The following is a 129,505-nucleotide window of genomic DNA, read 5'->3' as shown; positions in this document are numbered from 1 at the left end:
GCATGCATGAACGAAAGCAATGTTTGTTTCATTGAGCGTGAAGAGGGTAGATTATTGAGAGATTAAAGATGCTTTTCACTCTATCTCTAACAAACAGTAGCAGTCATGCTCACTTTCAAACTCTATCTCTAACCGACGAAAATTCTTTTGTTCAGAGACAAACAAATAAACTTTGTTGTCAATGACTAGGATTTGTCCTTTATGCTAACTGATCGCATCCTAATTAGTTCATGATTTGACAATGTGCTGCTACAGTAAACATTTGTTAATGATGGATTAATTAGGCTTAATAGATTCGTCTCGCCGTTTAGCCTCCATCTGTGCAATTAGTTTTATAATTAACTCATATTTAGTCTTCATAATTAGCCTTCGAATATTTGATGTGACATGGACTAAACTTTAACTCGAGGAACCAAATACCCCCTAAGTACATGTGTGGAATGGAGGCAGGGAGCGTCCTAGCTAGGGTACAAATTTTTTGAGGAATCAATAGGGGCTAAGAAGGCCTACCGGAACAAATTTCATTCCATCAAAGTAGGTTTACAAGATCAGGGATACACTCCTAAAAATAAGAGGCGGTGATTAGGATACATATTCACAAAAGATTACAAATCGCAGCACACACAAACCTATGACCGCACTAGAGAACATTGTTGGGGCAATCAACCTTGCTCAAGGAACACCAAATGCAGCCAAGCAGCCGAGAGCCGGTAGGAACGCCGCTTTGCAATCCTGCGCATGAAGACATCTAATTCGCAAACAAGCGCAAGCACCAGAGGGGCACCCGGTCTGCGACAACGAGCGAGGTCAACGGGGAGGGAAGACCCCCACCTGAACAATGTCATTGCCACAAAAGCCAAGGTCCCGACCAAATGCCCAACGCCCGTGGCTTGCCGTGACCACCCGCAACAAGCTGAGACCAGCTTCTCATGCATGTTGCCAACCCATGCAGCTTCGGGGAAGGAAGCCCGGGGGAGAGCTATCAAGTTAGCGGCCAGAAACAAGCCAAGTAAAGAGCACGGGGACGAGGCAGGAACAAGCTGCAGGAAACGAGTGAAGCCATGGTGGCCGGCTGCAAACAAGAACATATGGCGGGCACTGATGAACCTATGGGTACAAATAATAAGAGCATGTTGGTCGTGTCGTTGTACCACGCGGTATACCTTGGCCAACCATTGCTGCTCAAGGAAGTGAGTGAGCAAGCTAGCACCATTGAAGAATTTTCGCCGTATAGAATCGACATCTACCATTCAACGGCTTTATGTGGATTCATTTTGCTTTGTGTCTGATAAAATTTAGATTTATGAATTACCAAAACTAGGATCTGGATCTGTTAATTGTGCCACTCAAGTTCGATATAATTTCCTAAACTTATCGGCAAACTACTAATTTGCACGATCTATAATTGGTTCACTCTCGGTTCTGGACTTTGAGAACACACGAGTTGAAAAATCGCAGAAAAGCTGATGTAGGAAGACTATTATCATTCACGGTCACTGGACGTCTGGACCCACTTGCAGAGTCTCAGCCTTCTACGCAGGCAGCCAGGGGCAAATACGTAATATCGTCAAAGGAGGTTAACTCGCGACGAAGGCAATTGCAAAACTTGGAGTCGAGTCGGATTAATCAATCCCCCACCCACCGAGTTCCATCCGTCCTCCCCCCCTTCTTCATCGCCCGAGGAAGAAGAAAGGGGACGAAGCGGAGAAGCTTCTCGCAGGTTCGCCCCCTCCCTCTCGACGCCCACCTGACCTCCTCCCGTCCTCTCCAAGTTTGACCTTCGCCCGTTCCGAGATCCGATCGAATTGCTAATCTCCGTTTAATTCCTCTTCCCCCTTGGGGTGAGTGAATCCGCGTGCTGATCCTGCCGCTGTCGATTACGTCCTAGGGTTTCTATCCCGTCCGTGGCCGGCGACTCCGGGCGCCATGAACAAGCAGGCGCTGATTTACAGCTTCGTGGCCAAGGGCTCCGTTGTGCTGGCGGAGCACACCGCCTTCTCCGGCAACTTCAGCACCGTCGCCGTCCAGTGCCTCCAGAAGCTGCCCCCCAACAGCACGAGATCCACCTACTCCTGCGACGGCCACACCTTCAACTTCCTCGTCGACCGCGGCTTCGGTACCGTGCTTTTCCCCACCTCCTTTAATTGCTGCGCCCTCTACGCTGTGGTGTCCAACCGTGAGTTGACTTTGGCACCATTGTGCACATGCTGCCTGTTTGATGTAGTGTTCCTAGTGGTTGCTGATGAGGCGACCGGGCGGAGCGTGCCCTTCGTCTTCCTAGAGAGGGTTAGGGAAGACTTCATGCAGCGGTATGGCTCCAGCATCGACGAGGAGGGGCAGCACCCACTCGCTGATGACGCGGAAGAGGATGATTTTCTGTTCGAAGACCGGTTCAGCATTGCATACAACCTTGATCGTGAGTTTGGGTATGAAGTTGTGGCTTGTGTTGGATTTGACCTTTATGTTCTGTCCCATGAAAGGCAAGAGTATCTGATCAGTGTTTGTATTTCATCGTTGTAGCCCGAGGTTGAAGGATCATATGCAGTATTGTGTTAACCATCCGGAGGAAATTAACAAGCTCTCCAAGGTGAAAGCCCACCTGTCGGAGGTCAAAGGGATCATGATGGATAATATTGAGAAGGTATGTGCTTGGCTTATTATTTACAATCCAGAGAGGTATCATGCCGCACACATTTCACTGTTGACAAGCAAATTTTGCACAAATGAAGCTCTGAACTATGCTTTACCTTATGCCTATACTTTCTCTGTTCTGATCAGATGGCATATTTAGAGACAATACCATGGTTCTTTTAGCACAGTTAGCTTCCTTTTGTGTTTGAGCAACCAGTCACAACTGGGAAACCTTATCAATAAAGTGGGGTTGACATACAATGTAAAACCTTCTCAATAGTGTGGCGATCACATATACCTACAGCTTGGTAGAAACAATGGTTTTTTTAATTCTTTGATTTGAGATAGGTTACTCTACATAAATAATTACATGAGATGAAGTCTATGAACATCTGGTGGTTTTACTAGGAACAACTTGAACAAGTAATGAGCACCTAGTAGTGTCACTAGGTACAATTTGAACAAGCAGTGGCTGAATCTTGTCCTCCTATTTTAGACTTGAGCACTGTTGTTGTTGACAAATTATTAGTGGTGAGCAGTTCATTGTTCTATCTAGGAATTATTTTTGGAAGGTTTGTGCTCGGCTTAATAATTACCATCCAGAGAGGTATCATGGGCATGCATTTCACTGCTGACAAGCAAATACTTTGCACAAATTAAGCTCTGAACTCTGCTGTACTATATGCTTACAATCTCTGGGTTATGTGTTAAAAAAATAACATATATAGAGACAATATCATGTTATTTTGAGCACAATTCATTTCGTTTTGTGTTTTAGCAACCAGTTGCTTTATGAAAACCTTCTCAATAGCTAGGGGATCACAGATACATGCAGCTTGGTAGAAACAATGTGTTTTTGAAGTTTCTGTAGGATAGATTTCTGTGTGCTAAATCTGACTTTCCTGTACATAAATAAGTACTTAAGAAGCAATTCATGAACACTGGGTGGATTTATTTGGTACAATTTATAAACAAGTAATGGAACATCTACTATTGTCACTAGGTACAGTTTGAACTGGTAATGGCAGAATCTTTTTAGACCAGGACATGCCAATGTTGTTGTTGACAAATGATTAGTGGTGACCTGTTCATCACTTCATTGTTCTATCTAGAAATTTATTTTGGAAGGTTGCCTACTTTTTATCCCATAAGCCTTCCACCTGCCAGTATGGCAAGTTTTTTTTGGGACATAGCTGGAGACTGTAGTGTGTCAGCAATCCATCTCCAGTGTTCATTGCAATTTGCATTCAGCAGGAGATTAAGTACTGCAATAAATAGTCACAGCTCCATACATTTAAACTTAATCAGAAGTTCTACCTTTAATGTTTGGGCCATTCTTATGAGTCTCTGACTATGCTGGACTTATGGACAGATATTGGATCGTGGTGAGAAGATTGAGCTTTTGGTGGGCAAGACAGAGACCTTACAATCGCAGGTATTTACTCGATGTTTGATGTGTGTATTTTGTGCGTAAATATCCATGGTCGATTTTGACTGAGAACTTTTTTTTTGTTAAATTTGCTACAGGCTGACAGCTTCCACAGGCATGGCAGAGAGCTGAGGCGAAAGATGTGGCTTCAGAACCTGAGGTTCAAGCTGATGGTTGGTGGAGCCATCGCGGCTCTAATTCTCATCCTTTGGCTGATGGTCTGCAGGGGATTCAAATGCTAGAGCACTCAGTGCCGCCCTCTTTTTTTTCTTTTAAAAGTGCTCGATGTGTTCGCCGTTTCACATGCACAGAATGGCCACAAAATCGTGTTTCAGTCATTTTGTGGGTATTGGTATCGTGTAGCGGATGTTGATCCCGTGCGGTCCTTGCCGTGTTTCATATGATGATTGTAGGCAGCTGGAGTACCTGTGGTAGCTTTGTGGGAGAAGGGATATGACACTATGACCAGACCTTTATTATCTGTACATTCCGAAATGCAAGCTCTTATTATTTGGAATCGGGACCTTATGTACTGGTGCCAATAAATAATCACTGTAAATGCAGAGCTCTCTTTGGTGCGTTCTCAAGGCTCAAAGCTGTGTTTTTCTCAGATCTATTTGCTTGCGCTTCTGCATGCATGGGCACCTAGTAACGCTTCAATTTTGTGATGATGTCTACTAGCTACTTCATGAAGATGATGTCTGTAATCCTGGACCGACTGAAATTCTCAGATGATTAAGCGAGCAAAAAGCTTCTTACAATGTCAGACAGAAAAGCTGTAACCATCAAAGAACAACGTGAACCTTTTGTTTTTAGAAGCTGTAATTGCGTACACCGCCGAAGTATAGACTTCAAGAAACTATACATGGATCAGAACACCATTCTCCCTGAAACAAAAAGGATCTTTCTTGCCGTGCAGGTTGCCGACTGCCAAAAGACGTTGGCTACTCTGATCACTGCATTGCTCCATCAGGATTCGATGGGTCACAGCACAGACAGTTGCAGGGCGTCGCACCGGAGTTGGGGAATATATAATTCAACAAGGGGGTGTTTGATACTAGGTGCTAAACTCTAGTAGTGTCACATCGGATGTTCGGATACTAATTAGAAGGACTAAATATGAACTAATTATAAAACTAATTGCAGAACCCTGTGCTAATTCGCGAGACGAATCTGTTAAGCCTAATTAATCCATCATTAGCAAAATGGTTACTGTAGCACCACATTGTCAAATCATGGACTAATTAGGCTTAATAGATTCGTCTCGCGAATTAGACTCCATCTGTGCAATTAGTTTTGTAATTAGCCTATATTTAATACTTCTAATTAGCATCAAATATCCGATGTGACAGGTGCTAAATTTTAGTGTGGTGCATCCAAACACCCCCTAAGTTTTCCGATCAAAGGTAAAACAAAAAGGGTGTTTGGTCTAGTGGTATGATTCAAGCTTCGGGTGCCAGAAACATGTGACTGTGCATGCTGGTAAACTAGTCTTGCGCCATGGCATAGTAATGTTAGTAGGCTCACATATATAGCTAGGGGAATCAGATATACATATGGTTCACATTATTATCCTCTAGGTCAAGGTCAAAACCACGTACGATACAGAAACCTGGGTGATTGCATGCAACGCAAGTAAGTTTGGTTGTATGCATGCATCCATCCTGGCCAACCAGAGCTGCTGTTCGGTTGCCCACCTGAACTAGAAGAATGAATATACCCAGCGCGTTTTCGCCGCACACACGCTCGCGAGGCGCACCGCTGTTCGGTTGGAGAGCGCATTTTGCATCCGGCGGACCAGTCGCACCGCTGTTCGGTTGGAGGCGTTTGGTTGCTTGCTCTCAGCCAGGCTCTGTCAGGTCAGTGCGAGAACACACGTTTGTTTGGTTTGCGTATTTGCTTGGTCAGACTTCGCGCGTGCAAAAAAACCCCCCGCAGCTAGGATACGGAGGAACGCAGAAATCGGCCGTTTTGTCGGCCAGGCTCGCGTGGTGCGGGTAATTAGCCATCTAATGATGTTATCAATGCATTGTTAGCACATATTAAATGATATTAACATATTTCGATTAATATTAAGGAGTAATAAGATAAACTAAGAGCTATAAGATAACAGTGTCATCTCATGCAACCCGTCCTCATACGAGCAACCAAATAGGTTCTCGGAAGAGTGACTCGTGCGAACAGACAACTAAACATCATGCTCCTGCATACATTAAGTCTGGCTAGCTGGTGCTAGCCATGCTAAACTCCTCCAGGCAACCAAACAGTAACCAATCACGCGGCCGTTGCATCACACGAGCCTTGCCAGGCCATATGCAACCATCCAATATATCACGCCCTAGGTGTGTTTCTTCTCCCTTTTCAGGCAAACAATCTGCTGTGAGGAGGCAGTCCAGAAATTTTTCAGCGATCCAGATGGCCGGCCGCTTCTTGTTCCAGAAGCTCTCTTCCCGGATCTCTTCCAGATCTAGGAGCCTCTCGCTCAGGGTCGGGGCTCACGCGTCTGCTTCTGACATCGCCGCTCCGGTCTGCCGGGTCTCGGTACGTAAAAAAAACTTTTTTTTTTTGCGCCAGCTGGCTAGGGGAGAGGAGATCCACCTCCGGCGGTGAACGGCTGCGGGTGCAGGACAGGCGGTGGCCGCGAGGCGGCTGAAATTCCCCCCTCGACATCCCAGCCATGCAGCAGGATGTGTTTGGTTCACTGCATGCAATGCAACGAGCCAGGCTCATCAGAGATGGTGTTTGGTTGTCTGTACATGTCACGTCGCATGAGATAAGATTAGAAAAAATAAGTGATTTTATAATGTTTAGCATGTGGAGTTGTGTTTTAATGATTTTATTTTACCTTTGTAAATCTTAATCTATTTTAAAATATATTAATATTATTTAATATATATATTAATCATATATTAATAACGTCATCAGTAGACTAATCCCGGGCTCCTGCGAGCCAGGCTCGAAGGAAACGGCCGCTCGCGGTGTACGCGCGGAGCCTGGCCGGGGGAGCCGTTTTGCACGCGCTTAGCCTGGCTCACCGCGACGCCCAGGCAACCAAACTAACGGAGCCTGCATGCGGTGAGCCTGGCTCAGCCCCATGCAGGACACCAAACAGGCCTGTGCTCCTTCACGCTTCGTTGCTGAAACTTCTCCTGTTTTACCCCGGCTCTAATTTCTTTCCTTTTTTGAGGAACTCACCAAAGTTGTTATACTGTTATCACCATCTCTGCTATCACCCTTTCAGGAAGGCGGCAGTGGAACCCTCAGCAGTTTTCTCCATGGATCGGCTGCACATTCTAGCAAGCCAATTACCCATAACTGTGTGATTCATCGCTGCGTAAGTTGCTAATAACACCTCTCTGCCACACACGCACACACTCTCTTTCTTTGTTGCTCAAAATTCGCACGGCTTTCATTAGCACATATTTACTGTAGCATCACATGGTCAAATCATGGACTAATTAGGCTTAATAGATTCATCTCGCGAATTAGCCTTCATTTATACAATTGATTTTGTAATTAACCTATATTTAATACTGCTTATTAGTATATAAACATTCGATGTGACAGGGATGTCCTGGAACCAAACACCCCCAAGTCTCGTCATCATGCCATCTTCTCCATCTCCCTAGGTAAACTATGCCTTCACTTTTGCATGAATGTTGCTTTTTACTTAATGCACTTCAGCATGTGTTGTCATCACAGTTGTTCACTTCAGCATGCTTTTATTGTTTATTACAAGGTTAGGTCAAATGGAAAATCTTCATCTACATTGTACGATTGACATCATTCCTGTTTAGAAAAGAAATACAAACTATAGTACTGGGCAGTGCTCGGTCAAATTCAGCATACTATAAAAGCATTAAATGACACATTTTAGTACCTGGCAAGAAATATTTGAATATGATATGCTGTATGTCGTCGTACAGAAATTAGAGCCATTGTAAAAAAAAATTGAACCAGCAAACAAACTAAGAATATGCAGATTGATTTTTGTAGGTTTGTTATTCACTTTATAATATTTGTTTCTGATGTGCAGGGCTTGTGCTGATTTTAATTGGCATTACAGACGTGTGCGTGCTGTGGTGCTTTGGTTGGTTTATTGGTTTTGGACCCTTGTTGGCATTGGTTTTATTGTCGAATCCAAGCGTCGATCTTATGTCAAAGGCAAAAGCTCTGAAATAGCTGCAAATGGCAATGCAGTTGTTCGGGATCCTAGTGCGTCATGAAATTTTTAGCCAAGTAGGCAGGTGTGGGCTGCCTTAGTTTGTATCTATTCAAGAATCTTTGGTGACTTACCGTCCTGACTCATGAGGGTGAAGTGGGGAGAGCCAATTCGTTTTACATAGACCCCGTTTGGTAGGGCTTCTCAAAGTGCTTCTCCATCGACTTTTGGTGAAGCCCTACCAAAGGGCCAATTTCAAAATGGCTTCACCACCAAAGCCGGGAAGAAGCCGCAAAACGGCTTACACTAGAGAGGAGAAGCTGAAAAAAGTAGCTTCACCGGCTTCTCCTCTCTCTCCAAGCATTAAGTGATCATAAAATTACATATATCGCCATTGAGAAGCCGTTTTACCAAACGTTTTGCAAAACGGCTTCAGCTTCACTAAAAAAGCCACTCCACTGAAGAAGCCGAAGCCGAAGCCGTTTTATGAGAAGCCGAAGGTCTACCAAACGAGGCCATAGTTGCATCTCTGGAGCTGGCTTATGCTATACCCATTAAACATCTTTTGTAGTTAACTATGGAATGATTGTGTGCTATGTTTAAAATTATTCATATTTTATGATCTCAGGAAAAATCACGCAAACGTTTTCTGCTTCTTGAATTCAGTAGGCATATAATTTAAGTATCGGAAAACTCTGAATCACATGAAACTTCGACGTCATTGAGGATTGGCATAATCATCAAGGTTGTGAACCTTCATATTGCTTCATGTTGTTGAATTGGGGCATTAGTAGATAAATTGTAGGCTATCTTTCTTCGGTGGAATCAGAGGATCAAACTGCTTTTTAGTATGCGCCTCAAATTGTTTGGAGCATCGTTGCATCAACTTCTACTGATGTGTTGGTCTGGTCAGTGCATAGCATTGAGTGCCTGCCTCACGATTACCCGTTGCTAATCCCAATTTAATCTCTACCTTGGGGTTGTTTCTTCCAACCGTCATGGTTGTTTTGCAAAAAAGTCCCTCAACTTTTTCGTAATCAACCTGCAGTTCTTGAAATAGTTTTTGATGATTTTGCAAAAAGTTCCCAAACTTTACTGCAATTAACCTGAGGTCTATTTTTCTTCTCCTTCCCTAACTTCGATTCCACCCTCGGGTCAACTTGGTTTCAATTATTCATGAACTTTGGATCAATTTGAGTGGGATTCAAATTCTAAAGTTCAAATCCCACTAAAAATCGATCCGAAATTCATGAGAACTTGAAACCAAGTTCGAATCCCATTCAAAATTGATAAAATAATTCATGAGGATTTGAAGCCAAGTTTAAATGCAACTCAAAGTTTTAGTTGATGAGAGCTCGGGACAAGTTTATGGACCTAGATGAGAGTTCGAAACAAGTTTATGGACCTGGATGAGAGCTCGGGATAAGTTTATGAACTGTTATGTGCATTTCGAGAGTACCAGGACTAGGATGAGAACTCGGGACAAGTTTAAGGATTGCTGTGTGCATTTTGAGAATACAGGGACCGAGATGAGAACTCGGGACGAGTTTAAGGACTACTAATGAAATTACTCTTCTTTCTTTGTTGTTTTCATTCAGATTATCTAACCTCTTTTATTAATGTTTGTTTTTGTTAATTTATAGCGCTGCAGTTCAAGAAACGTAGTACTACTTTATGAAGTTGGTGGGGGAGGAATTTCTGTCGTCGCAATCGGCAGCCTATGCTACTATTTGTTCCATTAGTTTTAGGTTCCCCTAAAGGTATTTCTATTTGTTCCTGGATAAAACATAAACAAAATTCACAAATTACCATGTGTTATGACTTATACATAGATCTTGCAGTACAAATTAATCATCGTACATGATACATGCAGGTTTTTGACTCCGACGCTATAAAGATATGGCTTGCTGAGGATGAGAGTTTTTTTTTGGCTCTACTTGATGAGGAAACAAACTAGAATGTTCATGCGCAACAGGACATTATTGTTGTGACATGCTGTAAACAATTATAAATTCTGGTGGTTTCTGAGGATGGGGTTAGTTTAGTTCTTAAACATTTGGAACTGCTGTTGCTAACCTTCAGTGGGAATGTTCATGAACATGACATTATGTTGTGACATGATGTGAAGAATTATAAATCCTCGTGGTTTCTGAGGATGGTGTGGGTTTATAGTTCTTAAACATTTGGAACTGCTGTTGTTAACCTTCAGTGTGAAGAGAAAACTATGAATCATTGCCTCATTAAGTGTTAAAGTAGAGGAAACTCAAGAGTTGGCATGTCTTAGCTATGGAGGGCAAGATCCATCACGTACATTTCTTGTGCATGCTGTGGTGGCAGTGTGGCACATATCATGTGAACTAGAATATCATGACCCATTTTCTCAAAATAATGGTAACCATTGAATGATGTGAATTTCTTAATTTCTATAACAGTCCTTTATTGAGACTGATGCCCTCTGAATTTTTTCTATCATTAAGCTGCCCTATGTACAAAGTTAAAGAAAAGAACCACAAGCATGTGTAAAACATCGTAAAAAATCTTTGCAAGAGAGAGAGGAACAGTGGAATCGACAACAGCAGATGGACAAAAGGAGAGCAAGCTTTCATGTCAATTGAGTATTTTTCTGTACATTTTTTCTCATATACATGTGCATCCAAAATTGTTTGGACGATCAGCCAATCCTCTAAAAGGTGGATGCCAATCGCAGGCGGTCAGAGTTGTATGATCTACAAGCTAAGAGTATTTAGAAGAGAAACCCTGCTCTGGATCAATGTCCTGAACAAAGTCTCAACTCCACTCTCAAGATCAACAATGTTCAACTCCAACACCTGCAACTGCTCCTCCTCGCACACAATTTTCTTCTTCTGCAATGCCTTGGAGACAAGAGACCACTTGCTAGCACTGGGCATCGCAATCTGCTTTGACAGGAGATGCAATGTCGATTCGAGCATCGACATAGCAATCTCCCTCGCTTCAGCCAACAGCTTGACTAATCTGCATCCCTCCTTGTCAGAAGCAGCCTTGTTACTGATCCTCTTGAACTGCTTCTGCGCCTTCCTGGCCGATTGAATGTAAGACTGAAACTTTGCCTGAACAGCCGCATTGCCTCCTCTTTTCAGAACCAGCTGCATCTCCTGAACAATGGACCTGAGCTCCAGGAAGCTCTCTTTCAAGGCGTTGCAGAGGTCAAGCAAGATGAGAGAGCGCTCGAGCTCCTCTTCTACTGCCTTCCTCTGCTGACGCTGGCCGCTGGGCAGGGATGTGAGCTCATCGATGCAGTCGTAGATGCTCCCAAGCTTGGTGAAACCTTGGCACATGGTTTCAACAGTTGAAGAAGAAGAAGAGATGATCGCCTTCAGGCTCAGCAGCTCTTCCTCAATGCTGGTTTTGTTGGAGCGAGGGCTTGAGGGCACGCTTGCGGATCTCAGATGGAAGGCCATGCTTGTAAGGGAAGCTAAGGCTGTGAAGCTTGTTTTCTCTTGAAATGGAAGAGAAGAGAAGGCAAGCTGCTGCAATGGTGTCTTCTCCTGGCTTTGGCTTCCCTCTTTATATAGCGAAAGAGGTGGAAGCAATTGAACAGCTGAACAAGCAGACAGCAAGAATAATTCTCATGTGCAATGAGTGCTCTTGCACTGCAATTGAAGCTACCCAAGGATCTTGTCGCTGATGGAGCTTGATTACAAGGCTGTCATGTCCGCTTCGTCGGTGGCAAACTCGCCCGCACGGGTGAAGGGCGGTGAGATTAGCATCTGATCCAGAGGTTTAGATGAATAAGTTGCCTGTGGATGAGTGAACAGCTAGTTGACTTTACTCACCTCAAGGCTCCCAACTCCCAAGCCGTGTTTAATCACCAGATTCTGATGGGGTCCCAGCATTACACAGCTCTCCAGTGCTTCCATGGTCGCAGCTTAGCCTCCGGCGATCATCCACATGTTTCTGCCAGTTTGTTAGAGCATTGTATATGCAGCTTCTGAATAATTAGCGTTTTGCCATGCTGTCATGTTGCGATTACCAGAAGCAAAGAATCTGCCCGAGCGTGCAAGATGTGCACGCGTTGCAGGCTTGCAGCAGATATCCATCCCTAGAGTCTAGAGAAAACATCCTGAGGAAAAGAACAAACTACATGATCAGCTCATTATCTCGTAGCCAGAGTGAACAGTGTAGTTTTTAGTATATAACAGATCAATAACGGTGAGCAAAAGCAAAACCTCTGGCTTTCATTTAATTGTCTACCTGCCAGCTGCATGAAACAAAAAGAGATTTCTTCCAGCAGAACTAAGCCAGAAAACAACTTGTATCTTCTGGTTGAATAATCGCGTTTTCCATCATATGTGCATACAAAATTGTTTAGATGATCAGGTTATCCTCTAAAAGGCAAGCTGAATAGTTGCACAACTCAAGCTTAGGATTACTGCTTGCTTCTGCTAGACAACTGACAAGCTTCAGTTTAAGCACCAGAATACCTGAATTCACCTGACAAACGTCAGATTGAGACATTGGAGACCTGTTGCTCTCAGTTTCTGCATACCTGATTCTCCTGCATCATCAAGCTGTGGTGTTAGAGATGAGATGATTGCTGTGTGATTTGAGGTAAGAGATGACAAATCCTTCAGTGAAGTCATCGAGAGACATCTTCAGCTTCTGCAGGATTTCGCTCACCTCCCTGCCTTCCCACGGCCATGGGTAGCCAGGACTCACGGACGGGACCTCCTCGCCGGTCTCTTCTCCTTTCCTCCTCTGCGCATTGCTCCACCCTCCTCAGCGCCGCAGTCGTCCTCGTCGCCGCGCCGGACGGACGCCGGCGCCAAGCTCGGGGTCCTCACGATCTCGTCGATCGCGGTCACCAAGGGGAGAAACTGGAGAGGCTCAACACGGAATCCGTTGCGCTGCACGGTGCCCTCCGTTGTCGGAGTAGGCGCGTGACGGCGACGCTCGGCCTTGCGGCCGGCCTCCCGCACACGGCCGCCGCCGCCTCCTCCATGACCGTCTTGCCCGCCGCCTCTATATGCCCATTCCCAGGCGCGCACGCCTGGAACGCCTGCCGCTTCCGCCGGCCGTCCGGCGGCGGGAACGCGACCCTGCGTGCCCACGATCCGGCGATCCACCATCGAGTCTGTGACGCCGCATGGCCCGTGGCCGCGCCGAACAATCACCCTGACCGGCTTAGCAAGTTGACACATTCCTGGGACTTAGACATCCGCTGCATTGCTTAATGTCGATTCGATCGATCATCCTATACTACTATAAGTCATATGTTTCTTCTGTTACTATGTATGTGCTCAGCTTTTTAAGGATCCGTTCGGCTCTGTCGTTAAGGTAAGCATGTGGAACTCATTCATCCAGTACACAAGATTCCATTATTGTAAAAGCTAGGGAATGTGTACCTAGCTTTTATTCGCCCGAGGGCACGCGGGAGAAGATCGCAAAGAGCACGTCGTCAGGAAGGGTGCCCACTGGCGCGCCGTCCTCGCCGCCGTCGCCCCCGCCGTCAAGGCTGTCCTTTTTTATTCCCCAGCGGCAACGGGGCGGACGCCCTTTGGCGTACGGCTTCGCGGCCGGATGGCACGGCGTGCTCGTCGCAGCAGCGGCATGGAAGGATGAACGCTGACAGTTGCCGGCGACTTCGCTCCTCGTCATCATGGATCCATTCGGCGTAATCATAGTTTGACTCTGTCGGGGCCTCAGTTTTTGGGCCGGGAAGATGCTTTTCAATGCATTTAGGCCCAGTAGCAGCCCTAAGACCCGGCCCAGGTACGGTGGAACTAGGTGGCCTTTCAACACTGGAAGGACAAGCGGCGGCGCCGACGCCGGGGAGCTCCGCCCGGCGCACCGTCGAGGTCGCCGCCACCGCCGTCCGCCGAGGACCTCCACCGGCTGCACCGCAGGGGTCGCTTCCGTGCTACCCACACGATCCACGAGGTCTCGCTCTGCTCTCCGTTCTTTACTTCGAACAGGTGGCGTTATCCTATCATTCATCCCGACTGCTGATCCATGGATTATTGAATTGGTTCTGCTCGATTGGTGCTAGTCGATTACGAATAACAAGGGGAAGCACTGCAATTTTAGACGCCGAAAAATTTGCCACGCATGGTGCATATCGCGCTTGCAATTCGGGCGATTGAACAAAACCAATAATGCTAAGCGCTAATCACACGGTGATGCCTCGTGGGCCGGAGCTGGCGTGCTTAGCGTACACAGAGCAAGCCAGCGTGATCCGATTCCTCGCAGCAAGGGGAATGGGTGCTTATTGCGGGGCTAAACAAGTGCGGGTAACATGGCCACTTGGGAAATCAAAGCATTAGGCACAGAGATGCACATGCTTTTGGGAAATTTAGACCCACTAACCTTTAGGTAGTGGAAGTTAGTGGGTGGCCACTGGCCAGAGCATCAACTAAAAAAAATGAAAATGAAATCAGGAACATGTATAGACTGTTGGACAGGAAAGTTTATCTGGATCAAAATTGTTTTCTTTACTTTCTGTACATTTACAGGTACTGTACATGTATGAGGATTGGCAGATCCTTTAAAATGCGGAGGCCAATCGCAGGATGTTAGAGTGTCTACACTTGAGGAGAATCTATGAGCTAAGGATGTTTAGGAGAGCAACTCTGCTCTGGATCATCCTCCTGAACAGTTGTTCTGCTCCATGCTCAAGATCTCCGATGATGCACTCTAGTGCCTGCAACTGCTCCTCCTTGCAAACAACCACGCTTCTCTTCTGGAATGCCTTGGAGACAAGAGACCTCTTGGGCATTGCAACTTGCTTTGATACGAGGCACAACGCTAACTCGAGAAGAGAGGCGGCGACCAATCTAGCCTTGAGCAATAGCATGACCAGCTTGCACTCGTCAGAGGTAGCCTTCTTGCTAGTCTTCTTGAATTGCTTCTGCGCCTTCTTGACCAAGCGGATGTATGAATGGACCTTGGCCTGAGTGTTTGAATCGTCTCCCCTTCTGAAAACCACCAGAAGATCTTGGATGGTGGTCTTCAGCTCGGCAAAGTTCTCTTGCATGGCGTTGCAGAGATCGATTATCTCAAGAGAACTTTCCATTTCCTCATCCAACTCCTTCCTTTGCTGGATGGAGCAAACTTGGTTGCTGGGCAAGTGGATGATCTCCTCGATGTGGCTGTAGACATCTCCAAGCCTCCTCAAACCATCGCATGCTGACTCGATGGTTGCAGAGGGGGAAGAGGTGCTTGCCTCCAGGCTTTGCAGCTCGGCTTCGATTTCAGCCTCATTGGAGAGCCTCTTAGATGGCAGGCTAACTGATCGTAGATGGAAAGCCATTGTTTGTATTAGAGTATCTGAGGTTTGAGGACTTGAGGTGTTGGGGGATGATAGAAGAAACTTTGGTTTGATGTGTCCATCCCTTCTTCAAGGCCTATTTATACACCAGAAGCAGCTAAGAGAACATCTTTTGAGTGGTAGACAGAGGGAATCATGCCATTTCATTTTCAAGATGCTGTCTGCTGTGGTTTCAGGACAGTGCTGCAGAATTGCCATACCATCAAGGTTTTCCACGTGATTTATGTTACTCTGGACCACCAGGCAGCAGGCATCTCGAAAATGGGAGTGACACTCTATCATGTTCCAATTATTGGTAGCAAGAATCTGCATTCGTTCTTGGTATTGCTGTGGGTCTTGAATATAGTGCAGGTAAGTGTTTAACAGTTTGTTAACTGGATATTATTGGTGGTATATGTATCAGTATGATTATTGTTATTTAGTGAAAAAGCAGATGCTTTACTTGGTTACAATCACGTTAATCACACAGTTATAGCTTCTGCTTTCGTCTATTGAGCTGGCATGTTTCAGCTGCATAGAGCAGGACCCATTATAGAAGAATTGTGCACATGAGGCAAATGTGAGTAACATGGCATTTGCAAACTAGCTAAGGCCATGTGGCCCGTAACCAACACATCAATCTTTTTTAGCAGCAGTACAGCTTTTCTTAGACATGCGTGTAGAGGACGATATAGCAAGTGATGTAGTTAGCATATTAATAATATCACAGGCATGCATAAATGATGAAATTCACAACATGAATTGGCAAAGAACTTTCTATATTTTGATTCAGTGAATTTTTCTGTACATATCCACAAGTATACATACTGCAAAACTGTTCTAATGATTGACTAATCCTTTAAAAGTTGGATGCCAATCACAGGGGTTTAGAACTAGGGGCATCTATGAGCTAAGAGTATTCAGAAGAGAAACTCTGCACTGGATCAATCTCCTGAACAGAAGATCCACTCCGCTCTCAAGATCTCCGATACTGCACTCTAATGCCTTCAATTGCTCCTCTTCGCACACTACTTTTCTTTTCTAGAATGCTTTGGAGATAAGAGACCTTTTGGGCATCTCAATTTGCTTACACAAGAGGCACGATGTGTATTCAAGCACTGAGGTAGTGATCGATCTTGCTTCTGCTAGTAGCTTGATCACCCTGCAATCCTTCTCATCAGAAGTTGTCTTTTTGCAGACCTTCTTGAACTGTTTGTGCGCCTTGTTTGTTATCTGGATGTATGCCTTGAGTTGAGCAGCTGCATCATCTCCTCTTTTGAGAGAAAAGAGCAGTTCTTGTACTTTCATCATCATCTCGATGAAGTTTTCCTGCATGGCATTGCAGAGGTCAAGCAACACAAGTGACCACCCAAGCTCTTCCTCCACTGCCTTCCTTTGCAGGGTTTAGCAGAGGTTGATTTGGTTGCTTGGCGTGCACATCATCTCCTCAATTTCGCTGTAGAGGTTTCCAAGCCTCCACAAACCATCACACATCATGTCAATGGTTGCTGATGATGAAGCCATGGTTGTCTTCAGGCTCTGCAGCTGCTGCTCGACTTCAGCTTTGTTTGAGCAAGGGCTAGAAGGCAAACTTGCGGATCTCAGATGGGAAGCCATTGCTCAAAGATGAAACTATGATGCTGTTTAATGTTTATGGAGGACTGGAAATGGAAGAGAGGATTAGGCAAGACAAGCTGCAGTTTGTTGGTGCTCAACCCAGGCTTCTCTCTATATATAACAGAATGCAGAAGCAATGGCATGAATAAAGCAAACGACAGAAAGAATCTTTGCCACTACCCTCCATATGCCGTGCACCGGTGTTAAGTGATGGAAGTCCAGACAAGTTGTTATGCGCCTGCATTTTAATATTGCAACAAATGTTATGAGTGAGGTTATGTGCCTAGCATGTCTTAATTATTGGCAACAGCCACTCGCCCACTCTGCATGAGGATTTGCGTTACTCTCAGATCTGGATAAGAGTCATGAAGAGGAAGAAGGGAAGAACTGTAGTCTTGGTGTTGATTGAGAGGAATGGTTTGTATTGTCTGCTGATAATTCAACCTCACGATGTTCTATGTTTCCACTACTCGTGCAGCATCGCTGGCATGTTTCAATCAACCACAGCAACAGCAAGGACAACCACGTAAGCGCACAAGTATTGACTTAGTGAATGTTATGGTTCACGTTTAACATTAGGTCTAATCTATCTGTCTTGAGATAATCATGCCAGATTAATTTAATAGGGAAAACATCCTAAGGTCAATCCCAGTGGGGGTTTCATATTGATGTTTCCTAGATAGCCACATAAGAAACAAGGAAATAAAATAGTGTTTGAAACTACCTTTCCAATGCATGGGGTTTCATAGGCTCCAAATAACATTTAATTTCATGACTCACCAACAGTTGGTACCTGTGGTGTCCAGGTGTCTCCCTTTAAATTTGATGCAACTTCTATGTGGCATGCTAATTAATAATAATGAAATCCTATCAAACTCTCCACCGGGAGTGGCCCAAGCATACCATAAATATGTAATGGGATGAATTGGTGATTGGACAGCTACCTACCTTACAGCAGTAGCATATGAATGCAAACTGTATCGGTCGATACATTTGTAAAGTTTTAAGCCTTTAGGTTTCAGTATTCTGGTAATGTCTTTGTCATTTCAGTTTGTATAACTTCTGATTGTGCATACTAAGAATGGATGGAACTTCTTGTTCAAATGGACCACTTGGTCAGTAAAAGTATACATTAGTGCATGCTAGCTAGAGATAGCACTTATTGCTCAAAGGGGCCACTAAGTTGGTACAATCGTGCATGAAATCAATTGTACCAGTGTAGTAACAAAATCGAAGGAATTACCACAGGTTAAGAATATGTAACAAAAGGCCTAGGAAACAACCACTGTTAAGTTAATTGTCTTTGTGGTTTCAGTTTATATAACTTCTGGGGTTCCGGTTGTACATACTACATAGAGACAACAGTTGTTCAAATGGTCCATTTGGTCAGTTTCTCCCCATACATTTGAGATGCCAAGGTATTAATGATATTAAGGGCAAGCATAAATTATATAATTCACACCATGAATTGGCAAAAGAAGTTTTAGCTTTTGATTCTCTGAACTTTCTATACATGTCTACAGGTATACATGCTGCAAAACTGTTTGATGATTGACAATCCTATAAAAGGTGGATGCCAATCGCAGGGGATTAGAGCTTGGGATATCTATGAGCTAAGAGTATTCAGAAGAGAAACTCTGCACTGGATCAATCTCCTGAACAGAAGCTCGGCTCCGCTCTCTAGATCTCTGATACTGCACTCTAATGCCTGCAATTGCTCCTCTTCACACACTAATTTTCCCTTCTGGAATGTTTTGGAGATAACAGATCGCCTGGGCATCTCAAATTGCTTTGACAAGAGGCACGATGTGAATTCGAGCAGCGAGGTAGTGATCAGTCTTGCTTCTTCCAGTACCATCACCACCTTGCAATCCTTCTCATCAGAAGTAGTCTTTTTGAAGACCTTCTTGAACTGTTTGTGTGCCTTCTTGGTCAGCTGGATGTATGCCCTGACTTGAGCAGCTGCATCATCTCCTCTTTTAAGAGACAGGAACAGTTCTTGTATAATCATCTTCAGGTTGGTGAAGCTTTCCTGCATGATGTTGCAGAGGTCAAGCAAGACGAGCGACCGTTCGAGCTCTTCCTCAACTGCCTTCCTTTGCAGGGTTTGGCAGAGGCTAACTTGGTTGCTCGGTGTGCATATCATCTCCTCAATGCCATTATAGATGCTTATAAGCCTCTTCAAACCATTGCACATCGTTTCAATGGTTGCTGAGGGTGAAGAGATGATTGTCTTCAAGCTCTCAAGCTGCTGCTCAACTCTGGCTTTGTTTGAGCGAGGGCTAGAAGGCAGACTTGAGGATCTCAGGTGGGAATCCATGCTTGGGGATGAAGTTTTGATGCAATATATGGAGAAGTGGAGATGGAAGGGAAGATTAGGCAAGAGAAGCTGCAGTTTGTTGATGCTCGACCTTGGCTTCTCCCTTTATATAACAGAGCTGCAAAAGCAATGGCATGGACAGAGCAAATGACAGAAGGAATCTTGGTCACCACCCTTCATATGCCGTGCACTGTTGGTAAGCGATGTGTTGAGGTGCATAGCCCCGAAGTACAGACAAATTGTTAGGCACCTGCAGTTTAATACTGCAACAAACGTTAATGAGTGAGCTTATTGATCTGGCATGTCTGAATTATTAGTGACAATTCACTCTACACGATGGTTTACGTTACTTTCAGATCTAGATATGAGATCATCAAGGAAGAAGGGAAGAACTGTAGTTTTGGTGTTGATTGGGAGGAATAATTTGTCTACTCTGCTGATAATTCAACCTTGCAATGTGTTCGACGCCTCCATTGCTCGTGCAGCACTGCTGGCATGTTTCAGCTGGCACTACAACAACAGCAAGGACTACCATGTAAGTATGACTTTTGACTTAACGAACAGTATAGCTGACACTTAACATAAGTTTCAGCTGTCTATCTTTAGATAATCATGCCATATTACATTAATAGGAAAAAAATCCTACGGATGCAGCAGAAATGTAATGAGATGAAGTGGTAACCTCTAACAGCGAACTTCTACAGCAGTAGCATATATGAATTCAGAGAGCATCTGGCAAGATATTTGAAAACTTTAGGTCTGTAGGCATGGAAGGAAGTGTGGGAAACAGGTAATAATTGTTAAAGGTACACAAATATGTGGTTTCAGTTGGGATAACTTCTGATTGTGCACTGTACATGGAGATAGCACTTACATTGCTCAATTGGGCCACTTGGTAAGTAAAGCATACCATTTGTGCTTGCTCACTAGAGATAGCACTTATTGCTCAAATGATGAAATCCATGAATTCCATTCTACCAGTTAGTAAAAAGACTGAGGGAATACTAAGGTTATACTGTGTGATTTGTTTTTTCTAGGGAACAAGCAATCACGGCTAAGGTAAATTCATTTGGTTGTTTCAGTTTTGATAAATTCTGATTGTACATAATACATAGAGACAGCACTTGTTTTTCAAATGGGGGCCACTAGTAGGGATACAAGTGGGTACCCAATGGTAGTTGTGGGTCACTCCCTTGGTTCATTTCTTTCCACTTTTCTTGCTTTGAAATCCGGATTAATTCTTTTGGTTGAATTTTGTGTCGACCCAATGACCTAGAGAAGACCAAACTTGCATCCCTAGCCTCCAGGCTAGTTAAATTAAAAAATGAAGTCCATTAAACCGATTGGCAGCGTAAGTGAGTGATAGAGAACACATGACCTATGCAATTTCTTTTTCCAGATAATAGAACCATGCCTTTAATCTACTGCTATATCTTTTGAGCTATATACAATCAATGTACAAAATTTCATGCTGATTGACAGGTCCTATAAAATTTGGATGTCAATGGCAGTGCACCAGCGGAGAATCTACGAGCTGAGAGTGTTCAGGAGAGAAACCCTTGTTTGGATCAAATTTCTGAAAAGGTTCTCGACTGAACTCTCCAGGCCTACAATACCCAACTCTAGTGCCTGCAATTGCACCTCCTCGCATGAAACTCTCTTCTTTTGGATTGGTTTGGTGATAAGGGACCACTTGCTCGCACTGCAGGTAGCCATTTGCTTCGACAAGAGCTCCACTGCGGATTTGAGCGCCAAGACAGCGATTCCTCTTGCTGTGATCAATAAGCTGACCAACCACGCATCCTCATGGGAGGTAGACTTGCTGACAGCTTTCTTCAGGTGATGCTTGGCTTTCTTTACCAAGCGGGCTTAGGATTGAGCCTTAACTTGAGCTACTGGGAGGTCTCCTCTGTTGAGAACCATTTGCAGCTCCTGGATGGTCATCTTCAGGTCAGTGAAGCTTTCTTGCACGGTATTGCAGAGATCCAGCACCTGAAGCGACCTCTCCATTTCTTCCTCCAGCCTCTTCCCATGTACCTGGTTGCTATGCAAGCATATGGCCTCATTGATGCAGCTGTAGACATCTCCAAGCCTCCTCAGACCATCGCATACCACTTCGATGGTAGCTGATGGCGTAGAAATGAGTGAGCTTATGCTGTGCAGAGCTTCTTGAATGTCAATCTTGTTGGGATGAGCCATAGACGGCCAGCTCGTTGATCTCTGATGGCCGGCCATGTTTGGGATGAAAATTTGTGCAGTCTTTCGGTGTTGAGATGGGAGATGAGATAGGCAAAGGGAGCAAAGGATGAACTGATTGTTGTGTCGATAGTCGCAGCCGCCTACTTATAATCAGGAGGTTGAGAAGATGGTGTGGGTACAATGGAAGGACAGCAGGAACCTCCATGACCACCACCCCACTGCCCCTGATTGCAGGTCACAGACAAGTAGATGCCCTTCACCTGTTGTCTACCTCACCACGTATCGCTGACTAACATGGCTGGGCTGTCATGTTGGATGCATTGCCAGCAGAGTACAGTGCACGCTCGAGGGATTGATGTGCTGTTTGGGTTCAGAGTACGGCCTGGAGTCTGAAAGGAACAGGAACAGAAGAGGTTCATGGAAGGTTCATCAGTGTTGAGAGGCATGTTTGGGCAATCCGAAGCAGGATCTGCCTTTCGTACTCATTTGGTAAAGGGCATGTTCCAGGAATGTCTGGTCCAAGCGCCGCCTGAACTCAATCCATTCAGCATGTGTGGATGGACGGTTTCTTGCTCGTCGTTCAGCAGGCAGCATCAAAATTAGTAGCCGTGAAATTACGTGCATGAACTTGAATCCTTGGTGATTAGTTAGTTTGTACAGTAAGTGATGGAAATTTTCCCTGGAAATCTCCATGGCTGCAGTGACACCAAGGGTAAGCATATTACAGTAACCAAGTAAACAACTGGAAAAAAATCTCGGTAGAATGCCTCACGTCTGTTAAAGATATTTTCACCCTTTTTAATTCATGTCTTATTGATGCACAATATGACAAATTTTTGCATATCATTGTACAACTTTACAGTACTTTTGCATGGTGACTTTTGCATTGTATAACTTGTGTGATTCTTCTCTATTAGCATTTGTTTCGGTTGAAGTGCGAAGTCTTTCACACCCTATCAAGTGTGAAAAATTACAAAAAAGCACATATGTGATATTTGAATACAATAAAAAGACAAGAAAGTGACACGAATTCTTTCGAAGAGAATCGAAAATCTATCCAGTGGCCGCCTGTACAGATCTGAGTTTTGATATTTTCTTTAACAATTATTTGGTTGTGATGCGTCAGAGATTCATGAATCATGACTGATGACTCAAACTTTCCATTAGCATGGAGCACCAAGTGTCAAAACTTTTACACGCAGATCATCTATCTGTGCTATCTGATCTACAAGCACGGCTACTCGATCTACATTTTAAGCTCTGGTGAATCTAACAGCTGCGCACGTTGAGCAAGAACACCCTGCACTGCACCAGCCGCCTGAACAGCAGCTCCAGGCCGTCCTCCAGCTGCTGAATCGTGTCGCCCAGTGCCCTCAGCTCCCGCTGCACCCGCACTGCCGCCTCGCCATCGTGCGAGTCCTTGGACGGCAGCGCCGGCAAGGACACAGTGGCCTCGTCGGCGGCGTCCTCGCACGCCACCCGGGCGCTCTTCCGGAACGCCCTCGCCACACGCGTGGACCAACTGCTCGCCGGCCGAGGGGTACCAGCGGCGGCGGCCACGCGCCGCGACAGCGCCGCCACGACGCGTTCCAGCACAGCCACGGTGAGCCGCCTCGCCTCCTGCAGCGCGTGCACGCCGCCGCCGTCCGCCACCTGGTGGTCGGACCTCAAGCCGGCGCGGCGGCGTTGCCTCCTGGCGTCCGCGCGCGCCCGCTCCACCAGGCGCGCGTACGTACGGGCCGCGCGGTCGGCTGCCGCGCCGTCGCGGTGCCGCACGGCTGCCTCGGCGTCGAGCGCGCACGCGCGGATGGCGCCGAGCGCGTCCCGCGCCGCGGCGCACGCGTCGAGCAGCGCCACGGAGGCCTCCAGCTCGCCGTCCAGCACGTCGGCGCGCGCGGACCGCGCCAGCGGCTCCGCGTGCTCGTACACTCGCGCCACGCCCTCCAGGGCGCCTGCCATCGCCGCCGGCGAGGAGCCCAACGCGACGAGGACGTGCTGCCTCAGCCTGCTCAGCTGCTGCTCCGCCGCCGCGCAGTACTCCATTTCCATGACCGATCACTTCACTGGTGGCGTACGTAGTCCGTACGTTCGTGATGGATTCGCAGTACACTTGTCGAGCTGCTCAATCCCTCGCCGGACTTGCCGTGCGAGCGCATATATACCATGGACACGGCAGGTGCTCCGTCCCGTGCGCTGTCATGTCGGTGGCGGCCGGCCGGCCGGCACGGCCTGGCTGGCATGCCACCGGCGGCCGCGGCAGCCAAGACGCACGGCGGAGGCACGTACTAGGAAGCGTCGCCCGAGCGTGCGCCGCGGTTGCGAACTTCGCATCAGCTGAAGAAGTGGTTGGGCGCGTGCATGAACGTAAGGCACAGGGTACGTGGCGTCTCTATGGCCGGCGACGGCGAAGCTGCCGCGGTGTTGCGCACGCACAGGCACGAATCATTGGGGATCGCGTACGGGATTATACCCGTATGATCGGGGCCCGTACAGGCCTGTGATTCGAAGTAGTTTATGCCGGGATGTTTCAGGGTTTCAGATGGACAGATGGACATGCTTGGATTGTTAAATGGAGCAAGACATCCTTGGGATCCTCTGCAGGGTCTAAACAAGGAAGGGAGATACGGTCAGCCCTGTACTCTTGTGCTGGCCTGATCCGGTGACCAGCCCTAATCATGAGAGGTTAGTGTGTCTGCCTGTCCGAATCCCCTGCATTATGACTTTATGTGAGAGGATCATATCCCGGGGTACGTGTCAAACTGCATTAAACTGATGCAACAAGCCTTACAGATCATCTGAACAATGCAACGACAATCTTACAGATCATGCAATGTGATGATCAATTGCATTTCCATGCCGGCGTGCTGAAAGAGATAAACAGCAGCCAGTATTGTAAAGGCGTTCCTTGCTGCGCGCAATTCCTGCTGCTGGAAATCTGAATTGATTTTAGAACCTCACTCAGTTGTGAGCAAACTGAGATACAATCGTGAAAGTCAGTTGCCAAAAGAGCAATTCATCACAAAACAAATCCACGAGCTCTTATGACAACCAATACACCACATGTCAAGGTTAAAAGATAGAAGACGATGGCAATACCATTGTTGTACGGTGACTCAATTCCTACTTAGATTAAAATTTAATAGAGGTGTGCTATTACGACTTCTATTTCTATTAGGATTTAAGTATGGAATCCTACTAGGTGCAAGACTTCTACTTGCATGTATGAGAGCCTTGGAGGGGACTATATAAACAAAGGGGTGGAGCCTCTAGGTTTCAAAGCTTGTGAGAGGCAATTAGGAGCCCTCAAGAGGGATATGCTAGACAGTTATATAGCACTAGATTCTTGTATAGGGTAAGAATCAAAGGATCCTAGAGGGTCAAGTAGGGTTTGTGAGGGAGTGACAATTACTCGTACTCTTTTGAAGTTGTACTTAAAGAATTTGGGGTCGGTTTTGCTAAAATCCTATTCTCTTGTCGTGGTTGCCTCAACGCCATCTAGGGTTTTTTACGAGATTTATCTACGTTATTCTTGATACGGTACAAGCTTGTGTCGTACTCACAATATCCTTTCAAGATCAGGAGTTGCTACGCATAACGAGGGGTGTGAATAATCAAACGCCGGAAGGGCTGACCTCAAAGCATCTTCGAAACTCATCTACTCAGACAATGCAAGTGAACATAAAAAACTAAGCATAGGCAAAAAGATTACAGGAGACTCGCTCCCGAGCCATGATAAAAAATTAAGCATAGGCAAAACATGATTAGCGATTCATATATTCCATAGACTTCCTGTCAACCTACTTACAAGAGACTCGATCGCTCCCAAACCTCAAAATAAACAAGAACATAATCCTTTGTATCAAGTTCGTAGGCTAGGTCCAGTAAATACTCCTATGTCAAGAGAATGAAATTGTCAAATGTATATCAACGAGAAGTGTTGCCGTCTAAACAAAGGGATCTTACATCAAAGCCACAATGAGCTAAAGTAAATGTCAAATAGGGGAAGCCTTTTGCGATCTTCAAAGCTTGCTTACGGCTTCTTTGCTCAAACTTCTCTTTAAACTAAAGAGCAAAGGAGTTATCATGGTGCTAAACAAAGCACATATCTCAATTACATTGTTTTATAGTTCAGGCTTACCTCTGTATTGTTCTGACGCATATACTCTTCAACCCACTAGCCAACGGTGAAAAATGTGTCCGTCAGTCAAATCAATCTACAGCACTAACTTATGAGCTCTTTTCAATAGCCAGACAGAGACATGATGCATACCTTGATTTTCTTTGATATTTCATCACAATACTTGACATACTCCTGATCAGTTTTGTAATCGCTAAGAGTTGAGCGGTAATCATCCCAATGATGGTACTCATCAAAATCCTGCTACCCAAAGGAGAGAAGCAATTAATACATTAGTCAAGTAACAATACTAGAATCATGCATTTGAAGTACATAGGCAAAAGTGGACGATCAATCTTTTTATGTAACTTGGTTCTTGAGTAACTCATATTCTAATTTAAGTGCAATTAGGCTTTTAAAAAATATAGAAGCGCTAGCATTTGAAAAGTACTATAATAGACTCAATTAAGAGACTCAATTAAGGTTCATATTTACGTAAAAGACCGGATAAAAGGCATAAAGAACGGATCGAGCACAAATATATTGGCAAAACAAATTCAGCTACAACAATTTTAAAACAAATCAAGAACAATAATAACACGGTAAAAAAGTGTGCCCACCGCCCATTCTGTTTGCCAAAAACATAACAGGCTTCAAATACAGGAACAGAAGTATATAGCTCATGCACATACATGTGGACTTAATGACTATGGAAGTGCCACCTCTCTTGAGTTTTGTCATGTTTGCTGACGTTATGATATCCTATGTCCACTCTTCAGATACGGACTACCATGATAGCATTGTGCACTACACTGCCGTGGCCCTAAAATTTGGGGTCAGCACAAACTTCAGAACCAAATAGGAGCGTAACTAAACTAGCACATATAGTATCAAGAGTCCGAACTACCAAACAGAAGGGTAGATTTTAGCAATGGTCATGCGGTAGCAGCAACAGTTTACATTGGATACCCATTAAACCTAGAAATAAAATGCTGCTAAAGCAAAAGCTAAAGAACTTAAGTACGCACAACTCTGGTAGGTATCATGCGCTGGTAGTCAAGTCATCCAAGCCATGAAAATCAATGGCGTCGGAGTTGTAGGTCCAACCAAAGATGCTAGGACCCGGCTCAAAGGTGTTATCCCACGGGCAATCCTCAGCAGGGTCCATACTTAACAGTTGTGCTTCGAAAGCGTCAGAGGCCGGCCGGGTTGCTGAGACCATCATCCCCCTTCAGGATCTGCATGCAAGGGCATATGGATCATCATAAATAATACATGGGATCGGCTTAAGGTGTAATGATATGGTATAGTGACATAACGGTCCTTGTAGTCTCTGTCGCGAAGCTCGCAGAGGCGTTTGTACGTCTCATCGCTGTCTTTCTCCCCCATGCGACGCCCGATGCTACTACGCATGATAAAGAGGAAGCCCTCGCGCTTTCGGAGCTGCTCGTAGCAACGAGATACCTCCTCGCCGTCGATGTCGTCTTCCGCTGAGAAAACGGACGACTCATTTGGTTCTTGTCCGGCGCCTTGATCCTCCTGGACCTGATGAGGTCCGATGACGATGTCCATCGGCATCACCTCCGTTGCGTCGCCGGAGGATGAGGAGGAGGCGGGGCCGGGAGGAGATGGCGGGTCGACGGTCTTGCGCCTCTTCTCCTCCGTCCACGGCGCCGCGCTGCTTGTTCTTCCGTGGCCCATGCCGTCGGGCGGCGGAACATACCTGACTATGTTTGGATGATACTTTTCACGAACATTTTTCATATAGTCGGAATATTTTTGCCAATGCTAATAATTCTTGAACAACATGAGCAAAATAGTTGTTTTATGCGAATAAAATGCTAAACAAGATGCACAGTTAATTTAACTATGTGAATAAAATAGTCCTAAAAGTGAATAGGTATGAACAAATTATTCTACACAGAGAACAACAGGAAAATGAGAGGGGAAAATAAGAAAATATTATGGGCCGCAAACTGGACAACAATCTCCCTAGGTAATAAGCTGCAGAAAAAGGCTCTAATGGATGAAATTCGCTCCCTGGACCACACCGTCCGGCTAGCTAGGCTGTTCCCCATCAGGCCACACTCCGAGCCCCTTCCGTTCATCCTACGGAAGGCGTCCGGAGCTTCCACGGCCGCCGGCCAGACGCTCGGTGAAGGGCGGTGGCACGGTGATCCTCGACGGCAGTATCAACTTCAGTGGAGCTCTCGCCCTGTGGCTGAAACTCCCCGCTCTCTTCTTCGGTGCGTGCCAGGGCTATCTTCTTCGGCTGCCACGCGTGATCTCGCCGGACCGACCGCGAGCTCCTCGCTGATTACACCAGCACGTTGCCATCAGAATTCAGAGACCTTGCACCCGGAGATGATGCACGCACGTCGACAAGCCTCTCCGAGTTCTATCAGGAAGAGGCGCCTAGCAAAGCTCCACCCCATTGCACTTCTCTCCGGCTGCCTCATTGTGCACGCGCCAGTCGCCGGAATTACAGTCACCAGCACCAACCAATCGCATGTACTCCAAAAATGAAGAGACAGCAGACAAAAAAGCAGGCAGATGCTTTGGAGATGACCCGACAATCTACAAGTTTGCAGCAGCGTCAGGACCTGGTTTTGTCTCAACCTACAGCCCTAGCCCCAAGATACCTCGAGCTCTAGCCTCTAATAAACCTGCACATACTTCACCGCTATATGTGCATTCCCTGCCTATATATGCTTTCAGCCTAGTTGCCTTGTACCAGCGATGTCTGCAACTGGAGGTCTGCCATTCTCTTCTTCAGCGCGAAGGCAAATATCCTTGTAGGTGTTCTCACAGGCAGCAGCGAAGCTCTCCATTGCTTCAAAAACTCTAGCCATGCACGATTGCAGGCCAGCTTCAGCAGCCTGTGCAGATGAAGATACGCCTGCTATCTTCTTCTCCCAGAGGCCCAGAACATTGGAGGCCAAAGCCTGCACTGCGCCTACCACTTCAGCCTCGGATATCCTCGCCATGCTGGTTGCCCAGTTATTGTATACGGTGAAAATAGGGGGTGCTCCTAACCGTCCGGGTGAAAAGGGAGGAACCCCGTCATCAGTTACTTCTGGCTCATACTCAATCCCCTTCTTAAGCCATTCATTCAAAAGGATGGCGTAGCTCTTCTGGGCATCGAACCATCCGGTAAAATTGGCAGTCATGCCCAGCAACTGAACCTCCAGATACTTGATTAAATCTGTATGATCTTCATTGATTCTTGCAGCTGCCATAGTAGAGTCTATATTCTTAGCATGGGATAGAACATGGCACTGCATCTCATGGCACTCTGACATGGTGTGCCACATTTGCATAAACCTGAAACATATATAGTTTCCAGTCAGGAATAATATTTCTATATATGTTAAGTATCAAATTAGCATCTAGATAGTGAAGTAGGTGCTAATATAATATAAAGAGAGTCATGTTAATTACATACCCTTTGATTATCTCATGTGTTTGAGGCCATAGCTCTTCATCTCTAAGCTTGTTGATATTTTTTGATATACTGTTTACTATCTGGATGGCAATGGTCAGCTTTGTGGACAGCTTCTTGACACAAATCTCCATTGCCTCAAGCTTATGAGATTCAGCACCGCTATAGTACAATCTTTTCTGCTCTTTACGCTTCTGGTCATAAAGCCCCCTTATCTTCTCCATAGCCTGTGGTAAACAGCATATAAAACAAAAATACCTGACTTCAACTAACACATCAGAAGAAGAAAATGAATAATAACTAGAATAAATAGTATGAAACTCCAAATAATATAAAGTGCTAGATTGGAATTCTCCACCGTGTAAACTTTCTATAGTTAGATGCCTTGGAGCATACTCAGCATGCATAAATATTTGTCATTTAAGTTCATTTACATTAATAAAAAACATAATGCATTACTACCCAACAAGTATACATTTAACGAAGAAAATAAGATGTTCAATAGGCAAGTATAAGTAGATCATAAGACTCACGCTCAATCCAAGAATAGTACATTACTTGTAAAGATAGCACATTACTACGCAACAAATATTCATCGGAAAAATAAGGAGCATATGCAGCAAGCAGAAGTAGCTGAAAGCCGCTCATCATCCACAATATAGTGCGTTACTCAAAACATAATACATTACTACCCAACAAGTATTCAATTAATGAATAAAAGAACATGTTCGAATCGGTAAGTATAAGTGGTTAAAGACTCACACTCATTATCCAAGAATAGTACATTACTCGTAAAAATAGTACGTTACTATCTAAGAAGTATTCAATGAAAGGATAACGGATCATATGCAGCAAGCAGAAGTAGTTGAAATCCGTTCATTATCCAAATATAGTACTCAAAACTTCCAACTAAATCATCTTTTACAATATTAAGCAACTAGTAGAGTTAAATAGCAAATAGTGAGTCTCTTCATAGCAAAGCTAGAAATTGCAACCACCACATATTTAAAGGCAAAGCTAGAAATTCAAAATATTAAGTGTGTTGAGATTTGAGAAATGAGAACCTTGACTTCCTTAAGAAGCTTGTTTTCCCATATGTACAGCTTCTGCAGTGAAGATGAAAGGTTGCCAGATTCCATAGCCTTTTCCTCCTCATACTGCATGATCGCCTTGGCCTTGGAAGGCTGTCCGCAAATCACCATTGAGGGCACTGCAAAAGCAAGTGTGTTAGATAAAAGTCTCCATCTTAGTCACCAACAAATAAGTGAACAACTAAAGAAGCAAAAGACTGAATATTTAGACAGCAAATCGAGTAATGCACGAGCCTTTTAGTCCCGAGTTCTTCTTCTTGTAGTAAGGCACCTTGTCAACCTCAAGCATCTTGCTAACGTCACCAGCTGACTTGGAGGCGGTGTCAAACTGCAACTTGATCTCCTGCGCCACCTCGACGTCGCTGGTGTAGGTCTTAATCTCAGGCACAGCAGGAGGCTCATCAGCGACGCCTGAATCATCATTCAGCTGTTCTTCCACCTCCACCACCACACTCTCCTCTACTCCATCCATCGTGCTGCTTCTGAACTCGACGTGCCCCTCTGTCTCCTCCTCGCTGCTTCCACTGCCATCCGACGACTCGGACTTCCTGTGCACCTCCTCAAACTTCGCGTTCACGCGGGTGCACTCATCCCCGGCGTGAGCGTCCCTGACGACCACTCCCGACTCCTCGTCCTCTAGGTCGGGAATGCCCTCATCCTCCTCCCCGACGTCACCCAAGCTCCGGCTAGACGCAGCACGGGCCGCCGGGGGAACCGGGTGCTCCTGGTAGTAGCTCTCGAGTGCCTCGAAAGGATCCAGGAAGCCCCAGCTCGGCACCCGCGGCGGCGACGGCGATGGCAGTGGCGCGGCCAAGTGGCCAGAGGAGGCTGCTGGCACCGGAGGCAAGCCACCGCCTTGCGGGTATGGGTAGGGGTAGTAGTATGATCCGCCGTAGTGAGAGCTCGGGACGGCCTCGCCATGGTACTGGTAGGTGTAGTAACTGACGGTGGCATCTGTGGCTTGGGGCGGCTGCTCGAAGGATGTTGATGACAGCGGCGGTGGCTGCCTCTGGGTGTAGCTGATGTTGTACGTATAGGAACTCTGCCCGTAGCCGCCCATGACGTCGGCGCCGTAGCCCCCACCGTATCCAAACGCGGGGCCGGGGACGGGGCCATAGCTGTACGGCGGGGGGTAGAGAGAACCGAACTGTGGGGGATAGCCAGGATCGTACTGTGGGACCAACTGCAGCGGCTGGGGCGGAGCTCGGGATGGCCGTGGCGCCGGCGCCACCGGCTGGAGGGCGTCGGGCCTGGGGAGAGGCGGCTCGGCCTCATCATCGGACGTGGACATGGTATCCCCGCCGCCATCATCGTCGGAGGCTTCATCCGAGGGCGAGGGGAAACATATGTGGCCGCCGCCGCCGCCGTCGTCGTCGTCCTCTGAGGCGTCAGGCGACGCCGTCGCGGCGTGAGGGGCCGCGTCGTCATCGTCCCCCTCCCGCGGCGCGTCGCCGGCACCGGGCCCGGGAGGCGGCGGGGTGGCGTCCAGGACGGCCCGGAGGAAGTCGTGCAGCGCGGCGCCGGTGGCGCTGAGCGAGCCCGCGTACGCGCGGTTGGCGTCCGCGAGCGCGTAGCGGCTGGCGATGGCCGCGGCCAGCAGCTCGGAGCGGTCGCGGCAGTGTGCGACGGCCGCCGAAGCGCCCTCGCCGCGAGGCACCTTCGACTGGCCGCACCCCATCGGCGTTGAGCGGCCACCGGCGTGCAGAGCGCGCGGCGTCGCCGAGAGGAGCGGAGAGCGGGGGCGGCGAGGTTCCTCGGAGAGAGCTGATGACGAACGCCGCGAGGGGGGTCCCCTCGCTCTTAAGGACGAGAGGGAGTGGGCGGCGTCGCGGGGGACGGCGTGAGCGGCGGCAGTTTCCCCTCGCTTTCGGCTTGGATCTTGCGGGCGCGGCCACGGCAGGGCACGCCACGACACGGAGGACCCGCGCCGGGCGCTCCCGCTTTGCCCCCATCGACTGCCTCGTCACCGCGCCGGTCACACGCCGCGCGACGACGGGGGTAGGTAGCGGCCGCGCTCCTCCGCCAGGCCGCGTGACAGCTGGTGGCCGCCGGGCGGGAGGATCGCGTGCCCCTGGCGCGCTGGCGGGCCACTTGCCCGGGCGTTTCGGTTTCGGCGGGCCGGGGTTTAATGCACCAACACCCAAAGCAAACGGCCGTTGGAGGCGCAGATGCTTCATGATAATGAATTGTATGCGATATGAACCACTCGGTATGTTCCATTCACGCGACAAGTTTTTCAAGGAATTGGAACAGATCAATGGATCCAATTTGTGTTATTGCGATGAAGCTTTGGGAGGGGTTAGCGTGCGGAGGAGACGGCAATGGCTAAGCAGGAAACAATGACGCTACCGGGACTACTGCCGGAGTATGGCGAGAGGCGGGAGAGCGGGCATGCTCAAATTGAAAAGAGAGGGGAAGCGGTGAGGAAGAAGAAGGAGGAGGGAGACGGAGGGGGAAGAAAGTGTGTGCGTCGTTGGATCCCGCTCTTGTGATTCTAGACGTAGATCAAGAAACCGTTGGACTTGATGGCATATAGCAATTGCCTTTTCTTTTCAAGTGACACGTGTTTCGATGTGTACATTTGGACCGTTACGTTTGGTGGGAACTTAAACGTTTCTTACCTCTGATCGTTCAATGTGAATGTAGCAACGGACACCATTTTTTGGGAGGGGGGTGGGGGGTAAAGCTTTTGGAGGGGTTAGCATGGCGAAGGCGGCAATGGCTGAGTTGGCAACAAAGACACTGAGTGTCGGGAGGAGTGGAGATGGGAGAGCGGGTGCCCTCAAATCGAAAAAGAGAGTAGGAGCTATAAAGAAGAAGGAGGTCTAAGGAGGGAGAACTTAGGTCATGATCATACGACTCTAGACGAGGATCGAGAAATCATTGGATTTAATAATAGCATATAGCATTATATCAACTACTTTGCTTTTTGAAGGGACACATATATTTGAATGTGCAAATCACTCCTGTTATACTCGGCACGAACTTTACACGATCTTTTTTAAGGCCAACGTACACTTTTTTTTACGTCTGGAAATATCATCATACGTACCATCCAAAATGAATAATTTATCCAACGAACCTGTGAATTTAACACATTTCAGCCGGCATTTTGCATGCAAAACAAAAACAGTGGATCCCCCCTTCATTATGTCTCCTCTAGGAAATGTAATTTTTTTTTCCTTAGCCTTGTAATTTGAGATGCAGCAAAAATGTAAGGAGACGAAAAATGTAAAGGGAAAGATGCAGGTATGACATTGATACCAAGACTTGCCAACAGTAGCATATATAGTAGAGAACATAAGCGAGAAGCAAGGTACAAGGTACATGTAGAGTTTGAAGAGGGTTTCCATAAAAAGGGTAGAACATGGCAACAACCAGAATGATATATTATTTAATTGTGGAAATACCATGTCATTATTTAATCGTGGAAATGCCATGTCAGGTGCACGTATTAGAATCGGAACAAACCAATTCCCAAATCCACCTATCATCGCCCGCATAACTATAAAAAAGATCATTAAAAAAGCGTGAGCTGTTTTTAAAACATTATAAAGTTGATGATTCTCACCAAGAATTATACATTGCAGGAAAAATATGTAAGGCGGGTGGTTGGATCCATTAATCAAACGAGTAAGAATAGTGACTAGCTTTTCCATGCAAATATGGTTAATTTAAAGCAAGACACGATATAAAAATAGAAAAAGAACCACACTATTGTCTTCTTATAGCATTTACACGCAACTCAGAACAGCCAGTGTGTATCACTCTTGTAAATAAAAACAATGATAATAGAACAAGCCGGTAGTTGCTGTTAAAGCTAGAGTTTGGCACGATTTAGTACAACTGCTTCGACTGTTCTGGTACTCTACACTGTTATGTGACTTCACTGCTTGCAGCTGCTGCAGAGCATCATCTGCTTGACGACCACAGATCAACCTGACGGACTGGGCCTCGATTACTTGTGGCCTTGTTGGCCCAGCCCTTCTACAGCCCGGGGCAAAACAGCTGCTGGACCGGCCACGAAGCAGGCAGGGGAGGCATTGCTTTTTTGGCCTGGCCCATAGTATATATTCACTACTCATAGCAACGACATCCAATGGAATACAGATTTAACATTTCCTTCAAAAGAAAAGAAATTCAACGTCAGGAAATATCGGAATCTTAAAAATATAGGATACTCCGACATACGTTGCAATAGTTAAGCATCGATGTTACAACTATTATTTTTGCATGTTTCACATTGATGTTGCATGAAACATAGTGTTCATGTTACGGCAGGAATTTTCTATCTCAGAGTCGAACCATATGGTCATTTCTACAGATAATTTTTTCATGTTGCAAACAGGTAATTTTCAATGTTTCGTCGAAACGGGAAATTATGTCAGAAAGAAATTATTGTTTGCTGCACACTTTATGTGAAGACGTTTTTTTTAAATCAACCGTATCAAAAATAATATTTGTAGGCAAGTTACCATGCAGTTGGTAGGTGTCCTGTGTTCTGTGGTGACCATTCTAGCGTGTGCCCAGTACAACTGAGCATCTTGATCCCCAGATCATGCAATTCCACTTCTGACTTTGAGAAAAAAAACACCTGAAATGTTGGACCAAAGGTTAAAGTTTGCTATCAAGCATCTCCTGAAACTAACACAGAATATGCCTCTTTTTTTTAACACAAAAACTTTGCACGTTGGATTTGTATTTTTTTCCATGAATACGTAGGAGAGCTGCGTATCTTTGTATTAAAAAGAAAAGTTTAACTTATAACGCGGGCCAACCGAACACACGCACATGGCTTGCTACAAATGAGAATTACACGAAAACGTAAACAACCGAAAAGTCGATTAACGACTGTTGGAGGCAGCTATGCCACGCCCAGCGCACCTAAAAAGCTCTGATGCACGTTGGATTTGTAACAGATCTGATGCAAAGGTGCATAAGGTCTGATACACGATATGATAAGTCACCTACAAAAGGAATTAAACTGACCACAGCGACATCAGTATGTCTCTTCAGAAAAGGGCATGGATGAATAGGGAGCATGAAAGACCCCACTCTGCAGAATGCCAGGATGAGTGGAGTCAGATATGCAGATGAGACGATCTTATTTCAACGCCAAGAGTATGGCTCTAAGGTTCTCCATACAGAACATTGGTCACAGTACAACAATATTTCTAATAGAAATTGCCAAATGGGGTTCAGATAGTGAGATAGCTCATAGATGCAGCCTTTGATGTAGAGACCTACCAGGAATGACAGAAAAAAAGAGGTAAACAGGACACTAGAGATGCTGGGGACAAATCGGTTGGACCACAGTGCACAATAACGATAAGAAATTGTCAATGGAAGTTGTTTCGACCAACCAGCACCGTCCCAACCAAAATTAATGTTAGAAAAAGGATGTAGCCTATCGACATATCCAGTTCTCCTTTCACAGCTAAAAAAGGAAGCTACTTGTCAAAACTCAGGACCCTACATGCTTCCCTCATGTCTCTTGGCCACTGTACAGCTCTCGCCATCAGATAAACAAAGGCACACGAAGCATCCTGGATAATCTTTCTGATGGTCGCTCTCCAACTGATTCCCTTATAAATATGTTTTTATGTTTACAAGAGCTGGGACTAAGATGATTGTCTAGTTCTTATGTCCAACGTCAAACCACTAGTCACAATATAGATCCAATCATCCTACTACCAAGTCCCTACCATGGCCGCTGCAAGGACGGCGGTGCACCAAAATTTGGCCCAGCAACATCGGTGCACTGCCTTTATTGTAGAAGACATTGCATTAACAGATTCATGGCCATGCTGCTTGCCAAACTAGTGACATCAATAACTACTATGCAAAAGCCATGGACCCTATTATTTTATTTTATTGAAAGCACATGGACCATTTTTGTCACCTATACATATATTCATCACCATAATGAATATCATCGGTTCCCAAGTTCATCCACAGACCAGCGTTCTTAAACAGACCGTCTAGGCAGCAAATTAGCAAAAGAAGAAATGTTCTGTTCTGACCATGAGCACTATGCAAGAAGATTATATAGCTAGGTAGAAATACTGATCGGCAGATCTCTACATTAAAAAAACATCTTTTTACAAGATGCCTTGGCTGATTCTTAACTATGTTAGTATCTATCACATTGCGCTTGCAGGACAAGAGACGAGAAAAATCGGCAAAAGCAAAATTGAAATAATTTGGCAAATAAAATCATAAGGGCGGATTGATGTACCTTGTTTAAAGACGTTATCATCGGAAACTACAACATCAAGCAAACTGCACATATATAACAAGGGAGTAAGCCAGTGCCCACTTGAGATCAAGCAAGATAAAAGAACTGAACCCAGCAATTTGTACTATTGTGTCAAACTTAGCCCCACTCTGGCTGCAATCACATACCAAGCCAGTAAAGATGGCTCCACCATGTGAGAAACAATGGACCTGTCCTGTGCATTGAATCTCCCAACCATAGATAGGAACATCTCACCAAGGAAACTCATGGCCTTGTCCCTTGCCAGCTTGCCGTCTATGATAAGCCAAGACCAAGATGCAAATCTTCCCAAGTCCTACCACATATGTTCCCTATAAATACATGATAGCTGCAAAAACCATCACCACACACTGATTGAATTGTTTCTAACTATTTCATCTCAAAGACAAGAGTCCATTTGCTTGAAAGCCAAAGGAAGGTAGCTACCATGATCAGCTCCAAGAAGCTAGCTCAGCTGTCCAAGAAGTGGCAGGGAATGGGCGCAATTGGGCGAAGGAGGGTCACAACTGTGGACAAAGAGATCAACCCATCTTGCAGCAGCATAGTTGCAGGGAAGGGCAACTGCATTGTCTACTCTTCTGATGGGAAGCGGTTTGAGATCCCCCTCACGTACCTCCGCACAACAGTCTTCACGGAGCTCCTGAAGCTGTCACAGGAAGAGTTTGGGTTCACAAGTGATGGGAGAATCACACTGCCTTGCGATACAGCAGTGATGGAGTATGTGATGTGTTTACTGAGGAGAGAGGCCTCTGAAGATGTTGAGAAGGCACTCCTCAGTTCCATAGTAATGCCTTGCCGCCACCAAAGCAGAATGGTGCAGCCATCCAGTGGATTGAACCAGCAATTTGCTGTCTGCAGCTCCTGAAGATGAGGATATCCAGGGCTTTGAGCTTGTTTTCTCTCTTTTTTCCCCCTTCCATCTTTTTCCCCAGCTGTACCTTGGAGCACGGTTTTTGTGCGTTGTTTTTCCAATGGTACACTGTGGTTGCGCAGATGGATGAATGTAAAAATAATCACAATGTGATTAGAAAAGAAGGAATCAAGCTCGCCATCGAAACATGAAAGTGTAAGGCTGACTCCAGTTAACCGATGGTCTAGTGAATCTCCTTTTTTTTCTTGACTATAGTTATCTGAACCAAAAAAAAGACGATGTTAATTAACATTTTCTGTAATAAACGTAAATCAGAATTGACCAATGTTCTAGGAAGTCTCCTTATTCATGACTCAAGTTACTACATCCTAATGGATATAACAATATGTAGTATTCGACTAGGACTGTACTAATGGCTTAGTTGTCATCATATAATGAAGATTTGTATGCAGGTTACAGTGCATGTAAGTTGGTAGGTTCCCTGTGCTGTACTGACCTTTCTAACATATGATCCAGAGCAGCTGACTATCCTGATCCCAAGATCATATTATTCCACTTTGAGACTTATGAAAAAGCACCTGAAATGATGGACAAAAGATGTATACATTACACAAGTAAAATATGTAATCAAGTATCCCCTGAAGACCCTAAACAAAGAATATGCCTTCTTCAAATCACAAAAAGGGCATGGATGAGTTGAGAACCTGAAATGATCACCTGGAGTGTCGTCAGATATGCACATGGGATAAGCTTATTTCAACGCAAAAACATGGTCGTAAAATTTGCCATGCAACAGTGCAACACTAGTCAAAGTACCAGCAATTTTAAAAAGAAATGGCCATAACTGTATTCAGATAAGTTCGGTCTTATTGCAGGGGTCTACCAGGAATGGCAGGAAGAAACAAGGAAATGGAGAGCACATGAGATGCTGGGGCTAGTTGGGCCACAACGTAGAATGCCGATGTTAAGGAATTGTCGGGCAAGTTGTTTCAACCAACCAGCACCGTCCTAACAGAATTAATGTTGGCAAAAGCATTTATCCTATTGACATCTCCAATTCTCCTTAGGCAACTAACAAAGGAGGCTACTTCTTAAAACTCAGGACCCTACATGCTTCCCTTGTGTCTCTTGGCCACTGTATGGCTCTCTTCTCATCAACTAAGGAAGGACTCATGAAGCATCCTCGATAATCTTTTCGATGGTCGCTCTCAAAATGATCTTTTATAAATCTGTCCCTATGTTCACAAGAGCTGGGACTAAAATGATTGCTGAGTGCTTATATCAAATGCAGAGCCACTAGTACAGCATACAGCTCCAATTATTCAACTACAAAGTCCCTACAATGGCCTTTGCAAGGACTGCGGTGCACCAAACTTTGGCCCAGCAACATCAGATTCATAATCGCACAGCCTTCATTGTAGCAAACATTGCATTGACAGGTTCATGGCCTTGCAGCTCACCAACTAGGCACATCAATAAATGTAAAAGCTTATTTTATTTCATTGAAACAACACGGGATGATATTTCTTTTGTCACCTATACATATTTACTCAACACTAGAATGAACATTCTCAGATCCGAACTTCATCCACAGACCATCATGCCATCTAGGAAGAGAACTAGCAAAATATATGCTCCATCTAAGCAGGAACCTTAGTGCAAAAGTTTATATAGTTAGGTGGAAAATACTGGCTGCCAAATTTCTATGTTAGATGTAAACAACTTTCAAGAGAATGCCTTGGCTGATTCGCAACCATGTTATCTTGTTTCCATCACATGGCAATTGCTGGAAAAGAGACCACAAAATCCAGCAGATGCAGAATGAAATTGTTTCTGCAAATAATACCGTAAGGAGCAGAGAAATATACCTCATCTAATGTGATTCTCATTGAACAACATAGGATAGGGTGAATTGAACCTATATAAGAAGGGACAGTAAGTCAGTTATCACGCTTAATATCTCAGGAAAACAAACTGAGAAAAACTGGACATGCCAATTTTTACTGTTTGTTATGAATAGAATTTGCATTTGATGATAGATATAAAGAGTACATCAGTGCAGTGGCGAAGCTAGAACTAAAATCATGGTGGTGGCCATCAAAGTGGCATTATGCTGTATAGTGAATATTTTTAACTAAAAACTGGTGCATATATGGTCAAAGTAAGACAATTGGCATGCCTGTGCAGTGTGCACCAGGCTAATTGTACATAGCTTCGCCCCTGCATGAGCGCGTATAGAAAAAGGACCCTGTTAATGTATAAATAAAAGACTCTATACTCCTAGCACCATTGAGTCAAAATTAGGCCCACTCTGGTAGGCAGAAGCAATCACGTACCAAGCCAGTAAACATGGCTCCACCATGTGATAAACAATGGTCCTGTGCATTGAACCTCCCAACCATAGATAGGAACATCTCACCAAGGAAGCTCGTGGGCTTGTCCCTTGCCAGCTTGCCATTTGTAATAGCCAAGACCAAGATGCAGACCCTCCCAAGTCCTACCACATAAGTGCCCTATAAATACACGATCACAAATGCGAACCATCACCACACACAAATCAAATCATTTCTGATCCTTTCATCTCAAAGACAAGAATCCATTTCCTTGAAAGGCAGGAAGCCACCATGATCAGTTCCAAGAAGCTAGCTCAACTGTCCAAGAAGTGGCAGGGAACGGGTGCAATCGGGTGGAAAAGGGTCACAACTGTGGACAAGGAGATCAACACATCTTGCAGCAGCATAGTTGCAGGGAAGGGCAACTGCATTGTCTACTCTTCTGATGGGAAGCGGTTTGAGATCCCCCTCGCTTACCTCCACACGACAGTCTTCTCGGAGCTCCTGAAGCTGTCGCAGGAAGAGTTTGGGTTCACAAGTGATGGGAGGATCACACTGCCTTGCGATACAGCAGTGATGGAGTATGTGATGTGTTTGCTAAGGAGAGAAGCCTCCGAAGATGTTGAGAAGGCACTCCTCAGTTCCATACTGATGCCTTGCCACCACCCCAGCAGGATGGTGCAGCCAACAAGTGGAATGGACCAACAATTCGCCGTGTGCAGCTCCTGAAGATGAAGATATCCAGGGATTCGAGCCTGTTTCCTCTCTTTTTTTGCCCTTCCATCTTTTTTTTTCCCAGCTGTACCTTGGAGCACGGTTTTGGTGCAACATTTTTCCAATGGTACACTGCGGATGTGCAGATGGATGCATGTATAAAAATCACACTGTGATTAGAAAAAGAAGGAATCAAGCTCGCCCTTGAAACAACAAAGTATTGTTGATAGATCGTGTGTAAATTATGATTCAATGATGTTGGCAAAGAAAAATCAGATTTTGCTATGATGTAGCGCTCTAGCGAGTAGCGACTGCCCTTTTTCTTAACACCAGTCCACTTTCCACATGCGGATAAAAAACACAAGTAAATCAAAATACTTCCATGGGTTAATAACTTGTGCAAAGTGATTAATAAGTTCTTAAAAAAAAGGAATTTCCTTCAGATCCCAGCCCACGAAAGTGATGAACTGTCACAGGGTGGCCAAACTAACTCGGCATTGGTTAACTGGTTCCCAATTTCCTAACGCGAGAAATTCAATTCATACTACTACATAATCGGAAAGTGCATGCACCAGGCAGGATCCTAAATAACTACGGAGGATAGACAATTTGGCGTAGCTTGCTAATCAGAAACTGCAAATCAACTACAGTACACCCAAATCAATCCACAGGAATCAGTTGCTTGCCCATGATCTCCAACCTTGCTGACACAATGGGGGGATACTGTCATACTGAGCCACGGGCAATGTGGGAATCGAACCATCCCAAGGACAAGGAAGGTAGTACGAAGGAAGGAGGAGCGCGCCTCACCTTAGGTATGCACGACAGCGACTGCGAGACCCTTGGTCCCTACCGCCTCGCGCCGTCCCCCCTTCGGAGAGCGGCCCCGGAATCCCTCTGCGCCGCTCCTTTTCCAGTTCCAGTTCCACCACGCGCCCAGCACGTCCGCGTACCTCTCCGTCGGCCGTCGCTTCCTCCCCGTCCCCTCGACAGCGACCGCCGCCGGCCTGCCGCGATAGCCACCGGGACGATCTGGTATCTGTCTCCTTTTATTTTGCTCCGATTAATCTGGACCGCACAGAGTTGATCCAACGGTACACCTGGCTGATCCGGGAATCTGAGGTGGCCTGCGTGGGCTCAAAGGGCAATCCAAAAGGCAGAGCAGTCAACTCAGCTGGAGGCTTGGAGCTTCAGCTTGACAGGGACACGCAGTGGAGTAGAGCTATGGAGTCGGCGGTGCTCAGCGTCAGCAAGTCCGTGCTGGACGGAGCGCTCGGCTAGCCAAATCCACCGTCGCGCGAGGAGAAGGTTGCCTTGCCGCCTCGCAGCTTGGCGCCCGGCGCGGCCAGGCTTTCATCAGGGACGACCTCGAGATGATGCCGATGCTTTCAATTTCATGATGGCATGGCACGAGCTCTCCACCGAGAAAATAAGAACAGGCACTTCAGCAGTAACGAGAGTGAGCTCACAAGACAAGTACAACGATTCACTGACAGAGTACATTAACCATTGCAAATCACAAACAGCTTTCAGTTCACCCACACCACCACACAATCCAAACATGCAAGTCTTGTTACATGACGACGGACCCAACTTCTCATACTTCATGCATAAAAAGCACGTAGTTTGAAGGGATTCTGACAAACTGGTGAATTGGGTGTTCTAAAAACTAAGGCTACAAGCACATATAAAAACATATTTCAATTTCTATCTAGATGTGCATTAGGTTTTTCTATGTGTTGCTATCTCTACCGTAAAAGAGTTTTGCACCCTAGGTTCCAATCCTATAAACTACACATGGCAATTCTAGGAAAGGTAAACGCGGAATATAAGTGCAATAAGAAATGCGGAAGGTAAATAAGGTAGAGAAAGCAAACTCCCGGCGTGGCGACGCGGCGATTTTTACCGAAGTATCAGAAAGCAAAGCTTTCCACTAATCCTCATTGTTGGAGCCCCCTCTCGAAGGGAATGCCCGCGCAAGGGCATAAACTCCCCGGTCAAGTAACTCCGTAGAATAGCCGACGGGTCTTCCCCACGCGCAAGTGAATCCCCGCCTAGCCTCTCCCGGATGTTCCTTGCTGCTCTTTACTTGGTAGAGCTTGGGCAAAACGTCTAGGGCCTCTCCTCCCTATCACAACTACCGGCGGCCACTCTACAAACGCAGTTGGAGAGTCTCGCAAGACTTACAAGCTCCGGATTTACAACTCTTGGTACGCGTAAGCACCGATACAAAAGGAGGTGTGCAAACATCGCCTAACTCTAGGCTAAATCCTAAAGCAATACGCTAATAGGCCTAAACTAGCACTAATCAAGATCTAAGCCTTATGCTAATTGTCTTAATCTTCTCTTTAGCACTTTGATGGCTAGAGCACTTTTGTGAGTGAGAGAACCAAGCCTATAACTTCTCCAAGCTCTAACACATCTCAAATGGTGGGGCATTGGGGTATAAATAGGCGCGTCGGTTTAATTTCTCCCATGCATGGCCGGCCACGACCCGAGCGTGGCGTCATATCGTGGCGGTGTCGCTGAACTTTTGGCAAAATTGAAGGCGGCGCGACCCTCGATCGGGAGGCCCGTGGCCACGCCGACCTGCCGGCCGCCGCTTGATCTCGTCTTGACCACGGGACGCTTCTGAGAACGATGGAGCAAGCGCGGCGGCCGGAACGCCCCCGTGCTACCGCTTCAACCCGACTCGCGATGGAGCTCATCCGCTACTACCTCAACCCCTGGGTGGCCACCACCGGCCAGATGCAGTTCAGCGAGCTCGAGGGTTCTGTTCAGCCATGGATGGTGGCAAACAAAACAATCATATGAGTGTTACTTGCACTACTCACTAATACCGAACTTTAAGCGTCCGGATCGGAAGCCACCGTGCTAATACGTTTCAGAAGCAGCGGGCTACCGACCCAAGGAGCGTGGCGCGGTCCATCTCGTATCCACACAAGTTCCTCCACGAGTTGCACTCGACGCCGTCGGCCAGCTTCTCGACGGACCTCGTCGCGAGGTTCAACGCGAACGCGCCACTGGTGTTGCCCCCTTCTCCAATGGTGAAGACCAGCGTGCCGCTCTTCTCGCCGAACCATCGCAGCTTGAAGGCCGTCGCCCCTTAAACCTCGAACTGGGGCAGGCGGATGGCTCCTCGCCTCTCCCATCGATCAGCCATCGTGCTCAGTCAGGGTGCTGGGATTCGGACCCATTTCGGTCATGGTCAAAAAATTTCACTAAAGTTGATTTTCTCTACCATCATTAAGATCTATACCAACCCATATAACATCCTAGCTATAAAGATATGAAAATTTTTAGTTATATAACTCTCTTTAAATTACTTCTCTCACTTTGTAACGGCTAACGAACGCAGAAACAACATGTTTTCACCGTTTTCCTCCTTAGCTCATCATCATATCTCCCTAGTTCTCTCCCACTATCTAATACAGGAGTGTTCAATTCCTAAATCTTCATCTAATTGTAGCCAAATTTCATGTAAACAACCGAATCCCGACACGAAATTTCCGAGATTTCCGAGATTCACCTATCTCGGTCAGGTCCAAAATTTTTCGCATTTCGAATCCCAGAACCTAAGCATGCTCATGTTGTCGTCGATGCCTTGCAGCCGGAAATCTGGCAGGAAGTGTGACATCCTGTAAGGCACGCAGCACACGTGACACGTCCATGGTCCCCGCCGGCGCCGCGCCACCGTCCAGCCGCACGCCGAACGCCGCGCGGTGCATGCGCTAGTAGGCGACGCCGTGGAGCACGACCGTGTTAGCCGGAATTCTCTCCGGCGAGCTCTGTTGGACAGAGATGAACACAGGGAAGTGTTTTTGTGCTGCGCTAAACCGTTGCGGCTTTTCTGTATGTATTGGGAACGTATTTGTACAATGCTTATTCAGGAAGGAGTGGCTGAGCTCTACTCGTGCCCTCCGTTATGCCCGGCATGATCCAGGCGCATGTGCCATCCCACATGCAGATCATGCCGCACAACATGCACACGATGCACATGACGCGCTCGGGAGGATGAAGTCCAAGCCGAGCCCAAAACTCTAGCTAACAGAAAACTAACTGATGCAACGAATAGCTAGGATAGAAACTAACAACTAACAGATGAGCGAGAACTCAGGATTACTAGCTTGACCACATTTCACCCCCTAATCCTGAAGCTCCTTGCTGATCTTGCCGACGCCCAGCTTCACACGTAGTTCACAGAAACGATCACGCGCCAACGGCTTCGTCAGAATGTCAGCAAGCTGCTCCTCAGTGAGGACGTGCTCAATGTCCAGCTTCCCGTCTCCAACACATTCCCGGATAAAATGAAATCTCACATCAATATGTTTACTACGATCATGGAATACAGGATTCTTACTGAGTGCAATAGCCGATTGGTTGTCCATCTTGAGAATGAAAGCAGCGCGCCGCTTGCTCTTTAGCTCTGCAACCAGCTGCGCCAACCAAACTCCTTGACAGGCCGCCGTTGTCCCTGCAATATACTCAGCTTCGCAGGAAGATAACGCGACGACCTTTTGCTTCTGAGACTGCCAACTCACTGGACAGGAACCATAGAAGAACAACACACCAGTTGTACTCTTTCTTGTATCAACATCGCCGCCCATGTCGGCGTCGCTGTACCCCAGCAATTTTGGCTCCTGGCCACCGTGCTTGTAATGGCATCCATAGTCAATTGTGCCAGCGATGTACCTTAGTATTCGCTTCACTGCGTTGAGGTGCTCGGAGGTGGGTCGCTCCATGAAGCGGCTCACGTAGCCGACGGCGAAGGTGATGTCCGGTCTTGTATGCACCAGATACCGAAGACAACCAACTAGTCCCCGGTACTTAGTGGCGTCCACCAGCGTGGCCGTGCTTGCCGTCGACAGCTTCAGGCGGGGCTCCATTGGAGTGTGGCACGGGTTGCAGGACCCCATGCCCGCGCGTTCCAGAATCTTGCGCGCATAAGCTGCCTGAGAGAGCCTGATGCCGTCGCCTGCCTGTTGCACTTCAATACCCAAGTAAAAAACAAAGCAAGCCAAGGTCGCTCATTTTGAACCTGGAGCACATCTGCTGCTTGAACTTGACGATCTCAGTGGCATCGTTCCTGGTGATGATGAGGTCATCCACGTAGACCCCCACCAGTAGCCGAGAAGTGCCCACACCGCGAGCGTAGACGGCGTGCTCCGATGATGAGGTCATCCACGTAGACCCCCACCAGTAGCCGAGAAGTGCCCACACCGCGAGCGTAGACGGCGTGCTCCGACGCGCTGTGGCTGAAGCCGAGCGCCACCAGCGTCTCGTCGAGTTTCGCGTTCCACGCACGCGGTGCTTGACGCAGTCCATAAAGCGCCTTGTCCAGGCGCAGTACCTTGTCTTCATGGCCGGCGACGGTGAAACCGGGAGGTTGGCGAACGTACACCTCCTCAACCAGCTCCCCGTTTAAAAACACGGACTTCACATCCATGTGGTGCACCGGCCACCCCTCCTGGGCAGCAAGCGCGAGCAGGAGTCGCATTGATTCGATGCGGGCCACGCGCGCGAACACCTCATCGAAGTCCACACCCAGCTGCTGGACATAGCCCTTTGCCACGAGCTGCACCTTGTGTTTGACGACCTCGCCGGCAGCGTTTTTCTTCGCCTTGTAAACCCACTTCAGCCCGATCGGTCGGTGTCCGGGCAGAAGGGGTGTCAGCCGCCACGTCTTGTTGCTCTCAATGGAGTCCATCTCCTCTAGCATGGCGCGCCGCCAGGATGGGTGCTTCTCGGCCTTGACGAAAGAGGCCGGCTCCTCCTCAACCTGCAGATGGAGCTCAGCAGCTACCTGCCATGCGGCGTAGCCCGGTGTTGTCGCGGCGCCGATGATGTTGTCGATGGTGCGGTATCGCGGCTCGACGTCGTCGTCGTTGTCGGCGTCCAGGTAGTCCTCCGCGTCAGGTGGTGGAGAAACGAACTCGGCCAGGGGTAGTGGCGGCGCTGTCGGAGCTGGTGTGTGTGTACTTGCTGCTGGTGGCGATGTTGTTGGTGGCGTTGCGGGTTCAGGCGAGGCAGCTGCAATATCGACGTCGCGGTACTCAATGATGAAGGCCAAGCCGGTGCTCAGGTCCTCGTCCTTCCAAGTCCAGGATGCCAGCTCGTTGAAGACCGCGTCTCTGGACACGACGGCACGCCGCGACGTCGGGTCATAGAAGCGCCACGCCTTGGCGCCCAGCTCATAACCGATGAAAATCACCGGCGTGCCATGGTCATCCAGCTTCTTCAGGTTCGGCTTCGTCACCTTGATGTAAGCGACGCAGCCAAACGTGCACAGGTAGTGGACGTCGGGCCGGCGGCCGTGCCAGGCCTCGTGCGGCATCATGCCGTCGACGGCCTTGGTGGGTGCCCTGTTCAGCAAGTAGACAGCACTGGCGACAGCTTCTCCCCAAAATATCGCTGGCATGTTCCTGCTCTTCAGGAGGCTACGCGCGGTGGCGACGACCATCTAATTCCTTCGCTCCACAACGCCGTTTTGTTGCGGCATATATGGCGCGGTGTGCTGCCGTTCAATGCCGTGCTCGGAGCAGTAGGTCTCGAACGCGACGGAGGTGAACTCACCCCCATTGTCCGTTCGCAGAACACGCAGACGCCGACCTGTTTCCACCTCCACTCGCACCTGGAACTTCTTCACGGCAGCGAGAGTGTGGCTCTTGGCGGCGAGTAGTGCCACCTACATGTACCTGCTCTTGTCATCAACCAGCAGAAGGAAATACTGCATACCACCGGGAGTCACCGGTGTGATGGGACCGCACAAGTCGCCATGGACCAGATCCAACAGTCCGTCCGCCCGCCGCTTTGCCTGCGACGGGAACGGGCTCCTCTTGAGCTTGGTGGTGATGCAGTCGGCGCAGAGTTGGTGCACACGGTCGATGTACGGCAGTCCATGAACCATCCCCCGTTGCTCGAGCTTGCGCAGGGCATCGAAGTGGAGATAACCGTAGCGCTCATGCCAGAGCCACGTGCTGTCGGTGGCGCGCGCAGCCAGGCAGAGCGGCCGCGCAATCTTCACCCACAGCTGTTACAGCCGGTTCGGCGAGCCCTTGACTCGCACGATCAACCAGCCCTGGTTGTCGCGGATCCGAAGAACATCTTCGTTGGCGTGGATGTCGCAGCCTCCTTCGTCGAGTTGGCCGAGGCTGATAATGTTGGTGGTCAGCCTCGGGATGAAATACACCCCCGTGATAGGGAGGTGCCCTCCGGTCTTCCCCTCAAATAGCACGGTGCCGGACCCCTCGATGGCGACCTCCGAGCCATCGCCGAACTTGACAGTGCCGCGAATCGCCGTGTCGATGTCGATGAAGGCGTTGCGGCAGCCGGACATGTGATTTGTCGCCCCGCTGTCGAGGTACCAAAGGCTATCGTCGCGCTCCGAGTCGCCATCAAGCTAAGCGAAGACCTTCGCCTCTACGATGCATAGGGGCCGGTGCTCAAACAGCAGTGGGACGGCGGCCGTGGCGGCGCGTGGAGGAGCCATAGTGTTGGGGAAGAGAGTGCCGTGGACCATCAGCAGGGTGGGCTCGACATCCTGCTCAGCTTGCACGACGTGGACCTCCGCCCTGGGCTTGCTGCGGCAATCTTTGGCCCAATGGCCGTATTTGCCGCAGCGCTTGCATTGCTCGCGGTTGCTGGCCGGCGCTGGGCCGGACTCGCCGCGGTTGCCGTCGTGTGAGGTGGAGTTGCCACGGCCACAGTCGCGTCCGCGGCCGCCGCACTTCTTGCCACCGGCGCCACTCCCACTGCTGGAACTGCTCCCGCCACCTTTTCCCTCGGACTCGCGGATCTTGAGCCTAGCGAGCCAGTCCTCCTCACAAAGGAGCAACCGGCCCTGGTTGTCGACGACGGGGGCTGGCTTGCGGCGTTGCTCGACGGCGCGCAGACGCCCGGTCACCTCCTCGACGGAGATAGTGTTGAGGTCGAGGAGAGTTTCGATGGAGATGGCCACCTGGGAGAGATGCTCGGGGACGACCTACAGCATCTTGCGGACGATCTCTACGTCCGCGATGTCGTCGCCGAGGATGCGCAAGTTGTTCGCCAAGCCGGTGATGCGGACAGAGAAGTCCTCTGCCGTCTCTCCCTCCTTCCATGCCAGCGCCGCGAACTCTCATCGGAGCTGCTGGGCAGTCGACTCGCGCACACGTTGAACGCCGACGCGGATCGTCTTTACTGCGTCCCACGCAGCTTGCGCTGTGCGCTTCCCACGCAGCGAGGGGAGCATCTCCGGCGGGACGGAGCGCAGGATGGCCGCCATTGCTAGGCGGTCGTCGGGGTAGTCGATGACGTCTTCCTCCTCTGGCTCGATGGCTTACCAGATGCCCGCCGCCTCCATGTTCACCTGCATCAACATCGACCACTCCTGATAGTTGGAGCGAGTGAGCGTGGGGTACTGGACGGTGGTGCCGGTCTCCTTGACTGTCCGTCGGATGATCACTTCGGCAGGACGGCGGCCGCGGCGGGGCGTAGGCGAGAGCGAGGGGCGACGGTGGCGTGGCGGCGTGCGGGACAGGCCGCCACGCGGCTCCGACCTGGTAGACGCGGCTCCGACCTGGCAGACATCAGGTCCCTGGGATCGAATAGCTCTGAGGCCAAATGTTAGCCGGAATTCTCTCCGGCGAGCTCTGTTGGACAGAGATGAACACAGGGAAGTGTTTTTTGTGCTGCGCTAAACCGTTGCGGCTTTTCTGTATGTATTGCAAACTATTTGTACAATGCTTATTCAGGAAGGAGTGGCCGAGCTCTACTCGTGCCCTCCGTTATGCCCGGCATGATCCAGGCGCATGTGCCATCCCACATGCAGATCATGCCGCACAACATGCACACGATGCACATGACGCGCTCGGGAGGATGAAGTCCGAGCCGAGCCCAAAACTCTAGCTAACAGAAAACTAACTGATGCAACGAATAGCTAGGATAGAAACTAACAACTAACAGATGAGCGAGAACTCAGGATTACTAGCTTGACCACAGACCGCCGGACCTAGCTGCTGCAGCATGCGGCTGCTCATCTTGGCGCCGGGCTTCCGGCCTTCCGGACCTCAGCTGCCGGCGTTCGAGGAGTAGCACCTCAACGCCGTGAAGCTGCAGCGGTTGTAGACGAGCAGAAGCCGGAAGAATCCCAGCGAGCAGCAGCGCGGTGGCACGACGTCGAGGTCGTCCCCGGTGAGTAGCATGCATAGTAGCCAGGGCAGTCGTCGCCAGCGAGGGGCCGGAGCACGGCCGCCTCCCCCGTCATCGGTTGCACACGCAGAGGGTGAGGCCGTTGTTAGACCCCGGGTGGCGCACAAGAACGCCGGCGAGGGTCCTGAGAGCTACTTGAGCTCGCACACACACACATACACACGCAAACGCGATGAACACTCGAACACAGTGGTTTGCGCTGCGAACAACCAGCAGCATTTCTTGTTTTTTCATTCACCTTTTATTGGTGATTACAATGCAAACGAGTGGCCTACAAGTCCGGCCGCACGCCGCTGGAAGAGCGCGTCCATCCCCACGCTCAACGACGCCGCTGAAACCTCGGCACTCTCAGTAGTGCGCGAGCTATTCTCGCCACGGCTATATACACGCGCGCATGGCATCCACAAAGCTCGGAGCTCATGCGCATGCATTCTGAAAACAAAACGTTACTGAGCTAAACTGAAAACTGCAACTAACTACGGTGTGTGGCAAGGATTACCCAACAAATCTCCTCCTAAGCCTTGCGCACACTTTGAATATTGACTACACCAATCCTTGAACGGAGTTCACAGAACTGCTCCCGTCCTAGAGCGATGACGGCGCACGGCCTGGGCAGGGCGTGGGCGATGACGGCGGCGCGCGAGGCCACGACGCGGCCCCAGCGCCTGCACGTCGCGGCGCAACGCGCAACCCCGGCGTCGCCCGAGGGCACCCGGGAGAAGATCGCAGAGAGCACGTCGTCAGGGAGGGTGCCCACTGGCGCGCCGTCCTCGCCGCCGTCAAGGCTGTCCGTTTTTCTTCCCCGGCGGCAACAGGGTGGACGCCCTTTGGCGTACGGCGTCGCGGCCGGATGGGCACGGCGTGCTTGCCGCAGCAGCGGCATGGATGGATGGATGAACGCTGACAATTGCCGGCGACTTCCACCTCGTCATCATGGATCCATTCGTCGTAATCATAGTTGACTCTGTCGGGGCCTCAGTTTTTGGGCCGGGAAGCTTCTTTTCAATGCATATGGGCCCAGTAGCAGCCCTAAGACCCGGCCCAGGTACGGCGGAACTAGGTGGCCTTTCAACATAGGAAGGACAAAAGCGGCGGCGCCGACGCCGGGGACGGGGATTGGAGCTCCGCCCGGGGCACCGTCGAGGTCGCCGCCACTGCCGTCCGCCGAGGACCTCCGCCGGCTGCACCGTGGGGGTCGCTTCCGTGCTACCCACACAATCCACGAGGTCTCACTCTGCTCTCCGTTCTTTACTTCTTTTTTTTTCTAGAATACGCAGGAGAGCTGCGCATCATTCCATTAAGAAGAAATAGATAGTGCTTATACAACGCGGGTCTAAACCGGGAGCACGCACACGGTAGAAGTGATTCTAGGGGCTAATTACATGAGACGGGAGCTCCTAGACATTAAACTACCAACACCAAAGCGTCACAAACTATCAAAATGCCATCCTACACTATACAGGCAGTGTGCCCCAGCCATGAACTAGATCGCCGCTTCGTCCGCGACTGCTGCTGCTAGCTGTTGCAGCGTCTGTTGAGGATCTCTGTTGAATACTCGATTATTTCGCTCTTTCCAAATACGCCAGGAGACCAAGATGGTTGTGGTGTCAATCCCTTTCTTCCTGGTGCCATGGAAGCTTCGCCTCCGAAGCAGCCACCAATCCATGAGTGAAGACCCGGGGGCTGGCAGGAAGGAGGCGTTGCCTGTCATTTGATCTACCGAGTACCATACCTGCTTCGTGTAGCTGTAAGTGGCAAGCAGATGATCAGAGGTCTCGGGCTCCTAGCAACAAAGATAGCACTCGTCCCAGTTCTGTAGCCCATGTTTCTTACGGCGAGCCGAGGTCCATAATCGTTGCATCATAGCAAGCCACATGAAAAGCTTAACTCGAAGGGGGGCCCAAGCTCGCCAGATACAACCAAATGCCGGGGATTTTACTGACCCAATGAAGAAGAAGTTGTAGGCCGACCTAGCGGAGTATGTTCCTGAATTCTCCCAACGCCACGAGATCGTGTCGATTGCTCCTTCCTGGAGCTGGACCTCAGATACAGCGTGCCATAGCTGGACGTATTGCGAGATTGCAGCCACTGTTAGGCGTCCGGCAATGTCCCGGATCCATCTTTTCCCCTGAAGTGCAGCCGCCACAGATCTTGTTTTTCTGATTTTTGGCTGTACCATGAGACACAGCTCAGGAGCTAAAATGCAGGGAGAAAGGTTGCCAAGCCAGCAGTCATCCCAGAAGAGTGCAATGTTCCCGTTGCCCAAGTGTACACGGGTGGAAATTTGGAAGATTTTATGCAAGGTGTGATTGTTGTCCAGTGTATTGGCTAGGTACTTCCATGGCCGCTGATCATCAGTCCTCTTGAACCACAGGCAGCGCAAACGGAGGGTCAGCGATGCCATTCTGAGGTCCTGAATACCTAGATCACCCACAAGTTTAGGACGGCATGCAATTGGCCAGGCCACTGCACATTGCCCTCCATTGGCAGCCTGCTTTCCTGCTCACAGAAAGCCTTTTCGGAGTTTGTCAATTTCATGGAATACCCAGGCCGGGATGTCAAGGGAGATTAGATTGTAGGTGCAGGTCGCTGTCAGGACTGATTGGACCACGGTTAGCCTCCCCGCCTTGTTCATGAGTTGAGCCTTCCAGCTAGGGATTTTACCGGCCACTTTGTCAATCAATGGTTGGAAATGGGTCTTTCTCAAGCGCCGAAGCTATAGGGGCATGCCAAGATACTGTATGGGAAACCCTACCACTTGAGCAGGGAAAATACCTCTGATTCTCTCAATTTGCTGATCACTGCAAGCAATTGGAGCGATGGAGCACTTCTGCAGATTTGTACGCCGCCCAGAAGCCGCCCAGAAGCATTGCCGAAGAAGTCAAGAATCCCTTTAATGGCGATGGCATCCTGGGCCACTGGCCTAGCAAATATTATCACGTCGTCAGCGTATAAAGAGCACTGATGGCAGATGGCGTTATCAGCCGGGTGGGAGACGACTCCCTGCTCTGCCGCCCTCCTGAGGAGCCGGTGCAGCACTTCCATGACGAGAATGAAAAGCATTGGCGAAAGTGGATCGCCTTGTCGCAGCCCTCTAGCATTGCGTATTGACCGACCTGGGGAACCATTTAGCAGTATTCTAGTGGTGGCCGAGGACATGAGCACAGAGATCCAGTCCCTCCACTTAGTCCTAAATCCTCTCGCCTGTAGAACTTGCAGGAGAAATGGCCAGCAGACTGTGTCGAATGCCTTTGAGATGTCAAGCTTAATTAGAAGGCTGGGCTTACGTTTTCGGTGCAAGGTTTTCGCAGCTAGCTCCACAAACTTGAAGTTATCATGGATTGACCGTCGCTTGACGAACGCGCTCTGGTTCATGTCCACCAGGTTGTGCAGCTCCTGACCAAGCCGGTTAGCAAGCAGCTTCGCCACAAGCTTCGCGAAAGTGTGAACAAGGCTAATAGGTCTGTAATCGGCCGGGGACACCGCGTCTTGCCTTTTCGGTATCAGTGTGATAAGAGAGCTGTTCAGGCGGCCAAATTGGACGCATGCCCCATGGTAGAGCGCGTCAAAACATGCAAGAACGTCTCTCTTGATCACCGGCCAGGCTGCTCTGTAAAACTCCGCCGTGAAGCCATCCGGCCCGGGGGCGCGCTCATTTGGTAGCTCAACAATAGTTCTCCAGACCTCCTGCTCAGGGAATGGTGCATCCAGGTGATTGAGGTCGACTGGGTGCAGACTTAGGTCGATGGCATCTGTTCTTGACGATGGTGTTCCGAGGATCATCCCAAAGTAGTTGAATAGGAGCAGTTCCTTCTCGTCGTGTGTGATTGCAGTGACGCCCTCATGCTCAAGCCTGGCAATGTGCTTCTTTCTTGTGCGGTGGCTTGCATGTATATGGAAAAGTTTAGTGTTGGCGTCACCCTCCTTCAGGAACACAAGCCTAGAGCGTTGGCGTGCTATGGTGCGCTCGAGAGAAGAAAGATCAAGGATTTTGCATTTGAGCTGACTCCTTAAACTGGACTCATCCTGCGATAAGGACCGATATTCCTGCACCCTATCCAGCCACAAGACCAGGGCTCTGGCAATCATGAGCTGCGCTTTGACCTCCCCCACTTTCCTACTACTCCATTTTGGTTCTTTACTTCGAACAGCTGGCGTTATCTTATCATTCATCCCAACTGCTGATCCATGAATTGGTTCTGCTCGATTGGTGTTACTCCATTACGAATAACAAGGGGAAGCACTGTAATTTTGGATGCCGGGAAAGTTGCCGCGCATGGTGCATATCGCGCTTGCAATTTGGGCGATTGAACAAACCCAATAATGCTAAACCGCCTAATCACACGGTGATGCCTCGTGGGGCGGAGCTGGCGTGCCAGCGTGATCCGCGCAGCAAGGGGATGGGGTGCTTATTGCGGGGCTAAACAAGTGCGGGTAACATGGCCACTTTGGAAATCAAAGCGAGATGCACATGCTTTTGAGAAATTTAGACCCACTGACCTTTAGGTAGTGGAAGTTAGTGGGTGGCCACTGACCAGAGCATTATTGCTGGTAATCATGTAGTTAGCGTAATTACGTTTTGTGCTCAACTCAAAAAGATGAAACTGCTACTGAAATCAGAAACATGTATAGACTGTTGGACAGGAAAGTTTGTCTGGATCAAAATTGTTTTCTTCAATTTCACTACTTTCTCTGTACATTTACAGGTACTGTACATGTGTGAGGATTGGCAGATCCTTTAAAATGCGGAGGCCAATCGCAGGATGTTAGAGTGTCTAAACTTGAGGAGAATCTATGAGCTAAGGATGTTTAGGATAGCAACTCTGCTCTGGATCATCCTCCTGAACAGTTGTTCTGCTCCATGCTCAAGATCTCCAATGATGCACTCTAACGCCTGCAACTGCTCCTCCTTGCAAACAACCACGTTTCTCTTCTGGAATGCTTTGGAGACAAGAGACCTCTTGGGCATCACCCCTTGCTTGGATACGAGGCGCAGTGCTAACTCAAGAAGAGAGGCGGCGACCAATCTAGCCTTGAGCAATAGCCTGACCAGCTTGCACTCGTTAGAGGTAGGCTTTTTGCTAGTCTTCTTGGATTGCTTCTGCGCCTTCTTGACCAAGCGGATGTATGAAAGGACCTTGGCCTGAGTGTTTGAATCGTCTCCCCTTCTGAGGACCACCAGCAGATCTTGGATGGTGGTCTTCAGCTCGGCAAAGTTCTCTTGCATGGCATTGCAGAGATCGATTATCTCGAGAGAACTTTCCATTTCCTCGTCCAACTCCTTCCTTTGCTGGATGGAGCAAACTTGGTTGCTAGGCAAGTGGATGATCTCCTCGATGTGGCTGTAGACATCTCCAAGCCTCCTCAAACCATCGCATGCTGACTCGATGGTTGCAGAAGGGGAAGAGGTGCTTGCCTCCAGGCTTTGCAGCTCGGCTTCGACTTCAGCTTCATTGGAGAGCCTCTTAGATGGCAGGCTAACTGATCGTAGATGGAAAGCCATTGTTTGTATTGGAGTATCTGAGGTTTGAAGACTTGAGGTGTTGAGGATGATAGAAGAAACTTTGGTTTGATGTGTCTATCCCTTCTTGAAGGCCTATTTATACACCAGAAGCAGCTAAGAGAGCATCTTTTGGGTGGTAGACAGAGGGAATCGTGCCATTTCATTTTCAAGATGCTGTCTGCTGTGGTTTCAGGACAGTGCTGCAGAATTGCCACACCATCAAGGTTTTCCACGTGATTTATGTTACTCTGGACCACCAGGCAGCAGACATTTTGAAAATGGGAGTGACACTCTGTCATGTTCCAATTATTGGTAGCAAGAATCTGCATTCATTCTTGGTATTGCTGCGGGTCTTGAAATAGTGCAGGTAAGTGTTTAACAGGTTGTTAACTGGATATTATTGGTGGTATATCCGTATATGTATCAGTATGATTATTGTTATTTAGTGAAAATGCAGATGCTTTACTTGGTTACAATCACGCTAATCACACAGTTATAGCTTGTGCTTTCGTCTATTGAGCTGGCATGTTTCAGCTGCATAGAGCAGAGTAGGACCCATTATGGAAGGATTGTGCACATGAGGCAAATGTGAGTACCATGACATTTGCAAACTAGTTAAGGCCATGTGGCCCATAACCAAGACATCAATCTTTTTTAGCGGCAGTATTGTCTAGTTTTTGCTGCACCAAAAACCTAACTGAACAGGAAATGCCCTCAATATTTGAGGTTAAATATATTTGTTGCTTGTAAAGGACGATATACTCCAAGCACACAGCTTTTCTTAGACATGCGTGTAGAGGACGATATAGCAAGTGATGTAGTTAGCATATTAATGATATCACAGGCATGCATAAATGGTGAAATTCACGACATGAACTTTGGCAAAGAAATTTCTATATTTTGATTCATTGAATTTTTCTGTACATATCCGCAAGTATACATACTGCAAAACTGTTCTAATGATTGACTAATCCTTTAAAAGTTGGATGCCAATCACAGGGGTTTATAACTAGGGGCATCTATGAGCCAAGAGTATTCAGAAGAGAAACTCTGCACTGGACCAATCTCCTGAACAGAAGATCCGCTCCGCTCTCAAGATCTTTGATACTGCAATCTAATGCCTGCAATTGCTCCTCTTCGCACACTACTTTTCCTTTCTGGAATGTTTTGGAGATAAGAGACCTTTTGGGCATCTCGATTTGCTTACACAAGAGGCACGATGTGTATTGAAGCACTGAGGTAGTGATCGATCTTGCTTCTGCTAGTAGCTTGATCACCTTGCAATCCTTCTCATCAGTAGTCTTTTTGCAGACATTCTTGAACTGTTTGTGCACCTTCTTTGTTATCTGGATGCATGCCTTGAGTTGAGCAGCTGCATCATCTTCTCTTTTGAGAGAAAAGAGCAGTTCTTGTACTTTCATCTTCAGCTCGATGAAGCTTTCATGCATGGCACTGCAGAGGTCAAGCAACACAAGTGACCGCCCAAGCTCTTCCTCCACTGCCTTCCTTTGCAGGGTTTGGCAGAGGTTGATTTGGTTGCTTGGCGTGCACATCACCTCCTCAATTTTGCTGTAGAGGCTTCCAAGCCTCCGCAAACTGTCACACATCATGTCAATGGTTGCTGATGATGAAGCCATGGTTGTCTTCAGGCTCTGCAGCTGCTGCTCGACTTCAGATTTGTTTGAGCGAGGGCTAGAAGGCAAACTTGCAGATCTCAGATGGGACGCCATTGCTCAAAGTTGAAACAATGATGCTGTTTAATGTTTATGGAGAACTGGAAATGGAAGAGAGGATTAGGCAAGGCAAGCTGCAGTTTGTTGCTGCTCAACCCAGGCTTCTCTCTATATATAACAGAATGCAGAAGCAATGGCATGAATAAAGCAAACGACAGATAGAATCTTTTCCACTACCCTCCATATGCCGTGCACCGGTGTTAAGTGACGGAAGTCCAGACAAGTTGTTATGCACCTGCATTTTAATATTGCAACAAATGTTATGAGTGAGGTTATGTGCCTGGCATGTCTTAATTAGCGGCAACAGCCACTCTGCATGAGGATTTGCGATCTGGATAAGAGTCATGAAGAGGAAGAAGGGAAGAACTGTAGTCTTAGTGTTGATTGAGAGGAATGGTTTGTATTGTCTGCTGATAATTCAACCTCACGATGTTCTATGTTTCCACTACTCGTGCAGCATCGCTCTCTAGAACAGAAGCTCCTGAACAGAAGCTCGGCTCCGCTCTCTAGATCTCTGATACTGCACTCTAATGCCTGCAATTGCTCCTCTTCACACACTAATTTTCTCTTCTGGAATGTTTTGGAGATAACAGATCGCCTGGGCATCTCAAATTGCTTTGACAAGAGGCGCGATGTGAATTCGAGCAGCGAGGTAGTGATCAGTCTTGCTTCTTCCAGTACCTTCGCCACCTTGCAATCCTTCTCATCAGAAGTAGTCTTTTTGCAGACCTTCTTGAACTGTTTGTGTGCCTTCTTGGTCAGCTGGATGTATGCCTTGACTTGAGCAGCTGCATCATCTCCTCTTTTAAGAGACAGGAGCAGTTCTTGTACAGTCATCTTCAGGTTGGCGAAGCTTTCCTGCATGATGTTGTAGAGGTCAAGCAAGACGAATGACCGTTCGAGCTCTTCCTCCACTGCCTTCCTTTGCAGGGTTTGGCAGAGGCTAACTTGGTTGCTCGGTGTGCACATCATCTCCTCAATGCCGTTGAAGATGCTTATAAGCCTCTTCAAACCATTGCACATCGTTTCAATGGTTGCTGAGTGTGATGAGGATGATTGTCTTCATGCTCTCAAGCTGCTGCTCAACTTCGGCTTTGTTTGAGCGAGGGCTAGAAGGCAGACTTGAGGATCTCAGGTGGGAATCCATGCTTGGGGTTGAAGTTTTGATGTAATATATGGAGAAGTGGAGATGGAAGGGAAGTTTAGGCAAGAGAAGCTGCAGTTTGTTGATGCTCGACCTTGGCTTCTCCCTTTATATAACAGAGCTGCAAAAGCAATGGCATGGACAGAGTAAATGACAGAAGGAACCTTGGTCACCACACCCTCCATATGCCGTGCACTGTTGATAAGCGATGTGTTGAGGTGCATAGCCCCGAAGTACAGACAAATTGTTAAGCACCTGCAGTTTAATACTGCAACAAACGTTAATGAGTGAGCTTATCGATCTGGCATGTCTGAATTATTAGTGACAATTCACTCGACACGAGGGTTTACATTACTTTCAGATCTAGATATGAGATCATGAAGGAAGAAGGGAAGAACTGTAGTTTTGGTGTTTATTGGGAGGAATGATTTGTCTACTCTGCTGATAATTCAACCTTGCAATGTGTTTGACGCTTCCATTGCTCATGCAGCACTGCTGGCATGTTTCAGCTGGCACTACAACAACAGCAAGGACTACCATGTAAGTACGACTTTTGACTTAACGAACAGTATAGCTGACACTTAACATAAGTTTCAGCTTTCTATCTTTAGATAATCGTGCCATATTACATTAATAGGAAAAAAATCCTACGGATGCAGCAGAAATGTAATGAGATGAAGTGGTAAGCTCAAACAACGAACTTCTACAGCAGTAGCATATGAAATCAGAGAGAATCTGGCAAGATGTTTGAAAGCTTTAGGTCTGTAGGCATGGAAGGAAGTGTGGTAAACATGTAATTACTGTTAAAGTACACAAATATGTGGTTTCGGTTGGGATAACTTCTGATTGTGCATTGTACATAGAGATAGCACTTACACTGCTCAATTGGGCCACTTGGTAAGTAAAGCATACCATTTGTGCTTGCTCATTACTTATTGCTCAAATGATGAAATCCATAAATTCCATTCTACTTCCTCCATTCGCTTTTGATAGGCATATTTCAGTCCAACTATCTATCCGCTTAATGGTTGTCTCAGGTCTGATGCGTGACTATTTTTTCTTCCAACCGAGATTGGCTACATGGGCATCAAAAAGTCTAGGACTTAATGAATCGCTTGTTTACGAGAACTAGTTAATGGCATGATTAAACAATCAATGTACAAAATTTCATGCTGATTGACAGGTCCTATAAAATTTGGATGTCAATGGCAGTGCACCAGCGGAGAATCTACAAGCTGAGAGTGTTCAAAAGAGAAACCCTTGTTTGGATCAAATTTCTGAAAAGGTTCTCAACTGAACTCTCCAGGCCTACAATATCAACTCTAGTCACTGAGCCAAGAGGAAATAGTACTATCAAAAGAGAATGGAGGGAGTACCAGTTAGTAAAAAGACAGAAGGAATACTAAGGTTAAGGATACTATGTGATTTGTTTTTTCTAGGGAACAAGCAATCACGACTAAGGTAAATTCATTTGGTGGTTTCAGTTTGGATACATTCTGATTGTACATAATACATAGAGAAAGCACTTGTTTTTTCAAATGGGGGCCACTAGTAGGGATACAAGTGGGTACCCAATGGTATTTGTGGGTCACTCCCTTGGTTCATTTCTTTCCACTTTTCTTGCTTTGAAATCCGGATTAATTCTTTTGGTTGAATTTTGTGTCGACCCAATGACCTAGAGAAGACCAAACTTGCATCCCTAGCCTCCAGGCTAGTTAAATTAAAAAATGAAGTCCATTAAACCGATTGGCAGCGTAAGTGAGTGATAGAGAACACATGACCTATGCAATTTCTTTTTCCAGATAATAGAACCATGCCTTTAATCTACTGCTATATCTTTTGAGCTATATACAATCAATGTACAAAATTTCATGCTGATTGACAGGTCCTATAAAATTTGGATGTCAATGGCAGTGCACCAGCGGAGAATCTACGAGCTGAGAGTGTTCAGGAGAGAAACCCTTGTTTGGATCAAATTTCTGAAAAGGTTCTCGACTGAACTCTCCAGGCCTACAATACCCAACTCTAGTGCCTGCAATTGCACCTCCTCGCATGAAACTCTCTTCTTTTGGATTGGTTTGGTGATAAGGGACCACTTGCTCGCACTGCAGGTAGCCATTTGCTTCGACAAGAGCTCCACTGCGGATTTGAGCGCCAAGACAGCGATTCCTCTTGCTGTGATCAATAAGCTGACCAACCACGCATCCTCATGGGAGGTAGACTTGCTGACAGCTTTCTTCAGGTGATGCTTGGCTTTCTTTACCAAGCGGGCTTAGGATTGAGCCTTAACTTGAGCTACTGGGAGGTCTCCTCTGTTGAGAACCATTTGCAGCTCCTGGATGGTCATCTTCAGGTCAGTGAAGCTTTCTTGCACGGTATTGCAGAGATCCAGCACCTGAAGCGACCTCTCCATTTCTTCCTCCAGCCTCTTCCCATGTACCTGGTTGCTATGCAAGCATATGGCCTCATTGATGCAGCTGTAGACATCTCCAAGCCTCCTCAGACCATCGCATACCACTTCGATGGTAGCTGATGGCGTAGAAATGAGTGAGCTTATGCTGTGCAGATCTTCTTGAATCTCAATCTTGTTGGGATGAGCCATAGACGGCCAGCTTGTTGATCGCTGATGGCCGGCCATGTTTGGGATGAAATTTTGAGCAATCTCAGTGTTGAGATGGGAGATGAGATAGGCAAAGGGAGCAAAGGCTGAACTGATTGTTGTGTCGATACTTGCAGTCGCCTACTTATAATCAGGAGGTTGAGAAGATGGTGTGGGTACAATGGAAGGACAGCAGGAACCTCCATGACCACCACCCCATCTGCCCCTGATTGCAGGTCACAGACAAGATGATGCCCTTCACCTGTTGTCTACCTCACCACGTATCGCTGACTTACATGGCTGGGCTGTCATGTTGGATGCATTGCCAGCAGAGTACAGTGCACGCTCGAGGGATTGATGTGCTGTTTGGGTTCAGAGTACGGCCTGGAGTCTGAAAGGAACAGGAACAGAAGAGGTTCATGGAAGGTTCATCAGTGTTGAGAGGCATGTTTGGGCAATCCGAAGCAGGATCCGCCTTTTGTACTCATCTGGTAAAGGGCATGTTCCAGGAATGTCTGGTTCAAGCGCCGCCTGAATCCAGTCCATTCAGCATGATGCGTGGATGGGCGGTTTTCTTGCTCGTCGTTCAGCAGGCAGAATTAAAATTAGTAGCCGTGAAATTATGTGCATGAACTTGACGCCTTGGTGATTAATTCCTTGTACATTAAGTGATGGAAATTTTTTCCTGGAAATCTCCATGGGTGAGCATGCCTCACGTCTGTTTGCGATATTTTCACCCTTTTTTAATTCCTGTCGTGTTGATGCACAATATGACATTTTTTTTTGTCATATTACTGCACAGCTTTACTCTGCATGGTGAGGGAGGCATGACTTGTGTGATTCTTCTCTATTGCTACACATTTGTTTCGTTTGAAGTGTGAAGTCTCTCACATTCTCACATTCTATCAAGTGAAAAATTACAAAGATAAAGCACATATATGATATTTGAATGTAAGAAAGACAAGAAAATGGAACGAAATGTTTCAAAGAGAATCGAAATTCTATCCAGTGGCATGTACAGATCCGAGTTTTTATATTTTCATTAATAATTCTTTGGTTGTGGTAAGATCCATGATGCATCATAGATTGAGATCAACTTTCCATTAGCATGGAGCACCAAGTGTCAAAACTTTTACACGCAGATCATCTATCTGTGCTATCTGATCTACAAGCACGGCTACTCGATCTACATTTTAAGCTCTGGTGAATCTAACAGCTGCGCACGTTGAGCAAGAACACCCTGCACTGCACCAGCCGCCTGAACAGCAGCTCCAGGCCGTCCTCCAGCTGCTGAATCGTGTCGCCCACTGCCCTCAGCTCCCGCTGCACCCGCACCGCCGCCTCGCCATCGTGCGAGTCCTTGGACGGCAGCGCCGGCAAGGACACAGTGGCCTCGTCGGCGGCGTCCTCGCACGCCACCCGGGCGCTCTTCCGGAACGCCCTCGCCACACGCGTGGACCAACTGCTCGCCGGCCGAGGGGTACCAGCGGCGGCGGCCACGCGCCGCGACAGCGCCGCCACGACGCGCTCCAGCACGGCCACGGTGAGCCGCCGCGCCTCCTGCAGCGCGTGCCCGCCCCCGCCCGCCGCCTGGTGCTCGGACCTTGATCCGCCGGCGCGGCGGCGCTGCCTCCTGGCGTCCGCGCACGCCCGCTGCGCCAGGCGCGCGCACGCGCGCGCGGCGCGGTCTGCCGCCGCGCCGTCGCGCCGCCGTAAGGCCGCTTCGGCGTCGAGCGCGCACGCGCGCATGGCGCCGAGCGCGTCCCGCGCCGCGGCGCACGCGTCGAGAAGCGCCACGGAGGCCTCCAGCTCGCCGTCCACCTGGTCGGCGCGCGCGGACCGCGCCAGCGCCTCCGCGTGCTCGTACACGCGCGCCACGCCCTCCAGGGCGCCTGCCATCGCCGCCGGCGAGGAGCACGACGCGACGAGGACGTGCTGCCGCAGCCTGCTCAGCTGCTGCTCCGCCGCCGCGCAGTGCTCCATGTCCATGACCGATCACTTCACTGGGGGCGTAGTCCGTACGTTCGTGATGGATTCGCAGTACACTTGTGAAGCTCTTCAATCCATCGCCGGACTTGCCGTGCGAGCGCATATATACCATGGACATGGCAGATGCTCCGTCCCGTGCGCTGTCATGTCGGCGGCGGCACGGCCTGGCTGGCATGCCACCCGCGGCCGCGGCAACCAAGACGCACGGCGGCCGGCGGCACGTACTAGGAAGCGTCGCCCGAGTGCGCCGCGGTTGCAAACCGCACATCAGCTGAAGAAGTGGTTGGGCGTGCATGAACGAGCGCACACAGGGTACGTGGCGTCTCCATGGCCGGCGACGGCGAAGCTGCCGCGGCGTTGCGCACGCACAAGCATGCACGAATCATTGGGGATCACGTACGGGATTATATCCGTATGATCGGGGCCCGTGCAGGCCTGTGATTCGAAGTAGTTTATGCCGGGATGTTTCAGGGTTTCAGATGGACAGATGGACATGCTTGGATTGTTAAATGGAGCAAGACATCCTTGGGATCCTCTGCAGGGTCTAAACAAGGAAGGGAGATACGGTCAGCCCTGTACTCTTGTGCTGGCCTGATCCGGTGACCAGCCCTAATCATGAGAGGTTAGTGTGTCTGCCTGTCCGAATCCCCTACATTATGACTTTATGTGAGAGGATACGTGTCAGTTCCATAGTAGACAACATGTCTGGATCGTTAATCTGAGCGATGCAACGACAACCTAGCTTACAGATCATCTGAACAATGCAACGACAATCTTACAGATCATGCAATGTGATGATCAATTATTGCACTTCCATGCCGGCGTGCTGAAAGAGATAAACAGCAGCCAGTATTGTAAAGGCTTGCATCCTGTTCCTTGCTGCAATTCCTGCTGCTGGAAATCTGAATTGACCTCACTCAGTTGTGAGCAATTGCCAATAGAGCAGCTCACAAAACAAATCCACGAAGCCAATTACGAGCGCATACGCAGAGGACTAACAAAATGAACATTCAGCCTTTTGAGGCAACACAGTTCTTAGACCCTACACTACTCAAATCGATTTAAATATGTGTGATCAAGTTTTCAGGGATAAATACCATGCTAACGTTTGGAAATTTCAATATTCTCAATTAAGTTTCATATTTAACTAAAAAGAGAAAAATGTATATATAATGAATTGAACACAAATTTGTTAACATAACAAACTCAGTTAATTACTACAATTGAAAAAAAAACAATCACGATAAAATAATTGTGCATGTACTGTTCGCAAACGGAAATGCTAGGACTCTTACGTCCGGAGAAATTAAAAAATCGGACGCGGCTCCTGCCCACATAGTAATTTAACAGAGGGGTAAATGGCCATATATGGCGACTGTCGAACTGAATTCCAGTTTCAGGACATTTCAGTTAAACTGAGAAAGGAATTCAAAATTGACCATGTTTGGATGATTATCTCGAGCAAGAGCCAAAATAAAATTTGAAGAGCTTGAGATTATCTCCAACTTTGCTTAAGAGGTTTGTGGACCGTCGGATTGAAAATTGGCCACGGGGAAAGTCTGAACTTCTGATGAAAGAAAGAAAAGGGGGAAAGGAAATCAGAGGGGGGCGGGACGTGTCGCCGCCGGCGTCCTTGCTCGCTGTCCAGCTCAACGCCTAGGGCCACCGCTTCACCATGCAAGTCTATGGCTAGGCCACGGTGTCATCCATGCACACGGTGAAACTTCGTATATCTACCGTTCCCGCCGCCGCTCCTTACCGTCTGTCCTTTTAACCGCCGCCGTCCCCCTCTGTCAAGCCACCGCCGCCGACCAAAAATTCCACCACCACAACGCAGCTCCCGTCGATTCCTTCTGTCCACGCCTCCACTCACACCCTACCACCAACCCTAGCAGCTTGTTGCCCAGCCTCTCCGCCGGCGTGCCCTTAACCGCCGTCGTTTCCGTCCGCCACCGCCACACCTCCTTCTCTCGGTGAGCTTTACCTTGCCGTTGTTTCCTTTCCTTGTGGTCAGTCGTAGGTAAGTTCTTAGGGTGCCAGGAAGCTATAGAGGTAGTCGAAGGGGCGAGTTGTGCCATCGTCGTGCTTGGCCACGGCCGACCGTTAGCTTTGCCGCCCGCCGTCGTGGAGGGAGTAGCTCCGGCCACCTTCCGGGGAGCTGTCGCCGCGCACGGGTGCGCTAGGGCATGGGGATGCTTCCCCAACCCAGCCCCGTCGCCGGTGGGGCGCCGACCGGCGAGCCGCGCCGCCCCCTGCCACGCTCGGTTTTGGCGCGAGATAGACGAAGGCCCTGGTGACAGCGGGCCCGCGCGTCAGAGAAGAAGGGGAAGGAAGGAGGCCGACCGGGCAAAGGAGTTAGGTGGGCCGGAGTCCCATAAGCCCAGGTGCCGGTGCGGGCGGCCAATAAAGGAAAAAAAAAAGGCCGGGGGCCTGTAGGGTCCAACAGGCCGGTAGGCCGACAGGGAGTAAAGGAAAGGAGGAGAGGGAAAGAAATCGGCCCAGTGAACCCAGCAGAGAGAGAAAGGCCAGCGGGTAGAAAGGAATAGGAGAAGAGGTGGGTCCGAGCTGCGGGCCTAGCGTAAGAGAGAAAGGGTAGGGAGAGGGTGCGTGAGAAAAGTAGGCCGGGGGTTTTTCGGGAAAATTTAGATTTTCTTTTTGTAGAATAATAGATTAAATCCGGATATCACCATTTAAATCACAGAAATTTCTAGGGGTGTCCAAAATTAGTGAAACCAATTTTGTTAGGATTGTTTTATTTTCCTTTATGCATTAAATTTTTTATACCCTAGGAAAAATAATAAAATTTAGGTATTTGTTTAATGCCTTTTCTTTAAGGTATTTAAATAAATACTTAACTTTTATTAAATGCATAAAATATGAAATAATATTTTCATAATCACAAATTATTGTTAACTCATAGGAAATTAGGTTTCAAGACTAGAAAATAATTATAACATTTTCTAAAAATAAAATAAAAAGCCTAAGGTAAGGTTAGTAAAGGAAATAAAAATGGTGGGTTAATCTTTTTGGGTTTTTGTGTGTTGGCTTGCAACTTTATCATGATAAATTGTATAGTCATTTGTTGGCTTGCAACTTTATCATGAAGGAAAGTCGTATAGTCTTGTATTTAAAAAAGTTGCATCACTAACCCCTGCATATGCTTGATCATAGACACCGAAGCACCGGAAGAGGATTTCTTGGAATTTTCAGAAGGATCTCCGGAGTTTGAAGAGATCATTGAGTTGATCCCCTGCGAAGCCAATCCATCGGACAGTGCTAACATTTTTATAGAACAAGGCAAGCCCTGGTTCATTATACCTAATTATTTTGGAATTATTATTTCATGTGTCCAATTATCGGTTATTCTCTATATGAATGCACTAAGTCTAGGAGTTGATTGAAACCCATTCTTGTGCATTATCGTACCTTGTTTTAAGGACATCTTTGCCACTTGTTCAAACATTTAGTAAGTAACCCAAGTCTAGAAATGCTTAGTTGCCTAAGTAATTTGTTTACCGAACCTTAAGGTGAAATGTTGGGTCGTACATGCTAATTATGGAAAGGTAACTTGGAAGTTGAAAGGCGGACAGAAGCTAAGGATGTAGTTCTGTCTGCTAGATTAATTTGGTTAAGGCCCGATCGTTGTCTTAACCTTGGATCAAGTGAATGACACTTGATTACTTACTGGGTATGGGACCAGTAAAGCCCGGTAGGTTAGTAGACCCTCTGATCGGGAATACTTCGTACCCGTGCTTGACGTGCTGGAGATTGGCAGGGGCGTAGCCTGAAACTCACATGGAGATCAGGCCAGACGTGGGATCCCATGTGGGGGTGCGTCCCTGGGTCCGGGTAGTCTTATTCCCAATCCTTGGGTTTGCTAATCGAAAGGTCGTTACGTACAACCTGGACAGTCGTACATAGCTGGTGATCAGGGTACTCTCCTGCAGGATGTAATTTGATCCGGATCGCTGCAATTCTCGGTTATGAATGCACTTGATCACCGTTGAGCATCGTAGTATACTTTCATGAATGCATATGTTTTCACTAATAACTTGGTGTATGACTTAATACCTTGTTGCTTCCAAAATATTCAATTTTGTCATCATTTAGCATGGTTAGGTAATGACGTAATTGGAATAAAAGAGAAAGCTAAGGTCTCACTTTTAGTAAGCTCTTTTGGCAAAAAGCGTGTCAGCCAGTACACCGAAAAAGCTATCATATAGTTCCAGAAAAGCTATTATATTGGTTAGTCGGGTAAGCCTTGCTGAGTACCCCGTACTCAGGGTTATCCCTTATGGCTATTTTCAGAGGCACCGCAAGAGTCAGCCGAGGAGGAAGCCCCGAAAAATTAGGGTATTGTTACGAGTCTCGCAATACCCTCAGAAGAAAACTTAAATGCTCATCTCCCACCTGAACCAGTTTATGTTTAAATCCTAGAATCTCTCTCTGACCTGCACTGTTAAGTCTATTTCAAACTACGTCCTGTAATAACTCGTACCTCATGTATGTATGTAAAAATGTAATGTTTGTTAATGCTTTCCACTCGTGGAAACAATCCTGGTGTATGGCTATGAGACGTGACGTGGATCATTCGAGGAGTCCTAGGGACACTCGACGGATGACCGGACTTATACTGTTTTAAGTGCGTTTCGGATAATTGCTATTTCGACAGCGATTAGGTGCATTTAAACTAGTTTAAGTTGGGCGGTTCCGCCACAGCCGGGCGCTCCCACTTTGCCCCATCGACTGCCTCGTCACTGCATCGATCACACGCCACGCGATGACGGGGTAGGTGGCGGCCGCACACTGGTAGAAAACTAAGTATTAGTCCCAGTTGGTAGGCCTCAAAGATCTCGAAAGTCCATTCGGGATAAAATTTTTGAGACGAAAGGGGGGTTCTTTAGTCCCGGGTCATTCACCCGGGACTAAAGACCCCCTTTAGTTCCGGTTGGTAAAACCAACCGGGACTAATGGGGCGGCCACGCCAGGCGCTTGCACTGCCCCTTTTAGTCTCGGTTGGTATTAGCTCTAAAAAATTAAAAAAATGGGCCAATAATTTATATTCCAGTTGATCTTCTCTTTTTCTGATTTTGATCAGATAAATTTGTTTCATAAAAAACTTCTCAGGAACTTCTCAAAGAACTTTGCACAAATATGTCAATATCAAAGAACTTCATAAAACAGGAAGATGGCCATCATCAGTTCATAAAACTTCTCAACAACTTTGTACAAATATGTTCGAACCTATTGTATACCATTGGCATTCACGTTCACCAAAAAAGTAAGAAGATGATATAACAAGCATAACGGGGCACAATCCAAAATCCGGGGAGGGCTGCGTGCCTCACGCTAAGGGCCCTCAGCCTTGCGTTCCTCCTGCTACCTCGAGCATTGGGGTGTATTGTCATCAGGGACAGCCGGGGAACGCATTGCCTGCAAGGAGAAGACGCGAGTAGGGAAGTAAGGAAGATGGCATCATCACACCCCCCAAACAAATTTTCTTGTCCCAACAAATTTTGATTGCTACATGAGGGCCTCGCGCCTTGCGGTTGCTTCCTGAGGGCCGCGCGGCATCTGTGACATGAGAAATTAACTTGTCTGTCATATTATGTTCCAGTTGACAAGAAGGTAGGAGATGCAAGATGAGAAGGAAGAAAAATTGTACTTCAGTTAACCCCTAATCCACCGCCGGCGGCTAGGCGGCCCGGCTGGGAAGGCCCCGCGGGCCGCGCGCCGGCAGCCTGGCTGCGGAGGCCCTACGCTAGCGGCCAAGCGGCCCGGCCGGGGAGGTGCCGGCGGCGTAGAGAGAGGAGAGAGGAGGAAAGGGAGGAGAGGAGAGGAAGTGCCTGGAAGAAAGGGAGAGGAGGAGAGCGCCTGTGCGTGGATAAGGAAGAGGGGGAGAAGATAAGGTGGGGAGCGTGGAAAGGGACGCTTTGTCCCAGTTGGAAACACCAACCGGGACTAAGGTCCCCCTTAGTCCTGGTTGGAATTACCAACCTGGACTAAACCTTTTGTCACGGTTGGAATTACCAACTAGGACTAAAACCTTTTGTCACGGTTGGAATTACCAACCGAGATAAAAGGGGGGTCTTTTGTCCCGGTTGGAATTTCCAACCGGGATGAAAGGGTGGAGCGTTGATGGGATTTTTTGTAGCTGTTACAACCAAGACTAAATGAGGGCTTTAGTCCTGGTTGGTATTTACAACCGGGACTAAAGCCTCCCCCATGGTGGTCTTCGGTGGCACATTTTTGACCTGGGACTAAAGCCACTTTAGTCACGGGTCCAATGTTAATCAGGACAAAAGGGGTGGATGGAAGGTCAGTTCTCTACTAGTAGCACTCCTCCGCCAGGCGGCGTGACAGCTGGTGGCTACCGTGCGGGGGATCGCGTGCCCCTGGCGCCTGGTGGACCACTTGCCCAGGCGGCGACGGCTGCGAGCAGCCGCCAGCCCACAGGCGTTTCGGTTTCGGCGGGCCGGGGTCTAATGCACCAACACCCAAAGCAAACGGCCGTTGGAGCGGCGCAGATGCTCCATGATGAATGAATTGTATGCGAGCTACGAACCACTCGGTATGATGCATGTTTGGCATGTTCCGTTCACGCATAAAGTTTTTCAAGGAACTTGAACGGATCAATGGATGATCCCATTTGTTCCTGCGACGAAGCTTTGGGAGGGTGTGTGGCGGAGATGGTGATGGCTGAGCTGGAAACAATGACGCTACCGGTACTATTGCCGGAGCAGGGCTAGAGGAGGGAGAGCAGGAGCGATGAGGAAGAAGAAGGGGCCGGAGGAGGAAGAAAGGGCGTGTATCGTTAGATCCCGCTAATGCAATTCTAGACATAGATTGAGAAGCCGTTGGATTTGATGGCATATAGCAATTGCCTTTTTTTTGAAGTGACGCACGCGTGTACCAATGTGTACATTTGGACTATTACGCTCGGCGGGAACTTAAATGTTTCCTATGCCAGATATCTCCAATCGTTCGATGTGAATGTGCCAACGGATGGCATTTGTTTTTGTTTTTTTTTTTTGTGGGTGGGGGGAGGGGGTTTGAAGGGGTTAACATGACGAATGCGGCAATGGCTGAGCTAGCGACAAAGACACTGGCTGTTGAGAGGGCTGCAGATGGGACAGCAGGTGCCCTCAAATCGAAAAGGAGAGTAGGAGCCATGAGGAAGAAGGAGGCCTAAGGAGGAAGAAAGAAAATGCTTTGTTAGGTCCTGATCGTGCGATTCTAGACGAAGATGGAGAAATCATTGGATTTAATAATGGCATATATTTGAATGTGCAAATCTTTCCTGTTATACTCGGCACGAACTTAATTACACAATCTTTTTTAAGGACAACTTACAAATTTTTCGACGTCTGAAAATATCATCATACATACCATCCAAAATGAACAATTTCTCCAACAAAGTCGCTATGGATGTAGCCTGTGAATTTAACACATTTCAGCCGGCATTTTGCATGTAAAACAAAAATAGTGGATCGCCCCTTTATTATGTCTCCTCTAGGAAATGTAATTTTTTTCCTGAGCCTTGTAATTTGAGATGTAGCAAAAATGCAAGAAGACGGAAAATGTAAAGGGAAAGATGCAGGTATGACATTGATAACCAATAAGACTTGCCAACACTAGCATGGTAGAGAACATAAACGAGAAGCAAGGTACATGTAGAGTTTGAAGAGGGTTTCCACAAAAAGGATAGAGCATACATTGCAGGAAAAAGATGTAGGGCGGGTGGTTGAACCCATTAATCAAACGGGTAAGAGTAGTGACTAGCTTTTCCGTGCAAATATGATTAATTTAAAAATAGAAAAGGAACCACAATGTTGCCTTCTTATAGCATTCACACGCAGTTCAGAACAGCCAGTGTGTATCACTCTTGTAAATACAAAAAAAAAAATGATAATAGAACAAGCCGGTAGTTGCTGATAAAGCTAGAGTTGGGCAAGAGTTCAGTAGTCAGTACAGCTGCTTCAAACTGTTCTGGTACTCTACATTGTTCTGTGACTTCACTACTGCAGCTGCTGCAGAGTGCAGAGCATCATCTGCTAGCGCTACTAGCTCACTGCCTGTGGCTGTGGCGCTTTTCCCCTCTCAGAATCTCACAGAGGTCGACGACCACCTGACGGACTGGGCCGGCGATTACTTGTGGCCTTGTTGGCCCAGCCCTACTACAGCCCGGGGCAAAACAGCTGCTGGACTGAGCCCGAGGCAGGGAGACATTGCTTTTTTGGCCTGGCCCATGATGTATATTCACTACTGATAGCAAACCCCATCCAATGAGATACAGAATTAACATTTCCTTCAAAAGAAAACAAATTATTGTTTGCTGCACAGTTTATGTGAAGATGGATTTTTTTTTTGAAATCAACCGTATCAATAATAATATCTGTAGGCAAGTTACCATGCAGTTGGTAGGTGTCCTGTGTTCTGTGCTGACCATTCTAGCGTGTGCCCAGTGCAACTGACCATCTTGATCCCCATATCATGCAATTCTACTTCTGACTTTGAGAAAAGAAACACCTAAAATGTTGGACCAAAGGTTAAAGTTTGCTATCAAGCATCGCCTGAAACTAACACAGAATATGCCTCCTTTTTTTTAACACAAAAACTTTGCACGTTGGATTTGTAACAGATCTGATGCAAAGGTGCATAAGGTCTGATACACATGACATGATAAGTCACCTGCAAAAAGAATTAACCCGACCACAGCGACATCAGTATCTCTCTTCAGAAAAGGGCATGGATGAATAGGGAGCATGGAAGACCCCACTCTGCAGAATGCCAGGATGAGTGGAGTCAGATATGCAGATGAGACGATCTTATTTCAACGCCAAGAGTATGGCTCTAAGTTTCTCCACACAAAATATTGGTCACAGTACAACAATATTTCTACTAGAAATTGCCAAATGGTATTCAGATAGGGAGATAGCTCATAGATGCAGCCTTTGATGTAGAGACCTACCAGAAATGACACGAAAAAAAGAGGTAAACAGGACACTAGAGATGCTGGGGACAAATCGGTTGGACCACAGTGCACAGTAACGATAAGAAATTGTCAATGGAAGTTGTTTCGACCAACCAGCACCGTCCCAACCAAAATTAATGTTAGAAAAAGGATGTAGCCTATCAACATATCCAGTTCTCCTTCCACAACTAAAAAAGGAAGCTACTTGTCAAAACTCAAGACCCTACATGCTTCCCTCATGGGCCTGTTCGCTTCAGCTTATAAGCCGGTTGAAAAACTGAAACGGCTGATTTGTTGTGAGAGAAAAACACTGTTTGGTGGCTGATAAGCTAGCTGAATAAGCTGAAGCGAACAGGCCGTTGTCTCTTGGCCACTGTACAGCTCTTGCCATCAGATAAAGGAAAGGCACACGAAGCATCCTGGATAATCTTTTTGATGATCGCTCTCCAACTGATTACTTTATAAATAATAAAATATGTCTTTATGTTTACAAGAGCTGGGACTAAGATGATTGTCCAGTTCTTACATCCAACGTTGAACCACTAGTACACAATATATATCCAATCATCCTACTACCATGGCCTCTGCAAGGACGGCGGTGCACCAAAATTTGGCCCAGCAACATCAGTGCACTGCCTTTGTTGTAGCAAACATTGCATTAACAGATTCATGGCCATTCTGCTTGCCAAACTAGTGACATCAATAGCTACTATGCAAAAGCCATGGACCCTTTTATTTTATTTTATTGAAAGCACATGGACCATTTTTGTCACCTATACATATATTCATCACCATAATGGATATCGTCGGTTTCCAACTTCATCCACCGACCAGCGTTCTTCAACAGACCGTCTAGGCAGCAAATTAGCAAAAGAAGATATGTTCTGCTCTGACCATGAACAATATGCAAGAAGTTTATATAGCTAGGTAGAAATAATGATCGGCAGATCTCTACATTAAAAAAACATCTTTTTACAAGATGCCTTGGCTGATTCTTAACTATGTTAGTATCTATCACATTGCACTTGCGGGAGAAGAGACAAGAGAAAAATCGGCAAATGCAAAATTGAAATAATTTGGCAAATAAAATCATAAGGGCGGATTGATGTACCTTGGTTAAAGACATTATCATAGGAAACTACAATATCAAGCGAATTGCACATATATAACAAGGGAGTAAGCCAGTGCCCACTTGAGATCAAGCAAGATAAAAGAACTGAACCCAGCAATGTAAGCCAGTGCCCACTTGAGATCAAGCAAGATAAAAGAACTGAACCCAGCAATTTGTACTATTGTGTCAAACTTAGCCCCACTCTGGCTGCAATCACATACCAAGCCAGTAAAGATGGCTCCACCATGTGAGAAACAATGGACCTGTCCTGTGCATTGAATCTCCCAACCATAGATAGGAACATCTCACCAAGGAAGCTCATGGCCTTGTCCCTTGCCAGCTTGCCGTCTATGATAAGCCAAGACCAAGATGCAAATCTTCCCAAGTCCTACCACATATGTTCCCTATAAATACATGATCGCTGCAAAAACCATCACCACACACTGATCGAATCGTTTCTAACTATTTCATCTCAAAGACAAGAGTCCATTTGCTTGAAAGCCAAAGGAAGGTAGCTACCATGATCAGCTCCAAGAAGGTAGCTCAGCTGTCCAAGAAGTGGCAGGGAATGGGAGCAATTGGGCGAAGAAGGGTCACAACTGTGGACAAAGAGATCAACCCATCTTGCAGCAGCATAGTTGCAGGGAAGGGCAACTGCATTGTCTACTCTTCTGATGGGAAGCGGTTTGAGATCCCCCTCATGTACCTCCGCACAACAGTCTTCGCGGAGCTCCTGAAGCTGTCACAGGAAGAGTTTGGGTTCACAAGTGATGGGAGAATCACACTGCCTTGTGATACAGCAGTGATGGAGTATGTGATGTGTTTACTGAGAAGAGACGCCACTGAAGATGTTGAGAAGGCACTCAGTTCCATACTGATGCCTTGCCGCCACCAAAGCAGAATGGTGCAACCATCCAGTGGATTGAACCAGCAATTTGCTGTCTGCAGCTCCTGAAGATGAAGATATCTAGGGCTTTGAGCTTGTTTTCTCTCTTTTTCCCCCTTCCATCTTTTTTCCCAGCTGTACCTTGGAGCACGATTTTTGTGCGTTGTTTTTCCAATGGTACACTGGTTGTGCAGATGGATGAATGTAAAAATAATCACATTGTGATTAGAAAAAAAGGAATCAAGCTTGCCATTGAAACAAGAAAGTGTAAGGCTGACTCCAGTTAACCAATGTTCTAGTGAATCTCCTTTTTACTTGACTCTAGTTATCTGAACCAAAAAAACAACGACGTTAATTAACATTTTCTGTAATAAATGTAAATCAGAATTGATCAATGGTCTAGGAAGTCTCCTTATTCATGACTCAAGTTACTACATCCTAATGGATATAACAATATGTAGTATTATACTAGGACTATACTAATGGCATAGTTGCCTTATTGCACAGTGGCAGAGATAGTGAAATCAGCGCATCATCATATAAATGAAGATTTGTATGCAGGTTAAAGTGCTTGTAAGTTGGTAGGTTCCCTGTGCTGTACTGACCTTTCTAACATATGATCCAGAGCAACTGACTATCCTGATCCCAAGATCATATTATTCAACTTTGAGACTTATGAAAAAGCACCTGAAATGATGGACAAAAGATGTATACATTACACAAGTAAAATATGTAATCAAGTATCCCCTGAAGACCCTAAACAAAGAATATGCCTTCTTCAAATCACAAAAAGGGCATGGAGAGTTGAGAACCTGAAATGACCACCTGGACTGGAGTCAGATATGCACGTGGGATAAGCTTATTTCAACGCAAAAACATGGTCGTAAAATTTGCCATGCAGCACTAGTCAAAGTACCGACAATTTTAAAAAGAAATGGCCATAACTGTATTCAGATAACTTCGGTCTTATTGCAGGAGTCTACCAGGAATGGCAGGAAGAAACAAGGAAATGGAGAGCACATGAGATGCTGGGGCTAGTTGGGCCACAACGTAGAATGGCGGTACTAAGGGATTGCCGGGCAAGTTGTTTCAACCAACCAGCACCGTCCTAACAGAATTAATGTTGGCAAAAGCATTTAGCCTATTGACATCTCCAATTCTCCTTAGGCAACTAACGAAGGAGGCTACTTCTTAAAACTCAGGACCCTACATGCTTCCCTTGTGTCTCTTGGCCACTGTACGGCTCTCTTCTCATCAACTAAGGAAGGACTCATGAAGCATCCTAGATAATCTTTTTGATGGTCGCTCTCAAAAGGATCTTTTATAAATCTGTCCTTATGTTCACAAGAGCTGGGACTAAGATGATTGCTGAGTGCTTATATCAAATGCAGAGCCACTAGTGCAGAATACAGCTCCAATTATTCAACTACAAAGTCCCTACAATGGCCATTGCAAGGACCACGGTGCACCCAACTTTGGCCCAGCAACATCAGATTCATAATCGCACAGCCTTCATTGTAGCAAACATCGCATTGACAGGTTCATGGCCTTGCAGCTCACCAACTAGGCACATCAATAAATGTAAAAGCTTATTTTATTTCATTGAAACAACACGGGATATTTCTTTTGTCACCTATACATATTTACTCAACACTAGAATGAACATTCTCAGATCCGAACTTCATCCACAGACCATCATGCCATCTAGGAAGAGAAGTAGCAAAATATATGCTCCATCTAAGCAGGAACCTTAGTGCAAAAGTTTATATAGTTAGGTGGAATATACTGGCTGCCAAATTTCTATGTTAGATGTAAACAACTTTCAAGAGAATGCCTTGGCTGATTCGCAACCATGTTATCTTGTTTCCATCACATGGCAATTGCTGGAAAAGAGACCACAAAATCCGGCAGATGCGGAATGAAATTGTTTCTGCAAATAATACCGTAAGGAGCAGAGAAATATACCTCATCTAATGTGATTCTCATTGAACAACATAGGATAGGGTGAATTGAACCTATATAAGAAGGGACAGTAAGTCAGTTATCACGCTTAATATCTCAGGAAACAAACTGAGAAAAACTGGACATGCCAATTTTTACTGTTTGTTATGAATAGAGCTTGCATTGGATGATAGATATAAAGAGTACATCAGTGCAGTGGCGAAGCTAGAACTAAAATCATGGTGGTGGCCATCAAAGTGGCATTATGCTGTATAGTGAATATTTTTAACTAAAAACTGGTGCATATATGGTCAAAGACAATTGGCATGCCTGTGCAGTGTGCACCAGGCTAATTGTACATAGCTTCGCCCTGCATGAGCGCGTATAGAAAAAGGACCCTGTTAATGTATAAATAAAAGACTCTATACTCCTAGCACCATTGAGTCAAAATTAGGCCCACTCTGGTAGGCAGAAGCAATCACGTACCAAGCCAGTCAACATGGCTCCACCATGTGATAAACAATGGTCCTGTGCATTGAACCTCCCAACCATAGATAGGAACATCTCACCAAGGAAGCTCGTGGGCTTGTCCCTTTGCCAGCTTGCCATTTGTAATAGCCAAGACCAAGATGCAGACCCTCCCAAGTCCTACTACATAAGTGCCCTATAAATACACGATCACTAAGGCGAACCATCACCACACACAAATCAAATCAATTCTGATCCTTTCATCTCAAAGACAAGAATCCATTTCCTTGAAAGGCAGGAAGCCACCATGATCAGTTCCAAGAAGCTAGCTCAACTGTCCAAGAAGTGGCAGGGAATGGGTGCAATCGGGCGGAAAAGGGTCACAACTGTGGACAAGGAGATCAACCCATCTTGCAGCAGCATAGTTGCAGGGAAGGGCAACTGCATTGTCTACTCTTCCGACGGGAAGCGGTTTGAGATCCCCCTCGCTTACCTCCACACAACAGTCTTCTCGGAGCTCCTGAAGCTATCACAGGAAGAGTTTGGGTTCACAAGTGATGGAAGGATCACAATGCCTTGCGATACAGCAGTGATGGAGTATGTGATGTGTTTGATAAGGAGAGAAGCCTCCCAAGATGTTGAGAAGGCGCTCCTCAGTTCCATACTGATGCCTTGCCACCACCTGAGCTGGATGGTGCAGCCACCCAGCGGAGTGAACCAGCAATTTGCCATGTGCAGCTCCTGAAGATGAAGATGATTCCAGGGCTTCAAGCCTGTTTCCTCTCTTTTTTTCCCCTTCCATCTTTTTTTTTCCCAGCTGTACCTTGGAGCACGGTTTTTGTGCAACGTTTTTCCAATGGTACACTGCGGATGTGCAGATGGATGCATGTATAAAAAATCACACTGTGATTAGAAAAAGAAGGAAGGAAGCTCGCCCTTGAAACAACAAATTGTTTTTTGATAGATCGTGTGTAAATTATGATTCAATGATGTTGGCAAAGAAAAATCAGATTTTGCTATGATGTAGCGCTCTAGCGAGTAGCAACTGCCCTTTTTCTTAACACCATTCCACATGTAATACCGTAACGGAGAAACAACACAAGTAAATCAAAATATTGACATCAGTTAATAACTTGTGCAAAGTGATTAATAAGTTCTTAAAAAAAGGAATTTCCTTCAGATCCCAGCCCACGAAAGTGCTGAACTGTCACAGGGTGGCCAAACTAACTCGGTATTGGTTGACTGATTCCCAATTTCCTAACGCGTGAAATTCAATTCATACTACTAGATGATCGTAAAGTGCGTGAAATTCAATTCATACTACTCGGTATTGGAGATCCTAAACAGCCGTTGGAGGATAGCCAATTTGGCGTAGCTTGCTAATCAGAATCCGCAAATCAACTACAGTACACCCGAATCCACAGGAATCAGTTGCTTGCCCATGGTCTCCAACCTTGCTGACACAATGGGGGGACACTGAGCCACGGGCATGTGGGAATCGAACCATCCCAAGGACAAGGAAGGTAGTACGAAGGAAGGAGGAGTGCGCCTCACCTTAGGTATGCACGACAGCGACTGCGAGACCATTGGTCCCTACCGCCTCGAGCCGCCCCCCTTCGGAGCACCCCCGGAATCCCCTGCCGCTGCTCCTTTTCCAGTTCCACCACGCGCCCAGCACGTCCGCGTCCATCCTCGTCGCTCATCGACACCGACCGCCGCCGGCCGCCGGCCCGTCGCAATAGCCACCGGGACGATCTGGTATCTATCTCCTTTATTTTACACCGACTAATCTGGACCGCACAGAGTCAATCCAACGGTCCGGGAATCTGAGGTGGCGTGCGTGGGCACAAAGGGCAATACAAAAGGCAGAGCAGTCAACTCAGCTGGAGGCTTGGAGCTCCAGCTTGACAGGGACACGCAGTGGAGTAGAGCTATGGAGTCGACGGTGCTCAGCGTCGGCAAGTCCGTGCTGGACGGAGCGCTCGGCTAGCCAAATCCACCGTCGCGCGCGGAGAAGGTAGCCTTGCCGCCTCGCAGCTTGGCGGCCGGCGCGGCCAGGCTTTCATCAGGGACGACCTCGAGATGATGCCGATGCTTTCAATTTCATGATGGCATGGCACGAGCTCTCCACCGAGAAAATAAGAACAGGCACTTCAGCAGTAACGAGAGTGAGCTCACAAGACAAGTACAACGATACACTGACAGAGTACATTAACCGTTGCAAATCACAAACAGCTTTCAGTTCACCCTCACCTCACACAATGCAATCATACAAGCCTTGTTACATGACGACAACCCAACTTGCATTGTCATGCTTCATGCATGCATAAAAGCACAACGATTGCAGTTGAATGGACAAAACAAAATCCAAACAAACAGCAAACCCCCACAAAGATTATTATTACAAGAAACACACAACACACTTGCACAGAGCGCAGGACACACTCATGCTGCAACCAGGGCATGTCGTAAAACTCGCAGAAACAAATAGAGAGTGTGGATCAGACGACCTTGGGTGTGCATGGCACTAATGAGACTCACCGAAGGTAGCTTTTGATGATGAGTTTTTTCTTGCGGGATGCGAACTCCGGTGGTGGAGGAACCTGCTGGTAGTAGTTGCCTTGCTCTGGCAGGCTCAGCTGCAGCCTGTCCCACCAGTCACGCTCTCCGTTGACCTTCACCTTCGACTTCGGATGTTCCTTCAGGAATGGGAGGCGACGAAGTGATCGGCAGCTACGGACCAAGAGAGTCTCCCACTTTGGTGTTGCGAAACGGAACATGGCATCCTCATGGATGTGCTGCAGTTGTGGTAGCTCCTGAAGGTAGATGCTTTCGATATTCGGAAGTGGACAAGGTGCTACCTCCTCATCTTCATATGTCTTGTAGAAAATTGTCTTGAGGCTGGGGCAGAAGAGAATGACCAGAGTTTCCAGTGCAGGTAATGACAAACGGGATGGGAAAATTTTCTCCAGACGAGAGCAGTGCTCAAGGTGAATGCGTGTTAGCAGCTTCAGCTTCAGAGTCCAGCTCCTGCCCCGGTGCTCAAGATATGCCAAAGCGCTGGTCTCCAAAAAGCATACTAGGTTATTAAGATTGGAGGCCTGCAATATCTTCAGGGCTGGAAATACTGAAAGCACTATAGATGGCCCGTCAGCCTCAGCCTTATCGTATACCATTGGGTCCGTGCGATTAGACTCCAATCCGAATACAACAGACATTTTGTGGCAGTGTTGGAGCTGGCATACTTCTAGCGACATGAGATTACAATTGAGGTCACTGACGCATCTGATAGAAGCATCGTCTGTAATGAATAGTGAGTTTGTGACGGAGAGAATCCTTAAGCCATTTGGGTGCTGATTCATTGCAGATATCTCAACATGGCGCCTTTTTGGCTCAAGTTTCATCATGGGCACAATGGTGGCGGCCTTAGAACAACTGACATCAAGATAAGGTAATTGTCTTTGAATCCCGGTACATGATTTGTCCCGTGGCTCCTTACCTCTCACGCTGCAAGGTTTTATCTGGATATTGAAAGACTGAAAAAACTGTCCTTCCTTGACTAACTTGTTGGCAGCATCCTCATTGAAGCTATGAAAGATCCTGGAATCATTTATGTGGATTTGAGCAATATTATTGTCAGTTTCCTTCTGGCGAAACATCCGCGAAAGGTGATTACCATCATCTGAACAGTTATCCAAACAGAAAACCTTCGGAAAACGGACCAACCGATGCCAAGGGAATCTCTTAAAACAAGGGACATTCAGAAGGAGTAGCATTCTGAGTTGGGGCAGATTTGGAAGGCTGTGAGGGACCTCCTCAATAGCTGTTCCAGAAAGATCAACATCCTCCAAGGCTGTAAGATCGTCACTGATGTTGACAATCTTGAGCTTGCTGCACCCACGCAAGGATAGACACCTAATCCACAGTCCAGAGACTGAGAAGGTTCTCAGATTAGGGTGCCCATGGATTTTGATATCTTCCAAGGCCTCCCATGTTTGTATGTAAAGATCTTCAAGGCCTGGTACTAGTTCCCAGATAAATTGAAGCCTTAATCTTCTGCAATTATTAATATGTAGCTCTCTGAGGCCATTGGCTTTAGATAGTGACGTTGGGAGTGACATGAGGGTCATGTTGTCGATGAGCTTGAGTGTATGAAGCCTTTGCATTGCTTCAAATGTATCCTCTGGAAAAGAAATAATCTGAGTCCCCTCCAGATGAAGGATCAACAGATTGGATAGTTGGGCCAGGGAGGGAGGTAGTTCTTTGAGATGGATGCAATTACCAAGCATTAGCTCCTCAAGACTTGACATTTCAGAGAAGAATTCAGAAGGCAGAATGGTGATTCTCGAACCTGACAGATCAAGGAAGTGCAGATTGCTCTTGTTGCTGCAATCTTGTTGGGTTAGCTCGAGCAAGGGAACCCCGTTCATATCAAGGGTTTCGAGGCTTCCCAGACAGGAAAGAGGTCGAGTAGTATGTTGTGGTGAAGACAAGGTCTCGAGCTTGGAGCAGCCTCTGAGTGAGAACAAGCGAAGATTGGATAGCTGTGAGAGATATGGTGGAAGTGAATTTATGGGTGTATAGGACAGATCAAGAACATGCAGGTCTAACACTCTATCAAAAGGAAAGCCTGATATGTTTGAGCAGCCTCTTAGGATAAGGGTGCTAAGCCTTTCCCCTGGAAAACCCCATTCAGGGTGCCAAGGCATCCTCCAATCCCAACTTACATGCCTACCATCATCATTCATAAATGAGACCCATGTCAGTCGGTCAATGTTCTCATGATAGAAAAGTTCCTCCTCCTTGAGTCGGGGAACACCCATTGCTAGCACTGAAACTCCAGTGTCCCTTGAACAAGTGTTTGACGGCGAGTTTGGCAGCAACGAATATTCTTGCAAGGCTTGAATTACAACTTTTCCTGCTTCTAACGCAGACCTGTAGTTTCTGTCGGTGGTCCTCTGCGGAGTAAGTAGGTCCTCGGCCACCCAACAGCGAACCAGCTCATCGGAGGTAATGTCATGTCTAGCAGCAGCTCCTTGCATTGGACAGTAGAGGATGCCGTAATACAGGCACTTCTGAGCTACGTGGAGCCAAAACTTGTCTTCCCGTTGCTGATGGACTAGTGTGATACGGATGGTGCCGGCTGCATCTTGTAAGGCCTCTTTAATCAACACGACCCAATGTTGCGCTCGGGGATCATCGAAATGAAGGGTATGGTAATATTCCAGAAGACCCAATATTGCCCCCGGAGAACCATATGAAAGCTCATGTTCTCTGCTTTGGTTGCAGACATCCTTGGAAGCAGTTGAGATGACCCACCCATTTGGCTGAAAGAGTACTGATGGCCTAATAAATTGTGTACTGAGAAACAACACATCCATTGGAACAGGGACGTGCAGGTTTTCAACAAGCAGAAGACGCCTCTTCCCCTGCAACATTTCCCTTATCATTCCAGGTATCCGGGACCGAATGTTGCTATCGGGAAGGAGTGCTCCAAATAACAACCGTTGTACAGGATCCCAATAGTAATCCCAACGGTAATCCCTATGGTGATTCACTCCGAAAGCCTTGAGCACCAGTATATCAGAGACCATGCCGTAACCATAGTAGCTCTCTTCTGCAGCAAGTTGATTGACCTCCTTAAGGTCGTCGTCGTCAAGGTTGAGACTTCTTGCCGTTGCCATGAGGACATCCAATGCTACCCGCCGATAGCAGCCGATCCTGCCTTCTATCGCAGCCATAGGTGATAGCCTTGCAGTTATTACGTGGTCGTAGGCATATACGTTCTTGGTTTGCTTGAATAGAAGCCTGGTTAGGGTCGGCACGAATGAAGCTGCCGGTCCGATTCCTCCATTCCATACCACCGGGTGCTCCTTGATCCACTCCGTCATTTTTTCTTCAAACTCAGAGATGAACAACTCCGCATAGGACGTCCTGAGAAAATTAGGGGCCCCCGTTGGGGTGATCAGTAGCCATGACGTTATAAATCGTAATATTTACTAACTTGTAATTTTGCAGAATGTGTTGTCTAGTGAACAACTGAAATAACAGTATTGCTTATCTTTTTTAAAAAAATGGTGAAGTAGCTTTACTGAATTTTTTTCCTTCTCTTCTCTCAAATTAGACGCTTCTATACTTTTAGGACGTGCGTGCAAGGAGATCACATCGAACTGCTCTTGAAGTTTCTACATGTGAATAAATGAGACTGTACTCTCGTCACGTGAGAATTTTGGAATTTCTTTTTCATGTTCACTAAATTACATAGCACATATCATGTGTGAAAATTCCAATCGTCATGTGCATACCAGTGATGGTAGATTGGTAGGATTAGTGATTTTAACAGATTTGGACAACCAAAAAGTTTTGAAGAACTGCATCATCATAGCGTATTGTATTTATGCATAGAAGTATTGAGTATTACTCTGAGGTATGTAGTAGTTCATCGATCCATTCGAAAACTCTTGACACCTCCATTTCTGGCCAGTTCTATTTGGTTAGGTGTTGATGCTTAATCCCACCTGGAAAAAAAAAGGAGAAAGCTGGAGTGAGTAGCAAAATATGAATGCTATTTGCAAGGACAGCAAAATAACAAAAAGATAAATTAATAATACGTGGTATATGTACAAGTGGAAAAGCTACTCCTATATACTTCCATGGCCGGCTCTAGGGGTAAGCCAAAAGTGTGATGGCCTAGAGCCCAGACTAGGTAGGAAATCCCTGTGAACATGTACATTCAACAATTTTAGCTCAGTATCTCTAACTCAACTCAGCAAACATTCCTTTGCCGACTGAATAGCAACTCGGTAAATTCACACGTTAGTTCTCGATTCTAGTTGCTTCTACAATCTTTTCCACTGTCCCTATTTATAGGCTGCTCATGGACGCCATTTGCCGAACACCCCAAACGCCCGTGAATGAAGTGTACCGATGCAAACTCTCACTCCCTTGGCCGCAACGATCTACCGATTAGGGTTCAATTCAACGGTCTTGCCCCTTTGCACCATTTATTCCGTGCAATCAATTTCATGGGCCCTTGACTTATTTGCCTTTTCCTTTTCAACTTAAAGGTCTATTTTTTTGGTCCTTTTTTAGAATTTATATTGCAATATTGACATTGTTTATCAATGATCAAGAAATAGACACATGATGTTACAAGTTAACTCTTATTACTTGGTTAGTGTCCTCGATGTTCATTTGTGAATGCCACTATTTACTATTTGAAGATGAATGGTATAAAAATTATACTTTTATACTTTTCTATGCGTGGGAACAAACTGTTTGATCTAGCAGTACAATCATAATTACTCCCTCTACTTCCTCACCAAAAAAAAATTACTCCCTCTACTAAAAAATAGCGATTGTCAAGTCAACCATTTAATACTTTGAATACTTCGATTACAAAATATTTCTAATGTGTCGAGTTTTAGATTTGAAAATGATGGACGATATGTGTCCCACAATATAGTTTCACAAAGATTTTGTAACAAAAATGCATATACAAAATTATGCTTTAGAGACTGCGTCAATGTCTAAAACATTACTTATTAATGATTAGAGCTAGGGAGTATCCTTGAAAATAAACCTCCTTTCTATCTCGTTTTCTTGGTGATCTACTATCTCCGTCCACAAATGCTTAGGAGCCAACCGGTTTGTTATTTGCCCGAGAGCTCACCTTGTCGATGAACTCAGCTTCCAGATACACAAAGACCATACAGAGCGCCTCTATCATTGTTTCTAGTTGAATCAAAACACCAACAAAGTTTTATGCATTGAAACAGAATACTATATGTGCCTCATGATAAATTGAACAAAGTTTTATGCATGGAAACAGTACCTGGTTTCCGATGAATCGTACTGGCAGTGCTGTTGATATAGCGATGAGATAATCTTGAGAGATTAAAAACTGAACAAGCGTGAGAGGATAAACCGATGCAGCAAATTTGAAACTACGAACCACGGTCACGGAGAGTGTATATGCCCCCCCAAGAGTCCAGGACATAGCTTTGAATTCTTTTTCTTTGCCAAAGGCAGCTGGATGCCCATGGGCAAGTAAAAAATGTATTCCCTGTCGGATCCAGGGTTTGCTTTTCCAGGCCCAATATTGCCTTTGCTGAGGCAATATACGACAAGCAAGGAACACACTGTCTTTTGTGTTAGAGAAGGAAAGTAAAAGACAGTGCTCAAGCAAAATGCGAAGTGTCAGATTGAAAGAACAGGTAGAACAGAAAAGAAGAAGAACACTCATCTGATGAGGAGCAGGGGAAGAATTTTCATACTATAAGACAATCAGAAAAAGTAAAGAAACTGATGCCAAAGAGTACCTCTCCTCGAAGCTTTCCAAAAGAGATAGGGGTGAGCAAAGGAACGAGTTTTCCAAAGGAAAAGGGTAGGAGTAATCAGAGTACATCACACGACCCAAAAAACAAAAACAACTCAAAACCTCATCTGTCACGCTTGTTCAGTTTAATCTCTCAAAACTAAGCCTCGCCAACTGCGAGTACGAGATAGCAGATTAGCCGTGCCCAGTGTTGGTTTCCAGCAAGCTCTCAACCAAACACTCCGAAAATAGAACACACAATAATGTAGACAGCTCTCAGAAAGCTTGTATTTCTTAAAAAATGTGAACTCTTGTACAGTAGGGTGATCCCTTTTTATAGGGAGGTGTCACACCCTGAAATTTTTGAATTTTAGGCTGTGATTAAAAGGATTAATTAAACAATGATTTTCTCATAATTTTAAAAAAAATCAATATTTATTTTCTTGACAAGAAATATTTTAAAAAATTAAATAAAGTTGTTCTTTGTGTGTGCATTCATGCCGAGGCATCTAGGTGTTTTTTGAGTGAAAAAGATTTTAATATGCGTTTAAATGATGTCCACACCCTTCTGAGAATTTTCCGGATTTTTCTGGGATTTATTCTCTTTTTTCTAAGAGTTAAATCTATTTATTATAAGGCTCTAGATTCTTTTTCATGGATTCCAAGTATTTTATTTGGATTCCTTGTGTCCCAATCAAACTCTGAGATTTATCTCAGAACTTTTGGAAGTTTCTAGATATTTTTCCCACTTTAGTAAATGAGTCCAGCTATTTCTGGAATTGTTTTCTCGCAGATAAATAAATCCAAAAATTCTAAAAATAGAAAAGTCAACCCGAAAATAACTCTTTCTGAACCCGGCCTATATATTTATCAACGCGTTCCTCTCACTGCGAGGATTACAGATTTGAAAACCTTTTCGCGAGTTGCCTCTTCTAGCTCCATAGATTTGAAGTCAAAGTTCGGTCTTCACCAAACTCCAGCGAGCTTCTCCGGCGAAACAGTGGACTTCCGGTGAAAACCGACACCACCGTGGAGCTCCACTCTTCGAGCTCTACGCCATGGTGTGGTGGATTACACGAATCTGATGACGGCTCCGTTGTCTTCCTCAACTCCGGTGAGCTCCTCTCCAACTCCGGCGAGCTTTTCCGTCACCATCGTTCATCTCTGGCCGAAGGTGAGCGCACCGTCACGTTCATCTTGTCGTCCTCATTCCGTTTTGCTATTTATGCGTGAGTTTGGTTGTCGTTTCCGGTGATCCCCCTTCCTTCTCCCTCTTTTTCTCTGTCCATGCCGGCCGGCCATGGTCGACCCCGAGCTCCTGCTCGCCCGGCCCCCCTCTTGCGTCGCACCGCGTCCTTCCGATGCTCGCCCCTCGTATGCCTGGCCGCCGCCTCTCCCATGCCGAGCCCGAGCTGAGCCGCGCGCCCCCTTCACGTGCCATGCGCCCTGCGCCCGTCACCTCTCGGCCCCGAGTCGCACCTCGCCTGTGCCACCTCGCCCCTGCGCTGCCGCTGCAGCCCACACACGTGCTGCCACCGCTGCTCACCCGCGCCACCACCGGCATAGCCGCCCGCGCCCCGCGCGCCCTCGGCCGGCCCGACAATGGCGAGCCTGGCCATTGGGTCAACCGGATTGGGAGGTTGAAGATGATACGCTTGTTTTGCAATTCGGCCCCCGAAGAAGTTCGGTTTCTCATGATCCAGTCCAATCTCTAAGTTTTATCGCGTTTAAACTCTCAGTTTCTTGCAGTTTAACCCATGATCTTTTATAGATCTAACCCTAGGCTTTGACCTAATTACAAGCATTGTTCCATGTGTCTTGTGAATCTTCCTTGCTAGCCCCTAAAGTCTATAGTTAATCACATCTAGATCCTTCCAATCTTGTTTAGCTCATAGAATCTACGTTTTAGCTCTGTTTTAATCCGTTCAAGTTGCAGCTCTGTTTTCATCCGTTCAAGTTGCAGCTCTGTTTTAATCCGTTCAAGTTGCGTTAGGTTCATGATAACATAAACTATACGATAGTGGTGATGTTTTCCATCATGCATGTCTTTAAAAATAAATTTAATATTAATTTGATTAATGCCTATTTGAATGCCTTTTCTTAATGAGAATTTAAGTAGGGTTTCCATCAATTTTTCATAAACAATATTAACTTCACTAATACTATTTAATTGGGTTTTCTAAATCAAATTAATATAGAGTTGTACCTTGGCTTTTCATAATCATACTTAATTTGATTAATGCTCAAATCAACTTTCCTAAATAAAAGTTGATTAGGTTTTTACACCGACTTTTATGAGTAAATCTTAATATGATTAATACCAATGTGAATATGTTTTCAATAACAATTTGATCCACTGGAATCATAAAGCATACATTAGATGTTTCATATAGTTTAGCCTTTCTAAAGTCAAATGTTAAATGGTATAATCTATACTTCAATATTTGTAATTAAAATATGGTTAAGTTATAACTCGGTTTTTCTTAAGTATTGATGAAATGGCTAATGTTAGTATGAAATATGTTTTCAAAATAAAGTTTGTTTAGCCAACACGATATATGTGTTTATTTGATTAGTTATTCTCACCTTTCTAAAGTTAAGTGTGTAATGGGTATAATTTATACATAGACATTTATGAATAAAACTTGACTAGGGTTTACCTTGATCTTTGCAAATAAAGTATAAATTGCATTAATTCCAACTTAGGGTATTTTCTTTCTGAAATATCCTTTACATATGTTTTGCAAATTAAAATAAACCTAGCATCTAGTCTTTTGTGCTCTTGTAAACGTAAATCATTCGATAGTCGTTCCTTGTCAACTTTAGCTTAGTATCTCTTCTGAAGATGTAGTCTTCTGTAAAGCTTATCTTTCCAGTTCCAGTTCTAGCTCAGACCCTGTTTCTTTTATAAATCAAACCAAGCTTTTCCTTTCCAATTTGAGTGCTTTAGTGATCCAAATAGTTTATCTTAAAGTTTTTGTTCTGCCTAGTTGTCTGATCATGCTTGTCCCTGTTTTTCTTATAATCCTATATCGAGTTCATAGTTGTCTTATATCCTAGTTGTCTATTTCTAAGTCAGCTCTGTTCTTTATGGCTAAACCTTTTGCAACCATCTCTTTAGAGCCAATCTTGTTAGTTTATTTCTCCGCCAACTAGTTTAGTTTAGCTTTGACTAGTTTGTTGTTCCTACAGCCTAGTTGTTCTCTCCGTAGACTAGTCTTTCTTAAACCATAGTTTACATTTTTCTTCTACGCTCTAGAGTAGTCTGTTTTTGTTATTCTCGTTCGCTTCACCTTAACTTATGCGCTAGCAGTGTGTGTTTACAGGTTGCTTGTTTTTAACATCAAAGTTAAATGTGAACTTGACTAATTCTTATTCAATTGGTTTTGTAAATAAAAATTGATTAGATTCTATCCCGGTTTTCATAAACTAAGATTTAATTGGTTAATTCTTATTTATAACCAGCTTTTCTAAATAAAAGATATCTAGTGTTATACATTGATTTTCATAAATAAAGTTAATATTCTTAATAATATTATAAATGCCTTTTCCACATTAACATGTTTAGTTGAACCCGAAGCACAAAGTTATTCAATTAGATGTCTTATACATGCTCTGAGTTTCTTAATTGTTAAATTGGCATAGCTTGTACTTCGATATTTACAAATAAAATATGATTAAGTTTATCACATTTTTAATGATTAAATATATCCAAATAGGGTATTTCTCTGAAATAATCTATGTGCATGTTTTATTTAATTAAAATGGATCAAGCATATAGTCTTTTTATTTCCTCTTATAATTCAAACCTCTCGATAGCTTTGTCTTTTCAACCATAGTTCTGTCTCCTTCGTGATCCTAGAATCGAGCCCTATCCTTTAGTACGCTCTTTTAAAGCTTTTCTCTTTGATTGGTGTATTGTTCTTAGTTGTACTTGTTTGTTTGCTTGTATGTTTGTGCCGGTGATTGCTTTGAGTAGAAGATTTGCTGTTCAAAAAAACTTTGAAGATTAAGAGTTTCAAGAGAGCAGGAGCTGAAGAGCAGTAAGAGTAACTTTTCTTTGGAGAAAGGCAAGTGTCTCTAACCATCCTTCTACCTATGCTTTGTTTATAATATCATGATAATGTTAATTGGAACATGGAGAACCACCCGGAAAAACAGTACAACCATAAGAACTATATGACTTTGGTCTTGGCTGAATAATTAGGGACTCTGATTCGTGGTAGCTTTACCTGAAAGGGACAAGAGGGAGAGACAGTAGTTGGTGTATAACCCGATCCTCTTGGGAAGGGAGCTTTGCTAAGACCCTATGCCCACTAGGGAGGTTTATGCATTGCACTGATCATGAAACCTTAGCGAGCTATCCTTACTAGGGAATCTTTGTAAAGGCCTCGTAGCGTTCCTATGCAGTCACACCTCGGTAGTGTGATGAGTGCCTGATCAGCACGGCATGGTTGGGTCCAAAGTTCTTCTGAACTTTTACACGAGTTGTGGGTAAAGATGTACAACCTCTATAGAGTGTAAAACTGATATATCAGCCGTGCTCACAGTCAAGAGCGGCCTGAACCCTCACATGATTAATTAAACTTGAAGATGGACTTAAATCGTTATTCTGGTTATTGCTTGTGGCCTTGCTAAGTACCAACCATAACTGTCCTCACCCTTGCTTACTGCTGCTCAGAAGAAGAAGGTGTGTGAAGTTCTCTAAAGATGATGCTGAGTTCTAGGCATACGCAGCCCCCAGTCGATTGCCTGTGAAGTTTGGAACCTTCGTTTTCAGGATTAAATCGTATATCTCTGATAGACTCGTAAGTCTTTATTTATATTCTTTTACGTGATACTGTTACTGTTATCCACTAATGATGTCACTATATGTATGAAACTAGATCCTAGCATACATATAGATAGCACTTTATTTTGTTTTAAAACCGAGTGTGACAGGAGGCCAACCGACATTTTACATACCAAGTTTAGTCCCACTCAACTGCTACATTCTAGAAATATACCATTTATTATCATATTATGGTAAAGAAAGAATCCTAATTAGTGAACTCCTCTACTGGATCACGCGGTTCACGCCATCCCTCCCACGTTCTCAATATGACCTGTCCCGCGAACACCTTCGTCGGAAGAATCCTCAACGTTCTTGGATTCACCTTCGCGAGGATTTTGGTCACCTCCACCTTCTTCTCCTGGGAATGACGAATACCTTCGCGGGGATCCTAAAAGCGCTTCTCACCCCCAAGAGTCCAGGACATAGCTTTGAATTCTTTTCTTTGCCAAAGGCTGGATGCCCATGGACAAGTAAAGAGTGTATTCCCTGTCGAATCCAGGGTTTGCTTTTTTCCAAAGGCCCAATATTTCCTTTGCTGAGGCAATGATACCACAAGCAAGGAACACATTGTCTTTTTTGTTAGAGAAGGAAAGTAAAAGACAGTGCACATGCAAGATGCGAAGTGTCAGATTGAAAGAACAGGTAGAACAGAAAAGCATCTGATGAGGAGCAGGGGAAGAATTTCATACTATAAGACAGTCAGAAAAAGTAAAGAAATTGATGCCAAATAGTACCTCTCCTCGAAGCTTTCCAAAAGAGCGAGGAGGAGAGCTAAGGAACGAGTTTTCCAAAGAAAAAGGGTAGGAGTAATCAGAGTACTATCACACGGCCTAAAAAAACTCAAAACCTCATCCTCTCAGGCTTGTTCAGTTTTTACTCTCAAGACTAAGCCTCGTCAACTGCATAGCAGATTAGCCGAGCCCAGAGCCCAGATATCGTCTAGGCTGCAGCAGTGGTCAGTTTGTACATTGCTGTAGGCGCTGCACCATTGCCGGTTACCTGAAGATGTGTGATGCCTACTGGGTTCAGTGTTTTTTTTTTTTTTTTTTGAAAATTACTGGGTTCAGTGTTCAGAGCGCAGGCTTTTTTTTTCCGAACAAGAGCGCAGGCTATTTGTTTCCACGATCTGCTTTGGAGTTCGGATGAATCGTGCTGCTCACTATTCAGCTATGGTTTTTAACGTTGGCTACCGGCTTAGTATGCTCGTCTAGGATTATTTTCGCATTGTTATGATCCAACCGGAGTTCGACCTAGTTTCGTGATGCTTGCTGATGGCTCTCGTTGTGCCCTGGTTAATGGGCCGATCACGACAATGGGCCCAGAAAAGCCCGGGTCCTTCTATTATACTATCTCTCAGATAGTCAGATTACAAACCCATCGCACTAGTCGTTTAGTACCACATCGCGGGCGGTTAGCTAGGGTCTGACGGTGGAGCCGGGAGATAAAGCCAAGGGGCAACCCTTCTGATATTAAATTTTATTTCCTGGGCGCACCCCAACCAAAGCAGAATTCAAAATTTTATTATGAAGTTTTATCTTGCTGGAATGGAAGGAATTAGCTAGGGGCTTTGTTTGTGGAAGCCTTCCTCAAACTGGTTTTTTTTTCCCAGCTGAAAACTAGATCTGGTTCCATGTTCATGGGTTTCAGATGGATCATGCTGCTAATTTCCGGCTTTGGATGTCTGCACGATCCCTTTCTCAGGTCAGGCATTCGGATTTGAGTAACAATTTGCTATAAAGAAAAATACTGATTCAGTTCTTACAAAAGTTGACGATACAAAGGTCACATAGTTCTGCTCGATCTGCTACTCTGAAACTGACCGAATCTAAGTATACACAAGCTGTTTCTGCGCTGTCCTGTGTGATCTTACACTCGTAGTAGCGTACGTGGTCATTGGCACGGCGGCGTGAGCGCCACCGAGTGCTGCTGCATGACGAGCACGGAGCCCATCTCCAGCGACTCGTTGGACGCCAGGATCTCGGCCACGGGCCCGATCTCGGTGCCGGCCTCCGCCCACCGCTCCAGCCCGGCGATGAGCTCCACCGGCTGCCGCCCGCCCCGCCCCACCACCACCAGCGCGAACATCCCGGCCATCCCTTCCAGCGTCTCCACCACGTCGGCGGGGCCCTCCACCATCTTCTCGACGTACATGGCCATCTCCCGCGACGCGTAGTTCTCGTAGAACCGCCACAGGAACCGCTCGTCCACGCCGCCGTCCTGGAACTCCACGTCCTCCTCGCCGCCCTTCCGGGAGGTGGAGGACGTCACGGCGTCGTACGTGCTGCGCTTCACGAACCGGAACACCGTGAGCCCGATGGCCGGGTTCTCCGCGAGCCGGGACGCGAACGACACGGCCTCCCGGTCGTCGGGCCCCCCCAGGAACACCGCCGCCACCACGTGCGTCACCGTCCGGTCGCTGCACGGGTGCACCAGCGTCCTGCCGCTCTCCGGCGCGACGCCGATGGGCGTCTGGAAGCTGGTGCCGGTGCCCCGGTACGGTCGGTCCACGAGGAGCCCCACCGTGCACGGCGCCCGCGCCAGCACCTCCTGGTTGAGCCACCACCGCTCCTCGAGCCGGCACGCCATCCTGCCGTCGAACCGCTGCTCCTTGTAGCAGGGGACGAGGAGCAGGCCGGCGTGCGCGTCCTCGGCGGCGCGGCAGGCGGCGGCGGCGTCCCTGGCCGCGCCGAGGCTCACCACGTCGACCTGACGGAAGGAGATGCCAGTCGCGCGGGCGAACACGTCGACCACCCGGTTCATCTGCGTCACGGCGTCGGGGCCGCCGCCCTTGTCCTCGTCGCCGCGCGCCTGCTGGTGGTACGGCGTCCGGACGGCGGCGAGGTCTCGGGGGGCCTCGAAGAAATGGAGCACCGGCACGGCGGGCTGCTCCTGGGGCGCGCTCACCAGGAGCTCGACGAGGCTGAAGATCCCGGGCGCGGCGTGCGCGCCGTGGAGGCAGGCGAGCATGCGGAGCTCCTGCTCTGGGCCCAAGGATTCCATGGCCTGGTGCCTGGTCCTGTACGCCTCCTTCTCCCTGCGCAGGACCGCGGCGGCAGCCGGCCCGGCGATGAGGGTGCTGATCAGGTTGCCGATGATCATCGCGTACAGCGCCTGCTCCGCCCACACCCCTTCCGTCTTGGCGAACTTCATGTTCATGGTGTCGACGTGGCCCTTGACGTTGAGCAGGAAGCTGTAGCGGAGCGCGTCGGAGACGGGGATGTTGAGGTAGGTGGAGGCGGAGGCGGCGCCGACGGCCTTCCCGACCAGGCCGAGCAGCGTGAGGAGCATGCCGGGCACGATGATGGCGCCGGACATGGAGTTGTAGTCGAGCCTCATGCCGATGGTGGCGAAGTAGAAGGGCAGGACGATGCCGTTGACGGGGGGCACGAGCGCGTCGGCGACGGACCGCGCGGCGGGGCCTTCCCTCGGGAACGCCATCCCCAGCGCGAGGCTCGTCGGCATCCCGTCGAACCCCAGCATCTGCTGGATGCTGGTGACGAGCCAGACGGTCAGGAGCATGGCCGCCAGGTCGCGGCCCCTCACATGGTGCTGCCCGGCGTTGCGCTGGTTGATGCGCGTCACGGCGGGGCGCACCAGCCAGACGGCGGCGCCGGCCAAGGCGAGCGCCAGGAACCCCTTCTTGATCTGCGGCGAGCCGCGGTACAGGTCCTGGGTCCGCTCCTTGGCCAGCGTCGTCGACGACAGCAGGCCGTCGCCGACGACGCAGATGAGGTTGGTGATGATGGCGGAGGCGACGACGAGGCGCCCGTTCTCGCTCGCCGTGAGGTTGAGCTCGCCGGCGACCCGCGTGACGGAGATGGACGAGGTGTTGGTGAGCGCCAGCATGAGCGTGGCGGCGAGAAGCTCGGGGGTCTTCACCGGGGAGTGCATCATGCTGCCGTACATCCCGCTGGACACGACGGCGGCCACGAGCAGGCTGGCGGCCACCGTGGCGTAGGCCAGGGCGACGCACCGGCGGGTGGAGTTCCGCAGCGCCGCCAGGTCCAGCTCCAGGCCGACGAGGAACATGTAGATGACGCGCGCCTCCGCGATGTAGCCGCCGTACATGTCCTCCACGTCGTCCACGTCCACGTGCACGATGGCGTTGCGCAGGCCCATGCCGCCCACGGCCACGCCGGCCTGAAATCAAAGCGAGCGAGCGCCGCCGTACTGTAACCTCGATCGAGCACTCCAAATGCCTAGATCCAGACGCGAGGATACGTACGAGGATCTGGGAGACGGCGCTGGGCTGGTTGTAGCGGCGGAGGAAGAGGTGGAGGAACCTGGCGAGGAAGATGACGGCGAGCGCCTGGATGACGACGAGGAACAGCGTGTCCAGGGCGACGCCGGGGACGCGCGTGATCACGATTGGGTCGATCTGCGGGCAGATGTTGAAGGATCTCGCCATCGTGAAGGCCCGGCAGTCGGCCGCCGCCGCCGCCGCCGAGGGAACTTCGCCGCCGATACGTGCGGCGATCGGCAAGGTTCGTCTCCTCACGCAGAGGCAGTTGTCTGAGCGGATTCAACTCCGGGCGTAGTGCGGCTAGCATGCAGCTCTGGGCATATTGGAGGAACGCCCATGACTCTCGTGCCCGTGGCCGGGAAGAAGATGCCCTGGCCAGGAATAGGCACCGGCTCGCACTTTGTTGGCGTGTGTCAGCTAAATTGAACAACCTTGAAGTCCCACTGTGGATTCAAATTTAGCTTCAATTTGTTTTTATAATTTCATCGAAAACGTTTGCCTTTAAGGTTCTTTTTACACGATTCCTACCATTGATGCGTTGTTTGGTTGTGCAGAGACTGGCATGGAATGTCAAACTTGGATGACTTAGGATGAAGGACCATCAAATCGAAAGAGGCGGGAATGGAACTATGGAAGATGAAGGTCCCGTTTGGATACCTCGTGCTAAAGTTTAGCACCTGTCACATCGGATGTTTGGATGCTAATTAGAAGTATTAAATATAGGTTAATTAAAAAACTAATTGCATAGATGAAGTCTAATTTGTGAGACGAATCTATTAAGCCTAATTAGTCCATGATTTGATAATGTAGTGCTACAGTAACCATTTGCTAATGATGGATTAATTAGGTTTAATAGATTCGTCTCGCGAATTAGCACAGGATTCTGCAATTAGTTTTATAATTAGCTCATGTTTAATCCTCCTAATTAGCATCCGAACATCTGATGTGACACTGCTAAAGTTTAGCACAATTATCCAAGTTAACGCTGAGTTAGCACGGAGGCTCGGATAGAAGGCCCAAAAGAATTCTGGCCCATTTTCAGCCTTGCAAGTCATGCTTTCCCACCATGCAGCCCGTCAGTATCCTGGAGTCACTTTGCTCGACAGAGACGAAACAGAAAAAAGGATGGAGAGGTGCTGGTACTGGAATGACACGAGACACATGAACAGAAGTGGTCGTTCGTCCTCTCGGTCATTTTCACAAGTAGAGGGGAGCGAGTCAGACGTTGCAGGCAAAGCTTTTAAATGCCCCGTGGAAACTTGTTCGTGTCGAAACGCTTGTCCGCCGTGGTCACCTCGCCTGCGGTCAGCCGTCCACGAAGAAAGCTAACCGGGCGTGGCCCCTGGTGCCCACCGTTCCTCCCCCTACACGTACGTGCGACCACGCCGTCCGGCGGCCTGCACCCGTCACTCGTGCACGCATCGCTCGCCGCGACCGGCAGGCGAGATGCGAGAGGGCAGGGCAGGGGCAGCTGGGGATCGCCGTGGTTGGTGGTGGTGTGCGGGAAGAGGGAAGCTTAGCCGTTAAGAGAGCGGGCGGAGCAAGGAAAGCCAAGCCAAGCCAAGAGAGGCCAACCGCAACCACCCGCCGTCGCCATCCGCCGCGTGCCGGGATGGTTAGCATTTATGCGCCCGGCACAACGCTGCGCGGGTACGCTGCTGCTGTTGCCTCATTGCCTGGATGCTGCCGTGCCCTCCTCCCCTCCCGCCTCCCTGATGGACGCGTTCCACCGGCAGCCGCGTCTCCACGTCGGACCCAACGGCGAAGCAGCAGCCACCGGTGCACGGCTGACCTGCCGAACCGGGTGCAGCCGGGGACGACGACGCGTACCAGAACAACGCGCTCCGTGATCATGTGTAGTCGCCACTCCACCTGATGAACAACTTATAAATCTCCAAGACGCGCTACAAGCAAGTCCACAAAGCCCTCCATCGGAGTCATCTCTGTACCCCCAAGCTATTGAGCTCGACGACCGCCAGGTTCTTCCTCCCCTTCTTCTCCTCTCGCGTGTCTCCATCTCCTGCTCGCCGCGCACGCAGCGTCGTCCGTTGCCCGAGCAGCCGAGAGTCAGCAGCCATGGAGGCAGCCGCGGTCTCCTCCGCCAGCACGTCCTTCTCTCCCAGCACGCCGTCCACGCGCCAGAGCGCGCCGGCAGCGGCGGCGAGCCGCGTGGGAGGCAGAGGCAGGAGCGTCTACCGCCTGCCGGCGCGCGTCGCCCGGGCGGTGCTCCGGGGCGTCCTCACCTTCGTCTTCGCGGCGGTGGGCATGGTCCTCGGCGCCGTCACCGGCGCGCTGATCGGGCTCGCCACGGAGAGCGGCCTGGTGCGCGGCGCCGGCATCGGGGCCATCTCCGGCGCCGTCGTGTCCATGGAGGTCGTCGACTCCTCCGTCGCCATCTGGCGTTCCCACGACTCGGGGATCTGGAGCGTCCTCTACGTGGTAATTAATTATTGCACTCACCTTCCCATTTATCATTGAATCCAATACAATCGACTCAGAAAATAATTGAAGAAATTTGTGCTGATCGATTTCTTCATCATCAGCTTGACGTGATCTGGAGCCTCCTGACCGGGCGCCTCGTCCGTGAGAAGGTTGACCCCGCCGTGCAGAGCGCCGTCGACAGCCAGGTACGCGATGCGCTGATCATCTGTTCGATCGATCAAGCTCTCAAGTCTTCAGCCAAATTGAACTTAACGCGATTCTTGTGTTCTGACCGCGCGCGCAGATGAACGCCGTGGACTCACCGTTCAGGGAGATTGCGCCAACATTGGCGGACGTGTTCGAGACGGGCGCCGCCGGCGCCAAGGGCATGCCGGCCGACGCCATCGAGGCGCTCCCCGTCACGACCTTCACCGAGCACACCGCCCTGGACGCCGACACCGGCGACCGGGTCGGCTGCTCCGTCTGCCTCCAGGACTTCGAGGCCGGCGAGACGGCGCGGAGCTTGCCGGAGTGCGGGCACACGTTCCACCTGCCGTGCATCGACGCCTGGCTGCTCCGGCACGCGTCCTGCCCGCTGTGCCGCCGCGCGCTCTAGGCCGTTTGTTGCGCGCGAGCAGAGCACACGTCTGCACCAGGGCACGCGGTGGACATAGGTTTGCTTTGCTCGGGATGGCATCTGCACCTGCGTTCTTTTTGTTCCTACTCATTCATTTCTTCGTCGTTTTGACGATGTACACATACTTAGTTCATCGTGGCTGGTACATATATTATGATATAACGCCATGGCTGTAAATATGTATAGAGGTTACTGTTGTAAATAATCCGTGTAGCATTGACCATATATTGAGATTCTTTTTGACATTGTTTTTTCAGAAAATCTTTTTTTCATTGCTTTTTCATTGCCAAAAAAAGATGGATAAGCCTACAAATCCAAGCACTTGAACCACCTTATTAACATGGCTAACTTGCCACTCCACATAATACATTAGTGTAAGAAAAATGGTCCTCTAGGCTATGATTGTGATTTTGGTGATTGAATTACAATATTATTATTGGGACTAACATTTGTACCAAGAATGAGCACTTGTAGGGTTTCATAGGTTCCATGGATGCATCACTGAAAGTGCATTTAAGCCCCTAAGTGGGTTTTGGTGAATTGAATGATAAAACGATTAAAGAACTAACTTGTTTTCTTAAGGTTGCGATATGATATTGTTTCATAAGTTAAATGTGTATTATATGGCCCACAATAAAGAAAAGCAAGCAAGTGTGTGATCACGTGATGAAATTGTATGATCAATGACAAGCAAGGGTGAAGCAAAACTTGGAGATATGCTTGATGGTTGATCTATAAGTCTCCAAATCATATAATAGCTTGATTGACAAGTAAAGAGATTATTAAGAAAGGAATAGTGATATTCACAAATGGATATTGCAAGACTTCATGTGTATATGATAAAAAGATATGAACTTATGTGTTACATATTGGTCTTGTTATTGGAAGCTTGCAAATTAATGGGATATTTTTTTATCAATCAAGAACAAGCATTTGAAGAGGATTTCAAATGGGATTTCATTGTTGATGTCAAAGCAAAACTAAAGTCAAAGTGGCAAGAATATGTGAAGAAATCAAGTGAGATACTAGAGCAAGGGACTAAGTAAGTTTTGGACAAGCCACTTGCCCATTTAAAGTTGTTGGAGTCATCCAAGCCACCAAAATGCATAAGTGATTAATCAAAGGCTTAGCACAAGCTTAGAAAAATGATTAGTGCTAGGATAGGTCTACAGAGGAGAGAATGCAAGGTGTGCCTGCCTTGTGATCTGTTCAATGAGTGAACCATAAGTATTTGGTGGCTCGCCGGCAAGTCCTCGACCCTCCGGCTTGGTGTGGAGCGACGTCGATGACTGTGTGCGGGGGACGAGGAGACCTCCTCCTTCATGGAGAAGCTCCGTAGTGGATACGGCGTCAAAGTGACCGGAAGAAAGGGAGTGGTGAGCCTTGCCTTAGTGGCAAGCTTCTCATCCGGCTTGGCACAAGCCTTTGTAGCGAGTCCAAGACCCTGACCAGAAGAGACTTGGTGACCACGAGCATATCCTTGGTGGAGCTTCAACATGGACTAGAGGTGGCATTTGCCTACCGATACCACAGGATAAATCGTCGTGCCAAATTTGCATTTCTTCCTAACCCACTCATTTACGTTTCCGCATTTCATACCTACAACTTGGAGCTTTTCATCCTAGTATCTTGCTAGGATTGGCTCTAGATTGCAAAATTTGTTTTTGGCTCTAGTTTATGTTTTGAAGCAAATAGTGGAAATCATAGGTTAAGGATTTCCCTATTTTATCCCTTCCCCTCTTAGGCTACGAGCACCGATTCCTTAATTTCAAACTTTACTTTTGAAAAGAGGGGATAGTACGAGACTTAAATGACATGTGAGATGATGTATATTTGCAACTGAGTAGCTGTAGCTTTCAATATTACGGAACTACTTCTTCCGTTTCAATTTGTAACGACTTACAATAATAATATCTATAAATTTAAAAAAGTCAAAACGATCCACGATTTAAAATGGATTTAGCAGAAGAGTTGAAAAAAAAAACATTACAAGAAGAGTTGATTCTCCGTGGCACGCACGATAGATTTCGGGCTTCCGCCACGATTGATGTAGCTCTTCTTCTTCTTCTTGCACGCACGACCGTCTCGGACTCTCGAGCCCGCGGCGTCTGAGAGGCCGGTCCACACCCGAGCCGAAAAGCCCAATTGCTGCCCACGCGCGATAGCAAAGAAGGCCCAATGACGACCCTCTCCATAATGGATTCTGCATAACTTCCCAACGATGCATCACGAAATGGGCCATGCCAAGTTATGGTCCAATCAGCGAAACAGCCCATCTGGTAGAAATGTTTCTCGAATTAAAAGAAGGTACACATCTCAAAAGTTTGTAACAACAGGCCCACCACGTCGCCTATTTTTTGTGACAGGGGCTTATGGCCCCACCACGGGATGGTTTATATGAAAATACTAACAGCAACTATATGACGGTACGATCGACGCAGCAGGGCATCTACTAACAGCGAGTTACCTGCAGCGGCGAGCCCAACCTTCTCTACTCACCCGAGAATTGCATTTCCGTACGAAGGAACATGCACGCGCTGGCGCTGCCCTGATGGAGCTAGCCACAGCCGCCGCCGCCGCACCGCCGGCCAGAGAGAACATAAATGGCCGTGGTCTCGCCGGAGCCCGGCCAGGCATGCACCAGTTGTTTGCTTTGGGTCTGAGCGGAGCTGCCTGGTTCAGTCAGCGCTCTTAGGTGTCCGATTTTGGTCGCTGAAGCTGAGATCGCTGCCCGACAAGCTGCCTACCAAGTTGTTCGTTCACCGATCGAGCAGCTAGCAGCGCATGCAACGACGAACCGATCGATTCCATTGCATCACCACCGCCTTCCCAATCCAATCCCATCGGTGTAGCGTAGCAGTAGCTGCAGGGTACGCGGTCAGGGTGGGTGCGTGCGTGTGCAGTGTCGTCATCGCGAGCTGAGGACCGGCATCACAGGTGTGCTGGTGATCAAGTCGTGATGGTTTGCTAACCTACTGCGCTTATAGAAATTTAATTAAATAATCCTCTTGGGTGATGGGTCGATCGATCGACGCCATCGAGCAGAGAGCGATGGTGATGATCGCTCGATCGGTACGCAGATGATCATCAGCTTGATGCATGATCATTCTCGCTCGTTCCATTTTTCTTCAATTCTGCTGCACCTGCACCACCTCTCTCTCTCCGGTGCAGCCCCTCCTCCGGCCGAAGCTGCATCTCGTGCGCCGATGGCCCGGGCACCGTGGAATTAACCTGCCCCCGCCGACCCGTGGACACCGAGATCGCGTCCCTGACTGCTAGCTGTCTGACGACGGAAGGAGATTGGTGGAGAGGAGGAGGAGGAGGAAGACGGCGATGACGACACGGCACACAGTGCAGGCGGATGCGGTTCCTACTGGTGCCATTTGACCTTGTTTTCTCCCCTCTACTCGAGCACGAGGATCGCGCCCTGAGTATAAACTAGACAAGGGACGACATCGACACGGATGCTGGGATTATTGGATCCCGGCTGTCAACTTCCGAGCTGGATATGATGCTGAGCACAGCAGGGGGCTCCCGGTTCGCTCGATCCTGCGTCACATGCATGATAGCAGATCGACGCATCTTAAGTATCTTTCTCACTTGAAAACAAGCAGCAGCAGAAGAAGGTAGATCGACGCATCTCCGATCAATCCTACAGCATGATTTTATGATCCTACCGGGGTGTATCTCTGAGTGAGAATTGTTTTCAATTTGCTCGCATAATATCGATTATGATCTGTCATCAGCTGGTCGTAAACGCCATTATTCCGACCTGCTGAGCTCTTCAACTCCAACGCAACGCAAGCATATATCCCGCCCATGCAGCTCCGGTACGGAAGAGCCAACACGACACGAGACGTCGACAGCCAGTAGCTCCATCGAGATCGCTCGTTCCATTTATTTCTTCTGCATGTGGTAACGACTGCACCGGGCCACTTCTCCTCCGGTGACGATTTGCATCGACACCGGCCGGCCGCAGAGGAGCTAGCAGGACCGACGGTGGCGGCCGTAGGCTTGCCCGGGCGGAGCCCGGCCGGCCAGTCAGCGACCACTCGTCGACCAGTGTCCAGTGGTCACTGCCGACACGTCGCCACGCCGGGCGCGTGCATGGCATGGCGCCGCCGGCCCGCGGGGACCGGCCCGCGGGGACCGTGGAATAATAAACCTGCCCCTTCGCATTGTCCCGTCGCCGCCGACCCGGCCCGTCGACTGATCATCGCGTCTCCGTCTGCTAGCTGTCTGACGACGGGTGGAGAGGAGGAAGAAGACGACGGCGACGGCGGCACACGCGGTGGAAGCGGGATGCGGTTCACACCCAACACCGGTCGATCGGGTGCTACGACGAGACGCGCGCACAGGGCGATTTGACTTGAGCACGAGGATCGCGCCATGAATAAATTAAACAACGAGCACGGATGGGATTGGATCCCGTCAACTACTTCCGATTCCGATCGAGCTGCTGGATGCTGAGCGCAGCAGGGAGCGTGCGGCGTCGCGAGATCTCGGTTCGCTCGATCCTTGACAGCCAGGAGTGTCAGATACTAGATCATCGATGCATCTATCTTACTTGAAAAAAAAGGAAAAAGTGTATATTTCATCCTTAAAGTATTACAAAAGTGTGACATTCATCCCTCATATTTCATTTGGAACAAATCAACCCCTTAACTAACTAAATCGGTGCATTTATCATCCGTAACTTTATTTAATGATATTTTAGGGTCATATAACATCAGTTTTAGGCTATGTAATCATCTTACTAATCACTGCTTAGTCACGTCTAATGTTGAATCAAAAGTTTGGTGTGAATCGGTTCCGTCAAATTTTCCAATAAATTTTTTTTGGGCAGCTAATTTAGAGGATTTACTGATTTTTTTAGCTATATATCTTCGACTCAGCATATTACGCTAAGTAGTGATTAGGCAGATGATTACATGAGCATAAAACCACCGTTAGATGGCACTAAACTATTGTTAAACTAAGGTAGGATGATAAATGCACTAATTTAGTTAGTTAAGGGGTTGATTTGCACCAAATGAAATATGAGGGATGAATACCACCCTTTTGCAATAATTGAGGGATGACAAATACACTGAAGAAAGAAAGGAAAAAAGATAGATCGATGCATCCGATCGATCCGGCAGCTGATTTATGAGGGGGCAAAAACTGGTGAACGGTCGGCGCCATGGCCCATGGCGGAGAGCCGGAGAGCGAGAGCTCGCGGGGCCGCAACACCACTGGTGACCCCATGGCATCGAAGCCGTACACACATTGATCTAGCAATCATTAACCTTAGCGTGATCTAGGACTGATGGGTGGAAAAGTCTAGACCAACATGCAACCAGCCGGTGTTTCTGCAGTTCAGATGATGAGGAGAGAGAGAGACGTTTGCTGAGAGATAGCTACAAGGTGACCAGGGGGCCGGGCCTTTGCTCATTTCTGCAGCGCGCGGCCACGACACTTTCTAGACTAGACCGCGCGCACGTTTACTTCACACGATGACGTAGAGATCAGCACGCACACGTAGCATATAAAACGGGAAAAATAATCCCCTAGGGTGATCGGTCGTCGGTCACTGCGCGCGTTTTTTTGTCATCATATAAAAAATGCAACAAGGTAATAGTCTCAAGTGTGTAAGCGTGCTGGCTGCCTGCCTGACCCTGCTGAGAGATACGAGATACGAGAGATCGGCGAGGTGATGGAGACGCGCTCGGCATCTCCGGATCCGTCATACATGGCATTACGGTAGTATAAACTCCATGGTTGTTATCAAAGCTTGGCACATTGCGCTCGCTCCTACACGTACTAATACCCTAGTACCAGGAGTGGCTGCTCACCCAAACTCGGGGCCCGGCCATCCACCTAGCTAGCTGCCCATTTATGCCTCATCCTCAGTTCCTGCTCACTCCTTCCCTCCATCATTGATCGAGGTTGGTCTAGTAGTAGAGAGCACAGCTAGCTGCTCCATCAGAGAGTTAGAGTTAGAGAGAGCTAGAAGAGAGATGGCGGCGAGCGGCGGCGGGGGAGAGGAGGCGCTGAGGGAGGCGCTGCTGCTGGCTCCTCCGGCCGGCGACGGGAACGGGAACGGCAAGGTGGAGAAGCAGGTGGAGGACCTGGAGGAGATCCGGAGCGTGCGGGCGTTCCTGCGGCACGCGGCGGAGGAGAACCGGAGGCTGTGGAGCCTGGCGGGGCCCGCCATCTTCACGTCCATCGCGCAGTACTCGATGGGCGCCATCACCCTCGTCTTCGCCGGCCACCTCAGCACGCTCGAGCTCGACGCCATCTCCACCGAGAACAACGTCATCGCCGGCCTCGCCCTCGGCCTCACGGTGCTTATCTTACTTACTGCTCGTGCATATTAACTTATTGCATATATTCTCGATCCATCCATGCTTAACTTGCTGAGTTGCTCATCTCGCCAAGAGTCAAACCTGCACTCCTGCGAGCATCGATCGAGATGCATCGATTATATTGATTGATCGTCGATCGGCGTACGTGGCTCATCAACTAACGCCCATCACATGCCCTGAAAATACTAATCAGACTAGTTGCTCGATCAAGTCAACGAAAAGATCGGCAACCTAGACAAGGCCAGCCACATATATGCATACAGAAAGGATTGGATAAAAAAAGAACTCTGATCTTGTTCAGTACACTGTCTTCTCTAGATTATTAGCTGTTGCATCTTCTTTTCTGGAAACATAATGAGACTTGCAAAGTTAATTTCTTGGATGATACATATGGAACCCTGAAAAGATTTTAAACTCACGAGATTTTTGCTGCAAAAAACGCACTCGAAACGACTCCCAAATTATGAAATTCAAAGGCCGGAGCTACTAGCAGCTGATGGGTGAAGCGTGCATGGTGTGTGGCATGCAGATGGGCATGGGGAGCGCGCTGGAGACGCTGTGCGGGCAGGCGTACGGCGCGAAGCAGCTGCACATGCTGGGCGTGTACCTGCAGCGCTCCTGGATCATCCTCAACGCCTTGGCCGTGCTCATGCTCCCGCTCTACCTCTTCGCCGCCCCGGTCCTGCGCTTCTTCCACCAGGACGCCGAGATCGCCGCCCTCGCCAGCAGGTTCGCGCTCTACATGATCCCGCAGCTCTTCGCCTACGCCTGCAACTTCCCCATCCAGAAGTACCTGCAGGCGCAGGGCAAGGTAATGGCCATGGCGGTCGTCTCCGCCGTCGCGCTCGTCTTCCACGTCGCGCTCAGCTGGCTCCTCGTGGGGCCCATGGGAATGGGGGTCGTCGGGCTGGCCGTAGCGCTGAACGCGTCGTGGTGGTTCGTCGTGCTGGGCCAGCTCGCCTACATCCTCATGGGCTACTGCCCCGGCGCCTGGAACGGCTTCGACTGGCTCGCCTTCTCCGACCTCTACGGCTTCGCGCGCCTCTCCGTCGGCTCCGCCGTCATGACCTGGTACGGTATCTACTTGGATCGGAGCATCAAGCTAGGTTATTCGTACGTGTTCTGTTGACTGACACGTACGTTCTCTTGTGCGTGCAGCCTGGAGTTCTGGTTCTACATGTTCCTCATCGTCATCGTCGGCAACCTGGAGAACGCCCAGGTCGCCGTGGCGGCAGTCTCCATCTGGTGAGTAGCTAGATCATTTTGTTGCTGCTGCATACAGTTTCGATCAGCTATACCTCTAACAACCCCCTGCTGCACACGAATGGATCGCAGCACGAACCTGTTCGGGTGGCAGATCATGGTGTTCTTCGGCTTCAACGCGGCCATCAGCGTGCGCGTGTCGAACGAGCTGGGCGCCGGCCGCCCGCGCGCGGCCAAGTTCGCGATCCTGGTGGTGCTCATGTCGTCGGTGGCGATCGGGCTCGCCTTCTTCGCCGCCATCCTGGCGCTCCGCGACGTCTACGGCGCGCCCTTCACGGAGAGCCCCGAGGTGGTGCGCGCCGTGGCGAGGCTCGGCGTCGTCTTCGCCTTCTCGCTGCTGCTCAACAGCGTGCAGCCGGTGCTGTCGGGGGTCGCCGTCGGCGCCGGCTGGCAGTGGCTGGTGGCGTACGTCAACCTGGGATGCTACTACCTCATCGGCATCCCCGTCGGGTACCTCATCGCCTTCCCGCTCCGCGGCGGGGTGACGGGGATGTGGGGCGGCATGCTCAGCGGGGTCGGCCTGCAGACGCTGATCCTGGTCGCCATCACCATGCGCACCAACTGGGACAGGGAGGCCAGCGAGGCGCACTCCAGGATACAGAAATGGGGTGGGTCGGCCGCTGTCAAAGCTTTGGGTGAGTAAACTGAACTGAACTGAAGACGGGCGACATGTGTGTAGAAATGAGAACACCTGCCAGCATGCGAGCAAAAGTTGCATGGGGGCAGTAAGCTTTGGCTTGTTGGTTTCTGGCGAGGGAACGGACACGGTGCTTGAGATCCGACGCCTGCTTGGGTTGTATCTCGTGCAGGTGGTGTTCTTCGTGCTGCTTAATATTTGAGGTGTATATGTAAGTACGAACAACGATAGGTTGCGTGTGATATACATCATGTTTAGATACATAATAAAATATATCTATTTAGAAAAGTCAAAATGACTTACGATTTGAAATGGAGGGAGTAGTTGAGATCGTTATTAAAAAACATGACTATTTGGTCACTTCTTAAAAATGTGAAATTCTTTCCTATTCCAGTTGACCACTTTTACATATGTGATTGTTTTCGGCATTTGATGTTGCGTAGTCTATGTGACCAGTGAAAGCCCAGAAAGCTCATGAACCATATAAAAATATTCACAGGCAAAACAAATCTCACATAGTTATTCCTGATCATCAATGCGTGGATCAAATGTTATGGTTGTTGCAGCTATTTGTTATAACAGAAGGAAAATAATATTCCAGGCTAGAAGAGAAAATGTCCTAGAAGAAGAAAATGATGTTTCAAAAGATGCGATAAAATGCATTACACTCGCATATGCGACATACAGTTCTTCGGATTTGCAAAGCACCGTGTGGGGAAGGTACCATTTTAAGTAGAACTAGTGGGAAAGAACGACATGCTTTGTCAATTAATCATCTATGACAATTGCTACCAAACAACTTATAAATATGTATGTTCATTGTCCCTGACATCTCGATGTTCCTCTAAATTTCTTCTAGCTGCCCGATGCATTTCATCGACATCCCATTACAAGTGCTAGGCCAGCGAGGGTAGCTCTAGCAGCTTATTCAAATGGCTTTCCTACCTTAAGAATGACCATATGGTCGTTAGCTCATGCACAACTCTATTTAGTAAGATTAATATATCGAGTACGGACGTAGGTTTACATTGGAAACTACGACTTCATAAAATAGTATTGGCAGCTCAAGGATGACCACTTGATCAGGTATGATGGTCTTAATCTCCTCAATAACCGTTCCTAAAAGTTTAGGCATGATCTAATCTTTATCGTGTTGGGAGCATATGCCCCCTCCCCAACAAAATAAAAGCCTTATGTGTAACCAGGGCGAAGCTAGATGAGAAACCCGTCTGGATCGGATGCATTAAATGCTAGGATCTGTCACATGGATAAACAGTGCTAAACAGTGATTTTCCATTGATTTTGGCAAATTTCGTGGACGACCCTGGCTGCATGCAGCTCCACCCCTGTGTGTAACGGACTCGTACCCAGTTTTCCCACTGCTACTTTCCGTTTCTTCTTTCACAACGCATTATCCATCCATCGCAACAACAAACCAACACTCGAAATGAGCATCACACCACGAAAGCCCAAGCCCAACAACGACAAATTGCAGCCGCCGCCCAGCCGGTCGGCCCGTCGAAAAACCTCCGGATAACTCGGGCCGACCTCCCACTCCGTCTCGGCCCACCAGCGCGGCAAACGGCGGCGGCGTTTCCATCCGACTGGGACACAGACCGGAGAGGAGAGAATAACCCAAGCCGGAAGCGACCTTCTTGAGGCGGAAGCAAAAGGACTCGCACTCGCCTCACCGATCCGCCACCACACCACACATCCTCCTCGTCGGCTCCTCCTCCTCGCCGCCGCCGCCACGATGCCGGAAGACGTGCAGATGAACGACTCGGAGCCCCAGCCGGCGGCCCCAACTCCCGCCGCTGCGGCGCCGGCGCTCTCCACCCTCCACCGTAAGCTTCCCCACTCCATCCTTCCCTACCCTGAACCCTAGCTCCTTCTCCTCCCCGCGACCCACTGAATTCCGCAGATTTGGTGTGGCTGACTCCGCGCTCGTGCCAGATCTGAAGGAGATCGCGTCCGTCATCGAGGCCGGCTCCCTGTCCAAGGAGGTCCGCCGGATCTCCCGCGCCGTCCGCCTAACCGTCGCGCTCCGCCGCCGCCTCGCCGCGCGGGACGTCTCCGCCTTCCTCGGCTTCGCGCTCCCCGCGTCCTCTGAAGCCTACGCTCGCCTCACCGCCCTGGTGCCCAAGGTAAAAGAATCGATTTTTTCCCCTTGCTCCTGCTATCTGTCGTCTCTAGCATCACTGCTGCGTAAACGAGACCAAACTGGACTTTGGAGCTCACGAGTAGCGCTGCAATTGCCGTCATGAAACGAGTTGATGTAGCTGCTAAGATATTGCTCCGCCACAATTTTGCAAGCTCGAGTGATGCTCCATAGTCATCTGTAGTATCAATGATGCTCTCTGCGGATGTTTGATTTTTTCACCGCACAATTGGCTATTCTACTCTACAGCTCATGGAAGGCATAAATATTTTCTTCATGCTATTAGTTTTTCTCCTGAACAAGCTAATTATGTTGGACTAGTAGGTTCTTAGACTCGCTGTTGCTAAGCAGAATGTATCTGTTACAAATCATTTGGATTTCTCTCATCTTGTGCTTCGAACTTCAAAAGTGCCATGTTCTCAGTATCATGTGTTTGCAATTATGTTCATTGTATAATCAATACCTAGATGCTCACACTTAGTTTAGGACGAGTTAAAAATCATTCATGGAATATTAGAATTGCATCTTCAGGGCTCAGTTTTCGTGCTCTGTGTGACCATATGGCCTTGGCACCAATAAATTTGGACAATACTACGATGAATTGCTTACATTGGTAGATTCTTAACTGGTCTGATTTTTCTGTATGTGCATAACTGAAGAAGCTCTTCATACCCTGTAATAGATTCTGCTGTGTTTGCTGCTTGTTTTATAGTTTATAGTTAGAGCCTGCTCTGTTTTATATGATAATAGAGTAAAAGAAGAACGAGTCTGAGGTTTTTTTCTTTTGTCACATTCAAGACTCCTAATGTCCATATGTAATGTCCTTCAGGAAGATGATACTGAGATGGATGTTGATGCTGCGGCTCCGGCAACACAGATTTCAATCAAGCATGGTCTCCCTGAAATTGAAATATATTGCTACTTGCTTGTCCTGATTTTCCTTATTGATCAAAAGAAATATGACGAGGTAACTTGGGTAAATCTGGGACCACTGATTTTCCTTATGTTTGATGTGTGAAACATAATAATTGAAGTTTTGCATTTGTATGAAGGCTAAAGCATGTGCAACTTCGAGCATTGCTCGTCTGAAGAACTTGAACCGGAGAACTGTTGATGTTTTGGCTTCTCGTCTGTACTTTTATTACTCCTATGTGTATGAGCTTACCAACAGTCTTGCTGAAATCCGTGGGTAAGTCAAATGTTTCACTCATGCTTATTGTTCCCTATCAGTACCAACCTTAGTAGTTCCTGGTTTCTTCAGTTTCCACTTAACCTAACACTATCTCTCTTACATTTGCTTTTTACTTATTCTTTCAGGAATCTGCTCGCATTACACAGGATGGCAACTTTGCACCGTGACGAGCTTGGCCAGGTAATTCTGATTTTCTGGTCCCTGCTAACCTGTTGTTATGCTGTCAGAGTTTTGCTAATTTATCTGATTGTATGTATTTTGTTCTCAATTGCAGGAAACTCTGCTCAATCTCCTCCTCCGCAATTACCTCCACTACAACCTGTATGATCAGGCAGAAAAACTTAGATCAAAGGCACCTCGTTTTGAAGCTCATTCCAACCAACAAGTAATTCATCTGCATATTCCATTCATTGTGACACAACCTTTTGATTTACTATCTGTTTTAGATTTAGCATATGTAATCACTGTTTGTAACTGTTCTGCTAAGAAACCTTTAGTAGTACACTGCTGGTGATTTAATATGAGTTCTTTCTTCAGCAAGTTGGTTTTGTAGGAAAGCCTTCTAAAAAAATGCTAACAATTCTTTTTGTTGCAGTTCTGCCGATACTTGTTCTACTTGGGTAAGATTAGGACAATTCAGTTGGAGTACACTGATGCTAAAGAAAGCCTCCTCCAAGCTGCTCGGAAGGCACCCACATCAGCTCGTGGTTTTCGTATTCAGTGCAACAAATGGGCTATCATTGTGAGGCTACTTCTTGGAGAGATTCCAGAGAGGACTGTTTTCATGCAGAAAGGAATGAAGAAAGCTTTGACACCTTATTTTGAGCTCACAAATGTAAGTAACTTGTCATTGTTTGAACTCTATGTTACAAATAAGCGGAAAAACTCTAAACTTGTATTGTTGCCTCTAGGCTGTCAGGGTGGGGGACCTGGAACTGTTCAGGGCTGTCGCAGACAAATTTGCAAGCACATTCAGTGCAGACAGGACTCGCAACCTCATTGTGAGGCTGCGCCACAATGTCATCCGAACTGGTCTGCGCAACATCAGCATTTCATACTCAAGGATCTCCCTTGCTGATATTGCTAAGAAGCTAAGACTAGACTCCGAGAACCCTGTTGCTGATGCCGAGAGCATTGTAGCCAAGGCCATCAGAGATGGCGCAATCGACGCCACCATAGATCATGCAAATGGCTGGATGGTGTCAAAGGAAACTGGTGATGTCTACTCAACAAACGAGCCGCAGATTGCATTCAACTCCAGGATTGCTTTCTGCCTCAACATGCACAATGAAGCGGTCAAGGCTATGAGGTTCCCCCCTAACTCTCACAAGGAGAAGGAGAGTGCTGAGAAGCGCCGTGAGAGGCTTCAACAGGAGGAAGAATTGGCTAAGCACATGGCCGAAGAGGATGATGACGACTTCTAAATTAGCTGGCCTTTGCGCAGCCACTTGCAATGTGGAGTTGTTCAATTTGAGATCGGTTCCAAAAGCAATTCCTCCGCCTCTGGGTCTACTCGAGTCATGCAGACATTAAAGTTTGAATTCGTCCGCTGTAACTTTATGTTGTATTAACTCCATGTGCACCAGGTACTGGTAGGCTCATTACGTTTCGCCCACCCTGAATTGTTGGAAATGGTGAGAATTTGCCAACAATGCGCAAGAACCGGCTATGTTTATTTCATGATTCCTTTTGGTCCAATTCGGGCTTTGTGACTTGTGTGTGTTGTATTTTGAGTAGGTTACCTCTGTCTCGTCTTGTGGTATGTTTCGTTACGATAGCACTCAAAGTCATGTTCGCGTTGGAGCTCCCTGGCCCTTTTCTGCCTCTGCCGATAATTTTTGAAGCATGAGTTTGTGTTACCTTGGTGCACGCACCCAAACTGCGAGCTGCATGGTTCGACGACCCTTGATCTTGGAATCGGACAGTTTGCATGCCTCTTGAGCAATCAACGACCAGGCAGAGCATGTTGCCCCAAAGAAAATGGATGCTCCGTTCATCTGATGTTGTTTGCCGAGTCTCGCGGGGTGACTGGGGCCTGTCCCGCGGGGTGCAAAAGGCCATCCCGAGCAAGGCTCCTGAGATACGGCCTGGCTGGCGCGATGCATGTGCGAGCGCTTGGGCCAGCATGCAGACAACCAATCAATATATCTCTTATCAGCCTGGCTGCACGGCAACGGAAACCAAACAAAAGAGAGCTCGCGCGCGGGCAAGGCCCACAAGGCAGATCGACTTGAGAAACATCTAGAAGAGACCAGATATTTTTTTGTGATCCAATTCCAGAATATTCTGATTTCTGCCTTCGCCTTGGCTTCTCACGAGGAGGCGAGAACAGCGTATGCGCGGACCACGGAGAATAGTCTGCAGACTGTAGTGACTCTCCTGCTCACCTTACTGTGTGTACTAGAGAGATGTCTAGATAAGGGGTGTTTGATCTATAAACTAATTTTTAATCCGGGTCACACCAGATATTTGAATACCAATTAAAAAGACTAAACGTGAGCTAATTATAAAACTAATTGCATAAGTTGTGACTAATTCGCGAGATGAATCTATTAAGCCTAATTAATTCATGATTATCACATATTTACTGTAGCACAACATGAGCTAATCATGGATTAATTAGGATCAATAGGTTCATCTCGCGAATTAGTCATGCCTTATGTAATTACTTTTACGATTAGCTCTGTTTGCATGTCCTAAATAGCATCAAAACATTGGACTAAACTTTAGCTGTGGAGCTCCAAACCTGGATGTTCTACCCCGGCCGGCCGCCACCTTCCATCTCAACGTTCAGGAGTTAATTGATGGCTACATACACTACTACGTGTAGCAGTAGCAGCAGTGCAGCACTACTAGCTAGAGTTGCTCTCAGCAGACTCATCGCTCAAGATGAAGTAGTACTATTCCTGCATGCTATACCTACGTAGATCGGCGCATGATCCGTCCGATGGCGATATGATCTCTCTTACTCTCTAGCCATGGCCGTATGTGTGTGCGAGGGATCAACAACGATCGATATCATCAGGAATTTTTTTTCTATACATAAATTGCATCAGCAGCAGCTCGATCGATCATGGTAATGTAATCCCGGGTCCTCTATATTGCATCGTCTTCATTCGTGATCCTTGATCATCACTGCTCACAGCAAAAAGGGAATCCATTGATCCATACATGTAAAATACATATTATTATTGGCGGAGACAGGTATATATAGTAGTATAATTTACAGTTAATCCAGCATCATCCAAGCTCCTGATCATACCACACACTACTAGCCTACTACATCAAGGCTCACACCTTTCTCCTACAGATATAGAGTATCAAGCTAGCTAGCTAGTCCCTGCTAATCATCCATAATTACAACCAAGTCCCTCGCTCTCTACTTCCTCGCCTCTAGCTCCTTGGCGGCGGCGGCGCCGTCCGTCGTCCTGGGCCTGTCCGCCTTCCTGCGGCGGCCCCCGATCGGCTTGGGCTCCGTGGCGGCGTAGATCTCCGCGATCGGGCGGTACCGCTTGTTCCTGCGCCGCCTCCCGCCCACCTCCTGCTCGTCGTCCTCCGCGGCCGCATCGGCAGCAGCGCCCACGGCGGGCGGGGGCGCGTTGTTCACGGAGCGCGGGGAGGTGGAGGACGACGCGGCGGAGGCCGGGAGCAGCTGCATCCCCCAGCCGCCGCCGCCGCCGCGCGGGGTGCTGAGGGCGGCGGCGCCGGAGGAGCAGCTGCTCTCGCTGAGGTGGATGAGCTGCTCCGCCGCCGCGAGCTCCAGCGCCGTGAACCGCGCCGGGGACCGGGACGACGTCCCGGCCGGGCGGCGCAGGGCGGCCTCGTCGGCCATGGCGCGCGACAGCCTGGCGATTCGATCGATCGGCCGGCGCAGGAAGGGAAGGGGTCTTTTGGTTGATTTTTGGGGTTAGGCCAAGAAGGTTAATCGAGTAATCGACTCGCTCGCCTTGGTTGGAAAAGGAAAAGGTGGAGGGGGTTTGTGGGAAACGGGTTTGCCTCGCCGACGTGCCGACCGGTTGCGGGTGCTGGGGCCATGGATTTGCTTATCGTGCGGACCAAGGCCACGGATTCTGTGATTTGTGCAGAGCGCCGGGGGGTTTGTGTGAGAAAGCGGCAGCGGGGGGGGATTCGCGTGGAATTTGGGATTGTGTGGAGGAGATAAAACAGTCGCAGGCTCCGAGCCACGTCCTCGCCGCGCACTTCACGTGGTGCGCCGCGCAACCGGCCGGCACCGGCAGGGTTCGCGTCGCCCCGCCCAGCTACTAGTCGGCTAGTACTGCCTACTGCTACCGGTGGTCAGGTCACAGCAAGAGTTACGTACGGACAGTCACGTAGACGTGAGCCGAGGTACTTGAATGCTCTTCTTTTCTTTTTCCTTGATCTAAATCGAAAGAGTTTTCTTTAATTTTTTTTCCTTAATTCAACCCCAGCAAGGAGAGGAAGAAAGAAAAGGGAAAATAAAGAAAAGTCAACCAAATAAGTAGCATGGAGAGGAAACCTCTGCGAACTTAGTATTTCACTAAGATCACGTTCGGTTGGTTAGGAATTAATCAATCCCAGCAGGAGGGTTCCTTCACTAGTTTATATAACGATGGAACCTATTACTCCATGCCTGCATGTATTGTGACTCGTGAAACCTATTTGCTGCATGGCAAGCTGGTAGCAACAATTACCAACTAACATTGATAGTAAGATCTTACACTAAAATATTATTTAGCACGTATTGAGTATTTTTGTGCATACAAACACTACAAGAAAACTGAAAACTGAGCATTCGTCCAACGTGATTTGGTTCGGTGCAATGTGCGGAATTAGTACTGGGTCTAAATTTTTGTCCTCCGAAATAACGTCGGTACTCCGTGGAGTACCATTTAGTACGGGCAATAACACCAACCAGTACTAAATGGTATCATATCTAGCTCAATCACACGTGTTGTGTGGTGAGATGGTAAGGAAGGTTCATGCGAGGCTTGAGATCATGGGTTCGAATCCCACGGACCGCGCACACGCATATTACTCGCGTGACTTGTGATGATGCGCGTGTGCAGGGACCTCTTGGTTACCGTACTAAATGATGCATTTAGTACCGGGTATTTTAAACGGTACCAGTCGGGCATCCGGTACTAGAAGTGAGTTATCTAGCCGTGAAAAACCACACGAGCGATCCCTCTTAATTTGTCACAATTTTATTTCCAAAATATTGGGTAAAAATTTAATCTGAAAACATATGCTCGGTGCCCCTTACTATTATTATCTGTCAAAGTGGCTTTCTTGTTGACTTTGAAAAGTCAGATTAATGCACAACTTTTATTACATGGTGGAAGCTTACGCACCAACCTTTTGTTCCGCTCCATTCCCAAGCGAGAGGGCGTACGTACGCCATGGCGAAATGTTCAATCAATCGGTCAGTTCAAAGTCATACGGAAAGAAACAAGTCAGTTGAAAAAAATGAATCAGACAGTGTCCAGAGGGAGGGAGGGGGAAAACAATCGTGTATTTGGTCTCTGGTCTCTCCTTTACTGGGGCATCCATTATACATGGACCTTCCGTTCTTTTTGTCAAGATCTGTTTGATTTGGCAAATGAGCAGCTGCCAATAGAGTTTGGAAAAATAAAAAAAAAGAAAAAATTCATTTTACTTCCCTCACCTATCCACTTTGTCCGCTTAACCCCCTGAACAAAATTATGGCTCACTTTACTCCCCTGAATTATTTCATTTGAGATTTCTCTTTTTTTGTTTCTCTCTTTATGAGCTAAATTTTGAGTTCAAATTTTGTGAGCAGATACAAACATGATGCTTTATGTTAAAAAATTATACTATAAAATTTTCACGGTTATTTTCATAGGTTAGGAATATTTAATACGAAATAGATGTTAGATATATAAAATTGTAAAAAAGTAATTATGAAAAAATTCTAATATATTTTTCTAATGTAGAGTATTATGTTATAAGTCAACTGACAAAATCTGAAATTAAAACTCAACTTATACGTGAAGAAACAGAAAAGAGAAATCTAATTAAAACTCAACTCAACAGGAATGGGCTACCCGATATATTGATTGATGAACTCACCACGCGCCTGAATAAAACCCAGAAAAAATAAAGAAATTGAGTGCCAGTACTGAATCAAGGAATCTAGCTTGGATAATGGACAAGTTTCGACAAAAAGAGGAATCTAGCTTGGATAATGGACAAGTTTCGACAAAAAGGAAATGCTAATCAGCTGTGGAATAGTACTATTTTTTGCATGTACTTGGTGGGCAGCCAACCTAAGCATTCAAATGCTAATTAACTAGGTAACCTCTCTTTCTAGTCTTAATTTAATGATCTTGCCGGTCGAGTCGAAAGTATTTCAGAACTCCGCGTTGCTGCCTTGTCGGCAGAAACAACCAGATATCGACCAACGCTTACGTGCATACAGCATTTGCTTGCAAACGAAGCTTTAGTCGATCGTTTGCATGGCCGGCGTGGTTACTTCTCGCAACCACAACGCCGCGTCACCTGCTAGCGACCTGTGTGGAAGGTTCCAGAAGCAAGCGCCGTTAATTATAGTAGTGGTTGGCGCAAATTTACAGTTCGAGGTTCCAAATTTGAGTTTGAACGCTTCCAGAAGTTCAAATTCCGATCTCAAAAACTTTCAGAAACGAAACGAGCTCTCTTTCTCTCTCTCGCTCACAACTGTTTTTTTGTTGTTGGAAAAGAAAAAGAAAACTCTCCCTCACAACTGTTTGCTGGAAAAGGAAAAATATCTACACGGGGCCCAAGCCCAACCCAGCCAAGCCTGCATTCCGGCCACCTCCGGTCCGGCGGCGTCCCAATCTCCGTCGCTCTCAATTCCGCATGCCGTCCCTGCTGCTCTTCCGCCGCTTGCTCTTCCCACCGCCGCCGCCGGCGCCGTCCTTGACCTGCCTGGTGGCGGCGTAGAGGTCGGACACCAGGCGGTAGCGCTTCTTGGCCCTCCGGTCCACCACCCCGGAATCCTCCTCTTCCTCCTCGTCCCGCGCCGCCGCCGTCACGGCGTTGTTCACCGACCGAGCGGACGACGACGATAACGCCTCCCGCTGGTCCTCCTCCTCCTCCTCGTCGTCCCCGCCGCCGCTGACGCTGAGCTGCACCAGCTGGTCCGCCGCCGCGAGGTCGTCCGCCGTGAACTCCGCCCCGCCGGCGCCCGCGGCCCCGGAAGCCGCAGACGCAGACGCAGGCAACGACGACGACATGGACACGGACGCCGCCGCCGGCAGCTTGGCGATCTCCGCCTCCATGCAGCTGATAGCGCGCCTCTCTCTCTCTCGATTGGTCGGAGGATGAGAAGAAGGCTGGAACGCTTTGAGTTGATTTGAAAAATGGAAATGACGGCGTGGAAGGCACGAGAAGGAGAGCGTATATATACACGGGAAGGGAAGCGAACCGACTTGTATTACCCACGCTGCCTAGTGGGGCCCGGCTGGCGGAGGCGCGTGAGCCGCTGGCGTGTGGGGGACGGGAGGATGGCTGCCCGTGGGCCCCGCGAGGGGGCCAACGCGACGGCGACGCGTGGGCGGAGCCGGCTGCTGTTCGTGTCGCGCGCGGGCTGGTGGGAAACCGACATGTCGATGGGTGCTGGATGTTTTGTGGAGCGTGGGCGCGTGGCCATGCATGCATGGCGTGCTGTTACAATGGAACCACGACTAGGGCACCGTTTGGATCCGATTTTGGATTCTAAAAATCTGGATTTTGGATGGATTTCCAAAATCTGGATTTTGGGCAAAATCTGGATGGAATAGTTTGGATTCCTAGATTCCAAAATCTGATCTTATAGCTAGTTGTTGCATACATGACTTTTTTGCCCTTGCTACCATTTCATAGCCAACTTGTTGCTCAATATCAGAAGAGGGGTAAATTAGTAATTTTCATGTGCAGAAGCTGGTGGAATCAAGCCTTTAGCAGATTCTGGGATCCATAGAATTTGGAAAATTGGCTTATGGAATCTGCAACAAAATCTGACCTGTTTGGAGCCACTCTGGATTTCAGATTCTGGATTCACATAATCTGCCATGCTCCAAACGGGGCCTAGGTTAGCCGCGGTGGTCGAAATTGGAACCCACAAGGTTCGATATCTGTGTGTGAGGCTGCTTCATCAATAGAAATAGGTTGTGCGCGTTTCACAAGTATAAGTGTACGTGGGTGTGAATGTCACGTCTATAAAGAATTTTTTTAAAAAATAAATGTATACAGGTGACTTATATTTATTTTTTAAAAAAATAAATGTCTACTACTATTTTGTTGGTTGTTTTATACAGGTGACCATATATATGGCAAGAGAGACTTAGCTCCAGGGCAAAACAAGTGAATTTTAAAGACGTTACTGAGCTCGGCTGACCTCAATGGTAGAGGCAGACCTAGCCCAAATATTGAGTGGTGGCCTGCTAACTGTTGGGCTTCTATAACTACAGTAGCGGTCCGTGCCCTTAGTGGGCTCTACATAGGTCCACCCTTGCTCAATGGGAGCCCCTAGCTCCATCCCCGATTAGCTCGATCACTTAGAATCACAATCAAAATGAGTAACTTGCAATGTTGAAATAACCTGTCGGTGTTTACCGCCGACTAGTGATTGTACGTCGCGCTCTCCTCACTTCCGATGGCTAATACACAAGAGACAAAAGGGTTATACTAGTTCGGGAAGATCCCTACTTCCAGTTTCGGCAGAAGTCATGTTCCTTGGATCAGATGCACCGGGCTTACAACGGGGTGCTTGAAAGCAAGCGTTCGTGCTATGCATGTGGGTGTGGGTGTATGTGAATGAATGCGAGAGAGAGCCCGAGAAGGAGGGCCCGGTTCCCTTTATATAGGCTAGGGATCAAGTGACAATGTTGAGAAATGGAAGGGGTCCCCGACCTCAGAGGTCAGGGGCTGTGGCGTGGTCAGATAGCCTTGTACCAAGGGACTTCCTTGTCCTATCTTATTGGCTGGTCGTGGGCTTCACACGCCCGGTACAATGACTCCTGTGCGGCATGGGCCGCTTACACACGGCCTGGCCTGCTCTGCTGCATGCTCCCGTCCCATCCGCCAACCCATGGCAGTGAACGGGACGGAAGCTATCACTGACGACCGTACTGGAGATGAGTGGGTGAGCATTGGTCAGTGGCCTGAACGGCTGTGCTGCTTCTCTCGACTTTCCCCGACCTCCTTAGTGCGCTCACGGCCACCCCACGCCGTTACGCCTGGCGTTGGGTCCTGCCTTGCCTGCGAGCCCGTACGGGGCCTAGCGTGGGGGCAGGGACTTGACCTTGACGGGTCACCCTTGTGGTGAGGGTGATGATAACATCGGGGCGTGGGCACGTTTGACCGCGCGTGGCTTCGCTCTGCAGGTTGTCCTGGGCGGTCTGAGGGGTGTAGCCTCACCCTCGGACTCCCCGACTAAAGGTCGGCTCCCTCGCCAGGTCATGTCCCCGCCGTGGAGCGGTCAGGAGGGCCACGCCCCGCATTTAATGCTCCCGATATGGCATCGGCCGCCCCTTAGTCAAGGAGTGAGTGGGGCGTTGTGGGCCCCTTGTGGGTCCTATCCCCGATCTGGCTGAACTGACGAGTTATGGCTCTCAGCTCCCGACCAAGGGAGGTCGGGTGATGGGCCGCGACATCGTCTGGGCCACCTCCAGTACGCCTCTTGTCGTTGGGCCTTTGGCCTCTAAGCGCCTGGCTGCCTTAAATCCCTTCCCCAAGGATACCCAGAACCCGTTATAACCTAAGGTTTACACGCTTGTTTGGTTCTCTTGGGCTCTTGGCTACCAAATGAGCCTCAGACACAGGAGGGGAGTAGCCAAATCAGTGCCATATGGGATCCAAAACTGGGAACTGGGAACTTTTTTTTATTTTTAACCCTTTTTTTTCTTTATTTTTAAAAATAACCTCAGCGGGGTTTTATTTGCGCGGCCTAACCCTTTTGGCCGCGCCAGACCGCCTGGCGCGGCAGGAAGATGCTGCCGCGCCACATGCACTGGCGCGGCGAGCCGCGGCGCCAGGCGGGCACTGACGTGGGCCGCGCTTTCGCCGCGCCGGCCCGCCTGGCGCGGCAGCTGCCGCGCCAGCCCGCCTGGCACGGCAGGGCCAACACTTAGGCCCCGCGCCGGCTCCCTTCCTCCTCCCTCCCTCCTTTCTTCCTCCTCCAGAAACCTTCGAGCCCGAAGCTCCTGCGCCGCCCCCTGCCGCCCCACCCCCAAATCCACCCAAAATCCGGCGTTTTCGGTGGGGGAAAGTAGTGGGAATCGATCCCTGCTTCGTGTGGAAGGTATTCCCCTACTTATTCTCGTGTTTTACCGTTGCATTTGGTAGATCGGAGGATGTTTAGGTGACTTAGGGTTAGGTTAGTGATTTGAAATTTCAATGAAATGCAATGATGTTTTGTGTTAGATGATACGTAGTTCATACGCAATTGAGTCTCTGCCCGCGATATTGACGTGTAGAACTTATTGATTTAAGGATATATTCATTGAATCGTATAGTGCAATGTATATGTGTATTTTTTGTTTGTAATTTGTCCAATATATGTAATGTGTGTAGTTGATATGTCGAATATGTGCAATGTGTAGTGTATATGACATGGTGAAATGTTTGTATTTTGTAGATGGATCGTTTAGTTCGATTTTTTCATGGTGGTGTTGTGAAACAAAATGGGGAGTTAGAGAATATGAATGAGTCAATTGAAATATTTGATGGTCCTCCAAGTTTTAGTGATTTAGTTGACCGTGTAATGACGAAGTATGGATGTAGAGTGGATGAGATAAGTTTGAGAGGTCGTTTTGATTGTGGGAAAGCTAGAGCTCATTATGTTCTCATGAAGTTAGCATCCGATGCGAATTGGAAGCACTATAAGGATGTTGTGCACGAAGCTAATGTTGCATGTTTGGAGGTTATAGTCGAAATTGTTCGTATGCCTGGCCCAAATGTTGTCATGAGGGAGGAAGTGACGGTAGTGAACCATAATGGTACCCAGGAGTCAGAAATGTTGCATCACGTGTTAGGTGAAACAGAACGTGATTTTGACTTGGCTATTGCCAATGATGATTTTCCCAATAACATTTTTGAGAGGGATGAAGCAAATATAGATGTTGATAATGTCTCTATGGGTTCCGAAGATTGTGAATTGGAGGAAGATGGGGTAGTAGGTGAGGAGGTAGAGGAGGAATCACTATTTGAGAGTGGTGGGCATGAATATGAGAACGTCGGGGTAGAAAATGAAGAGGATGGACTGCAATTTGACACCGCAACCGTACATGATGTAGAAGGCATTCGTCGTATGGACGATTGTTTTTCTTACACCCAGTGTGAGTTGCGGATGTTAAAAGAACGTGATGTCGAACTGCCATCCGTTCCCAATGATAAGGACATAAGTATGGTTCACAAAGCAATTTGTGAATCTAGTATGGTGAATGCAGAAGGGACGTCTATTGGTGAGAGTCCAGTGATTAAGAAGGGGATGAAGTTCAATAGTCTTGAGGAGCTGAAGTTTTTCTTGGCTGACTACGCGGTGAGGTTACATAGACCTTTTAGCGTAGTTCACTCTGACAAGAACTTAAGATACAATGTGATGTGCAAGCAAGGATGCCATTGGCGTGTATGGTCTCGGCTAATATCAAGCACCGGACAATGGAGAATTTCAAATGTTGTGCAACCGCATACTTGTCGGTCGTCACAGCCGAAGCGAGAGCATGTACAGTGCACAGCAAAGTACCTTGCACGGCGTATCCTAGGCATTATTCGTAAAGACAGCGAGACATCGGTGCCATCACTCGTGGAGTCCATCTTCATCTTTAGTGGGTACCGTGTGAAGTATTCCAAGGCTTGGCGGGCGAAGCAACACGCTGTTGCCCTGCTTTGGGGCGACTGGAAGGAGTCGTACGGCATGGTTCCTAGGGTACTCTCAGCTATAACCTACTACAATCCCGGAGTTAAATGGTGGATCGACTCATGTGGCATGATGGTTCCTGACAATGGAGTGTTGAAGCATATACTGCAACGGGTATTTTGGTGCTTCCCTCAATGTAGTGAGGCATTTCAACATTGCCGTCCTGTGATACTGGTGGACGGTACATTCTTGACTGGCAAGTATAAGGGTACATTAATGATGGCAGTTGCTGTAGATCCAGAACAACAGATTGTGCCTCTTGCTTTTGCCTTGGTCGAGAGTGAGAATAATGAGAGTTGGTCATGGTTTATGAAACTTGTTCGGGTAAATGTTCTTGGACCTTCACGGATAGTGTGTATGATATCAGATAGGCATCATGGGCTTCTAAATTGTGCAAAGGACCACATTGATGGTTTTCCACCGCTTGTGCATAGGTGGTGCATGAGGCACTTTGCTGCCAACATGTCGCGTCGGCAGAAGAGCAATGGTGTGATTGGAAAATTGAAATTATTATGCACGGTTCATACAGAGAGAGAATTTCGTGAGAAGTTAGAAGATTTAGTGAAGGACTTGAACGACGACGCAAAAGAATGGTTGAAGGGTGAAATGAGGGACAAGGATAAATGGGCGCAGGCTTTCGATGAGGGAGGGATGCGGTGGGGTATTATGACCACGAACTTCTCGGAATCACTCAACGAAGTTTTCAAAGGCATCCGAAGTAGGCCCGTCGCTGGAATTATTGAATACACATTCGAAAAATGCAACGCCTACTTTGTGAACCGATGGGGAAAGGCGCGTGATATGTTAGATCAAGGCTATAGAATTGGGCAAGTTGCAGATAATTATTTATCAGAGGCTGAGCTTAGATCCGTGCACCACTTAGCAGATCCGTACGGGCCAGAAAGGATGGTGTATTCTATAAGAAGTTACGGTTCGACTAACATTGGGGGTGAGAGTCATGGAGGCCGACACTATAGAGTGGATCTGCACGAAGTTTCGTGCACCTGCAATGTTCCTCAATTGTTGCACCTTCCATGTTCACACTTCATTACAGCTTGCAAGGCAAGAGGTCTTAACTTTCAAAGCCCCATGTACTTGTCACCGTTGTACTCTAGGGAGCACACCATCAAAGTTTGGGAATCAAGCTTTCAACCTTACCTAGATCCGTCACAATGGCCGGCATATGAAGGGGTAGGGTACGTGCCTAACCCCAATTTAATGAGAAATAAAGTAGGAAGGCGGCAGAAGAAGCGTTTCACAGGCGAGATGGACGTGTCGGAAGGGAGGCTTTCTGCAGATTATGATACTGGTGATTTTGATATTGACAAGTCGGAAAATCGTTGCTCCAAGTGCCACAAGATCATCAGGAATTGCACATGCCGCAGTAGAAAATCAAAAGGCACTAAATCTAGACCAAGCAGTAATAGGTCGGGTAATTCGAACAATTGGGTATGCGCGTTGCCTATCATATTTTCCGTACATTATCATATTTTCCGTACATTATCATATTTTCCGTACTTATCATGTAATGAAGCTTTTTACTAACGATCATTTATGTTGTTTTTTTAGGATGGCGGCCCCGGGGTACCCTCTTCTTGAGGCTGCTTACGACTTGCACCACCGTGCCCACCACCTCGCGGACATGAATGAGGTATTACAATGGTTGCTATTTTTTGCTGATGAATGCATACCTTAGGATGAGAATTGCAAGATTTTCGTATGAAATGTTCTTATAAATTAATTAAGGATGTGCCTTTCGTTACTATTCGCTTGTGTAGAGTGTAAACAATTTCATACTGAAAATGTCATTTGTATCATATTTGTGTTACTTACCACTTTAGAAGCCCGTTATTCACAATTGGATTGACTTCTCATACTGAAATGTTCTTATAATATTTTGCAGAATTTGACACCACTGAGGGCTAGGGTGCACTCACCACTTAGGTGGGATGAGCGGTACGCCCAGTACCTGCAGAGAGCAGGTTTCTTGGATATCGCTGTTCAGGTCGTGGGGGGTCTCCCTCCAATGGACGGACCACTGTTGACCGCTATGGTCGACAGGTGGCGTCCGGAGACTCACACGTTCCACATGCCGTTCGGAGAAATGACTATCACAATGCAGGATGCGGCTATGATACTCGGCCTTCCACTGTATGGGCTGCCAGTGACAGGTATTATCCAGAATGAGAATTGGCGTGATATGGTCGAGATGCATATCGGGATTAGGCCGCCAGAGCCAGAGGGCGGAGATAGCTCGAAGAAGACGTCCGGTGTTAGCTCGGCATGGTTGAGGGAGCACTTCGAGGTGTGTCCTCCGGGAGCAAATGACGAGGTCGTGCAGCGCTTTGCTCGAGTGTGGCTATGGCACTTTGTCAGTACATTCCTCCTTCCAGATGCAGCTGGGAACACAGTATCGTGGATGGTTCTCCCCATTCTAGGTCAAGTTTGGGAAAACATAGCCACTTACAGTTGGGGCTCAGCGGCTCTTGCCTGGCTGTACAGACAGTTATGTGAGGCTTGCCGGCGCACAGCGAGAGATTCTAATGTTGGAGGGTGCACTTATATGCTCCAGATATGGATTTGGGAGCGAATGCCCGTGGGTCGACCTTCCCGCCTCCGTGTCGATGTAAGTCACAACGGCTAATTCCTTTTTCTACGTTAATGTTCGAAAAACTATTGTATCATGTGACCAATTGGACTTACTTGCAATTTCAGCCATGGCATCGAGACGACGCTCTTCCCACATTCTATCACGTGTGGAAGCATGTGCGGCCCGTTCGTGGCAATCCGGATAGGCGCTACAGGGCCTACACGAACGAGTTTGATGTTCTCACGCAGTACCAGGTAATTTGGTAACCATAATAGTTTTTTAAGCTAACTTGCGTATAATGGTAGATGAAATAAGTATGCGTGGAAATTTTGAAGGTGGAATGGAAACCGTATGACCGTCAGCAGCTTAGCGATATCGTCTTTTCACCGACGTGCTACAGAGATAGAGAGTTGTGGAGGTGCACAACCCCAATGATACTGTACTTCGTGGTAGAGTTTCATATGCCGCATAGGGTGATGCGGCAGTTTGGGAGGATGCAACCGTGCCCTCCTTTGGAATTATCGACTTCGCAGCAGCTGCACAGGTACGCAGGAATAAATAACTATTGGAGGGTATTCAATTAACGCAATTAACGTGTTATACTAATACTTCACTAATTTCTGATGCAGTATCGACCGCAGAAAGCGGTACAAGGAAAATGATTGGAGGGTGAAGCATGACCGGTACATCCACATGTGGAACAACAAGGAAGGATGCGATCCTGAAGGTGGACCGTACTGGCGACCCAACAATGAGTACATAAGATGGTACTGTACTTCGACGAGAACGAAAGTGAAACCATCTTGGACTAATGTGCCCATTGAGGATGCACCGTCTGAGGATGACGCTGACATAGCTGACGCGTACGACACCGGGACACGCCATGGGACACAGCCTGAGCGTGCACCTCTCCACGACTATATGGTAAGGTTTTGGTTTGTAATTACAGTATCGTCACATTGATCACTTATGGAATGAAAACTACTGCGTGCAGGGACAACAGCTTGCAAGGCTCTCTAACGAGGCGGGCGTGATTATGGAGCACGCTGTTGGGGAAGGTGATAGTCTGCTTCGTGCTTTTGCAGAGGTAGAAGTCCAAACAAATTTTCACTTATACTCGTATTATCTTTGTAACCATCAATAACATAGTCGTGAATATATTGCAGAGGGTTCGTAAAAGTTGCAGGCGAATGGCGCAGAGGATGAACTGCATGACATCCTCAGATGCGCACGACGGGGCCAATGTCCAGGGTACTTCTTCAGGATCACGTCGGACTGCATTGGTGACTACCCCCAGGGCTGCAACACCGTCCACTGCGGCAGGTCCTAGCAGGAGATCGCGAGGTAAGGAACCCGCATCCCCTCAGGAAAGCGAGGACTCGGAAGGTGAGCAGTCTGAGGATGATGACCCTACGTATGGTGAGGAACTCGAGATTTCTCACGATGCTCCACCTGTGACTCAGACGCAGGGAGAGTCCAGCCAGGTATATTCAGAAGTTCCTCCAATTTCAATTCTACATTTTAATGTTCGCTCCCGAAGTGTCATACAAATTTTATGATTTGTGCCCAATTATTCAATAGGAACCTGCAACTCATACCCGGTTGCCACGCCGACGTCGTCGTTCCCGGGACCACACCGATGTTGGCAGCGCCAATGTGCTGCCCACGCATCCAAGGAGGGAGCGTCGCCCAAGAGATCCTTTTAGCCCTCCGGATGAGCGGCGGTCACGCCACTGAACCTATCATGTGCCCAATTATTCCATGTCACGTTTATTCATGTCACGTTTGTAAAAGACTAAGTTGGTAAAAGACTAAGCATGTTAGGTTTATTCATGTCACGTTTGTAAAAGACTAAGTTGCTTGTTACGTTTTTTTATGTCCGTACAATTATATGTTTGCTCCATGATGTTTAGCACAAAAATACGTTTCGGCGAAACCTACTGAAATTGGCTCCGCCGCGCACCCTTGCCGCCACCACCCCCCGGGGAAACCTACTGAAATTGGGTTGTATTTGGTGCGGCAGCGCACCCCTGCCGCGCCAGGCGGCCTGGCGCGGCAAGGCTGGCCCCCGGCGAAACCTACTGAAAGTAGGTTGCGCTTGGCGCGGCAGCACAGCCCTGCCGCGCCAGGCGGCCTGGCGCGGCAAGGCTGCCTTTTAATTCAATTCTTTATTCTTACGCGTTTTTGTGCTTTGAAAACCCGTAACCTACTTTCTGAAAGTAGGTTGCGCTTGGCGCGGCAGCACAGCCCTTCCGCGCCAGGCCGCCTGGCGCGGCAAGGCTGAGCCCCGGCGCAACACTCACCTACATTTGACCTGACTTTGATAGTCAAACGATGTAGAGGAACGGGCGTACCTGGAATCACGTTTCCTTGACCTCACTTCGTTTCTCATCTCATCAACCACTACGATAATCTTAGGATAGAGGGAAGGGGCGAGACCACAAGAAGCCAAAACCACAAGAAGCCAGTCATGTCACGGCAAACTTTGATGCGTCTGAACATAGTTCTCTCGGAAATGAAAATAGTTTTTGACAACTAATTGTAGTTCCCAGAATAAACATAAACATAATGTTCTACATTGTTTTCACAGCTACAGAGAAACATGATCCAGCTACATCAACACGTTCATCTAGTCCGAGTCACCTTCATATAGTAACTCGTCATCATCATCATCATCATCAACATCTCCGGCAACAACAACTCCCTTGCCTTTCTTATCGACATTAACCTTACCAACAGGTAAATCGGCAACAAGAGCCTTCATCGTCTCCATCTGTGCCTCTTCCGCTTGTTGTTGTAACTCTTCCATTTCAAGCCTTCTTTTTCTTGCCGCTTTTTGTTGCAAATATTGTTCCCATGAACCCTCAGGGTATTTCACATTCGGATCAACCACATAACCTAAGCGATCTCTTTCCTCCATCAACCTTTGTTTCTCCAAGTCCCTCTCCTCCTGCAACTTCCTCCTATTTTCTCTCTTCTCATTTTCAGTTAGAGGTCGTGGATACTTGGATCTATTTTGCCTCCAATACTTAATAATAGTTTCCCTTGCATAAAATCCATTAGGTTTCACTCCAGTCTCATGCACCATATCTTGATATATTTTTCCCCAAAGCAAGTCGTCGTCAGGAATAGGCACATCATACTTTTTCCTAATCTTTTCTTTAATTTCTTGTTCTTTCCTTAACTTCCATGGTTCCGATGTATTTCCCAACTTTAATAACAAATCATATCGACCACAAAAATCTTCCCAATCACATGTCCTTCCCTCCTGCAACAACAATTCATTATTCTTACAAATTTGAACCAAGTTACAACCTTCATAAAACATAAGAGACGAGTATTTACTAACCCAGTAATCGCCATGTGCATTTCCACAGAACGAACCATATCCAAGTTCAGAAGGCACCACACCTTCTGTTGCCAATATACCACACTTGCATCTATCACTAGGAGAGGACACACACGGCCACGGTGCATTTTCACTTTCAAACTCCCGCACTTCCTCCTCTGTTGGCCACATTGCCATTGGGCCGTATATATACTCATTGAAATCACACAACGGCCACCCATCCTGCAAAAAACCCATGACGTGAACTACTCAGATGTAAAGTAACTACAAAACGCTTCTCCAACTACCAACGACATACTAATATTCTCGTAATATACTTACATGAGTCTTTAGGGAGCATCGAAAGAATGGAGTAAACTTAGGTGGATCCCCTAAGTTAGGACGCATAAGCTTAGCAGGAACACCACACTTGCACATGGGAGGATCCCTCACACGCCTACAAGCAGCCTCCTGCTTCTCCTCATCGGTCATCATAGGTGGGTTTGGTGGAGGAGGAACCCAACGCCTAAACTTATGGTATGGTTTAAGCTCTGTGCTATGATATGGGAATAGGCGGATTCTAGGATCATATTTGTCGGGTCCATCGATCCACTGAAAGAAATCGCAAGGTGCGGCAGGCAATGGATCAAAAATCCATTTGCATACATAGAAGGCTCTTCCGGCTGTCTTTGGATGCCTTGATTGTTTCACCTCTGCTTGCGCGCCACATCTACAAAGTGGTACCGGAAGAGCAGGAGGTACGGGACCAGCAACATTGGACTCGCCCACATAACGCACATACCACCTACGCCGTTTGTATTCAGAACCAAACGACGCCATCTCACCTGTAAATCAAGTGCAACAAATTTAATACACAAATAAACTTTACACACGTAATCCATACTAGCTATATACATCATTTTGATAAAATGTAAACACTCGATCTACAAAATACAAACACTGAAACAAAAATGAGACTAATTAATTGAACATATAAAAAATATACATGTCATGTAAACCACACAATTGGATGAATATATACCTAAATCGAAGCATTCAACAAGTTCTACACGTCAATATCGCGGGCAGAGACTCAATTGCGTATGAACTACGTATCATCTAACACAAAACATCATTGCATTTCATTGAAATTTTAAATCATTAACCTAACCCTAAGTCACCTAAACATCCTCCGATCTACAAAATGCAACGGTAAAACACGAGAATAAGTAGGGGAATACCTTCCACACGAAGCAGGGATCGATTCCCACTACTTTCCCCCACCAAAATCGCCGGATTTTTGGTGGATTTGGGGGTGGGGTGGCGGGGGCCGGCGCTGCAACGTGCTGCTGTGTGGTGTTTCTGGAGGAGGAAGAAAGGAGGGAGGGAGGAGGAAGGGAGGCGGCGCGGGGCCTAAGTGTTGGCCCTGCCGCGCCAGGCGGGCTGGCGCGGCAGCTGCCGCGCCAGGCGGGCCGGCGCGGCGAAAGCGCGGCCCACGTCAGCGCCCGCCTGGCGCCGCGGCTCGCCGCGCCAGCGTGGCAGGGGGCTGCCGCGCCAGTGCATGTGGCGCTGCAGCATGTTCCTGCCGCGCCAGACGGTCTGGCGCAGCCAAAAGGGTTAGGCCGCGCAAATAAACCCCCGCTGAGGTTATTTTTAAAAATAAAGAAAAAAAAGGGTTAAAAATAAAAAAAAGTGCGGGAACTGGGAACTGGGAACTGGGAAAGCTGCTTAAGGTTTAGGCTGTGGGCCTGTGACCCTGATCACGAAGTAGGCTAAAGATGTTTTCAGTATACAGCTGCTTTGCAACCCACAGGGGAGTTTGGAGCCAGACACGATCGTTCGGCCCAACAACCGTACATTCATTCAGCCCAATGGCTTGGCTAAACGGCTGAAGCAGCACGCAGTGGCCAGCCCACCTATCATCGGTCCTAGACACGAAAATCCTCGACGAAACGAAAGAGAAGAGCAAGCAAACGTCAGGGAAAGAAAGAAAGAAAGAAATAAAAAAAAAGAGGAAAATGTGTTGGCTGCGTTCATGATGGCAGCGACGAAAGGAAACGTGCCTGCCAGCACGGCAGCAGATCCAAATCCAACGACGTAACGTGCTCCCGCGCCAAACTCACCTCAAGCACCCGTCCGTACGACACAAGTACTGTAGTGGTTCGACAACTCCGAGATTGGTATCGAAAGGTGGCATGCCTTGTGCTTCTCCTAGAAAAAAACCGAACTGGTTCACCAGTTGAACCGAAAAAACCATGAATTCGGTGACGAGACCGGTCGGTTCAATCAAAAGATCGGTCATGCAATTGGACTGGTATGAATCGGTGCAAACCCGTCGAACTGGCTGGTTTTGTGCCAAATCGGTGAACCGATTTTTTATGAATTGGTGAACAATTTAAAGTTTGGACATTGGTTTTGGAACTTTGAATAATAAACTATTACATTATTTCTATGTAATCCCCTCTTTTATGTCATATGTGATATATTATGGTAATAAAACTTACACATTACTCACATAAATCATGAGAAATAAATATTATATTGATAAATGATGAACCACTGGTTGACCAATGAACCACTGGTTGGACCGGTGAACCAGTGAATCAGATTCACTAGCCTGACTGGTTCAATTTCCGGTCCAGCTTTTCGTTCTATGGTGCTTCTGCTTTCCTACATGTATACATATAAAAGTGCACGTGCAGCATGCACATGTTTTTAAAAAGTGTAGGATATTTTCAGGAAATAGCTAGATAACTCATTACCGAAAGATATGTTATGTTTCACGAAGATGCTGAAAAGAGGAAACACGGTTACATCTAAAATTACTACGTTATAACAAATCAATAAATAATAGGCGTATGTACTGCAAAAAATAAGAAAAAGAGATTACACCCTACAAACATCACTGAATCACTGAACGCATATGTACAGGCAGGACCGTAGGACCTAGAACATCACTGACCTGGAACGTCGCCGCCGCTAATCACGTTTCCTCTCCCTGACGAGGCTGGAATGTTTCTGATCCTTGGTCACCAAATGACACGATCGATCAGCTCATTTGCATGGAAAATTCGACCATGCAGCGGATCAGATAGGCCCAGATGTTGTGGCGGCGCCTTGTGGCTTTGGGTCGTCTGCGTCGTCCACGGCCGTAGCAGACCTGCGCTCGACCTAGCCCTTCCGCAGCGCGCCTCTGCCTCTGCCAGGCAGCATTATGCGCCGCACGCGACTTGCCGCCGGGCCGCGCAGGTGAGGGGTGTCGTGGACGCGGTCATCACTCGTCGCCGTGGAAGACCGAGGAATTACGGGTGCTTCCCTCTCGTGGCTGCTTGCCGCGCAGGCACAAGCGTGGAGGAGCAACGTGGATGGCCTCATTGGTGATTGCGGGTTCGGGGTGAGAGGTCAGGAGCTAGCCAAAGAAAGATGGCCCTTTGATCTGTCACTATAGAGGAGGGATTAAGTTAATCAGGGAATGGCAGAGCTCGATGGGTCATCTTTAGCTAGCTAGGTTTCACGCAAAGGAAAGCAAAGAAAAGCAAGCTGCGAAGGCGACGGCAAGGAGATCTCTGGAGGATCAACCCGGGCGGACATGGACGCGATCAGGACACGCAATCGCAGTCGCCGCAGGGGTG

General features: G+C 47.8%; 18 protein-coding genes, 3 long non-coding RNA genes and 2 pseudogenes across 21 annotated transcripts; 8 read left to right on the top strand and 15 right to left on the bottom strand.

The window, feature by feature from the left end:
• The first annotated feature begins 1,592 nt into the window (after window positions 1-1,592).
• On the top strand, window positions 1,593-4,647 carry LOC101778579 (vesicle-associated membrane protein 727). The gene is made up of 6 exons (XM_004974147.4): window positions 1,593-1,720; window positions 1,889-2,116; window positions 2,225-2,426; window positions 2,521-2,641; window positions 4,004-4,066; window positions 4,159-4,647. Exons 2-6 carry the CDS (start codon window positions 1,927-1,929, stop codon window positions 4,300-4,302), a joined length of 720 nt encoding a protein of 239 aa, XP_004974204.1. The 5' UTR covers window positions 1,593-1,720; window positions 1,889-1,926; the 3' UTR covers window positions 4,303-4,647.
• A 6,186-nt stretch (window positions 4,648-10,833) lies between these two features.
• Window positions 10,834-12,532, bottom strand: LOC111255722. The gene has a single exon (XM_022827841.1). The coding sequence runs from the start codon at window positions 11,660-11,662 to the stop codon at window positions 10,949-10,951; it is 714 nt and encodes a 237-aa protein (XP_022683576.1). The 5' UTR covers window positions 11,663-12,532; the 3' UTR covers window positions 10,834-10,948.
• A 2,122-nt stretch (window positions 12,533-14,654) lies between these two features.
• On the bottom strand, window positions 14,655-15,764 carry LOC101779255 (annotated as a pseudogene).
• Window positions 15,765-16,275: 511 nt separating this feature from the next.
• Window positions 16,276-17,476, bottom strand: LOC101761153 (annotated as a pseudogene).
• Window positions 17,477-18,647: 1,171 nt separating this feature from the next.
• On the bottom strand, window positions 18,648-22,474 carry LOC101760342. Its single transcript, XM_022827455.1, has one exon. The coding sequence runs from the start codon at window positions 19,442-19,444 to the stop codon at window positions 18,731-18,733; it is 714 nt and encodes a 237-aa protein (XP_022683190.1). The 5' UTR covers window positions 19,445-22,474; the 3' UTR covers window positions 18,648-18,730.
• A 438-nt stretch (window positions 22,475-22,912) lies between these two features.
• Window positions 22,913-23,692, bottom strand: LOC101783027. The gene has a single exon (XM_004974853.1). The coding sequence runs from the start codon at window positions 23,690-23,692 to the stop codon at window positions 22,913-22,915; it is 780 nt and encodes a 259-aa protein (XP_004974910.1).
• A 4,604-nt stretch (window positions 23,693-28,296) lies between these two features.
• Window positions 28,297-31,971, bottom strand: LOC101782617. The gene is made up of 4 exons (XM_004974852.2): window positions 30,528-31,971; window positions 30,267-30,412; window positions 29,206-29,429; window positions 28,297-29,084 (listed from the first exon to the last, which is right to left on the bottom strand). The coding sequence occupies exons 1-4, from the start codon at window positions 31,969-31,971 to the stop codon at window positions 28,475-28,477; spliced, it is 2,424 nt and encodes an 807-aa protein (XP_004974909.1). The 3' UTR covers window positions 28,297-28,474.
• Window positions 31,972-33,985: 2,014 nt separating this feature from the next.
• Window positions 33,986-39,790, bottom strand: LOC101760056. Its single transcript, XR_215453.3, has 4 exons — window positions 39,778-39,790; window positions 36,532-36,575; window positions 34,769-34,887; window positions 33,986-34,415 (listed from the first exon to the last, which is right to left on the bottom strand). It is a non-coding gene; the product is annotated as an uncharacterized LOC101760056 (long non-coding RNA).
• Window positions 36,907-37,766, top strand: LOC101759652 (auxin-responsive protein SAUR36-like). Its single transcript, XM_004974102.4, has one exon. It carries the CDS (start codon window positions 36,998-37,000, stop codon window positions 37,433-37,435), a length of 438 nt encoding a protein of 145 aa, XP_004974159.1. The 5' UTR covers window positions 36,907-36,997; the 3' UTR covers window positions 37,436-37,766.
• Window positions 39,791-39,960: 170 nt separating the features above from the next.
• On the top strand, window positions 39,961-40,776 carry LOC101759244 (auxin-responsive protein SAUR36). The gene has a single exon (XM_004974101.3). The coding sequence runs from the start codon at window positions 40,066-40,068 to the stop codon at window positions 40,501-40,503; it is 438 nt and encodes a 145-aa protein (XP_004974158.1). The 5' UTR covers window positions 39,961-40,065; the 3' UTR covers window positions 40,504-40,776.
• A 13,550-nt stretch (window positions 40,777-54,326) lies between these two features.
• Window positions 54,327-55,266, bottom strand: LOC101781406. Its single transcript, XM_022827421.1, has one exon. It carries the CDS (start codon window positions 55,178-55,180, stop codon window positions 54,470-54,472), a length of 711 nt encoding a protein of 236 aa, XP_022683156.1. The 5' UTR covers window positions 55,181-55,266; the 3' UTR covers window positions 54,327-54,469.
• A 933-nt stretch (window positions 55,267-56,199) lies between these two features.
• LOC111257732 lies at window positions 56,200-56,910 on the bottom strand. The gene has a single exon (XM_022827809.1). The coding sequence runs from the start codon at window positions 56,908-56,910 to the stop codon at window positions 56,200-56,202; it is 711 nt and encodes a 236-aa protein (XP_022683544.1).
• Window positions 56,911-56,973: 63 nt separating this feature from the next.
• On the bottom strand, window positions 56,974-57,936 carry LOC105914620. Its single transcript, XM_012846904.1, has 2 exons — window positions 57,595-57,936; window positions 56,974-57,021 (listed from the first exon to the last, which is right to left on the bottom strand). The coding sequence occupies exons 1-2, from the start codon at window positions 57,934-57,936 to the stop codon at window positions 56,974-56,976; spliced, it is 390 nt and encodes a 129-aa protein (XP_012702358.1).
• Window positions 57,937-67,823: 9,887 nt separating this feature from the next.
• LOC111257746 lies at window positions 67,824-68,500 on the bottom strand. Its single transcript, XR_002678326.1, has 2 exons — window positions 68,311-68,500; window positions 67,824-68,219 (listed from the first exon to the last, which is right to left on the bottom strand). It is a non-coding gene; the product is annotated as an uncharacterized LOC111257746 (long non-coding RNA).
• Window positions 68,501-73,056: 4,556 nt separating this feature from the next.
• Window positions 73,057-73,907, top strand: LOC101757754 (auxin-responsive protein SAUR36). Its single transcript, XM_004974100.4, has one exon. The coding sequence runs from the start codon at window positions 73,251-73,253 to the stop codon at window positions 73,683-73,685; it is 435 nt and encodes a 144-aa protein (XP_004974157.1). The 5' UTR covers window positions 73,057-73,250; the 3' UTR covers window positions 73,686-73,907.
• Window positions 73,908-76,171: 2,264 nt separating this feature from the next.
• Window positions 76,172-77,150, top strand: LOC101757353 (auxin-responsive protein SAUR36). The gene has a single exon (XM_004974099.3). It carries the CDS (start codon window positions 76,333-76,335, stop codon window positions 76,768-76,770), a length of 438 nt encoding a protein of 145 aa, XP_004974156.1. The 5' UTR covers window positions 76,172-76,332; the 3' UTR covers window positions 76,771-77,150.
• Window positions 77,151-81,525: 4,375 nt separating this feature from the next.
• On the bottom strand, window positions 81,526-83,988 carry LOC111257748. The gene is made up of 3 exons (XR_002678328.1): window positions 83,860-83,988; window positions 82,447-82,543; window positions 81,526-81,959 (listed from the first exon to the last, which is right to left on the bottom strand). It is a non-coding gene; the product is annotated as an uncharacterized LOC111257748 (long non-coding RNA).
• A 6,932-nt stretch (window positions 83,989-90,920) lies between these two features.
• Window positions 90,921-93,367, bottom strand: LOC101781001 (cation/H(+) antiporter 15). Its single transcript, XM_022827705.1, has one exon. The coding sequence runs from the start codon at window positions 93,293-93,295 to the stop codon at window positions 91,067-91,069; it is 2,229 nt and encodes a 742-aa protein (XP_022683440.1). The 5' UTR covers window positions 93,296-93,367; the 3' UTR covers window positions 90,921-91,066.
• Window positions 93,368-95,230: 1,863 nt separating this feature from the next.
• LOC101756956 (NEP1-interacting protein-like 1) lies at window positions 95,231-96,729 on the top strand. The gene is made up of 3 exons (XM_004974098.4): window positions 95,231-95,858; window positions 95,963-96,046; window positions 96,145-96,729. The coding sequence occupies exons 1-3, from the start codon at window positions 95,496-95,498 to the stop codon at window positions 96,454-96,456; spliced, it is 759 nt and encodes a 252-aa protein (XP_004974155.1). The 5' UTR covers window positions 95,231-95,495; the 3' UTR covers window positions 96,457-96,729.
• A 5,494-nt stretch (window positions 96,730-102,223) lies between these two features.
• Window positions 102,224-105,120, top strand: LOC101756539 (protein DETOXIFICATION 33). Its single transcript, XM_004974097.2, has 4 exons — window positions 102,224-102,803; window positions 103,354-103,895; window positions 103,983-104,069; window positions 104,160-105,120. The coding sequence occupies exons 1-4, from the start codon at window positions 102,477-102,479 to the stop codon at window positions 104,728-104,730; spliced, it is 1,527 nt and encodes a 508-aa protein (XP_004974154.1). The 5' UTR covers window positions 102,224-102,476; the 3' UTR covers window positions 104,731-105,120.
• A 1,247-nt stretch (window positions 105,121-106,367) lies between these two features.
• On the top strand, window positions 106,368-109,786 carry LOC101756132 (probable 26S proteasome non-ATPase regulatory subunit 3). The gene is made up of 8 exons (XM_004974096.4): window positions 106,368-106,568; window positions 106,678-106,868; window positions 107,712-107,849; window positions 107,935-108,071; window positions 108,200-108,254; window positions 108,349-108,459; window positions 108,670-108,909; window positions 108,986-109,786. The coding sequence occupies exons 1-8, from the start codon at window positions 106,478-106,480 to the stop codon at window positions 109,496-109,498; spliced, it is 1,476 nt and encodes a 491-aa protein (XP_004974153.1). The 5' UTR covers window positions 106,368-106,477; the 3' UTR covers window positions 109,499-109,786.
• Window positions 109,787-111,234: 1,448 nt separating this feature from the next.
• On the bottom strand, window positions 111,235-112,117 carry LOC105914654. The gene has a single exon (XM_012847005.2). The coding sequence runs from the start codon at window positions 111,904-111,906 to the stop codon at window positions 111,454-111,456; it is 453 nt and encodes a 150-aa protein (XP_012702459.1). The 5' UTR covers window positions 111,907-112,117; the 3' UTR covers window positions 111,235-111,453.
• A 2,566-nt stretch (window positions 112,118-114,683) lies between these two features.
• Window positions 114,684-115,414, bottom strand: LOC101755734. The gene has a single exon (XM_004974095.3). It carries the CDS (start codon window positions 115,334-115,336, stop codon window positions 114,905-114,907), a length of 432 nt encoding a protein of 143 aa, XP_004974152.1. The 5' UTR covers window positions 115,337-115,414; the 3' UTR covers window positions 114,684-114,904.
• Window positions 115,415-129,505: the final 14,091 nt, after the last annotated feature.

This window comes from Setaria italica, chromosome VI, assembly GCF_000263155.2.
Source record: "Setaria italica strain Yugu1 chromosome VI, Setaria_italica_v2.0, whole genome shotgun sequence".
NCBI lineage: Eukaryota > Viridiplantae > Streptophyta > Magnoliopsida > Poales > Poaceae > Setaria > Setaria italica.
This window is presented reverse-complemented; position numbering and strand designations above follow the sequence as displayed.

Bases quoted from the DNA above. Each gene is read 5' to 3' on its own strand.
- LOC101756539 (XM_004974097.2), top strand. From the start codon at position 102,477: ATGGCGGCGAGCGGCGGCGGGGGAGAGGAGGCGCTGAGGGAGGCGCTG. The intron at 103,896-103,982 runs GTACGGTATCTA...TTGTGCGTGCAG, and splicing joins GGCTCCGCCGTCATGACCTG to CCTGGAGTTCTGGTTCTACA. The intron at 104,070-104,159 runs GTGAGTAGCTAG...AATGGATCGCAG, and splicing joins GTGGCGGCAGTCTCCATCTG to CACGAACCTGTTCGGGTGGC.
- LOC101756132 (XM_004974096.4), top strand. From the start codon at position 106,478: ATGCCGGAAGACGTGCAGATGAACGACTCGGAGCCCCAGCCGGCGGCC. The intron at 108,072-108,199 runs GTAAGTCAAATG...TTATTCTTTCAG, and splicing joins AGTCTTGCTGAAATCCGTGG to GAATCTGCTCGCATTACACA. The intron at 108,910-108,985 runs GTAAGTAACTTG...TGTTGCCTCTAG, and splicing joins CTTATTTTGAGCTCACAAAT to GCTGTCAGGGTGGGGGACCT.
- LOC101757754 (XM_004974100.4), top strand. From the start codon at position 73,251: ATGATCAGCTCCAAGAAGGTAGCTCAGCTGTCCAAGAAGTGGCAGGGA.
- LOC111255722 (XM_022827841.1), bottom strand. From the start codon at position 11,662: ATGGCCTTCCATCTGAGATCCGCAAGCGTGCCCTCAAGCCCTCGCTCC.
- LOC101759244 (XM_004974101.3), top strand. From the start codon at position 40,066: ATGATCAGTTCCAAGAAGCTAGCTCAACTGTCCAAGAAGTGGCAGGGA.
- LOC105914620 (XM_012846904.1), bottom strand. From the start codon at position 57,936: ATGTGCAATGGTTTGAAGAGGCTTATAAGCATCTTCAACGGCATTGAG. The intron at 57,022-57,594 runs GTACTGGAAGAA...TGTTATATATAG, and splicing joins AGGATTGCAAGGTGGCGAAG to AGAGAAGCCTGGGTTGAGCA.
- LOC101783027 (XM_004974853.1), bottom strand. From the start codon at position 23,692: ATGGAAATGGAGTACTGCGCGGCGGCGGAGCAGCAGCTGAGCAGGCTG.
- LOC101782617 (XM_004974852.2), bottom strand. From the start codon at position 31,971: ATGGGGTGCGGCCAGTCGAAGGTGCCTCGCGGCGAGGGCGCTTCGGCG. The intron at 30,413-30,527 runs GCTCGTGCATTA...TTGCTTTTGCAG, and splicing joins GAAGAACTCGGGACTAAAAG to TGCCCTCAATGGTGATTTGC. The intron at 29,085-29,205 runs GTATGTAATTAA...TATATGTTTCAG, and splicing joins ACACATGAGATAATCAAAGG to GTTTATGCAAATGTGGCACA.
- LOC101759652 (XM_004974102.4), top strand. From the start codon at position 36,998: ATGATCAGCTCCAAGAAGCTAGCTCAGCTGTCCAAGAAGTGGCAGGGA.
- LOC101778579 (XM_004974147.4), top strand. From the start codon at position 1,927: ATGAACAAGCAGGCGCTGATTTACAGCTTCGTGGCCAAGGGCTCCGTT. The intron at 2,427-2,520 runs GTATGAAGTTGT...TCATCGTTGTAG, and splicing joins AACCTTGATCGTGAGTTTGG to CCCGAGGTTGAAGGATCATA. The intron at 2,642-4,003 runs GTATGTGCTTGG...ACTTATGGACAG, and splicing joins TGATGGATAATATTGAGAAG to ATATTGGATCGTGGTGAGAA.
- LOC101756956 (XM_004974098.4), top strand. From the start codon at position 95,496: ATGGAGGCAGCCGCGGTCTCCTCCGCCAGCACGTCCTTCTCTCCCAGC. The intron at 95,859-95,962 runs GTAATTAATTAT...CTTCATCATCAG, and splicing joins TCTGGAGCGTCCTCTACGTG to CTTGACGTGATCTGGAGCCT. The intron at 96,047-96,144 runs GTACGCGATGCG...CCGCGCGCGCAG, and splicing joins AGAGCGCCGTCGACAGCCAG to ATGAACGCCGTGGACTCACC.
- LOC101781406 (XM_022827421.1), bottom strand. From the start codon at position 55,180: ATGGCTTTCCATCTACGATCAGTTAGCCTGCCATCTAAGAGGCTCTCC.
- LOC101781001 (XM_022827705.1), bottom strand. From the start codon at position 93,295: ATGGGCCTGCGCAACGCCATCGTGCACGTGGACGTGGACGACGTGGAG.
- LOC105914654 (XM_012847005.2), bottom strand. From the start codon at position 111,906: ATGGCCGACGAGGCCGCCCTGCGCCGCCCGGCCGGGACGTCGTCCCGG.
- LOC101757353 (XM_004974099.3), top strand. From the start codon at position 76,333: ATGATCAGTTCCAAGAAGCTAGCTCAACTGTCCAAGAAGTGGCAGGGA.
- LOC101760342 (XM_022827455.1), bottom strand. From the start codon at position 19,444: ATGGATTCCCACCTGAGATCCTCAAGTCTGCCTTCTAGCCCTCGCTCA.
- LOC111257732 (XM_022827809.1), bottom strand. From the start codon at position 56,910: ATGGCGTCCCATCTGAGATCTGCAAGTTTGCCTTCTAGCCCTCGCTCA.
- LOC101755734 (XM_004974095.3), bottom strand. From the start codon at position 115,336: ATGGAGGCGGAGATCGCCAAGCTGCCGGCGGCGGCGTCCGTGTCCATG.